The sequence below is a fragment of the Ictidomys tridecemlineatus genome, chromosome 1 (assembly GCF_052094955.1).
Source record: "Ictidomys tridecemlineatus isolate mIctTri1 chromosome 1, mIctTri1.hap1, whole genome shotgun sequence".
NCBI lineage: Eukaryota > Metazoa > Chordata > Mammalia > Rodentia > Sciuridae > Ictidomys > Ictidomys tridecemlineatus.
The window spans coordinates 241,100,521-241,244,699 of NC_135477.1; the positions used below are offsets into that span (position 1 = coordinate 241,100,521).

Genomic DNA, 144,179 nt, shown 5'->3' on the forward strand with positions numbered 1-144,179 from the left:
GAGCATTTCAGATCCAAACTACAACAGAAGCTATATGACTTGACCAAAATTCCAGAACAAATTAGAGAGCCATTTCTAAGGCCTGCAACTCCTACAGGTAAGTCTTACTATTCTATTTACCTGGGTTAAGAAGCTGACATTCAGAGTGCTAAAGGAGGATGTGCCTAGCATCACACAGTGAATAAAAAGCAAAACCTGTATTCAGCTCTAGATGGTTGGCTTCAAAGCCCACCCATTCTATTCCATCCCATGGTGCTCATAAATTAGTTCATATCCACTTAGAAAATGAAGACCATAAAATGATGCTTCTTTCATACCCAACTTAACACTAACAGAGGACTTATCTATAGGTTTTCTGATGTTCCTAAAATTTTCTATTTTTTTTCTCATATAAGAGATGGTAAAAGATGCCATTTAAAAGTTATAGATGATGCAGAAAGCTTCATATTTTTTTTTTGCTATGATCCAACTATTAACTCATTCCAAATTGTGCAAACAATTAAACATGCCCAACCCTACATTCTTTCACTATGACCTTCATCATGGGAATTTTCACACTGAGATATAAATTGTTGACAGAACATTTTACTCTACTATATTACTATTAAAGGCAAATTCTTTGAATTTCTGACTGTAAAGTTAAGGATTATATTTTGTTTCAAATGAAACTGCACATTAGGAAGATTTTTCTGTGAAGCCACTCTTCATAACCCAAGAACATTAACTAGTTCTGTTAATCCACCTAATCAAAATCATTTTGGCATTTGGAACTAGTACATGTAAGACTGCTTTTTCTTTTTCTTTTTTGATACTGGGGTTTAAACTCAGGGGTACTCTTAACACTAAGCTACATCCCCAGGCCTTTAATTTTTTTTTTTTGTCATTAATTTTGAGATAGGCTTTCACTAAGTTGCCCAGACTGGTCTCAAACTTGTAATTCTCCTGCCTCAGCCTCTCAAGTCACTGGGATTACAGGCATGTGCCACTATGCCTGGCCAAGACTGCTTTTTTCTTAGATAAATGATATGAGTGCTATTTATTCATGTTTCCAAAACATAATTATAAATTAAAGAGACTAATTTCATAAACAAAATATTTCGTATTGTTGTAGTGAAAATGGGTACCTATAACATGCTGATGTGAATTTTTTAGGTCATTTTATAAATATAAATGCAAAATTTAAGCATTTTTATAGAATTCTTATATTTATTTTATACAATGTTTTAGTAAGCTTTTTGCTGTTTTGACCAAAGTTCTTAGACAACAACAACTCAGAGAAGGAAAGATTTATTTTGGCTCCTGGTTTCTGAGGTCTCAATTCAAGGTTGGTCAACTCCATTGCTAAACATTATGGTGGCATTGGGGTGGAAAGCTGCTCAGCTCATGGAAGCTGGGAAGCAGAGAGAAGAAGAGAGCCAGGAACAGATATAGCCCCAACGCCATGTCCCCAGTGACTACCTTCATCCAGCCACAATCACCTGCTTACAGGTACCAGTAGTCCTTTTAAATTATTAATACAGCAAATGGATTAATCCATTGATGAGGTACGAGCTCTCATAATCCAATCTGATTGCCTCTGAACATTGCTGTACTGCCTGGCACATGAGCTTTGGGGGGATGTTTTGTATGTAACCATAATACATACAAAAGCATTTCTTTCTAACTGTCAGTACTCTGTCCTCTTTTTCTTTTCTTTATTTATTTAGGTACTGAAGATTGAACTCAGGGGCACTTGATCACTGAGTCACATCCCCAGCCCTATTTTGTATATTATTTAGACACAAGGTCTCATTTTGAGTTGCTTAGTGCCTCATTAAATCGTTGAGGCTGACTTTGATCTCCCTATTCTCCTGTCTCAGTCTCTTGAGCCACTGGGATTACAAGTGTGCACCACTGTGCCCGCTGTTCTCTTTTTCTAGGTACTATAATTCTTAAAGTAACTCTGTCATATAGTTTATAATAATTTTTAGAATTCATTTAGGAAGTCAGTGTATGTAAAATTTGCTCATGTTGAATTCATCTTTTTAAATAAAACAAAATGTTGCTCAGCCTTACTGGAACAGAAATATTTCAAATCAAGAAAAAAGAATTTTCCATATATGCATTTACTCACAAGATAACTATATAATTATAATAAGTCAATTTTATTGTTTATATGTATATATTGCTTATCAAAGCCAGAAGGAAAGTCTGAATCTCAACATGTATCCATGAACTTGATTCATCTGTTTTTTTGAAATACCACTTGACAATGAAGCAACATCAGTTTACATGCACAGGTATTGGTATGAAAAGAAAACCGTGTATGAATGTACTTATAGAAACAGGAGGTTTCACCTACTTAATAAGATGATCAAAAGGTTGTCAGGTATTTTTTCCTCTTTAGGTGACAGTATACAGAAAACCAAGGCATAAGAACTGTTGGAATGCCTATAGAAAATTTACACCAAATTCATATGTAAGAATTTAAAGCAGTGAATGATTATAATAACCTTCAAAGGGTTCCTCTAAAGAGGACACACATCTATTCTAGGGATAATGCCATTGCTCTAAAACATGGTTTTTCCAACTGAGGGTTGCATCCCTAGGGCTCCAAGGATGTGTTGTTGGATAATCATGAGTCCTCCTTAAGAATGTTTAAATTTGCATTTGTTTAAAAAATAGTCTCAAACATTTTAACATCATCCTTTTATGGATCATCTAGAAAATTCATAACTGAGACCTGCCAAGAATTTTATGTCCCAGTTTGCACTTGTATTTCCAATTCAACTTGAAATAACACACTTTAGCTGTCATGGGCTAATAAGAAAAAAGCAGAGATATTTTCACACCAAGTGAAGGCCAAGTAATGACCTGACCCTGCGGTCCCAAGGTTCCCAGTGGATTGAAGGGATAAAGTGGTGAGACAACTGAGTCATCATAATGCATGCAACAGCATAGTGGTGCTGAACTCCAGGATACCTGTAACTTAGCAGCACATTGGGAGCAGCAGATCGGTTTCAGGAAAACAACATCTGTCAAGTTAAACTTATGTAAGTAATTTGGAATTATATTGTTTTGTCATTTTGTTTGAATTGCATTTTAAAATTTATTGTGGCTTTAAATTTTAAAAGTGCTATAAGTCCAAGATTTTTACTCCTGGTTTCATGCTTGGACATACTTGAGTAACACCACAGTCAAAAGGAATTTAATACAACACTTGATGGTTTGTGAGATCTTTTCTTTCTACAAAATTTATTTTTACATTCAAAATAATCCTTTTGTAGAACAGTGCTCTAAAAATTTTGGACTTGCTCTCTAGGAATTATCTCTATACTATATTCTTTTTAATATTCTCAATAGTATGAATCTTGCTTCTCTGATGGTGGATGTGTTAAAGGCACTACAGATTCTTCTAGTTGCCTTCTCAGGTTCTGTGAACACTTCTCTTGGTTTTCTGCCCCTTTGTTTTCGTTTCTGGAATGCAGTCTTCATGGGAGTGTCAATCACAGTGTCCCATCCCCTTCACCCCTTATTCCCTGGCCAAGGGCTGGACAGGGAATCCAAATGATGTCAGCCAGACTCTCACTGGAATTTGAGGCTTGAAGCAGAGTGACCCAAGAACTGAAAATAGTTGAAGCTGATTCTTCCCAAAGGTGGAGGCTGAAGGAGCCTGTCCATTAGTGTTTGCTCCTGCACTCTCTGATTTGGCCTGAATTCTGTCATTTTCAAGACTTTCTAATCATTTGTTGCTTTAGTTCTATGGGCTGCCCTTTGCCTTTCAACAAATTCTTAATTTATCCAGAGGATGTTTCTGTTACACGCCACCATGGATGGAGTCATTAAGAGGAGAGGTTTGGCAAAAGGGTTAATTGATGATACCTGGAATTTGTTTGAGTCAACAAAATAATGTGGGAATAAAACTAGAAGAATTAAAAAAAAATACACAGGTCCTTCATGAGGCTCATTATCTGGCTAATTTCTATAAATGCTGTTGAAAAGAACTATCGAGGAAAAAAAACTATGGAGGCTATGGCTTTAGAATCAAATACAGTTAGTTCTCTAATTTATCAACTGAGTATAACCTTGAGTTATGTTCCTTCAACGATTTAAGCCTCCATTGCCTCATATTTCCTCATAATATTGGGGAATATAACAGTATAGTCAGCCTGCCACATTGGTGGGTTCTGTGTCTTTGGATTCAACCAATCTCAGATAAAAAAAAAAAAGTGGGGCTGGGGATGTGGCTCAAGCGGTATCACGCTTGCTTGGCATTCGTGCGGCCTGGGTTCGATCCTCAGCACCACATACCAAGAAAGATATTGTGTCTGCCGAGAACTAAAAAAATATATATATATTAAAAATTCTCTCTCTCTCTCTCTCTCTCTCTCTCTCTCTCTCTCTCCTCTCTCATAAAAAAAAGTGTATGGAAAAAAGATTGAATCTGTACTAAATATGTAGACTTTTTCCTTGTTGTCATTCTCTAATCAATACAATAAATATTTATATAGCATTTACATTGTTATGAGTAATCTAGAGATAACTTGAAATATACAAGCAGTTAGAGAAGTGTGTTGTTTTCTGCCACTATAACAAATACCTGAGATAATCGACTTATAAAGAGAAAAGGTGTATTTTGGCTCATGATCAGTTGGCCCATTTGCTTTTGGGGCCTTTGAAGAGGCAGCCACTCTTGGCAGGATTGTGTGGTAAGGCAAAAGTGCTTACCTCCTCCATGGGAAATGAAAGGGAAAAAGAGGAAGCGACCAGTATTCCATATCACCTTCATGGGCATGCCTCATGACCTGAAGACCTCCTGCTAGCCTACCTCTTACAGTTTCCATCACTTCCAATAGTCTATGCTGGGTAATGAGCCTTTAACACCCTGGATTTGGGGGGACATTCAAGATCCAAACCACAACAGTAGGTTATATGTAAATACTATGTCACTTTATATAAGAGACGGAACATCCAGGAATTTTGGAATCGTTGGGGGTCCTAGAACCAATTTTCCATGGATATTGAGGGACATCTGTTAAGTACCATATGGTATTGTTATAAAGATTAAATGAGATATAGTCTATAAAACACATAACAAACATCAAAAATAAAAGTATCATTGTTATTATAATTTTGTTTTATGTGGCAGTCATTGAACTGTATGCTGGGGATCCAAAAGTAATGAGCAAAGAAATTTAGTCTTTTTTTTTATACAGGGGACTGAACCCAGAGCCTCTTAACCCCCGAGCTACATTTTCATCTCTTCTAGATTCTATTTTAAGACAGTCTCACTCAGTTGTTCAGGCTGGCCTTGAACTTGCAAATCGCTGGAAAAAAACAAAAACAAAAACAAAAACATTGATTTCTTTGGGAAGAAGTAGGTTGACATTCTGCTTCAGAAGGAAAGTAAGACCATAAGGAAGTGCTTAATTAATAGCCTAGTGGGAGAAAAAGAGACATTTTGTTAGTAAGATAGGGAGAAGGAGAGCAGTTGGAAGCCAAGGGATGAGATTTTAAAGCGAAAAGATAGGCAATGTGATCCTTTTCATTGACTCCACCCTGCAGTATTCAGTAAAGACTACCAAAAAATTCAACAAGTAATTATTAAAATTTGAAAGTGAAAGTCAAGAGATACTGAGTTTCTGTACCTTGGCTTCCATAGGGATAAAAATTTATCTGATGTAAAATGAAGGGAACAGTTGTCATCTTTGATATAATTATGGCATCCGCCACAAGATTATTGAACTAGTTGCCACCCAGTTATTATTCATATTAGTTCACATTAGCTCAAAAAACAGCCTCCTCAAGCAGGACCTGGGTTGGGTTGTACATATGTTTATGAAGTACAGAGAGTGCTCCCTTGGCCATAGGGGGAATGGGATGTGGGTAATTCATGGCATGTGGTGGCATCATGATTACTCAGCTAATCAGTGGAAGGTATAAGATGTGAAGTGCAGGTGGTGGGCAAGATATTGGGAGATCAAGTGTCTGTGGGACTTAGTCACTATAGTGATAGTAGTTTTGTAAAGATTGTGGTGTCATCTGACTTTTTTTTGATGACCCTAAGTGGTACAAGAGAAGTGGGAAGCTATGGACCCAGGATGGAGAATACACATGGGTAACCAGAAAGCCATTGCAGGATCCGTACAGCTGAGGGGTCAAGAACAAAGCATTACAGTGCCAAAGAAATGCTTAAACGTGCTGAACTACTTACCCTAGGGTTAGGGAACTGGGAAGCAGGGTGTATGAGAGTTATCTGGCAGACGTAGAGAAGGTTGAGAACTTGGGCTGTAAATTCCCAGTAACTCTCTTGCTAGCAGAGGAACAAACTCTCTTCTGCTAGAAACCTTCTAAATGAGAACACCTGGCAGTTGCCTCCCTCCTTAGGCATACCACTCATCACCTCTATGCTAATATCAAGAGTTAAAACCCAACAGAACCCAGATGAAGAGGTACAAAGCCTGGTCTGGAAGAGAGATCTTGTACACAGAGTTGGAAGATGATCGGCTTTGGCACAAGTCTTGAGAGCATATATGAGAATAGATTCTCAAGATGTTATACCAAGGAGGAGGGGCTGGGGATGTGGCTCAAGCGGTAGCGCGCTCGCCTGGCATGCGTGCGGCCCGGGTTCGATCCTCAGCACCACATACCAACAAAGATGTGTCCACCGAGAACTAAAAAAATAAATATTAAAAATTCTCTCTCTCTCTCTCCCTCTCACTCTCTCTTTTAAAAAAAAAAAAGATGTTATACCAAGGAGGACATTTAGAGCTTTTTTGGTCCTAATTTATTAATATAGGAGCACTCACACAGGGTTCTGGATTTAATGTGTTAGCTTTAGGAATCAAATTAAGAGTGTGCTAGATTGGCTAATCAAAACCCAGATTGTATTCTCCAAGGTGTTTGTAATATATAATCCCATCCCACTGCTTAAAAGGAGGCTAAGTCATTCTCCTACTCTCTGTCATAATGTAGTTTGGATATTGGATACGCGAAATTCTGATCATTTTGATATTCTACTATTGATGAAATTGTATGCCAATGGGACTGTGTACTCATGAAGGAGAAGAAACACCAAGAAAGTAGAGTGGCTTGCCATCTTGGTGAGTAGCTAGAGTCTGGTGCTCTAAGCATTTGGAATGGTGAGAGAAATGGTGTTGAACCTTGCCTGGTTTAAAATGAGGCATAAAGCTTGGTGAGCCTGTTTGGATTTTGAAGAAGAAAATATCTTTGGGCAAAGGAACTCCAGTACAATGAAAATAAACAATATTATTACTTTCTCATTTTAATAAAATAATGAATTAGAGAAACGTTATGTGCCATTAATTAGATGATATTTAATTTTATTGTATATTCCTGATTTGCATCTGAAACCCTATTCTCTTTATGCACCTAACATCATTCATCCATTGACCATTTTGAGGGATTTTGAATTCCTTTTATTTTTTTTGACATAGTAATAGTTCGTTTTGTATCCCCAAACACCCTAATGTTATGTTGGGATCTTCACTACTGTTTGTAAAATTTTTATACTTTGAATTTTGTACAATATTTGGATTGACACTAATTGGCATTATTTTATATCTCTGCATATCATATCAATACATGCTGACAAATTAACAGCAGAACATATAAGAGTGTGCTACTCTCTCTCAAACACACAAATACTTGGCATATTCAAAATTATCTCAAAAGCCAAAAAACCCATGTGAAAGGTTAAAAAGAAGAAAAAAGAATACAAATAAGGAGGAAGAAGAAGATAAATTACTTATGAGCGTGTATAACTATGGAATCTATCTTGTTTTTCTTTTTTTTTCAACAGATGAAGTAATTTGTTGAAAATATATCTTTTCTTTCTTTTTAAAAAAGTATTTTATTGTGGTAAAAACACTACACATGAGATATATCCTCTTAAAATTTTAAGGGTACAACACAATCTTCTCTCTCTTTTTTTAAAAAAAGTATTTTATTGTGGTAAAAATACTTGAGATCTACCCTCTTAAAACTTTAAGGGTGTAACACATCGTTGTGGAGGATACAATGTTGTACAGAAGATCTCTAGCACTTACTCATCTTAACTGAAAATTTTATGCCTACTGACTAGCGATGCCCATTTTTTCCTCCTTTCCCTTCTTATTTATTTATTTATTTATTTTTGGTACCAGGGTGTGGAGAGTGGTGACTTGGATCATGGTCTCTGACTGCCTCGTGGCTGCATTTGCACTGGGGACTTTCTGTGTAAGATTGCCCAGTTGCCATGGTGATGCTCTGCCTAAGGAGGCTCTGTGCAAAGACAGAACTATGTCAGTCTGGACCTTGAGCTCGGACACCAGCAGCCAGGTATAGAGGATTCTGGGCATAACAAGGTAACCACTGGGTCTTGAAAGTGACCACAACCTTCAAGTCTGCCTGCTTTGCAGAAACTTTCCCACAAATAACATTTCCACAATGAAGCCTATATAATAAACATGCTGAATTAGCTCTGGGTCATTCATTGTTCCTCCATCAGAGGATGGTGTCTCACCTGGTCCCGGCTTTCTCTCTATAAGTTTTTGTTTGCCTTTCTTAAACCCCATCGCCCCTCTCTGGTTTCTAATTAATGGCCATACAGGTTGTGGCACCAGGGATTGAACTCAGGGGTGCTTAAACACTGAGCCTCATCCCCAGCCCTTTTTTGTGTTTTATTTAGAGACAGGGTCTTGCTGAGTTACTTAGCGCCTCACTAAGTTGCTGAGGCTCGCTTTGAATTTGTGATCCTCTTGCCTCAGCCTGCTGAGCTGCTGGGATTACAGGTATGCACCATTATGCCCGTCCTCCTTTCCCTTTTTAAAAGCTTGCAAATACTTCTCTTTTTTTCTTCAGAAAATGGGATCATATGGGATATGGAATTCTATAGTTTAAAATTTTCATTATGTTAGCTTAATGAAATAAGTCATTATTTTTCATCAATAGCATTGATACTTCAATTTAGTCCATCTCTTAATTTTGAATCTTTAGGCTGTTTTCAGTTATTAGCTATGAATACAGATTTTGCTGGTCAACATATTCTACCTTTTATTCTAAAACTACAAATTTAGAAGGAAAAGGAAACTGTCATCTGAAAAGCAACATCTTTAAGTGAAAAAATGTTAATGCAAAAATTTTACTGAACAAGGTCCTTGCTGCTCACCACTTGAAGTGCCAATATCTGAGAGAGAAAATTGGTAGGAAGAAATCAGGTTTATTCAAGGATCAGCTCTAAAGAAGATGGAGGGGTGATTGCCCTCAAACCTGCACCTTGGGGGTCACAGGGGTGCAAAGGGCTTTCATAGGGAGGGAAAGGAATTGCTGGTTTGGAAGGTGACTTGCTAGCCTGGATCTTCCTCATCTAGGGTGTGGGAGTCCTTTTTTCTTCTTCAAAACATCACGATGGACCTCAGCCTCCTGGAGCCGTATCCCATGGTCTTTTTTAGGTAGTCATATATTACTTTTCTGAAACTCAGACCTCACATCAATTTACGTGCTTTGTGTGAGTAGATTTTAAAGAAAGATTTAGCAGTTAACTTCTGAACCACTTAGATGGGGTTTCTCTTGAGAATTTAGAAAGCTCAGCAAAAGAGCTGGGACTTCACACTGGCCAAAGGATTAGGGAGGGCATCAGCCTTGTGGAAGGTCAAAGGACGGCAGAAGGGAAAGTGACTCTGCTAAGGATGGTTTTTCAAAGGAGGGGCCTTGGTATAAAAAGGACAGTGTATGTTTAGTGGGGAGGAGGATAAAATATCCGTGGGTTCTTATAATGATGTAAAACATTCTAAACGTAATTAAGTATATTCCTGTGACTTAGGTGATTCATCCAGTAACACATTCACCAGCATCTGGCGATGTCCAGGGCAGAACTACATGCAAAATCTACAGATTGTATAAATTTCCTTTTGTGTTTTTCATGAAACATCAGATACTAATTATACTGTAAAATTTTGTTTTTGGTTAACTGTGCCTTAAAAGAACTTGCATGATACTTGTATTAATTGTGTCTTCTATTTTTGGCTTTTTTATGGCTCTTTGACATTTTGAGGAGAATTGTTGGCAGGGGTGAGACTGCCCCTAGCTAATTGCTGGGGATAGCAAATGACTCCCTTGTGGGCATAACTTTCAAACACAAACCAATCGATCTAAAACCTGTATTCCCAACCTCCTTTATCTAATTCTGTCCTAAATCATCTTAAGATCAGAAACAGACAAGGAGAGACCACCCTTATGGCTCAGAGCCCTCTGAAATTTTTCCAGCTGCCCAATCCTAAACTTAACTTGCCCATCCTGCCAAGCTCATTCCTACCCAAGGGAATCACTATAAAATTTCAGGCCAGGCCTTCTGCTGTGCTGTTTTTTGCTGAACTTGGTACCTCCCCAGGTGGCCCTGCATGGTATGGTGTGTCTTCTTCTCTTGGGAAGAAAATGTCTTCTTTCAAATGCATTTGTCTTTGAATTTGTCACCTTACCATTACTTGAGGGAAGCAAATCCTGGGGACACTGTTCTTCCTTAACCATAAAAATTCAAAGGCTGCCTGGGGTACTGTTTCTAAGCCGGTTTGCATGATGCTCTCCCAGTGCATAACCATATCCCAGCAAGGCTCATATGCATTTGAGGTTTAGAATAGCCCAGCCCTGTGGTTCTGGGGACTGTGCGGGCAGAGTATTCTTCTATAATATAGAATGCTCTTTGGGTATCACAGTCTATTTTTATTTTCCTTAGTTTTTAACTAAGTCTGCATGATTTTTCCTTGTTCAAAAGAAGAAAGCAATGCGTTGTTTTGCTTTATCATCTTTGAATATCTGCATGAAATAAGAGGCTTTCTGGATTTTATAGGGTGAATATACGTCTATAGCCACCCGAATGTAAACTTTGCACAATGTGAATCTTTACCCAAGCCCAGTAACTGGATGCATAAAAGATGTGTCAACTAAATCCTCCATTTGATCTCCATAGCTCTGGCAGCTTAAAAGTAACTCCCGCAGGGAAACAGAAGAGCATCTGCTCACAGTGAGACTGTGAATCACAGGGACTTCTAAGAAAATGAGTGATTCACCAGGAAAGGATAAAGCAAATAGAAATAAAGCCCAAGGGACTAAGAAAGTATTAAAAAATATTTTCCTAAAAAACATTTTTAGTAGGTTAAAAAAAATGACTTGCTTGGTAAAGCTGGCTTTAGTAGATTCAGTCAACACTATCATAGAGTTATATCTCTATACACTTCAAAACAATTCCAAAAGTTCTTAATATCAATTTTTTTTGGGGGGGTTACTGGGGATTGAACCTAGGGGTGCTTAACCACTGAGTCACATCCTCAGCCCTCCCTTTATATATATATATTTTACTAGAGACAGGGTCTTGCTGAGTTGCTAAGTGCCTCCCTAAAACGCTGAAGCTGGATTTGAACTTGCGATCCTCCTGCGTCAGTCCCCCAAGCCACTAGGATTATAGGCGTGCGCCATTGCACCTGGCAATAACATAATGTTTGATTAAACAGTCCGATGCATTATAAAGAGGTCTGATAGACTCACTATTCCTTGGACTTAGCTCATCTTCATTTGATGGCAAGGAACATTCACTAAACTCCCCAAGCCCTTCTTCATCCATGAGATGAAAGAATTGAACAGGCTGAATTCTTCCAACTCTAAACTCTTAATAATGTATTTGGGATGCTTTCTATAGTTATTTCAGGCTCAATTTTAGGTTTTCAAATGATTGAGTTTTCTCCTCCTCCTCCTCCTCCTCCTTCTTTCTTACAGTGCTGGGGAATCAAATTCAGGGCCTCATGCATAGAAGTTTTCAGTCACTGAACTACACCCCCATTCCTGAGACCTTTCTTCTTAATTTATTATCAGTACCTAATAGTTTTAATACACATTGAAATGTAGAATCAGATACTTCATTTTATAATAGAAATGAAAAAGATAGATGTCTAAAATGGAGAAACTCCTTGGCAATGATTTTTCAAAATAAAGAGGGGAGGTGGCATTTGCACAGTAATGGAGCAGAGTGCCCATCATTTTGGTAGGTAAATGGAGGCTTAGTTGCTCCCAAGATGAAAGTGACAGTTGATGTGGGAAAGTTCAACTCTAGTTCTGGCTGAACTCATCCTTTGTTTTGTCTATGGAATATTTCTTAGGAATATGCATTTGAGAGATGAATAACTGGAGTTGTGGCTCAGTGGTAGAGTGCTTGTCTGGCATGTGTGAGGCCCTGGGTTTGATCCTCAGCACTGCATATATACAAATAAATAAAGAAATAAATAATAAAAGATCCATTGACAACTTAAAAAAAAAGTAAAAAATAAAAATCCCAGCCCTGCCACATACTAATGTGTGATTACAGACAAATTATTTCAATTTTTTTTGGTGGTATTTAGGTTTGAACCCAGGTCTCACACATATTAGGAAAGTGCTTTACCACGAACTACATCCCCAGCTCTTTCAATGCTGAGTTGCCCAGGTTGGCCTTGAATTAGTGGTCTTCCTGCCTCAGCTCCTGAATAGCTGGGATTACAAGTATGCAACACCATGCCTAGAAAATTATTTAATTTTTTGAAGGCTCAGTTTCATCATCTCTAAATTGGAGCTGATAATCATTCTTATTTAGAGAGTTATTATGAAGATTAAATGAGATAGGGCATACAGAGTACTTAACAGGATCTTTTACTTAGTAAGATGGTGCCTAAGAAGTGGTAGAGGACTGCGGGGAGAGTGTAGCTCTGTGGTTGGCACTTGCCTAGCTGGTGTGAGGCCCTTGGTTGGATCCCCAGCACAAGATGTAGTAGATACTCTTGTTATACCAATTGCTTCCTTGGATCTCAGCTCTGTGCCCTGGTGATCTTGTAGGATTAGGAAAATTAAAGAAAAAATGAGAAGTGATTACTAAATAAATGAAAGATATTTGGGTGAAAAACAGAGTAGCCAGTATAAGACAAAGTTAAACTATTTTGCAAACGTAGAAAACAAGTCACAATAGAGTTTATAAAGGCAGAGAAACTAACTGAAGAAATGACAGCTTAAAAAACAATAAACAAGCCAATATTAGGTTGGGAAAGAACATAACACTTTTACTTGCTTGAGGCTTTAATACCATAGACATTTTTTTTTAAGCACAGGGCAAAGACTATGACTGTCATACTGATGGTATGAGCAGATATCAGCCAATGGCTTCATTATCCTCCTCATGAGGACAAAGATTCTTTTCTTGACCAAACTTTAGTCAGGCTCCCTCTCCCTGGTGCCCATCTGTGCACTTCCTTGTAAAATCCAATTTTAGCAGATCCCAGCTAAGTCAGTTACCCCTGTTGATATCTGATCAGCCTCATTTGATCTAGTTCCTCATCCTCCAGCACCCCCAGGTTTTCAGCAAGAGTCCTGTTAGGTCAATTTAGCCAGATCTCCCTTACCCATGATGTTTCCTCTCATTCTGTTCTTTGGCCATACATTCCCACTTGCCCCTGCTGTATTCAGAGTTGAGCCCAATCTCTCTCATACTGCAAAATCCCATAGCCATGGTCCCTGTACCTACTGCAATGGTTTTGAATAAAGATTACCTTACTGTGCTCAGACCAGTATCACTGAATTGTATTCTTTTTTGACAGTGACCCTGGAGAATAAAATTAAGTATATGCAAAGCCATCAGCTAGGTTTTTTTCCCCCCTGCTTGAAGTAGACATTGTCTTCTTCTTCTTCTTTTGACAAGTGTCCAAACTTTCCTCATAATAGCATCCCAGCTTATGCTGCTAGTGCCCCCATAGCGCAGTCTAGATGGGAGATGGCACCCACTTCCCACCTAGGAAGATGAATGGGATGTTTTTCTCTCCTCCAACATGCACCCACAGCCTGAAGCAGGCTGCATCTTGGATTCTGCCAACCAGACACATCTCTTAGGCTTTACTTTTCTGTGAGGGACACAGCGATGCACGCAACAAGGCAGGACTTTGTCAAGCCTGCCTTCCTGAGTGACTTCGGGAAGTCTATTTCTCAGGCTTGGCTGTGAGCTCTTATTCCCCTCAAGGAGTCTCCAATACCCTTCAGTGATAGTCATTTTTTTTTTTCCAAGAGGGAACTAGTTTAGTCCCCTTGGCCCCCCAGCAGACCCAGAGAAAAGAATTTGAATGTAGGGAGTTTACCTGGGAGGCTAGGAGGCTAAAGAAGTGAGACAGAAAGAGAAGGCAGGTAAGGAAGTGTGCCATCCTCATGGGGGCTGCTGAAATTAATCTTTTTTTAATGTTTATTTTTTAGGTGTAGATGGACACAACACAATGCCTTTATTTTTTTTTATGTGGTGCTGAGGATCAAACCCAGGTCCCGCCCGTGCTAGGCGAGCGTTCCACCACTGAGCCACAATCCCAGCCCGAAATTAATCTTGAAGAAAGAAACTGTGGGGACATATGTCTTATGTCACCCACGGGAGGCAGGCACTGAAGTGTTCATGTACTGACCACTGTCAATGCTAGACTGAAGGCTGCTCCCGGGGTGGCCCATCATCTGTCTCTTCTGGCTTCCATGAGCACAGGCAGAGCAGCCTTCTCCTGCTTTGAGGAACCCCTCAGTCAGGGAAGCAGGTACTGTTAGTTGGCCCTGGACTGGAGCATGCAGAAGTGACTCATGCCTTTGGACTTGTTGGTCTTGACCTTATATATTATTGTTGGGCATATTTGACTTTATGTTAAGTGGTTAAATAAAACTCGATTAATGATGGATAGTGCATGTCACATGGTCACTTGGTGGTCCATGATCAGACAGTCTCCACCTGGGTCCAGCAACAAGCCAATGGTGATGTTTCTCTTAAGGGAGTATTTACTTGCTTCAAAACTCTAGGCCATTCATTGTGATTATTCGGATAAAGACTGTGATAGGCTCTAGATAGTATCCCTATCTTCCAAAGATACTTCAAGAATCTCCTAAATCAGAATGATAGGTAATCAACTGTTTCCACTTCAGCATGGACCTGTTGGAAAGCTTGTTTGACCTAGGTGCCCACTGAAAGCTAGCCATCTACATCCACATATGTCTGTATAGCAAACCCAAACTTGGTGAACGGTACCTTCAAAATTCAAAGAGGCTCAGTCAGTGAAATGGCTGTTTCTTTGGGATATGGAGTGTAAGAAGCATAAATTTGTCCTGTAGAATGGATATATGTCTGTGTCTGTGTATACACATGTGTATGTATTTGTGAATGTGTACATATGCATTGAGAGGGGTGTTTATATATTTGTGTATATGTTTATATACATGTATTCATGTATATGTGTATGTGTGTATGTATTTTCATGGGATCCATCAATTCCACCTAAACATATATTTAAAGTGTATGAATGATATCTGCATTTTGTGTATCCAGGTATCCTTCCCATGTCATGAAGCACTTGGTCAGTGTGATGACCTAGGCCATTCTTAGCACTTGGGTTTTTTTTTTGTTTGTTTGTTTTTATTAGGCAGGGCTATAGCAGCTCAGCTTTTATATTTTTATGCTAGGAATCAAATAATCCATAAAAAGTCACCCAAGTTTCATGTGTTCTGACCACTATTACAGCAATGATTTCCCGTCTATGATGGCAGCAATGCAAGGAAGGGAAGGCAATCAGGGTGCCAGCAGGCCCTTACTCTTCAGGGAAAGCCAGTGCCAAGCCTCTCTCTTGACAACCTGGGGAGTGAACATCTTGCATGGTATGTCCTGGGTTCCTTGATGGCCTCATCCTAGTCCCTGTCCTGTACAATAGTAATCACGTGTTTTCTACTTCACCTCTGAGTGGAAGTCCTGTATGCTGGCCTTCGACATCTCTTAGGTCATTCAAGCTGCTGCGTTGAAATCAGAGGGATCATTTTGGTCTCGGTCTCTCTCTGGTGATAGTATGTTCTGTGCTGTCAAAACCCTCCCTGTAGGACAGAGGCACTCTTTTTGCTACTTGTTAGAAGTATTGGTGGCTGAGGCTATAAGGGTCTACACACCTTGCTTTAGAGTTGGACATTCTAGATCCAGAGATTCTGGTGGGAATTACATTGCAGTTCCACCCCTCCCTCTGCCAAAACTTCCTGCCCTTGCTCCCTGACCAATGTTGATCACAAGAATATTCAACAAGAAACTTTTTGCACACACTTTCCCGGTTACCAAATCTGAGCCCAGTGGTGCATCTGCTGTATGGGGAAGCAGAGCACATGAGATTTTGGAGCATGGTACCTTCCAGCTGGCTGGCATTAAGGACAGCATTTCTTCCTTCCAATAAATGGGTAGCATTCCATTTATTGATTGGGTTATTTTTTTTTAGGTTAAGTTTTTTGAGTTCTTTGTATATCTTAGAAATTAATGCCTTATCTGAGGTACTGGTGGTGAAGTTTTCCTCCCATTCTCTACGCTCTCTCTTCACATTCTTGATTCTTTCCTTCACTGTGAAGAAGCTTTTCAGTTTGATATCATCCCATTTATTGATTCTTGATTTTTACTTCTTGCACTTTAGGAGTCTTGTTGAGGAATTTGGTTCGCAAGGAACTGAAGAAATATGAATGGTCAAAAGATATGAAAAAATGTTCAACATCTGTAGCAATTAAAGAAATGCAAATTAAAGCTACAGTGAGATTTTATCTTACTCCAGTCAGAATGGCAATTATCAAGAATACAAGGAGCAACACATGTTGGTGAGGATGTAGGGAAAGAGGTTCACTTATTCGTTGCTGGTAGGACTGCAAATTGGTACAACTACTATGGAAAGCAGTAGGAAGATTCCTCAGAAGACTTCGAATGGAATCACCATTTGACCCAGTTATCCTACTCCTTGGTCTGTATTCAAAGGACCTAAAAATAGCATACTATGGTGACACAGCCACATCAATGTTTATAGCAGCTCAATTCACAATAGCTAAACTATGGAAGCAACCGAGGTGCCCTTCAACAGATGAATGGATAAAGAAAATATGGTACATATACACAATGGAATATTACTCAGAAGAATGAAATTATAAAGAATAAAGAAGAATAAAATTATGGCATTTTCTGGTAAAGGAATGGAACTGGAGGAGATCATGCTAAGTGAAATAAACCAATCCCAAAACACCAAAGGCCAAATGTTCTTTCTGATTTGTGGATGCTAACCCAAAACAAGGGAGGTTGGTGGAGAGAATACTAGAAATCCCTTGAACTAGACAAGAGGAAACAAAGGGAAGGGCTGGGGGAGGGGAATAGGAAAGATAGTAAAATTAATTGGTCCTAACTTTCCTAACCTTGTATTTGTATACGTGACCAGGGTAACTCCACATTATGTATGTATTATTACAAGAGTGGTAACCTAAATAGAATAAGTTATAGTCTATGTACGTATATTCTGCCAAAATACATTCTATTGTCATGTATAATTAAAAAGTAAATATTAAAAAAAAATAACAATTAAAAAAAAAAAGAACAGCATCCCTGGTGGCAGGTGGAACTGACAGCCCCTGTCACATACTCCATACAGCTTTCACTGTGGTGTATGGAAAGGAACGCAGAGGTAGGGAAATACAACAGGTGTGTGTGAAGTTGGTGAAGGTAGTAATTAGAAGAATTGTGAAATTAAATGGCTATTACTGGGGATAATTAAGGCAATGGAATAAGACAATGAAAAGTCAAAAGGTATTAATCAGTAATTAAAGGCTAAGTGTGAGAGAGAGGGCCACTCTGGCAGCATATGAAAAGATTTCTGAAGCTTGAGGGCAGAAAAACCTGAGCATCAGGCCTAGCAGATAATAATAATAATAATAATAATAATAATAATAATAATAATAATAATAATAATAGAACTAGCTTCAGAGGAGGTCTGATTCTCCACATTAGAAGGCCCTGATTGGGAAAGATGGGCACACATGGGATGACCACATCTGGCCCATGCACTGGAAAATCTCAAATCCCCAGATCTCTCTGAACTTTCTAAGCCTGCAGAAAGGGCACAATACTTCCCCTAAAAGGGCTGTGCTGCCCTCTTGCTTGAAGATATTCAGAAGCTTCTGTCATGCAGGACAATTGAAACCCCTCAGGATCTATACCAACCCATTTTCTAGCTACAGGATCAATAATTAGGGTCCAATCCCAATAGAACTCATCTGATGCTGAGTCTGCTAGGGAAGGATGGGGCCTGCAAGACCTCACCGATGTGGACTAGCAGCTGCTGGGAGAATAGGTGTGGGACCGGATCATGGGCTCCAGTTTTTCCACGACACATGACTTAATGTCTTTGGCAATGACTCTGGGAAACCATGACTTGGAAATTTGAAGAAGGTGAAGGTTTACACTAAGTAAAGTTGAAATTCAAGACCTGATATGGCAGACAGTGGGAAAATGGATTACAAGCCTCAAAACAGTGGGTGAGCTGGAGTGCACACACAACCCAAGGTCAGAAAACCCACCAGCTGACCATGTTCCAATGAAGGACCCTGAAGACAGCCCATTTGTCAATGTGTTAAAGAATATGCTGGTGAAAGGGCATCGATTCACTGAGTTTTCTCTTTGGTGGCTGTCCCTGTAGACTAGACCTGATGATAGGAGATGGTAATAGCTGGGCTTGCTGATAACACAGAGATGTCAGGATTGCAAAATAATAAAGGGTGGTACTTAACCATCATAAACAATGAAATTATTAAACCAGAGTGCCAGGTGACATGGGTCTGACCTGTTAAGAAGGCTAAAAATTGGTTAATAGAAGATGTATTACTTAAGAACAAGATAGATGGGCAGGCAATAAGAGCTTTGTTTAATTTATGTAATTCAGAGAAATAAAGGATTGATGATAAAAAGCAGAAGACAGCCAGCCCAATAAAAAGCCATGATCTCTTGGTAAGTTTCCAGACTTGATTCAAGACACAGATCCAACAAATAAGGAGAAACCATGGGTCCTGGAGGAAGGACTTGGAGTACCATGGCAAGTATTCATAGCTACAATTCCCCAGAGAGACCTATGGCTATTTACTCAGATAACTAGTCACTGGGGAAAAGGGAATACCCGAACATTTCAAGGACCACTGGGCAAGTTGGCATTGGGATCTTGGAACCCAGCTTTAAGTACTTTAAGTAAGGGAGATTTGATTACAGATTTTAATCACATTAGAAAATACCTTCATAACAGTACTTAGATGATTGAATAACTGGGAAAATATGCCCAGACAAGTTGACACATAAAACTGACCATTGCAATATGTGTACCCATATTGTGGTATGTGTACCCAGTGAAATACTATTCAGCCATAGAAAGGATGAAATCCTGTCATTTATGGCAATATGGATAGAATTGGAAGATATTATGTTAAGTGAAATAATCTAGGAACAGAAAGACAAATACTGTGTGTTCTCACTCATATGCAGAGCTTTAAAAAAGTTGATATCCTGAAAGTGGAGATTACAGTAGTAGTGATTAGCAGAAGTGGGTGGATAGAGAGAGGTGGGATAGAGGTAGAAAGAATAGGTTCTAGTTCTAATTCTGCAGCATAATAGGTTGACTAGAGTGTACGATGATTTATTTTATATCTTAAAATATAAAAATATTTTATACCTTAAAAAAAGAGGAGTTTGAAGCTTCCCAACACAGAAAAATGTTAATTATCCAGATTTAGTCATTATATGTTGTGTATGTGTATGAAATTATCACATCATGCCCCACAATATGTACAATTATAATATCAGTTTAAAATTTGGCCATCAATATACCCATAACATTAAATTCAGTCCTATTGCTGGGCACACAGTGGCACATGCATGGAATCCCAGCAGCTCAGGAGGCTGAGGCAGGAGGATTGTGAGTTCAAAGCCAGCCTCAGCAAAAGTGAGGTACTGAGCAATTCAGTGAGACCCTGTCTCTAAATAAAATACAAAATAGGGTTGGGGATGTAGCTCAGTGGTAGAGTACCCCTGAGTTCAATCCCTTGTACCTATGAAATTTTAAAAAGTTCAATCCAACTTAACTTAAAAATGGAATCTAGATTTTTTTACTTGATTAAAAATTCTCAGAATATATATTCATATATCCCCTCGATTTCTGCTAATGTGAATTACAAAAGTACTATAATTCTTTTGTATTTAAGTCATCTTCTTCAAAACTTGGCTTTTTCATTGAGCCTTTTGGGAAATTTAGGATTAGACTCCAAATATGGGGAGAAGGGCCTGGATCAGGGAGCTTGGTGGGGTGGAGGGCTTGCAGAGCACCAAGTCCTCTCACATGTCCCCCTTCCTATTCTCAGAGTGCCACTTTCTGCTCCTCTGTTCCTCCACTTTCATATAAGAGACCAAAAAATGCATTTCATTCAACCCAAGTTGCCCATCAGGAAACAACAGAACTAAGCTGTGTTTGCTTTTTGCCTCTCTCTGTCTGTAGCCAGAAGCATGGAGTCCCTAGGTTTCGGTGTGTCTTGAGTGAAGAAGACAAATGTTTGAGCTTGCGACTGTTTTCTCTACTGTTTATATTCAACACAGAATATAAAAACATTTGAGACATTCAGCAATGTAGGGATGGGGTAGCTGCTTCTACCAGCATTGGATATCTCTTTAAAAATAGAATGGCAGGAGGGTGTAAGTGGAAGGTATGCTTGGTCAAGTGCTTATCAAGTGACCTTTCTAAAATAGGGTGCTTCACATTTAAAAAAAGGGATAGATGTCTACCCAGGGAGGAAGGGGTGAAGATCAAGGATAGTGTGATGGTGGGGGGTGAAGTGAGATCAGGGAAGGGGTGAGGGACGGTTGTTAGGTGACAGGACAGGCGGGCGATTAGGAGTGGAATGAAGTCATGGTCAAGGATGAGGTGAGGGTCAGAAATGGGGTGAGGTCAGGAATAGGAAAAGGGTTAGGAAAGGGGATAGAAATTGTGCTACGGTCATGAATAAAGTGAAGGTCAGGGAGGAGGCTCATTGTGATATCATTGACATCCCGTCTTTCTATAGGTCAAAGGTCCACAGCATCCAAATATTTTTTTGTTGTTGTTAAATTATGAAACACTCTGACTTGGAGGGTAGTCTAGATATAAAATGTGGATGGATGTTACGTGTTTCACCCCCTCCTGTGTCCTGCGTACATCACAGAGTCTGGGAAACTCCCCAGACTCCCTTGCTGCTCTACTACTGGGTGCATCTCTTGAGAGACTGGCAAGCAGAAGTGAGGAAGACCATTGTCCCTGTGCCAGATGGTGGCTTCCAAGGAGCCTCACTCCTGTTCTATACAGTTCAGTCACCAACTGTTATGGTTTAGATATAAAGTGTCCCCCCAAAGCTCATGTATGAGACAATGCAAGAAAGTTTGGAGGTGAAATTATTGAGTTATGAGAACTTTAACCTAATTAGTACCTTAATCCCCTGATAGGGATTACCTGGGTGGTAACTGTAGGCAGGTAGGTGATGAGGGGAGGGCCCTTTGGATATATATCTTGCGAGCTGAGCTCAGTCTCTCTCTGCTCTCTGGTGGCATTGTCCTGAACTGCTTTCCTCCACTGCACTCTTCTGCCATGATGCTCTGTCACATCTAGGACTCAAAGCAGTGGAGCTGGCTATCTGTGGACTGAGAGCTCTGAAACCATTAGCTCCAAAATAAAATTTTCCTCCTCTAAAATTGTTCTTGTCAGGTCTTGTGGTCATAGCAGCAAAAGAGTTGACTGAAACACCATCTTTGGAGCAAAGGGCAGTGGAGACAGAAGTTGTGGCCACCGTTTTATAGCCTTGACATTGCACTAAGGTGGCTTCTGGAAAAAAACGAGCTGAGATCTCCAGTTCTGCTCCTCCAGACTCCGATGACTCTTTTCTTAGTTGGAGGGTAGTTTGTTTAAAATAGTGTAATCATCCTATAACTTGTTTGTTTTCTTAAAATCATGTTCACTATAATTACAATTAGGTAAATTTAGTGAAGACTGAGAAACTAAAATATTCTCCAGGGTTGGTACAATATCAGCTCTAGAATTTTGGCTTTCCTCTCCACTTATTATAACTTTCTAGAGCAGAAACATATTCCAACTGCTGGCACAGTGCCTGATGCAAAACAGGGGCTCCATGTGTGGGTACTGAACAACAAATTACTGGTGGAAGTAATAGGCAGAAATTTTATACCGAAATAACCTGTTAGAGTGAACTTTAAGAAAAAATAAATTTGTTTAGAAAAGTTTGGGAGGGATGTAGAGGGAGTTTAATACATGAATACAAAGCAAATTCCAGTAGTTTTTATTTTATTTATTTATTTTTAATATTATTTTTTTACTTGTAAATGGACACAGTGCTTTTATTTTATTTGTTTATTTTTATGTGGTGCCAGGGATCCAGTGCATGCTAGGCAAGCGCTCTATCACTGAGCCACAACCTCGGCCCTCCAATAGATTTTATTTTATTATTATTATTTTTTAAATGAACATTTTTGAGAACATGCAGGTTAGCCTTCTTCTTCTTCTTCTTTTTTTTTTTTTAAGAGAGAGTGGGACAGAGAGAGAGAGAATTTTAATATTTATTTATTTTTTCTTAGTTCTCGGCAGACACAACATCTTCGTTTGTATGTGGTGCTGAGGATCAAACCCGGGACGCACGCACGCTAGGTGAGTGCGCTACCGCTTGAGCCACATCCCCAGCCCCCTCCAAAAGATTTTAAAGCATCTAAATCTCTGTGTTAAAGCCCTTTCTGTTTGAAATACCTGTGGTGTTTCCATTTCTTTCAGTTATACCTGACAGAAATGGAGGAAAGTTAATCTGAAGGAAGGAAAAGTAGAAAGGAAGATGTTAGGTTTTATGATTTCCAATTTGCAAGTTATGGTTATACCCCAAGAGGACTAATTCAGGATATTGCAACAACATGGGCTACTGATTGGAAAACTCTGACATCTGCTTGGGTGGAATGTGGGAAATTCCATAAATATTATTTTCCATTTAGGATGGGATTGAGGAGAAAGTTGACTTTGGAAACTGTGGACCTTTAGGCTTGATTTTCACACTGGGATGGGGATGGGGAACTTGGAAAAGAATTAGGAGATCAATTTGCAAATTCTTTCATGGAAACTGGATAAATTTAGCCTGACTCTATAACAGAGCAAGCATGTCAGGATGCTGTAAGGACTGACAGGGAGGAAATCAATGTTGAGTTCATGTTACTGTCCTTATTCCAGAAGAACATTTTGTCTTGTTTCTTTTTGTTGTTTCTTGATAGTTTGCTATTAATTGACCCTAAGCCTAACAACTCCATAGGAGGCGGCAATGGGATGATTTGACTTGCAGGACTATAATCTATATTTGTTTTTAATATGTTGTAATCATATGGTTAAAAAAACCCCCACTTCTAAGCTACATCCTTTCTACACAAGAAACGTCTTTTCCATCCATACACACACCCCTCATCAAACCACTGAGCAACATCCCCAGTGCTTTTTTAAAAAAATTTTATGTTTTATTTTGAGATGGAGTCTTGATAAGTTGCTTATGGCGTCACTAAATTGCTGAGGCTGGCTTCAAACTTGGCAATCTTCCTGCCCAACCTCGGGAGTCACTGGGATTGCAAGCATGCACCATACCTGGCTCCCAGGGAAACTTATAACTTGTTCAGTTCTTCACAACTTAGAGTTAGGTGAATGATCATCAGCAGGTGTCCTCAGGTGAACATTATAAGCTATCAGATTTCCTATCTGTGGGGGCTTTGCCAGTGTTTATCTTCAGTTTGTCTGATAGTTGATGTCAGCAAAAATCTACATTTTTAAATATTCGAACAGATTGTCATTCAACCTTCCTCAGAGAGCAGTGGGCGCAAAATCAGGCAAAAGGAAACATATTCTCATTTGAATTTAGCTCAGGTGGAAGTTGAAAACTTAATCTTGCTAAGTTAAAGTAGCATAGTTGTTTCTAATTTCTGCGACACACTAGTTTTATTATATTATATCCTTGCTCAGAAATCCTCAGGTTGTCCTCAAGATTTCAGGAGAAACATTCAAACCCTAAAATATAATTAAATGCTTTCTTTATTCTCCTGTTATCCCACCTCTCCAAATAAACTTCCCATGACTCTCCACCATCAACCTGGCTTCCAATGAGTCTCATTCCTTAGGGTCCGCCCAGCATGCTACACTCTGATGGAAAGCTTCTGCTTATACCAAACCCTATATGAAATATATATTTTTTGTCATTTCATTTCGTGTCCGAGTGTTTTCTTTCTTTGAAAGAATGGCTCAAGTTTTATCTAATGCCTCTCCATAAAGAGAATGTACTTTTCTTAGTGAATCAGAATGTCTAATGTTTGACTGACAATGTGTTCAGGTGGAAAGGGGAGACTCTTTTGTGGTCCTAATTATGTTCCCTTGAGTGTCTTCTCCTTTGTTACTACCACCACCAGCACCACTACCACACTGACCCCCCAGGTGAGCCATACTCAATCTGTGTATAGGCAAAATCCTCTCTCCTTGTTTTCCCTGTGCACAATGAAACAAAGACAGAACTTTAAAAGACTTTTCTAATAACAGGAGAGGACAAAAGAAAAAATAAATACCAAGTTTCAAGAAGCCACAAACAGCTCACTTTACATAACACAATAACTCAGCCTATCTTGATACATTAGGATTAGGTTCAGATGCATTGGTCCAACTTTCAAAAAATAGCATAAAATATACGAGTTTATTCACTCTTGTAAAAGAAGCTTGCAGGTCTAGCATCAGGCATTCAGGCCCTGATTTTTCTATTCCACTACCCTCAATGTGAGGGTTCCATCCTCAGGGTCAGTTTAGGACTTAAGAGGAATGCTGGAGTTCTAGCCATCTTGTACACATTCCAGGCAGGAAGAAGAGAAAGGACCAAAGGTCATAGTATATGCCCTCTTTTAAAGAGCCTTCTTGGACTGAGTGTGATGGTTCACTCATCATGCCTATAATCCCAGCAACTCAGGAGCTCAGGAGGTTGAAGCAGGAGGATCACAAGCTCAAAGCATCCTCAGCAACACTGCGAGGCTCTAAGAGACTTAGAGAGACCCTGTCTCAAAATCAAAAATAAAAAGGGCTGAGGATGCTGCTCAGTGGTTAAGTACCCTTGGGGTAAAAAAAAAAAAAAAAAAAAAAAAGGCTTCTTAGAACTTTCCCAACATCTTCCTTTTCCGTTTCATTATCCATACATTAACCATACTTTTAGTTTCAAGAGGGGGCTAGTTAGTATAATGTAAGCAGGGAAGATTGTTGCCTTGAATAAAATAGGGTTCTGTTAATAAAGAAAAAGGGATATTGGATGGACAACTAGCCATCTTTGCCACAGATCACTCACATGGCTCAGGGGCCCTGTTCAGTAGACGTCCTCAGCTCCAAGAACCTGGCTCAAGCTCAAAGCCCATTGCTGTATATTGTCTGTGCTCTGAGCATCTCTCTAGTCTTCATGTGAGGTGTCATCTTAAACGCCCATGACCTTGGTGCTCCCTTGTTATACTATAGGCTGGCATAAGCTAGAGAAGTCGTTTTGTGGGTTTGTCATACTTGATTGCAGTTCTTGGTCTAGTTAGTGGTAGTACCTCTTCTTAGGTGATTTTTAATGAAACTCAGTTTCAGTATAAGAAGTTATGGGATGGTCCTCTAGCATCGTCAATTGTTACTTCATGGTGTCCAATGAAGCATGCTCCTGGTGCTCACTTCCTTTGTAGTGCCTTCCTACAGTGACTCTGGGTTTTGTCATGTGACATGGTGTGGCCAATGGGACATCAGCAAGTGTCATGCTAGAGGCCTAAGAAGTACTTATGCATTGGGACTTGCCTTCCTGGATTGCTGTCACCACTCTGTAAACCCATCACTTTATATAGAGGACATGAACATCCATGGATTTTGATATCCATAAGGAATCCTGGAACCAATTCTCCATGGATACCAAGGGATGACTGTATTTTCCAGTTATCTCCCTGTCTTTGGTCATTCATCATCCATTTCTCCCTGTTTTGGCAACAACACTGGGATTTTTTTAGGGCAATCAATTGTTAAGTAATCACATGAAATTCTTTTGTCTACAGTGTTTGAACAGAAAGAAGTAAATGACCTGGTCAAGATCGATTAGAGGTCAAGTTCAGGCTTCGTGTTCAAACTCTGTTTTTAATCTAGAAAAAAAAAAGAGTCTGAAGCTAGAGAGGATCTCAGGAAAACAATTCAATCCTTCTTTTTGGTAATGGAGACTCTCTCGACAGGCATTAGAAACATACTCAGGGGGCTGGGGATGTGGCTCAAGCGGTAGCGCGCTCGCCTAGCATGCGTGCGGCCCAAGTTCGATCCTCAGCAGCACCACATACCAACAAAGATGTTGTGTCCGCCGACAACTAAGAAAAAATAAATAAATGTTAAAATTCTCTCTCAAAAAAAAAAAAAAAAAGAAACATACTCAGTTTGTACTGAGGGAACCCTTCTATAGAGCTGGTGGGAGAGCAAACTGATGCTGCCATTCTGTGGAGTAATTTGAGCATACTAAATAAAATTAAAATGCATATTCCACTGAGCCAGAAACATGAACCCAGGGAAGTGGTCATGTAAGTCCATAAGGGAACACAGATGAAGATCTTCGTGAGGGCAGTTTCTGGTAGCAAGGATTAACATAAGGGTCAAAATCTTGGAAAATGTATAAATAAAGTATGGTAGAATATTAGGCAACATGCCAAAGTCATGAGATAAATTTTACACTTAGTATGTGTGCAGACCTATCCATGTTACTCTCTCAGAAAATAAAAAAGAATATAGTACAGTTTCTCAATTGGAATAATACATGCATGCACAAAGAACACTCTTTTTCAAGAATGTGAATTTATCTGTGGCCTATGTTAATCATGTTAGAAAGGATCCTAAATAAAAGGAATGTGAAGAGAGAAATGAAGGGAAAAATCAAATAAGGCCAGGACCTGGGGAATGATGATGAATGTGTTTAGGATTAAGGATACAGCTAACTTAAAAATTGGTACCTAAGGTTCAAAAAGAACCCAAAGGATTCATTTACTAGACCTCTGAATGATTTGCAATTTAAGATAATTTGTACATTTATATACACTTGACTATGAGAAATCATCCACATAGAAGGTTGTTTCCAGGTCAGAACTAAAGGCAATCAGGAATCTGCCAGGAAGCAGGGTTCAGGTTAACATAGTCTTCATTATTTCTCCAGGCAGATGGCAAAGGGAAAAAGAACAAAAAGGCTGAAAGGAGAATATTTTTTAGGTCAGATAAACAGCAAAGAAGAACATGTACTGTTAAGGAATTACCAACAATCAACAGGAACAATGTCAACTTGATGAGACAATTTTCTCCCTTAATGTGAGGGTGAAATTTGATGTCACAACATGATCACCAAAAATATGAGAGGGCAAATGTCAAGAATTTTCCTGATGTTTTCCTCATGGCATTCTATTCTATTTTGGTCTCATGCATCAGCTATCCAAGATATAGTGCCAAGTGGAATGTACTTGCTGGAAAGAAATAAAAACCTGTATCTCACAACATTGCACATGATGGTAAGAGAAATTTTCCTTATCACCTTTAATTCCTGTTTGGAGGATGATAAAAGATAATGCCCTGATGTTTTTAAGAATCTGTGTAGTGCATTTTTCTCATTAGCAAGAAAATAATCAAGAATTAAATGTGAATGATGAGGTGCTGGTAAAAAATCAATGTGCTAAGGCCACTTAAAATTAGTATTTAGTCAAGGTGCCATGGCGCATGCCTGTAATCCCAGCAACTTGGGAGGCTGAAGCAGGAGGATCGCAAGTTCAAAGGCAGCCTTAGCAATTTAGCAAGATCCTAAGCAACTTTTGTGAGACCCTGTTGCAAAATAAAAAAAAGGGGTTAGGGATGTGGCTTAGTGGTTGAAGGCTGGGGATGTAGTTCCGTGGTTTAGCACCCCTGAGTTCAATCCCTGGTACCATAAAACAAAATAAAACAAAACAATGACAACAGAAGAAAAAAATCCATAAAAATTAGTATTTAGGATCTTGGACCTCTTACATCGTTTAGACAATCAAAAATCCAACATGATCATATCTGAAAGTTCTGAGAATTTTGATTTTAGAACTTCATATACATGAATTTATATATATGAGCTAATTTCTCTTTGAATTATCCTTTTTCCTTTTATTGCTTCATGATTTCTCTTTTAAATTTCTCTTTTTTAATCTTTACTTTCTGTGGATGTATCATTGTAAAATAAAAATCTAAGTATCCACATATCGTTCTTGAAGGAGGGAATACAGGACTGAAGGAAAGAAATTATGGAATCTATATTTTAATGATTTAATGCTGATTTAATTCAGAGTTTAAAATGTTCAAGATTATGGTATAAGATCAGATAAATAATTTTATGAGATGTTTCTGAAATTTGCCATATTCTTGTCCTGATAATGTTGCTCTTGAATTTAGTGTATTTGACATTATAACATGTGTAGCTATTATGTAGATTTAAGTATAACTTGGGTCAACTCATTTCTCCAAACAAAATCTGATACAATAGGGTAAAGCTATAGAACACCATAGTCCTGGACACATTGTAGAGGTTTAAAAAGTTTGAATTAAACAAGAGCATTAAGCTCTGGGCCAAACATTTTTATAGCCTGGGTAGTTAGTACATTATGGTACATTCTGTTGCTCCTTCATTTATGTTAACATCTGTAATCTATAAATTAAATACATTCTTCCCAATACAATCCTCTTTGTGTTTCCTGCTTCCTCCTCCCTTCCAATCCTCAAAATCCTGTACCTGGCACCACCTCTCCTGTTCCCCTTCATTTTTATTATCTTCTGATTGACCCTTGTCTCTCCTGATTCTCTTTAGTTCTCTCAGTGTGAATTCTAGAGGAGCCTTGGGGCTGTTATGGGTAGGTGCAGGGTGACAAATATTAGCTCCTGCTCTCTTTGCCCCATTATGGGGGAGAAAAAAGATTGAACAGGCTCTTGTCACAAGCTTACCAGGAAATTGCTGAGGCTGGGAATCCAGCGCCAATACCAAAGTGATTGCCAAAAAGGTTCCCCCAGGGAGGCCACTCACTGTTAATAAACAAACATTATAAAATAAGGTCTGTTGCAATTGAGTCACACATAAATCATATTTTTTTTTAGAGTTTTGAATTCATTTACTTATTTTATTATTTATTTATTTTTTGGACCTGGGATTGAACCCAGGGTTGCTTAACTACTGAGCCACATCCCCAGCCCTTTTTATATTTTATTTAGAGACATGGTGTCTCTAGATTGCTTAGGGCCTTGCTAAGTTGCTGTGGCTGGCTTTGAACTTGTGATCCTCCTGCCTCAGCCTCTCGAGCCTCTGGGATTTCAGGCTTGGGCTACTGCTTTTGGTCCTTGAATTTATTCATTTATTCATTCATCCCATAAACATTTATTGAACACTTTCTTGGTGTAATGTGTATATATATATATTTTTAACTAGGCATTGAAGGGAATGTTATAACAAGAGCTGCCGTTTATTAATTTTCTGCAGTATACCAAGCGTTCAGCTTTCATTTTTTTTTCTCAACCTAATTCTATAACCCAAGGACAATACCTCCATTTTAAAAGTGTGAGAATAGAGGAAACTGAAAGTCAAACAGGTCAGAAGATAACGTGCGGACTTATTTGTGAGGCTTCTGAGTGCGTGCTCTTTCTATGCTGCAAAACCCTGGAGACTTATTTCAACTCCGAGAGACTTCCTCATTAAATGGAAATATAATTCAGTGTGATCATGAACCAGGAATGTTATGGAAACTCAGATGGAAGATCAGAACATTTCCAAGCCTTGGGTCCATTACTAAAGGTTTAAGGAGGAAAATAAATCCCAAGAGAGTAGGACCCACTGACTGTGCATGTTATCCTAAGTGAAAGTTTTCTAAAGTTCTATTTTATATATTTATGTGGCCTTCTAAAATGCTTTTTGGAAGAACACACAGTGTGTAACTAAAGAAACCAATTAAACGCAGTCAATATTATACCCATGAAGTTGAAGTACAGAAACTTTGGAGGTCATGTAATGTCTTGTTTTGTAATATAATAATCTACGCGAAATAACTTTTCCATATGTCAATGAGACTGGGTAGCTTGCATTCTTATCTCAGTACTAAGGTCAAATCACAGAAAAGCAATACATTTTTCTGAGATCTTCCCAGTGCCACTTTGTCTCAGAATATCTTCAAGTAAAAGAATATTGTAATTGATGGACTAAAAGGATAATAATACACACAGTGGATTTTCAATAGAAGCCTTCTCAAGGCCACATTTAACTGCAGTTTCAGATGAAACAGAATCATAAAATTTAAATAGAAAAAGTCACGATTGCTATTAGAAAAGGAGTCCATTAATAGAGTCCTTGCAAAGAAAAGCTGAAACCCAGAGTCAAAGTTTTAATTTAGTTTTTTGATGTCTGTTAAGTTTTCTCCCACTTCTTGGGCAGTTAGTTCCCTCTGAAATATCAATTCTATTTTGGAAATGAAGATCTTGACACTCATTAAACTACTCTGGTTTCTCTTCAAATCACATAAACCTTTAAATTACAGAAATGTTCTTAAATTATGTGTCATGTTTTTTCATCTTTTCTGCCTCTAGGGGGAAGTGTGTTTTCAACAATTCTGTCCCCAGAAGGTATTTTCTTGTAGGCTATAGGCTGTCAGAGTGTTCTTTAGTGTGACTTCAGAGCTGACTGGACAAGGAAGAGGCCCCTTGAAAATCTGGACAGTCCACTTTAAAGGTTGCAGCCAGGATTCTGAGGGAGCAGGGTGGTAGAGATTGTTACGAATGGTTAGAGAAAACTTCATTCCAGTAGCTTTTCTACTACATTTCATAGATTCACGCTAGTTGCCTTATGTGGTGCTGCCTTTCCAGATAGAAGCAGAATGATATATGGACACAAATTTCAGTTCACAGAGCTGGAAACTAAGCAGTTGAATACTCTATGGAAACATTGCCTCCTTATATTAGTAGCTTAAAGTTTAAAAATCATGGTTTTTGGATATTGATGAAAACATATCTAAACCTATAAAAAAATCTATTAATTTCTATAACATCACATTTAGGACTAACATTGTCTTCAGGCTTTCAACTGGTTAATTTTATTTTGTAGCATTTCTTCATAACTTTTATTTGTTTTCATGTGACATTTGAAGCCAGAAAAGACGCACCCATTAAAAAGCTTAGTGGTTTTTTTAAATATGAAAATATGCTTCTTTTCTCCTATTTCAATGCTTCACAGAGTGAAAAGGAATCATATTTAAAAATTGAGTCCAAGGAAGAGTTATTTCTATTTTTCATTCTTTTCCTTTTTTCTTGTTTTAGTTTTATGATAGTATTAGAAAAATTCTGTTATAAAATGATGTTATTTTTAAGTTTTAGTGGGCCATATAGCTTGGAAACAGCAATATATAAGATTAAAAAAATCGGTACAAATAATGTTGTTACTTAAAGTGGGAGTTGGCTTTGTCTCTAACCCTCTTAAGATGTTCTCAGGGGTTGAAGAGGTATTTATATGTATGAATTATACTCTTTGGGCCTCAATTCTTCAACTAGAGAAGTGGAGATGTCAAGCTGAGTGACTTCTTGCAGAACTCCACTATATTTACACAAACTCTCAGCTGGCTACTAAAAAAATAATCTGATTCAATGGAAAGAAAACAAGCCCATACCATTAAAATTCATATACTTGTAATACTTGGTGAGTCTTTCTGTAATCTTCTGCCTGTTTGCATTTGAAGAACTTTCTTTGGAATCCTAACTTCTGCTCACTGGAATTTTCAAGGGGTGTTTGGAGTATGTGCAAGGGTAGGAACACCAGCTTTCTTGGTGTTCAGTGACAGAACTGTTCAGTGACAAGCTGGAAGTTGAGGCTAAGGTGCTCACCCTAACGTAATCGCACTGCCCTGCAGCTGACCTTCGGGAGAAGCTGGGCAGCACTGGGATAGGAGAGGCATTCATGCCGGTTGCCACTGAAACCCCAGACTCTCCCGAGTAAGCCCACATCACACATTGCAGAATCATATCGCCCTTGGCGGGTGTTCCCCAGACACTGGGCATAACGGGGAGTAATCGGAAACCTCTGTCCTTCACGTCTCCTGGCAACCAGTTGAAATCCATTAAGACCCTTGGAATTCTGGATTTAGCTGTTGTCTTTTTTTTTTTTTTGAAGTAACTATGATCCTATAAACAAACGTCCGCCCTACTAGAGCTCAGGAAGGATTTAATTGCTGTGAAGCGCTAAATCTAAATTTCCAGTGTGTGTGTGTGCATTACCTGTTTGTTGGAATTACATTTTATATAGATGCTGCTTTTGCTACTGGTTGGCAGCTCTAAATTAGTTCTCCTAGGAGTTAGAAGCTCCTACTTTAGGATTTAGGCAAAAACGGTGCATAATCTGAAATCTAAAAGACCAAGAGGCTGAGACGTTACCCATAATTACAGTTATGATGCCAGAAAGAGCGATAAGGAGAGTCGTTAAGAGCGAAGAGAGCTGATGCCAAAAGTTGCCACATCTCCGGAAACCTCAATTTGCCTTTTCACGGTCACAAATCAGAGCGAGGGCGCTTTAGGGCCTTAACGTTAAAAAAAAAAAAAAAAAAAAAAAAAAAAAAAAAAAAAAAAAAAGCGCCTGGGCGGTGGCACCGGGGTTAAGATGTAAGCTTCTTCTGCCGAGAGAGGGCGTACGTTGAAGACTAATAGAAATTTGTGGACTGGGACGCCCAGTCAAATGAAAGAACATTTTAAAACATTTTTCAATTTATGTTAATTTGCGGGACTTAAGTGTTAGAATTCTCTCGTGCAATGCAGCACGTTCACAGTGCAAATGACTTCGGTGTGTTAAGGCGTACAGAGGGTCCAGTTCCTTTTTGACCTGCCTAGCTGCCGGCGAACTCCTTGCGATGCTCCTCTGTTTCCACCGCGTCTCTACTGCCGTAGTGGCCGTGACCAGTGAATAGACTGGGTCTAGGAAGCAGGACCTTCCTTGGCATCGCTAGCCTCCAGCCTAGTGCCTAGCGCACTCGGGAGAAGAAGCGGATGGATCTCCACGAGCTCAGTCTGGCAGAGTGCGTTCGTCCCCACTCAGGTGATCTTCCAGGAAGCAGAGCGAAGAGACAGTCCCTTTATTTAGTTACCTGGTTTAACAAACAAAGCCTGGAGAACGTCTCGGCGACGCATTTCAAGCTTAGTGCCACCTCCAGGAGCCGAATCATTTGCTCGCTCTTGGGAGCAACAAGTTTCGCTTTCTTGCTTTCGGTGCGTTGGCGGAGGGTTTGCAGGCGGAAACACAGTGACCGACCCCGACACCGCTGCGACTCCCAGAGTGAACCTGCGCGGCTCAGAGGGAGGGGGCTGGCGGAGTCGGGGAAGGAAAGGTGAGGGTAACGCCCGGGTCGGCTGGGCACGTCGGTCCCTCAAATGAACCTTCTGCATTGGGACCTTGCTCCTAGTTTTCTGACCTTTCTCCAGGCGAACAGAAAGGTCAGGTGCCCGACCGGGATAGGCTCACCAGGGAGGAATGTGCACGGATCATTAAAGAGGTGAGAGCAAAGGGGACCTACGACTTTTGCACCAAAACTGTCAATTTCGAGAACCACTCCCTCCTTACAATCCTGTCGTCTGCCCCCCCCCCCCGTTTGTGTTTGTGTGTGTGTGTGTGTATGTGCGTGTGTGTGCGCTTGCGCGCGCGCATTTCTTACTTTCAAACACATTTCCTCTTTTAAAGCCTGGAGCTGGAGAGAGCGTGGCCAGGGAAAGGCGGGGATCGGAGAGGCGCGCGGATCTGTAGGGGCTGCTGCGGGTGCAGACGTGGGCGGATGAGGGTTTAAGGAACCGGCCTAAGGCCGGCCAAGAGTGAGGGTTAGGGAAGAGGGGAGCGGCGAGCAAGGAAGGGGTGCGGGGAGGAGCCCTGATGTAAGAATGTTAATGACGGGCTCCCCCAGCCCAGCCCCCACCTTTCCCCACCCCCACCCACCCCACCCCCTGGAAATACAAGTCCGTCCTTGGCTCGCCATGTGTGGTAACACGCTCCGCAGCTGCCACGCTATTTAAACGCGGGCTATGGATCCAGGAACCGGCGCGAATCAATGAGATCAAACCCGAAGGAGATGCACCGTCAATTACAAGCACTTGGACAAGTCTAACTTTTTTTTTTTCTTTTACAAATACGCTTTCAAAAGCAACCTTAGCAACGCCCAAATAAGAAGCCACCTCTAAGCAAATAGCATATGTATAAAGGGAGGGCGAATATATATATATTTATAATAAGTATATATGTATATTACAGACGCACAGGTTTACACTCGGTGAACTTTTTCTTTTTTTAAAAAAACTAGTGACATTGAAGAGAAGGACTGTTCCTCTCTATCTTTTGGCGCGTTAGTGAAAGGGGTATTCTGTTTTCTTAGATCGCCCAAGGGGGCGCAGGGACCTCAGAAAGAAGAGTGGGGAAGAAAGAGGAAGGGTGGGTGGGGGGCAGAGGGTGAGTCGGCGGCGAAGGCGACCGCTTTCTTGCGGCACGATGCCGTCCCTGCTGGTGCTCACTTTCTCCGCGTGCGTCCTGCTCGGCTGGGCGTTGCTGGCTGGCGGCGCGGGTGGCGGCGGGGGCATGGGCCTAGGCAGCGGGCGCCGGGAAAGAGAGGCGCTGCCTCCTCAGAAGATCGAGGTGCTGGTGCTGTTGCCCCAGGACGACTCGTACTTGTTCTCACTGGCTCGGGTGCGGCCGGCCATCGAGTATGCCCTGCGCAGCGTGGAGGGCAACGGGACCGGGAGACGGCTTCTGCCGCCCGGCACTAGCTTCCAGGTGGCCTACGAGGACTCGGATTGCGGTAACCGCGCACTCTTCAGTCTAGTGGACCGCGTGGCGGCTGCACGAGGCGCCAAGCCCGACCTCATCTTGGGGCCTGTTTGCGAGTACGCTGCAGCACCGGTGGCCCGACTTGCGTCGCACTGGGATCTGCCCATGTTGTCGGCTGGAGCACTGGCCGCGGGCTTCCAACACAAGGAAACTGAGTACTCGCACCTCACGCGCGTGGCGCCTGCCTACGCCAAAATGGGCGAGATGATGCTAGCCTTGTTCCGCCACCACCATTGGAGCCGCGCTGCGCTCGTCTACAGCGATGACAAACTGGAACGGAACTGTTACTTTACCCTCGAGGGTGTTCACGAGGTTTTCCAGGAGGAGGGTTTGCATACGTCTGCCTACAATTTCGACGAAACCAAAGATTTGGACCTGGACGACATCGTGCGCTACATCCAGGCCAGTGAGCGAGGTGAGCAGGAGCGCGTCCCGGACCCCTGGTCCTAACCCATCCTCTCTCCGCGACTCTCCTTACACAGCGGTCCTGTCCTCTGCAGACCTCACTGTTCCCTGTGGCGCTAAGGATCCCGGGAGGGTGTGCGCGGGGACTTGCCAGGTGTGAGCTGTTTGGTAGCGATCTTTGAGGATCGCGCATCGCTGTGGAGGGGTGTACTTAGAGGGTCCTGGGGAGATGGAAGGGTCTGGGCAAGGAGAAAGCCGTCTTCTGCGGGTCCATGTCTGACAGGTGCTGTCAAACCACTCGGGGATTTTCTTCCCAGATCCCTCTTTGCCAGCGCAGGGTTGGCGATTAGAGGCGCGCCACCAGTGCCCTGCTTCAGGGTCTGAAGCATGCCAAGGCCGAAAGAAGTTGCTACCCTTTCTGTTGCTGTTGTGCGCTCCCGCTTAGTGGCAGCGTCCTAGGACGCTGTGCAGCTGCGCGCTGCCACTTGGCTCACGCCCGGGCCTCTCGATTTTCCTAGCTGCGCTTTCCCAGACCCCAGGCGTCTTTTAAAAGTCTCATTGTGTCGCTCTGTCATTCCTTCCATGACCCCTCTAGCCCCTTACAAACAAGTTTCTGTGGTTTCTACTAAAAATGCTTCGTAGTGTTTGGACTTGGGCAACACTCATTTTCCCCGGGGCTTTCGTCATCACAATCTCTAGAGCGCCCAGAACTAGACTTTGCGGGAGCGCTCTCGGAAAGCGGCCATTGAATCTCCTTTCCACCTGCCTCCACTCAGCGCCAAATTTTCTCGGCGGGTCTCTAGGGGGTTTGGAATAATACCCAAACTGGATAAAGTGCTCAAGACGGGAAATGGTGGCTATGGCTGCAGCGAGTATGGTCGAGGAAAGGTCATAGCGGAAGCCCCTATTGCGGCCCATTTTACTGCAGGTAGACTGCGAGGAGGGGGGTTGGTGGTGAGATCCCAGCATAGTGCAGTTTCCTCCTCCGTAGTAGAGGGGTTGGCGTGAACCGCACTCAGGGAATCCCGCCTCCGATTTCCTTCAGTGCGCACGCGCCTGGAGTGCCTGGGGTGAAACCCAGCAAAACTCTTCGCAACCCCTGTGCCACCCAGGGGAGCAGGGTTGAGCCATAAGCAGGGTTTGTCTACATCTTGGTACGGACTGGCATCTGAGCTTTGGCCATAGGGGCCAGCCAGCACAACCTGAGGCTGGGAACCTCAGAAGCAGGTGAGAGTAGGCAGAGACTACATTGAGGATGAAGCTGTAGCCATCCCGCTTCCCATCTTGGCCTCGGACTTGAATGAACACACCCTTTAGAACGAAGGGGCAGGAGGTGTTGACAGTAGGCTGCCTGGCATGTTTTGAGCTTTCGAACTCCAGGCTGTCTGCGCCGAATCCCTGCCAGCTAAGCAGGCGGGGCGCGGGCTCTGCTGATTGTGAAAAAGAGCATTTGTGTTCAACAGCTGCGGACTCGCCACGCTTGGCCTGGGAACCCACATCTGTTTCTCTCCGCCCTTGCGGTCCCCGGGTTGCCGCAGCCTCCTTGCAGATCTCGGACTGCTATAGCCCCTGGAACCTGCTTCTTCAGCTCTCAGTTTTCCAGGGCCAGGAACTAGAAGTTGGAGACTTCTTAGGGCTGGTTGGGGTTGGGGGTGTGTCTCTCTATCGGCGAGACCCGTGGTTTGCAAGCGCGTGTATGCTGCCTTTGCTGGACTGGTTCCAGTGGGCAGTCAGAGACCTCAGCGCACGTGGCGTGGGATACAAGGCAGAGTGGATCTGTTTGCCCAAGTGAGGGTAGATCTCAGCCAGGGACCTCTCAACCTCACATGAGTTGCTGAGGCCCTGGCACAGGGAGGGCAGTAGTCCCGTGGTGGGCCTGGGGGGCTGGTGGCCTCAGGCTTTAGAGGATTTGGGCTGCCTTGTGTTGCTACTGCGCGCTCCCTCCCCCCTTTTTGTGTTATATAGACATATATATGTCTATATATATATGTCTATATTACACATTATATATAAAACTTATATACGTACTATATATATCTCAAAGCCTCATAGATATTACCAAGACTCTGCTTTTTTTTTCCTTCTAGATTTGAATTTAGCGATGAAAGTTTCCTGGGCTCAGGTTTATACCTTACAGGTGATAAAGTTATGATTTTTATGATTCTTACTTTAAAATATATTTCCAACAAGGACCTGACATATATTCGGAAATATGAAATAAAATAGTTTCTTTCCTAAACCATTTTCCCTACCTTCCAAATTCCTTACTCTCAGGAGAGAAAGTTGCTTGATAATAAAGATCTCAGGGGATCTTCTACAAACACATTCAGTTATTACTTTACCATAAACAGTTAATGTGTTAAATAGGAGGTTCAGTTTCAGTGGAGTCTGTAGCTCAGCCACTCACTGCCTGGTGAATCTTGGGCTGCTATTGAACTCTGTACCTGGGACTCTTTAGGTAAAATTGGGTTAGGGAGAGTGCCTGGTCTTTGGGATGATGGGAGGAACTAACTCCTGGAATGTGCTGAAACAGTGCCAGACCCATAGTAAGGGCTCAGTAAATGTGGTTTTATCATAATGGTTGTTACTTTATATATGTGATGATAAGCACCTTTACTGAGAAGGGAAGGTCCTGCCATGGGAGAAAACCCTGGGTTGAGAAGCAGATGCTTGGGGATCTGGTGTCTTAACTTACCAGCTTGGGTTTACCTGTGCAAGGCACTGTGCAGGAGCTTCCTACCCTGAGGCACAGGGACTCTGGTGAGAATTAGGCCTCTTCAAACTGATGTTTGATGGTTCTGATTTGTGCATAGGCTCTTTTTTTAGAAATAATGATTTTTATTTAAAATAGATTCACTTGTACATCTGACTACTACCCTCAATATTCCACGCTTAATGGTAAATTTATTTTAAAAAAGATAGAATGGACTAATTTTTTCAAGCAATGAAAGTCAGTCATTGTTTTGTTTATACACCTTAAACTATACTATACTTAAAAGTATAGTAACTGACAGTATTTCTGCCTTTGAAAATTCCTTATTAAGCATTATGAACTAGAGTATTCTCTGGAGAGTTCCTTTGCCCCTTCTTTTGTTGAGAACATTTAGCACTTGTTTTTGTGCTATGCTTGACTTCATGTTTAAATCCAAATGAATATTTTAATCTCTTAAATGGCACTCTCAATGGCACTATACAATGGCACTATCCCAAATAATCATATGACTATTTTTTTTAACTATGGATTGTACTAAATCCATAAACACTAAAAGACTTCAGTTGTTTTTTCATCTTAGGGAGTTACTAAATGTAAGTCAATAATTTAAAACCATTTTTCCTCTCATGTCTTTAGCTTATGTCACCAACATACACATGACTGAGCATACATTTTTAAAATAATGGTCTTTATTTAAAACGGACTCACATATGCATATGAGCACTGCCCTCAATATCCCACACTTACATGATAGATAATAAGCTATATCCCCAACGGATAGATTTATCTTTAAAAAGACAGAGTTAGAATTAAGTCATTTTTTCAAGCAATTAAAGCCAGGAGTTTTTCGTTTATATTCCTTATAAAATACAGTACTCAGAGTATTCTACACACAAGATTTTTTTAAAAATGAAAAACTGGAGTTTTATTATTTTAGTTATTAATATGTCATCAAACTGGGCCTAGGTAATATCTGTAGAGATAATAGTAATTAATCAATACAAGAATCATCCATTTTTAATAGTCTGGGGTAAATGAGTGGTAAATGATAAAGTGGTTGATCAGAATTTCTAAATAATGCACTATAAGTGTAAAATAACTTACCCAGAATAACATGGAAAAAGAGAAGCACTGTAGGCTGCAATGCAGAAATCCCAGACCTTCAGAGAAGGTAGTGCTTTGTGAACAACAAAAAAGAAGATATATCTCATTTTTGCAAACAATATCTATTACTATTAAATGTAGAAAACAGCCAGAGAAAACTTTTTTTGAAAAAAAATAGATTTTAATTTAGCAAAAATAATTATAAGCCACACATAATTTAAAATCAGAAAATTATACAAATATGATTAAGAAAACTTTCATTGCTTTCTACTCCTCATTTCTGACTTTCCAGAGGCAACCATTTTTAGCTAATGTAGCTTTCTTATAGTCATTTGTGTTTATATCTCTAAATAACAGATTATTTTATGGAAGATGATGATCAAGGTCGCTTCTACTGTCTGTTAACCACATACACATTTTCCTTTTAACATGGACCTGTCAAAATTTTGTTTAGCTCAGTATTCAGTATCAATATCATTATTTTCTTCTAAATACTGTTCACAGTCAAGACATGCAGGTTACTAGGATGACACTATCTTTCTTGCTCCGCTTTCAGGCTTAGGGTAAAAATTAAAAACAAAAACAAAAACAAAAACAACCTTTTTTTTTGTTGTTTGTTTTCTTAGTTTCCTATGGACTTAGAATTAAACCATTACAAAATTATCTGTTTTAAGCTCCTGAGCTGCTTCAGTGTAGTAGTGTTTGAGCTACACTTCATAATTGTCATTCTGCGTTGTTCCTTTAATATCTTCCTAGGTCTCTAGTCACCTCTATTTTTGAGCTAGGTCCTAGTGCTCCTGTTTTTTGCTTCAAGCCCTTGTTTGGGGGAAGCATATTATCTAGGAACTTTCTGAGAAAGAATGAATGAGAATTTTCAGACTTGTCACAAATGGAAATTTCTTCATCTTGCCTTTAAACATGATTGTAGAATTCTAGGTTGGAAATAATTTTCATTTGACAACATGTTCTGTTGTCTTCTAAATCCTGATGTTACTATTAGGAAGCTTGAATAGATTCAGATTCTGGAAGTAATCTTATCTTTTCCCCCCTCTGCTGAAAAGTTCTAGAATCTTCTCTTTTCTCCCAGTGTTTTAACATTTCATTAGGATGTGCATTAATGCCAGTATTTTGCCTTATTACTCTTGGTAGGCCGCTTCTTTCCAGAAACTCTTGTCTTGTAATTCTTGGAAAATTTCTTAAATTATTTCTTTGATGAGTGTTTATTTGTGATGTGTGTATGTGTGTATTATTATGTATGTACCGAGCCACATCTCCTTCTTTGAAGATTTTTATCCCCACTGCTTTTCTCTTTCTAGATTCTTTTTTCTTATTTGGATTGATCTTCTATTTTTATGATTTTTTCCTACATACCACCTGATTTATCTTTAAATTTTTATTTTTCATGGTTGGAGGGTTTTCAGATTTTTATTTTTGCATTTCTTCCAAAATTACTATTGAGTTTGGGTTTTTCATTTGTTTTATCACACTTTTGGCTTGCAGGATATAGTACACTTTGTCTTGCCTCCATGCAGTAACATCTATCTCTTTTTCCCTTCCAAATTTAGAATTAAAAGGAACATAGGTGCAGAAATCAGATGGAGAATATGAAAATGTCCTGTTTATTATTATTTAAATGTATTGGAGAACGTGCATTTAGATCTGATGCTAAAAGGGCCTGCTTACTAGTACTTCCTCTCCAAATTAGGCAGAGACATCTACCAAATCACAGCCAGTGCTTTGAAGCTGTAATTTCCCTCTCCAGGAGCAGTAACCCATAAAGGGTACTCTCTGTTAGTAGACATATCTCAAAGGGGAAGAAAGAGGACAGGGCCTGGAGCGCCCAGTGTTTTCTTTCAGACTCACCAAACATACAATCTCTCCTTTTCCTCTTGCTGGGAAATGTTACTGATGCTGGTGGGTAGTATATTTCTCTGGAATTTTCTAGGCACTTCTCATACTTCTCTGCATACTTTCCAAATCTGTTTATGCCACTTGTGCTTATTACTTAATTTAATTAGTTATTGTATAAACTGATTAGACATGAATAGGAAGAGAAAGCTATTTCAATGAAAACTATTTAAAACCTTTTGATAAACTGTATAAAGACAAGTCCCTAAAAATACTTGCTGTTTACTTAGGCATGAATAAGACAACTGAAGGAGATCAGAGAGCATCATAAAAATTTGGGATTCTGCATTCTGACTGCTTTGCTAGAGTCATTAAATACTTGCTTCAACTTGCACTGAAACTTGATGATAATGTATGTTATGGATTTGGTTTATTCAAGAGAGACAGTGAGCTGCCCATGAACTTGGGAATTAGGGGTTCCTTTTGAGAGTAAATCACAAGGTTAACACAAAATGGTAAGATTGAAAATAATCAAAGTCTGCATAGTTAGATAAATGCTGTGTTATAACACTTTTGCTCAGACTAAGTGGGTACTAACATTTAAAGAAAGAATGTGCCCATCAGAAGGCTTGGGGTAGTGTTGATGGGGAGAGAGGAGGAGATGGGCCAGGAGTTTAAAGATAGGAGAAGAAGCCACAGAAGCCAGTGTTGGGCAGAACACACCCATGACCTGGGGAAGCATGTGCTCTGGCTCTGAGGCATAGTCTGTTCAGTCCTAGGCAGGTGTAGCTCTTATGTGGGTGTTTAAGGTTATCAGTGGCTCATGCCTTTGGATGCCTGAATCCTTCAAATGATCTTTTTGATTCTAATTCCATCCTCACTGGCATCCTACTGCTCATCATTTGCCCCCTCCCCCACCCCGTTGTCATGCTCAAGGTACAGGGCAAGTTGACCCAAATATATTCATGGCCATTCAGGTCTCCATGAAACTTAAGTAATCTGCAGCCATAAATATCTGATGTAGGTTATTGGAAATCTGCCCCTAAGCAATGACATTACTCTCTATGTAATGGCAGAATCAGGTTTTGCACATGGGAACTGAGAAATACATCCTAGACTACAAGTAGTTGATTAAAAAATGATAAGGACTGTCTAGTAGGCAGCCAGATAGAGCTTCCTGGCTCCTTTCTGGAGACACTTATTCCTGGAATCCATGTTCTTCAAACTTGTCTGGCCTTACCTCCTAGCTGGCTATTTTGTGGGACATCTTGACTGTTTTTTTTTTTTTAAGTGAAAGGGCCAGATTTGAATGAGAGCTAAAACAAGGTTCTGTCAAAATGAATAATTAGGAGTTTCTTTGAGAGCTTCCCCACTGAGATATCATGACATTTGTTTATCCCAAATGCATATAACTGTATTTCCAAGCATAAGCAATATCTGCTCCCATCGTTATAGGTCTATTAGCAGTTTTACACTGTTTTAAAAACTTGTTCTCTAAAGCTTTTATCCCATGCACAAAGCCCTTCTGTAATACGAAATGACAGAATCAAGACCTAACCCTCTTGAGTTAATGTACAGTAAATGAAATATCAGCAAGAGCCCAGCCCTCCATGCAGGTTGCCAAAGCTGCTCAGGCATAGCCTTTCAGCACCCCTGCTTTTACCAAGCACATAAACATCTTGGAGGTCTGGCATGCATCGTGATAACATGGTTTACAAAACCCAGGTCTCTGTGGGTCTCTTCTCTGCACAGTGTGTATGCAGCAAATACATGGTTGCGGAGTCTGGGACCATCAGAAGTGACCAAATTGGACAACAGCCAAGTCCTCACTTTACTTCAGCTGGTGTCCCTCTTAGGTGTCAGGCAACAATCATCTGGAGCTGCTTAAAGCCTCTCAAATCCCATAGCGTGGCTATAAACTGAGAGGACATGAAAAGGGAACATGGGAATCTTGTTAACTATTTCCTCTGTGTTGAGACAACCTGAAAATAATGTTTTAAAATGCAGACAGTAAAATGTGTATGGAACTCACTGCATCTTCTGATATGCCAGAAAAATGTTCTTTCTATAGCCACTGAGTTTGCTTTTTAAGGGAAATGCATTTGCCATGCTATTAAGTATGAAAAGCAGTTAGTACTTTTTCTTAGTTTATAATGGGAAAATCTAGTGATTTACTTAATGTATTACTTAGGAAAAAACCCTTTCATTTTGAGATACTAGAATTGAACCCAGAGCCTTGCATATACTGGTAAGGCAAGCACTCTGCCATGGAGCTACATCCCCATCCCTTTTTTAAATTTAATTTTGAGACAGGTCTCACTGAATTATTCAGGCTGGCCTTGAACTTGTGATCCTCTTATCTCAGCTTCTGGAGTAACTGGGATTACAGGTGTGTACTACCATGCTTAATGGAAAAATCCCTTTATTTTGAAATAGTTGTGCACTTTTGGAAAATCTAAAGAACCTTTATACAGCCTTCTCCCAGATTTTCACCAATTGTAAATATTAACATTTTGCTTTTTCAATACAAATCTGTTCCCTTCCTTCCCTTCCTCTTTTCTGTTTACACACACACACACACACACACATACACACACACACACACACACACAGAGAGAGAGAGAGAGAGAGAGAGAGAGAGAGAGAGAGAGAGAGGGAGAGGGAAATATAATATGTATTTTTATAAGCACAGGATTGTTTTTCCTCTTCTTCCTCCCTTTTTGTAGCCCTCCTTCCTCCTTCTCCTCTGCTTTCCAGTACTGGGGATAGAATTCAGGTCCTCACACTTGCTAGGGAAGTGCCCTGCTGCTGAGTTAAATCCCCAGCCCACAATCATTGTTTCTTTTGATTTTTCCCCCAGGGCCAAGGACTGAACTCAGGGCTTTGTGCATGCCAGGCACTTTGCCACTGAGCTACATCCCCAACCCCATCATTGTTTCTTTACTCCTAAATATTTAAGGGTATGTTTCCTAAGAATAAGGAGGAGTCATGAAAAGTGATAATGCAGTTCTATTATCTAGTTCACAGGAGTTAGTCAAATTTCACCAGCTGTTTAAACAATGCCCCCCCTCCCCTTTTTACATATATATACTTAAGGTCCAGAGTCCAATTAAGTATCATACATTGCCATGTTTTATGTTGGGAGTTGCCCAGCTCCAAAGACTGAGTTCCTCATCCCCCGAGAAGAGCCGTCCAATGGTGAGCCCTGTTGGCTCACATGATCCTTACCCACCAATCAGACTAGCTCTGCTGGCTCACATGATCCTTATCCACCAATCAGACTAGCCCTGCTGACTCACATGATCCTTACCCACCAATCAGACTAGCCCTGCTGACTCACATGATCGTTACCTACCAATCAGAAAGCACCCCATGCCAACTGTCAAACTGTTCAACCATTAAACTGTCATAACTGTCAAACCACCCCTGGCTCTATAAATATGCAGAGCTGTTCCTCAATAAAGGGCATTTTTCGTTCTTTCATTTTCTAAGTCTCTTCCAGTCTAGAATGTGTCCTCAACCTGTCTTTGTTTTTCATGAAGTTGACCATTTTAAAGAGCCCATGTAAGTTATTCCACAGTCTGTCCCCAGCTGGGTTTGCGGCTACTTCCTCTTGACAAGGTGCCGGTTGCCTACTGGCTGTGTTCTGTCAGGAGGCTGGTGAGCCTTCTTTTCCTCAGTTGGTGATGTTGTCTCACTTGTTTATGGTGGTTTCTGCTAGATCTCCCTCAATAAAGTTACTATGTTTTTGATTTTTAAATACAACCTTAGTTTATGGGAAGACTAGAAAACACTAAAGATTATGATTGCAAATCTTTGATTTAGAAAAATTTCATTTATTTACCTATAAAAGTTTATCAAGTATTTATTATAGGAGCTGGGCATGCATAAATGGATACATTTTAATTCAACAAATATTACACTATTTTCTATAACAGTGTTAGCGTCAAAGGGATAAATATTAAGTGAAATAGTTTAAATGATTTATTGTTCCTTTAATTTGAAGGTACAAATATTGAGAAAATATAAAGAAGCATTCCTCCTTATAATTTCTTTCAGTGATTTTTTATTAATTTCCATAAAGTTACCATTTTCCTCTTTGTGAATATAGTAGTCTCCTCTTTATCTGTGGTTTTGCTGAGGTTTCAGTTACCTGTATTGAGTTGTGATCTGCAAATATTAAATGAAAAATTCTAAAAATAAACAATTCAAGGGGTTTTTAAACACTTTTGTTATAGTATATTATTATAATTGTTCTATTTTATTATTAGTTGTTGTTGTTGGTCTCTTACTCTGCCTACTTTACAAATTAAGCTCTATCATAGGTATTTTCTTATAGGAAGAAATATGGTATATATAGGGATAGGCATCATCCACAGTTCCAGGCATCTGGTGGGTCCTTGGAACATTTCTCCTGCAGAGAAAGGGAACTACTGTAGAAAGTACCTTATGTGAGAGATGCTTCAGGACCCTTTAACTACCCTGTCCCATGTCCAGCACTCCAGACTGGTTTTGCATGCTTACTGTCTGCTGTGTTGGGTGTCTCACATTTGTTGTTTGTTTCTCTCCCCAGTGGTGATCATGTGTGCGAGCGGTGACACCATCAGGAGTATCATGCTGGCAGCACACAGACATGGCATGACCAGTGGAGACTACGCTTTCTTCAACATTGAACTCTTCAACAGTTCTTCCTATGGTAACTCCACTTCCAGCTTCCCCCATAGTGCCAATAATGTTACTATGCCAAGGTGTCAAAGAGGGATTGGAAGGAAAAGTCAGACATTTGAGTTATACCCATAGAAGTGATTTCTGTAAATATGATTTTGGAAATTTGTGATTTGGAACACTTCTATAACATATCATAAATTCTCAAGCTTTTCTTCTTAAAGAACTCAATGAGAGCAAAATTAAACAGTGTACCTGTGGTGTCAGGGGGTTAGCATAGCTCTATCTCAGACTCCAAATGATCATAAATGCAGCCCCAAACACCCATTGCCCAATACTTTTCCAATTGCAGGTTGCTGCTGTGGTGATGGACTAACAGAATAATTTTAATGAAATTTGGGTAGAAGTTTAAATTGAATGAATGCATTGGAACATAACATAATAGAATAGAACAAGGTGTATCACACAGTGTATGTATTGCTTCATAAAACTCTTATTTTAGTACTGTAAATGTGTGTGCTTATATTTATGCACAGTTCACATATGCTTGTAAAAGGTCACAATGAGAAAGTAACAATTACTGAACACTGAAGTAAAAATGTGAAAGCCACTGCTCCAAGCCCCTCTTTCTTCCAAGTTACTATACTTTAAACCTCTCCTATGTGGAATTTTGGGAGCCATCAACATAGAGATTTGAAAACATTTAATTCCTTATAATGGATCTGGGCAGTTCCCAGGGTCCCTGTGATGAAGGCTGTTTACACCCATGATCACAAGTACATTTTCCATTCCCTCCCACCCCCCAGATGTGGTAAGGCTCTCGGAAATAGATATGAAGGCTACCAAGTATTTTCTCAAGTCTGAACACTGGCTGCTCAAAGCTGAGAAGTTCTGGGGGAATAGTAAGTGTGCAGATCCCACATATGGCATGTTTATATTGAGCTCCACTTTTGAATTCTTGCTGATGATATGTGATTAGACAAGGATCTAAACTTTAAAACATATACCCTAGTTTCCTGCCTTGCTGTCCTGGCTTACTTAAGCAATAGACCATTGTGTGTATATAGATACTATAACATATTTCTCATGGGGATAAAGAAAAGTCGATGAAACAAAAGTAGACACTGTTTTCTGCCATGGATAAAACAGGAGATTTAAGGCTTGCAAGATCAACTTGCTATCTTGCCCTCATGCCTGCCAGGATGATCTTTTCCTTTCTTCTTTCCAAAAATGGAGTGTTGCTTTCAATTCTTGACCTAACATCAGAATGTCTTTACATTATTGGTTGCAGCTTTGAGTTTTTAATTTTTTTTTAGTTGTAGATAGACACAATATTTTTATTTATTTTTAGTGGTGCTGAGGATGGAACCCAGTGCCTCACACGTGGAAGGCAAGCACTCTTCCACTGAGCTACAGTCCTAGCTTTGAGTTTTTTGACACTGTGGTTGAAGCTGATGAAAATGAAAAGCATTTATTCTAAGTTTTGCAAGGTGGCCACTGGCAAATATAGAATTTAGAGGCAATGCATATTAATGCATATGGGTGCACATTATATATGAAGAAGTGCATTTACAATGCACATTCACATACATTGTGCATTTAATACTTAATGCAACATGATGCTGGAGTTCCTTTCAACTACAGATAAGACTGTATTATTTTTCCCTACTAATTGTAATACATAAATATTGTAGAAAATTTGGAAAACATAGGAAAAACACAGGGAAGAAGACATAGTTATAATTATACCACTTAGATAAAAGTACATTGTAATTTTTAGAAGTATGCACATGCTGCTTTATAAACACACACATATACATATACATTTATTTTATAAAATATTTTTTAATAAAATGATTATATCACTAACAGTATGGCTACATAGTATTTTATAATATTGACATGCTTTCTTTAATCAGTCTCTTATTTTTCAGTATTTATGTTGTTTCTAGCTTTTTGTTGTTGAGAACTGTTCCACATTGAGTACTTTGTGTGCACACATACATTCACTCACATATTTATGTATATATATTTTCTGTAAGAGAAATTTATAGAAAAATTGCTGACTCAAAAGTTATGTGTATTTAAGTTTTGACAAGTATTGCTAAGTTGTCCTGTGATGAGGTTTACCAGTTTATACTTTTGCATACAGAAGTATGAGATTATCTGTTTTTATTATTCTTGTCAACATTGTATAATCTTTCTTTCAAATTATTTTATTTATTTGAATTTCTTATTATATTCATAAGCAAAGATATGCAATTTTCTTTTTTCAACATAAATATTTTAAACAATTTTAAATTTTAATAATATAAAGTTAATCACTTTAATGTGAACAGTTTTGTGACTCTTACTACATTGACACTGTGGTTCAACTACCACCTTTTAATCTTTAAAAAAAATATTAATTTAAATCAAATGAATTAACATTTGTCACATTATGTTATTTTTATGGTGATACTTTTGAAACTTACTCTTAGTTATTTTGAAACATGTTTCCCTCTGTGACACTTTTGTTGAGTTTATTTTTGGGTATTTATGGTTTTGGTTGTTCTTATAATCATGATCTTTTCTGTTACATTTTGTACTATAGTTATATAGAAAAACCTATGAGTTCTTATTAATTTTTTAAGAATTCCACTTAATGAATCCTGTGTTCTAATTGCTTCTGTGTCATTATCACATTACAGTAGCAGCATTTCCTCTTTTAATAGTTGAACATCTTTTTTCTTATTCTTATTACATTGGCAAGATCCTAAAAAGTGATATTATATAACAGTGGTGATACTTAAGTTTCTGACCTCTTATCTTGAAGTAGATGTTAAAGCATTCTTTTATACTTTAAAGTATGTGAATTGTGGGCTGAGGTTGTGGCTCAGCAGTGGAGCGCTTGCCTGGCACGTGCAAGGCCCTGGGTTCGATCTCAGCCCCACATAAAAATAAATAAAATAAAGGTATTGTGTCTAACTACAACTAAAAAATAAATATATTTTTAAAAAGTATATGACTTGTGATTTTAAAAATAAGAGTTGAATGTTGATTTTATCAAATGCTTTTGCCCCATATTTTTAGTAAATTTCATAATAGTAAGCTATCATAACATTCTTAGAAGTAAGTGTACTGCATTATGATGGTATTTTGAGATGTATTTAAGGTTTTAGTATTTTATTTGGATTTTGAATTTGTATTCATGGGTGAGGTTAGATAGTAGTTTTCTTCCTTAAGATGATATTGCTAGATTTGAATGTGAGGTTTGCATTAACTTTATAGAACTAATTTGGACATGTTCTCATTTTAAATGCTCTGGAACAGTAAATATATACCATAGGTACATCCCTTGAAATATGAAAACAATTCAACTCTGTATTTGGAGTTCACTTCTGCTAGAGGTAATTGTTGGACAACTTTTTACAAAAATCTTTTTATTTTAGAATTATTTTAAACTTATAGAAAACTTGCAAAAATAATATAGAGAGTTCATGTATATGTTTTACCAAACTTCCTCTAATGTTAATAACTAAACCAATTATCAACTAAGACAATTAACATTTTTAGAGTACTACTAACTAAACTTCAGGCTGTATTTGAAATTTACCACCTTTCTTCCTAATGTTCATGTTCTGTTCCATATTCTGATCTAGTGATATAGTTGGGTCATATGGTGGTCCCATGCCCAGTGTTTTGAGAACTTGATTTTTGCAGTAGTTGTACTAATTTACAATTCTACCAACAGTGTTCCTTTTTTCTTCACATCCTCTTCAGCATTTATTATTGTTTGTATTCTTGATGGCTGCCGTTCTGATTGGTGTGAGTTGAAAACTCAGTGTAGTTTTGATTTGTATTTCCCTACTTTCTATTGCTGTTGAATATTTTTTTCATGTATTTATTGGCCATTTGAATTTCTTCTTTTGAGAAGTATCTGTTTAGTTTATTTCCCATTTACTTATCAGTTTGTTTGTTTGTTTGTTTATTTATTTATTTATTTTGGTGTTCAGTTTTTTGAGTTCTTTATATATTCTGGATATTAATCCTCTGTCAGAAGAACAGTTAGCATTTTTCTCCCATTCTTAATTGTTTCCTTTACTCTGAAGGAGCTTTTAAATTTGATGCCATCCCATTTATTAATTCTTGGCATTGTTTCTTGAACCTTAGTATTCCTCTTGAGAAAATTATTGCTTATGCCTATGTGTTGAGTATTAATCTTACATTTTCTTCTAGGAATTACATAGTTTCTGGGCTAATTCCTAGCTCTTGATTCATTTTGAATTGGCTTTTGTGCAGAGTGAGAGATAAGGAAATAGACTCATTCTTCTACATATGGATAACCATTTTTTTCTAGCACCATGTGTTAAAAAGGCTGTTTTTTCTCCAGTGTATGTTTTTGGCTCCTTAGTATTGTATCAGATGACTGTGTTCCTGGGATTTTTCTCCAAGTCTTCTAATATGTACTTCTAATATGTACCAGTACATATTGATCCTATTTTATCTATTTTGCCTAATTATTTTCTTTCTTCTATTTGTTTTGGAATTAATTGGTTTGCTCTTGTTTTTCTAGGGTCTTGAAATGCATCATTATATTTTTTATTTGGGATCTTTTTGATTTTCTTATGATTGCATTGAGCTCGTATATTGCTTGGTAGTATGACTATTTTAATGATATTCTGCCTATCTTTGAACAAGGATATCCTATGTTGTCTTCAATTTGTTTCTTCAGTGTGCTATAATTTTCATTGTAAAGGTATTTCACCTCCTTCGTAGATTTATTCCTTGGTATTTTTTTAGGCTGTTGTGAATGGGATTGTTTTCTTGATTTATTTCTCAGGAGATTCATTATTGGTATATAAGAAAGATATTGATTTTTGTATGTTGATTTTGTAAGTTGCTACTTTGGTGAATTTGTTTATTAGCTCTAGCAGTCTTCTGGTGGAGCTTTTTGGATGTTCTAAATATAAGATCATATAATCTGCAAACAGGGATAATTTAACTTCTTCCTTTCTTATTTTTATCCTTTTTCCTTTTTTTTTCTCTTGCCTAATTGCTCTAGTTAGAGTTTCTGGTACTGTATTGATAGGAGTGGTGAGAAGCAGACATCCTTGTCTTGTCCCAGATTTTAAAGGAAATACTTTCAGTTTTTCCCCATGTACTATAATGTTGGCTTTCAGTTTGTCATATGTAGCCTTTATGATATTGAGGTGGGTTCCTTCTATCCCTACTTTCTTTAGTGTTTTTTTCATGAATGAGTGCTGATTTTTGTTAGAGGCTTTCCTGCATTTATTGAGATGACTGTGATTTTTGTCCTTAACTCAATATTTAAGTGGTGAATTACATTTATTGATTTTCAAATGCTGAGCCATGCTTGCAATTCTGGGATAAAACCAACCTGGTCGCCCTGTACAATATTCTTAATGTGGTGTTGTTATGGTTTGGATGTGAGCTGTCCTCCAAAACTTATGTGTGAGACAATGCAACAAATTTCAGAGGAGAAATGATTGGGTTGCGAGAGTCTAAACCCAATCAGTGATTTAATCCCCTGGTAGGATTAACTGAGTGATAACTGAAGTGGTAGGGTGTGGCTGCAGGAGGTGGGTATTCCCGTGTGGCTTTGGATATATATTTGTTGTTGAATATGATTTGCTAATGTCTTATGAAGAATTTTTGAATCTAAGTTCATTAGGGATATTGATCTGTAGTTTTTTTTCCCTTGATGTATCCTTATCTGGTTTTGGTATGAGGAGGATACTGGCTTCATAGAATGAGTTTGGAAGTGTTCCATCTTTATATTTTATGAAATAATTGAGGAACATTGGGATTAATGCTTTTTGCAAGGGAAATAGAACTTGGCTGAGAATCTATCTGGTCCTGGCCTTTTCATGTTGGAAGACTTATTATTATTGCTTTTATCTCATGGATTGCCATTGGTCTGTTTACATTTTCTGTGTTCTTTCAATTCTATTTTGGCAAGTCAGATGAGTCTAGAAATGTATCCACATTTTCTAAGTTTTCCAATTTATTGGAGTATAAGTTTTCAAAATAGTCCCTAATGATCCTCTGCATTTCTGTGATATCCATGGTGGTATCCTCTTTCTCATGTCTAGTTTTGTTAGTTTAGGTCTTTTCTCTTTTTCTTCTGGTTACTTTGACTAAGGGTTTATCAATCTTATTTATCGTTTCAAAGAACCAACTCTTTGTTTCATTGATCCTTTGTATTTTTTATTCTCTATTTTTATTGATTTTGCCTAATTATTTTCTTTCTTCTATTTGTTTTGAAATTAGTTTACTATTGTTTTTCTAGGGTCTTGAAATGCATCATTATATTTTTTTATTTGGGATCTTCTTGATTTTCTTATGTTGGTGCTCATAGCTGTAAATTTTCCTCTTAAAACCACTTTCATAGTGTCCAGAGGTTTTGTTATGTTGTATTGTTATCCTTGTTTGAGTCTAAAAATTGTTTAAAACTAATTTCTTCTGTCACCCATTCATTCAGAATTGTATTGTTTAGTGTCCATGTGTTTATATGTTTTCTGCAGGGTCTTGTACTGGGGTCTGCCTGGGTCTTCAGTTTGAACAGTGTCAGTTTCTGTAATGAGGTACACCAGCCTTTGAGGCATGAGTATTTATGATTCTACCTCTTCTTGTTGCATTGTTCCCTTTACCAATATGACATTCTTTGTCTCTTTGGACTAATTTTAGCTTGAAGTCTACTTTCTCAGATATGACAGTAACTATTCCTGTTTGTCTTCAGACTCCATTTGTACAGTGTATCCATTTCCATCCTTTCCATCCTGTGGCTGTCTTTGCCTGTAAGGTGAGTCTTTATAAACAACACATAGTTGGATCTTCTTTATAAATTCATTCTACCAGCCTATGTCTTTTGGTTGAAGATTTGAGACCATTTGCATACAGTGTTATTATGGAGAGATGTTTATTAATTCCTGCCATTTTGATTTTTAATTTTGGTTCTGTTTCTCATTTGCTTACTTTTCAAATAAGATTTATTCATTTGTGAGTTCTGGGGTTTTTTTGGGTAGCGTTTCTTTTTTTTTTTTTTTTAAGTATTTTCTTTAGTGCCATCTTAGTAGTCATGAATTCTTTAATGCATTTATCCAACCTGTATCTTTTAATTGAAGAATTAAGACCATTTACATTCAGGTTATTATTGAAAGGTTTATACTTGTTCTTGTCATTTTGTTGATTTTCTTTGGGTTGTTTTGAATATTCTGTGTTCATTGCTCATTGTTTTTTCACCTTAGACATTTGAAGGTTTACTATATTGGTAATATTTGATTCTTTTCATTTCTTATTTGCATGTCTACTCATCTAGTAAGATTTATTCTTTCCTGTGCTCTTGTGATTGTTAATCTTTCTTCCTCTTCTGGGTGTAGTATTCCCTTAAGTATCTTCTGTAATGCTGGTCTAGTGGTCATTAATTCCTTAAGTTTATGATTATCTTGGAAGGTTTATACTTCTCCTTCAATATGAAGTTTAGCCTTGATAGTCATAGTAATCTTGATTGACCTTTATTTTCTTTCAGGACCTGAAATACGTCATTCCATGCCCTCCTGGCCTTTAGAGTTTCTACTGAGAAATCTGCTGAAAGGTTTGCCTTTCAATCTAGATTGGCACTTCTCAGTAGCAGCTTTTAATATTCTTTCTTTGTTCTGTATTTTTGATGATTTATAATGTGAAGCAGAGAGTTTCTTTTCTGATCATGTCTGTTTGGGGTTCTAAATACATCCTGTACCTGGGGATTCATGTCTTTTGTAAATGTGGAAAATTTTCTGCTGTTATTTCCCTGAATAGGTTTTTAATTCCCTTAGCATGTATCTCTTCTCCCTTCAGTACGACAGTTATTCAGAGGTTTGGTCTTTTAATGGTGTTTCAGAGTTTTTCTATGTTATCTTCAATCTTTTCTTATTTTTTCTTTGTATTTGAATGGCAACTATTTTGGCAGAGTTTCCTTCAAACTCTGATGTTCTTTCTTTTGCTTTTTCCTGATCTGTTGTTAGACTTTCAACTGAGATTATTAACTGACTTATCGTACTTTTCATTTCCAAGATTTCTACTTGGTTTCTTTTAAAAAATTTTATCTCTTTATTGAAGTGCTCATCCAAAATCTCTTTATTGACATGCTCATTCACATCTTTCTTAATACATTCAGCTTTTTATTTGTACTCTCTTGGATTTCACTGAACTTTTTTAAAAAATATATTTTTTAAATTATTTGTCCAGCATTTCATCTACTTTGATATCTTTGACATCCATTATCAGAGTTATGAACTTTAGGAGTTTCATATTGTTTTGCTTTTGCTAATTTCTAGTGGTTCTGTGTTGAGATTTGCACATCTTTTATGATGAATATTTCTTTCACTTTTATGTTAGAGTTTGTTTTAGTAAATAGCCTTATCTTTATGATGTGTCCTGGGATATTGGTTTGCTGTGTTGAGTTTAATTTTAATTCAGAGTGTACTTTTCCTCTGGTTTCTTTGACTGTGATTAGTGGATTTTGAGAAAGTATTAATAAAAATTTTCCTTCGTTAAAATGTGCTAATAGAATTTCCCATCTTATGCTGATCAGATCTTTTCTCCATGTCTTCTTAGGCTGTGTACCCCTTGCTTAGAGCAAAACCTCGGGATTATTCGCCCCCTCTTCTTTCCTTTGTGGTGCTCCTCAGGTGACTAGCAAGAGTGATTTGTGGCTGTAGTCAGTCATAGGGAAGAACACAGAGCTCCCTAGAAACAATTCTCTCCAGAGCATTTGGGTTATGTACTAAGAGCAGGATAGAAGTTGATGCTGTGGCTTATCATGGAGCTAGTGCAGAATGCAGATAACCCCAAAGTGCTCTGTAACTATGCACTCAGAGGAAAGGGGGAACACCAGTCTTGTGATATGCCCCCCCCACCACATGTCTCTCAGGGCATAACCTCTCTCTGCCCACAGGGACACAGAAGCAGGGGAATGCTGCAGAGTGAGGTTATGGAGTTTCAAAGACCTGTGCTGTTGGGGGGATGTCGGTAGTTTCTGAGTGATCCACCAGACCTGACTCCCTTGTGTCATAACACACGACTGCTTGCTTCTCCAGACTTTTATAGCTGGCCTGGCAAACCACTGATTCCCAAAGGAAGTGCCTCTGTTCCTCCATGTGTTGATTCCCAAAGCAGTAATCTCAGACAACGGGGCCTTTCTCAAAATGAGTTCCAGTTATGGTACCATGAGAACATGTTGGCAAGTTCAGAGAACTTCTCCAGAGCCAGTTCACCTTGTAAATCTTAGGAATGTTGTTTGTTTCACTTCTGTTTCTGTAGGATGCTGAATCCTGGGTAGTGGTGCTCAAGGGGACTCTCCCCTTTCTCTTCTGTCCTTGCCAGGGGACCCTTTTCCTCTCTCTGTCCTGCTTCTGTGCCATTGGTGCTGGGGTGTCTTCTTTCACTCTCTGTTCTCTAACCCATGTCTCTGGGTTTCTCCAAGTCCTGGCTGTCCATTGTTGAACTCTGGTGTTCTCCATGGTCATCCACCTCAAGGAGCAGCTAAATTCCAGTTGTTTTAATTCTATCACATGGAGAGATAGGTGAGTGTTCTAATCTGCCATTTTGGAAAGCTGGACAACTTTTAAAAACTTGTTGTCCTGTGAGTGGAATTTTCTCCATCTTTAAAATTTAAATGCACAGAATTATACAATTTACAAAAATTCTTGAAGTGTCTGATTAAAGTCCCCCCCCTCCCCCCCCCTTTTTTTTTTTTTTACCTTTTACACTGTTTGTTCAGACTGTGGACTCTTGGGATAAATCTACATGAGAGGCTAAGCCACATAGTAATTCATTTATTGATTTATTTATTTTTGGTACTGGGGATTGAACCCCGGGGCACTGAGCTACATTCCCAGTTCTTTTCAGTTTTTATTCTGAGACGGTCTTGCCAAGATGCTAAGGGCCTTGCTAAGTTGCAGAGGATGTCCTTCAATTTGTGATCATCCTTCCTCAACCTCCCATGTCACTGGGATTATAGGAGGGCACTACCACACCAGACACTGACTCCTCATTCTAAGAGCTAAAGATTAATATCTTAACTCTTAGCCCTGGCAAAGTGACTTAACCCTGCCCTTTTGGCAAGCCTTAGTTTCTTCTGATAGTAATAGCACTAGCCTTATGGCATCAGACTGACTAATAAATGAGGGGTGTATGTAAAATACCTAGCAAACTTTTTGGAATGTAACTTTGAACAAATGTTAGTTATATTTATTATTAATCTTAGTTCACTTTGACCATTACACATGGCACTTAAAATTATAATTAAGTTTCTCTAGTTGTAGTTTCTTGATAAATTTAGGGCCATACATTCTCTTATGAAACTAACAAACTTTTATCTACTATATCCTAAGGACATGGGTGCGTTAGGAATTACACCTACATGCACAAAACCAAGACAATCAATTACAAAGGTGGAGATTTATTATCTCACTTGAAATAATTCCATAGGTAGAAAGTCAAAGGTGAAGATGAGAATCCACAATGTCATCAGGGTACAAACTTCTTTTGTCTTCCTGTTCCCTCAGTCTTAGTGCATGGTGTCCATTTTCAAGATCAAAGATGGTGCCTTGGCCACCAAAGATCATGTCTTAATTCTAGACAAGATAGGGGAAAGGCAAGAAAGGTGAAAAGAGATCCTTCCAGTTGACTTGGTTCTTTCAGGGCTCTTCTAGAAGCCTCACTCATTAACTTTTGGTTACATAAGATTGGCTATCATTGATTGCAAGGGAATTCAGGAATTGTGTGCTTTTCCTTGTACTCACTGATACCCTAAATCAATTTGGGAATCCTTTGTAAGAAAGAAAGGAGAGTGTTTATAAAAAGGCACCTGTCTGTCTTTGTTCTTGGAGCAGAAAGAGCAGATGGGTACATTCTAGACCAAAGTTCTGTTATACATCATTAATAAAGGGCCTTCCTAGAGATTTTATGTTTTAAAATGTATGCTTATGAAAAGTTCTTCAATACCCACTTTCCCTATGCCTCCTCATATCAAATCCTTATACTTGTTCTAGAGAAAGCCTTCTGTTTTAATCAATATTTACTTGATATTAGATTTTTAGAAAATATGTTGGTAGTATATCCATTTTTGCTAATTACTAGATTGGTCTTGGTGAGCGCTCACAAAATATTCTCCAATTTGCCCAAATTATATGGTTATAATTCAGTACATAATATATTATGGGGTAGTTCAAATGGTTTAAAACAAGATTTAAAAGATAGGTTTAAAAATCTGGAGAGAAGATGATAGATATATTATCCTGTAGAGGTTTTAATAGCATCTTTTGGCGTTTTTGTCCATTGGCATTATCTTAGAATGTAAGGTAGAAAGTTATTTGGGAAATCCTATCTGAGATATTTGAAATCATTATTATTAAAATTATTATAGAGCTTTCTTGCCTTCCAAGAAATCAGAAGGCACTAATTAAGGTGCTCCATGCTTCCAAAATAGTCCTGTCCAGTGGAACTTTCTGTGTGATGTCTAGTTCTCTTCTGTGCCACTCAATATGGTAGCCACTAGCCATATGTGGCTGTTGAACCTTTGAAAGGTGGCTAGTACCATCGATGAACTGAATTTTTAATTTTAATGAATTTAAACTTAAACATGTGTCTAGTGGCTACTAGGTTAGACAGCATGACACTACAGCATCCAATATTGTTTCCATCCACCTGTTTCTGGAAATCCTATGCTCCCAGCTTTGATGACACAGCATTCTTTGGTTCTGTTAGCTACTCTCTGTCTCTTCTTACTCCTCCTGCCCTCTAAAAATAGTCTCCCCAAAGTGTTTGTGCTTAACCCTTCCCCCCCTCTTCCTATACTTCCTTCTCCGGGGAGGTAGCCCCTGAGCTCTAACAGTGAGCTCTGTGGAAATGACACCCAGGTCTTTTTACCCCACACCACTGTCTCCAACCCCAGCCTGGTGGTGTTACTTGGACATTCCGTGGTCACCTTGGAACTGAACTGAAGCCATCACCTCCATGTCTGTTGTTCACCTCCCTCCCCGCTCTTTCTTCTAATGATCACCTGATTTCCTCTTCTCCTCAGCATCCTCCGTCTCTGGCATCTCTTCCTCTCTGACTGTTGTGGAGTTTTGGAATTCCTCTGGCACAGCCCTCTACTTTCATTCTCCAGAGTGCTATCTTTTTTCAGGATGACAAAAAGTTTTCCTAAATGTTTATTGTTGCAAACTTAATGCATTGAGAAAAAAAAATGTAAGAAGTAAAAAAGAATGGAAGTATGTCATAAGTCTCAGCACCCAGAGTGCCATTTTCAATTTTTTGGTTGTGACTTCCCCCATGTGACCTCTCACAACCTCTTGTCTGCATCACTGTGGCTGTGAATGTTCAGCGTCTCCCCACTCTAATCCACCGCTATTTCCCAAGGCATGATTCTCATCATGTCACTCTTCTGTTCCGCCCATAAATCTCTGAGGCACCCAGTTGTCTACTGAATTAAATTTGTCTCCACTGATGGGGTGTCATGCCAACCTGACCTTTGCTTTCCTAGTTTTCAACAGCGCTGATATGGGACACACGGCACTAAGAAATGCCCACAGGAGCAGGACTTGCAGGTTGTGCGTGGTTACTTATTTCACTTGGCTTCGATCCATGAAGCACTATTGCTTTCATTCTTTCTTCACGAAAACAAAACTCCAAAATTATTACCTGTTAGACTGTGGTAGACAGATTTATTGGCCTGGATTTCAATTCTTTCCCCCCAAAATACGTTTTTTTTTTCCATTTCTGTAACTGAGATAGTTGCTGTTTCTAGTTCTACTGTATTTTCTGATTACATAGCATAAAGCCCCATGGAGCTGAGTGTTCTCCTTCATGTGCCCATGGAGAGAATTCTTTCCCTGAACTGAGAAACTCTAAGAAATTTCACTTCTGTGGAGTCTTGAGGCCTCGAGTCAATTAAAAATGAATCAATAAGTGTTTATTGTAAGTCTGTAAGGAATAGGTTCCTTCATGGGATGAAAATTTCCTAGGCATTCTTGAATTTGGCGTCTTTCTGGCCAATGGGTTTGGACCTTAGCAAACACCACCACATTTGTGTTTTGGAGCTTGGGCACCCTGCTGGGTTTACCCAGCCTGGCGATGGTGAAGCTGGACTCACTGGCTCCCTGAGAACAGGCTTGCCTTTGCTCAGCCTGTAGCCTCTTCTGGGTTTGGGAGGATTCAGAGCAGAGGAGGAGGACTTTGTCAAGTTGGGTTTGGTAGCTTGAAATTTAATCTACTGCTCATTGAGCATGCATGGATCTACTCCTTAATGAATTATGTCCTTGGCTCTGTCTTATTTATCTTTTAGCAGCTCCCTGGCACATGGTAAGCAATTAATAAATGGTTGCTATTATTAGGATTGTGATTATACTGATGCCTCCACAAACACATTCTTTGTCTCTGCTTTTTCTCTTGCTCCAGACTGAGGTTCCCAGCTGCCCACTGGATGTCATACACATTTGCACCTTTGCCTGTGTTGTAGATTCTGCCAAGCCTGCCTTTCCACCCTTCTCTCCTCCTATTAAAATCTTATGCACGCATTTAGGACGAGGCTAATGCCTCCTTCTCGCATGAAAACTTCCCCCTGTTTGGAGAACATTGCCTATTCATCTATATTCTGCTCTGCTTCCTCTCCCCCACCTCTCCTCCCCTCCCTGGCATAGTAAACTGTTAGTTCTACCCTTTAATAACTTTAGTTGTTTACACGTCAGACGCTAAATTGCTCTTGAATTTGATGGAGACTATTCAAGACATTTATGATGCCCACCATGGCTGTCAGATTCTTGCATATAACATGTACATAGTTTAGATATCTTTGGTTCAAGCTGTGATAGAAATTCAAGAGCCACCAGGTCTTTATTGAACTTCTGGAAGAGTACAGTGAGCACCGTATTCCAGAGACATCCTTGCTGCTTGGCTGTTGGGCTCCAGGCATTTCCTGTGCACTGGGAGCTTGAGGTGCACAGATTACTTGTGTTGGGACTTCAACAGATTGTGTTCCTTGTATTTTCAGAGATCTCTAGGAATTATAATCATAATTGAAAGGAAAAAAATTGTCAAAAACTGAATGTCCCTGTTGCCTTTTAGGATACCACAAGCCACATGTTTCTCAAAAATGAAATAAATAGAAGAATAATGATCTTTCTCCATGTAACTTGCCTTTGTTTTGGTGAAAGGCAGAGCTGTGAAGCAGCCAGCTCTCCAATGTCTCTGCCTTAGTTTCCTCATCTGTAAAATAGAAAGGATGATAATATTCCCGTTAGAGCATCTCATGAGTTTATACAAAATGCTCAATAAATAAAGCCTTTATTATTATTATTACATATGTACTCAATACATTTATTTATTACCATCAATATATTGATGGATATTGTCCAATAAATGAGAAAGATACAAATCCTCAAATTTACCTAAGTTACTTTTCACCCCAGAGAGATGCAAATTCTTTTTTTTAAACAGTTCCAAATTTATAATACTCATGCATACCCATTGTTGTGCGTGCTATAACCTGCTATTGCATGCCTACATAACATCAAGTTTATTATGCCATGCAAACAACTTGGTTCACCTCCTTGGTTGATTGTAGGTCTTGAAAAATAAGTATGAATGGAAAGGAACAAAGGCTTACTTACTTTTTGCTCTTGTAGTTCTGCAATTCCACAGGGTGTGGGGTGCGCTGAAAATTGCAGTTACATGGTTATTATAAGGCAATTACATCAACAGGGCTTTTCTTTCTCTCTCACATTTCAAAGGAACATGTGTCCCAAGAGCCTTGTTCTCCTTTAATGATCTCGACATTGTCACATTATACCCAAGTGTAAAACTATGACAATGCCTTTTGCCCTGGCTGCCAAAAGTAACATGTAGGACACATTGCGGTTGAAAAGAGAGAATGGCCTCTTTATGGTGACTGGCCTGGAATTATAAATATTTTTATTTCTCCCGTAGGAGATGGCTCATGGAAGAGAGGAGACAAACACGACTTTGAGGCTAAGCAAGCATACTCATCCCTCCAAACAGTCACTCTACTGAGGACCGTGAAACCTGAGTTTGAGAAGTTTTCCATGGAGGTGAAAAGTTCTGTTGAGAAACAAGGGCTCAATGAGGAGGATTACGTAAGTGCTTGATTATGAGCCTAGCCCTTCAGCATTCTGAAAACGGTCTTATAATTGAGTCAAAGGTGACAAAGGGTTCCATTCTGAACCATTCAGAAATTCCGAGTTCAGGTCTGAATGTCACTGTCTCTGTGTTTTTTTTTTTTCCCCTGGTCAATTTTCCTCCCTCCTTCCCCCACCACACCTCTATCATCTCTACCCCTTACTTATACTTTTTCTGGAAGGAAAATTGCTTTTTTTATGGGGGTCTGTAATGCTGAGCAGAATGTCTGCAGACGTCCATCACCTATTCAGCTAGAAGGGATCAGGAAAAGATGACTAAAAGAACACCCAGGCTCTGCATGCCTTATTTCTCCAAAGCATGGTGGCAGAAGTTATTTTTGGATTTGGAAGTCTCTTTTGGCAATCTGTCTCTGCTTTATGGTCGGCTGCTTCTCTTTCTTGTAGACAGTGCCCTTGCTCCCTTCTGCTGCAAGCTGCTGCTTTTTTAGGCTTCCCACTCCTGCAGTGCTGTTGTAACTATTGCATTCCTAAGAATGGACTGAAGTCAGAAGCTTAGCCAGGACTAAGGATTAAGCAGGGGAACTTGTATAAGAACTGCTGAAGGCAGCCAGCTACACCTTCCTGGGTGTCTTTGTTTTACCATGTGTCTGAGGCGTCTGTGGTATCACCACGGCAAATCCTTTCTCAGAGCAGCAAGAACAGTGGGCCCTTGGGCTGGCTGAGTAGGTGTGCTGGTTTTCAAAACTGCTTACTCTACACTATCCAAAACAGAAGCCTCCTTAATGATCAATGTATGGCTTGGATAGTCCCTGCCCAAGTTGGATCAGGACCAACTTTACAAGAGATGGTCACTTCCAAACAGGTCGTCTCCCAGAGTCTTTGTTGAAATATGACAGTGCTCTGGTATTGGCATTAGACAGAACTACACTCAGCCTGTATCTCACACTTCTTCATGTTGTGTGAGCTTGGACAAATTACTCAGTCTCCTAGATCCAAACTGACACCTCACTGCTGGGAAAATGCAGATAATTGGTCTGATGCTTTTAGCACTATCTCTAGCAAAAAGTTGGAACTTAATAAATAGTGCCTCTGTTATAAACAGTTACTGTTATAAGATTATACCTGTCTTTATAAAAATTTGCTTAACAGCCGGGCATGGTGGTGTACGCGTGTAATCCCAGCAGCTTGGCAGGCCGAGATAGGAGGGAGGATAGTGAGCCAGCCTCAGCAGAAGTGAGGAGCTAAGCAACTCATTGAGACCCTGTGTCTAAATAAAATCCAAAATAGGACTGAGGATGTGGCTTAGTGGTTAAGTGCCCCTGTGTTCAATCCCTGGTCCTAAAAAAGAAAGAAAAAGAAAAAGAAGAATATGCAATACAGAGAAATGCCTTGCGTATATTGCCCAGTTTTTCCCAACAGTAACATTTTGGAATTTGGAAAATTATTTATAAGCTCACAACAGGATATTGACACTGATATAAAGCATTGGTCATACTCAGATTTCTCTCCTTCCTTCTTGGAATTGAAGCCAGGGGTGCTCTACTATTGAGCTACATCCCCAACACAAGGTCCCCCTCAGTTGCTGAGGCTTGGCTTGAATTTATAATCCTCCTGCCTTAGCATCCCATGTTGCTGGGATTACAGACATGTCATGTAATGTGCTATTGTGCCCAGCTCTCAGATTTCTTGTGTGCATGTGTGTGTATGTGTGTTGAGTTCTATGCAATTTTTTCACCTGTGTGATTTGGAGCTTCAAATTTTATCAAATGCCTTTTCTACATCTACTGAGATAATTGATAGCTTTTTAAAAATTTGTTCTTTTTAGATATACATGACAGTGGAATGTACTTTGACATATTATACATACATGGAGTATAATTTATTCTAATTAGGATCCAATTCTTGTGGTTGTACATGATGTGGAGTTACACTGGTATTCATGTGCAAGGATAGGTTAGTTACGGCTGATTCCATTTACTATCTATTTACTGGCAAATGCCATAATTTCATAATTTCTTGATGGCTGAGCAATATTCCCTTGTGTGTGTGTGTGTATGTGTGTGTGTGTGTGTGTGTATGTGTATGTATATATGTGTATCATAATCTATCACATTTTCTTTATCTATTCATCTGTCGTAGGACACTTAGATTGGTTCCATAGTTTGCTGTTGTGAATTAAGCTGCTGTACACATTGATGTGGCTGTGTCACTATAGTATGCAGATTTTAAGTCCTGTGGGTATAAACCAAGGAGTTTATTCTGTTATAAAATTGTAATGTGATGAATTGCATTAGTAGATTTTTCCTAATTTTTGCCATCTGTATTCTCTCTACGTTAAGACTTTAAGGGGCTGGGGATGTGGCTCAGGGGCTGGGGATGTGGCTCAAGCGGTAGCACACTCGCCTGGCATGCGTGCAGCCCGGATTCGATCCTCAGCGCCACATACAAACAAAGATGTTGTGTCTGCCAAGAACTAAAAAACAATAAATAAAAAAATTCTCTCTCTCTCTGTCTCAAAAAAAAAAAAAAGACTTTGAGCTTCTCCCTTTCTCTCAGTTCATATTTTGGGGAGTATAAGTTTTAAAAAATATATATCTTTTATTTTTTAGTTGTTCATGGACCTTTATTTTTAAAAATTTATTATGTGTGGTGCTGAGAATTGAACCCAGTGCCTCATACATGCTAGGCAAGTGCTCTACCACTGAGCCACCACCTAGCCCTGGAGAGTGTAATTGTGGTCAATCCTCTACCTGTTTAGGTGGAACTCTTCAGGCTGGGCCATCTTAAAGGCTCTGGCAGCCTGTGAATCAGCTTTTTTGGGTCAAATATGTCCACTCCTGCTTTATTGAACTTTAGTGGTTGGTTGGGCAGTGTGTGTGTGTGTGTGTGGCGGGGGTGTGGTAGAAGCTGGGAATGCTTACGGCTGAGTTTCTATCAGGACTGTGTTACATGTGCTATAATCATCTAGTTACTGGTGCATGTCACCTTGTATATTCCTTTGGGTAACATTTTATAAGTACATTTTCCTTGCTTGTGAACCTGTTGTATCCATTCCAATACAACAAGCTTTAATGGGGCCAGTGGCTACCATTGGATGAATCATTGCCCAGTGCTTAAACACACAGGCTTGGAGTATCATAGCCCTGGCTTTCTCTGTTACTAAGTAATTGTTTTTTTGGGCATGTTTCTGAAGCTGCCTTTAATAGTTTACTCACTATTAAACAAGAATGATAATTTTTTAAAAAAATGTATTAGTTCTTTTTAGTTATACATGATAGCAGAATCCATTTTGATATAGTTACACAAGCATGGAGTATGTCTTATTCTAGTTAAGATTCTATTCTTATGGATGTACATGATGGTGGGATTCACTGTGCTGTTTTCATACATGTACTTAGGAAAGTTACGTCAGATTCATTCTATTGTCTTTCCTATTCCTACCCCATTTCCCTTCTCTCCATTCCCCATTGTCTAATCTACTGAATGTCTGTTGTTCTGCCCACCTCTGCCTTATTGTGGGTTAGCTTCCACATATCAAAGAAAGCATTAGACCTTTGTCTTTTGGGGATTGACTTATTTCACTTGGCATGGTAGTCTCCAGATCCATCCATTTACTGGCAAATGTCATAAAGTCATTCTTCTTTATGGCTGAGTAATACTTCATTGTATATATATATACCACATTTTCTTTATCCATTCATCTGTGGAAGGACACCTAGGTTGGTTCCATAGCTTGGCTATTGTGAGTTGTACTGCAAGAAACATTAATGTGGTCATGTTACTGCAGTATGCTGATTTAAAATCCTTTGGCTATATACTGAGGAGTGGAATAATTGGGTCAAATGGTGGTTCCATTCAGGTTTTCTGAGTAATTCCTATTCTGTTTTCCATAGCAATTGTACCAATTTGCAGTCCAATTTATGAGTGTACCTTTCCCCCACATCCTTGCCAATGTTTATTGTTACTTGTATTCTTGATAATTGCTATTCTGACTAGAGTGAGATGGGACCTCAGTGCAGTTTTAATTTACATTTTTCTAATTGTAGAGGATAATAATTTTTAATTGTCAAAAGTTGTTGATAGAGCTCAAGAATTGTATAAATAATAATCCACACTATTCCAGGCCCTTAGTGAGGATTCAGAGGGTGGTAAGTACTCAGTGGTGTTTTTCTTACTTTCTTTCCTTACACTCCAGGTCAAGTGAGTGATGCTCCTGCCTGCCCAGTGTCCCTAGTATTCCCCATGTCCTGGTCAAATTCCACTTTCTCAGCATGTCCTCCCACACTGACTCACTTCACTCTAATCCCTTCTAGTAGAGCATATCTCTCAGGCATATCCCCATACGTTTGTGTAGGATTTTCTAGCCTTTGGTCTCTTCCACACTCTATGAGAACAGGAACCAGGTCCATGTCTGTTCACTCTTGGCATCCTCTTACTGTGTGTGTGGCACAGAGGAAGCAACTAATGAAAGAACTATTGTAACAACAGGAGCATCCTCAATCTGAAAATCCCAAATCCCAAATGCTCCCAAATATGAAGCTCTCTGAGCACTGACACAGCATCACAAGAGGGAAATTGCCTACCTTACCTTGTTCTCACCTGACTGTCACAGTTGAAATACAGGTGCACTAAAGATGTACAATCTTACCTTCAGACTATGGTGTAAGGTATATATGGAACATCAGTGAATTTCATATTTAGACTTGGGTCCCATCCCCAAAATATCTCATCATATATATGCCAAAAAAAAAAAAGATTCAGAAATACTTCTGGACCCAAGCATTTCAGATTAGGGATACTCGACCTGTATTATGCTTATTATTTTGTTATCATTGAATCAGAAACATCTCAGATCCAACCCCCTTCTTGTCCAGTGATGGAACAGGGAGTGTGAGGTAGCCTTTCCAGATGGAACTGGGGAATCGCAGTCAGCATAGCAGTGTGTCTGTCCACTGTGCTTAGCCCGTCTCAGGTACACAAAGCCAGGTGTTCATTTGCACTTGTACTGTGGGGGATGGCTATGGGGAGCAGTAAAAGGGCTCCACATGGAGGTCCTGGAGACAATCTGGGGCTCATCAGAGTGGAAAGAAAAGCCCCACTGGAGAGGCCCTCAAGTATCAGAAGGGCTCCGGGCATGGCTTAGTCAAGTTTTTCCAAGTGCCTGCCTGACCTTCTCTAGTAGATTTTATTGGGTCGCCTACATGTGCAGTGGCTCCCACTCAAGGGCATCTTAATGGAGCTGCTTGGCCTCTGCCACACGAGCCTTTCCAATTCCAGAGCACTGGCATCTAGCTTTAGAATGTGCTGTGATGGCCAAGCCAAGATTAGTTGCATCCCCTCACTCCTGGGCCAGTGACTTTCTTTTTCCACTACATCAGTCTGACCCTTTAAACAACAAGGTGCCCAATAAGGAGGCAAACCCATGACCCGAGGATTAAGTGTCTCAGGCCCTGAGCAAGCCTGGCAGGGACCAGAAGCTGCAGCAATTCCTTCTTTTCTTTGCACCCACCTGCACAAATACACACTTTGAAGATGTCAGTTTCTTTTCACTCCTTTACACACTCAACGAAGTCTGGCTACGACTCTTGTCTTCATCTGCAGTGACCTGTCATCCCTATTTTTTTCTGAAGTGTAAAATTTGTTTTCTTGATCATCAGCTGCAGGATCCTCACACCTACACATTCTTAAGTAGGCATATAAAATCTGTGGCCATGAGCTTTGGGGGTTTCTAAGAGCTGCATCCCCATGCCAGCACACATGTAAAACATCATTTACTGTGGTGTGAAGCACTCTGAAACACTGATGGCACTCACGGAAGTGTGGGCACCAATTGTGGGGTATTGTGTGAAAATCTCCATTTTCTTAGGTAGATGAAATCAAAGGGCATGGGTTCACTACTTCTTTTTTTTTAAAGAGAGAGAGAGAGGAGAGAGAGAGAGAGAGAGAGAGAGAGAGAGAGAGAGAGAGAGAGAGAGAGAGAGAGAGAGAGAGAGAATTTTAATATTTATTATTTTTTTTAGTTTCCGGAGGACACAACATCTTTGTATGTGGTGCTGAGGATCGAACCTGGGCCGCACACATGCCAGGCGAGCGTGCTACCTCTTGAGCCACATCCGCAGCCCCATGAGTTCACTTCTTTAGCAGGAGACCACTTTTCACATTCATCCAAGTTCCTATGAGCTTTGTCAGTGGACAAGGTTTCTTGACCTAATTTGCATTACCTTGTCATAATTATGTACAAAACTTTGGGTATAAGTGTTCATGTGTGTACTTTTGGGGAAAAGAGTCAGTACTCCTCATCTGATCCTTACTGGGATGGTAGGTGTGGGTTTACTAATTGCTAATTGTATTTGAGAGAATAAAAGCAAACCACAAATTGACTTTTAACAGTAGCAAAAAGCTGAGAATGACTGAACTAGATCATGACTGTTTAGCATACCACTGGCTCAGTTATTGTCCTGACCCTGTTTATTCACATGGGTAGGGGATAGTAACATTGTACAAACAGGGTTGCAATGAAAAAAAATCACTCCCTGGAAAAGAAGGAAGAAACACATAAATGCTCAACTACCACCTCTATCTTATATTAAAAAATCACTTAGTTTTATTTCTGAGATTAAAGAGGTATTCATTTATTCATTCATTCCAGAATAGAGGATCAGTCCAATCTTTCCAATTCTATATTCTTGCTTTATGCCTTTAAAGGTAGACTTAAATTTGTCCCTGCTGCTATTTCCCAGGCTAGACTGAGCCAACGTTGGAGACACTTTTTCCTCTCTGGCACCCTCTCTGGCTTCTCCTCCCTGTAAATCCTGCTCTTGGCCTTAACCCATTCTCCCTATTGTGTTTGGTATTTTTGAGACCCATTCACTGGCTGACCCTTTAACAGTTGGTTCTTCCCTCTCACGAAGCTCACCTTCTTTCCTTGCCGTTGTTGTTTAAATCAGAATGATACATGAGTTTCCTGATTGAAAGGGCCCAACACAATGAGTGTAAAAAGCTTTGAATTAAAATAACTCCATAGGACCATGAGAGTTATAGACAAATGTGAATTCTCTCTTGTCCTGTCCTTCTCTCCTTCTGATTCTCAGTCCTTTGGGGCAATAATCCTTCATGTTTTCATCTGATCTTTTTGCTCTTCCATGTTTTTAAAATATTAGAGACATTATAAAATATTTGTATTGCTTTTTCCTCTTTTTTTTAGTTTTAAATTTCTTTTTAGATATATATGACAGTAAAATGTATTTTGACATATTATACATATATGGAGTATAACATATTTGAATTAGGATCCCATTCTGTATTGCTGTTTCTTTTTTTTTTTTAGAGAGTGAGAGAGAGAGGGGGACAGAGAGAGAGAGAATTTTTTTTTTAATATTTATTTTTTCTTAGTTCTCGGCAGACACAACATCTTTGTTGGTATGTGGTGCTGAGGATCGAACCCGGGTTGCACGCACGCCAGGCGAGCGCGCTACCGCTTGAGCCACATCCCTAGCGGCGTGTATTGCTGTTTCTGATATTTTAATATTATCTCTTAATTTCCTAAAATGGGAAAATATTTACCTCTTTTACATACTCTTCCTCTGCCAAAACTACTTTTTACTCCCACTCTCTCAATATTTTCCAATAACAGTTTCTGGTTAAAGAGATATTCACAAAATAAAATTTGAAGAAATGCTAAAAAAATCACATTCAGAAATTTTGTTATTATGATCATATAAATGTTCCCTTTGTAATATCTGGAGCTAGGAATTGTGTTCCATGTAGTCCCAATCAGGAAAATAGAATTTAGGCCAGATAATTCAATGGAAGGATTTTTTTTTTTTTGTACTGCTGGTTTGAACCCAGGGGTGCTACACCACTGAGCTACATCTCCAGCCCTTTTTATTTATTTTTTAAAAATTTGAGATAGGGTTTTGCTAAGTTGCATAGGGCCTTGCTAAATTGCTGAAGCTGGTTTTGAACTAGTGATCCTCCTGCCTCAGCTTTCTGAGCCACTGGGATTACAAGTGTGTGCCACTTTTACTTGGCCAGAAGGAACTTAATAGGAGGAACTTACTTTACGGTGCAGGAAGAGCTGCAAAAAGAAAAAAAGAGTAAGGCAAGCCAGAGATTAGCCACGGCAAAAAGGTATTAGCACCCTAGAGCTGGAAGGCTCAAGGGCAAGAGAATTATTACCAGGACTCAAAAATCAGGGCTATCCATGGGAGCTAGGAGCATGGAGCAATACAGTCTCTTCTGGAGATGGGACCAAAGGCAGCAGGGATGAGGAAAAATAAGTACCCTGATTTCCCTCCCTCCTGCCTCCATTTTCCCACCAGTTCTCATTGGAGCTGTTGTGGAGTGCTTGAGAAGCTCTGTGGGTATGGGTGAATCTTGTCTAGTCGTGTACTTTATGGTAGGTCATGTGTCTGTTCAAATGGTTATACCTAATAAAACCACTGGGAACTTGCTTCCCTTAGGTTGGTGAGTTTCACTGGAGAATTCTCCTTGGAGCCCTTCTTGAGGGTCCTAAGGCTGCACTGCATTCTGGGAGCCCTGGGAAGGGAAGTGTCTCCTGCCTTCAGGATTGCACACTTAGCACTTTAGCTCCTTTTGAGTTTCACATCTCAGCCAGTCTCCTTCAGGCCCAGGTACCCTCCTGATCACATCTCTCTGTTTTTCTTCAGCTCCAAATCGTTTGCCATTCTATGGCCTGCAACTGAACATGCAAACCCCAATGTTGGACATATAGATTAAATAATCGCAGTGTTCTCTGTCCAATTTGCATCTATAAAGAACTGCAAGTGTAATTTTGCAAGCATAGAATTAGAGGCTACATTCAAAGAGTGGATCAAAACTTCTCTGACTTACATCAGAGACAGATTTTGGGGGGGTTTGTTTAAGGTGTTTTAGTTATAAAAAATGTGTAGAGTCCAATTTTTTAATGAAATAATGCTGCATCCTTAGTATTTTGGCTTTCAAATTCAGTTTTATACTTCTTAATGAGACCTCTGTTCTTGACTTGGGGTAGAATTTGGTAAATGCTGTTTTTATTTCTAACCAGGTATTCTGAGCAGGGGGTGATTTTATAACTTTGGATATTTGCTCGTTTGAGGTTAGCGGGCCACCCATAGCTTGTTTTTTTCTCCTTATTTAAAAGTTGAAAATTTAACTAATTAAACAAATATTCTAGCAGTGTCCAATGCACAGAAATATTGTCAGGGAGGTGGGACATGTCTTTGGACATTTCCTCTGTCCCAGGTCTCCCTCTGACACTCAGAAATGAAATGTGAGGCTGAGGAGTGTGTAGTTTATCTAACCAGAGACAGGGTTTAATAAATAATTGTTTAAAGAGGCCAGACATTACATTTTGGAAAGTCCAAGATGTTGAAAAACAACATTCTAATTTCCTTAAAGGAGGAAGAAGCCCAGCCACAATGCTTTTGAAACTAACTTGTATTTTGACACTGATTTTGCACAGAAGCTGTGTGGGAGGTGACATTATTTAAAAGTTATCAGGTCATCAATAATATCTTGGCCAGACATTTAATCCCCTCTTGTCTTATATAATATCACTTAATTGGGACTGTATACTCTACTGAAAAAGTTAAAAGATAGTTATTCAGTTAAATTAATGAAAGAAAAAGAAAAAGCGATGCAAGCTGTATTTGCCTCACTTGTGGCGACACTACACAGACAAGCTTTTCTGCAAGAGCTGCTTCAGAATGCGAGGAGGCTGCCCTCTGCCCTGCTTGCCCTTACCCCTTTCTTTAAAACCAGCCAGGGGATAATTTGTCCAAATGAAAAGGCCCTTTCAGGCACTGGAGGGCTTTGCTAATTGTATTTGAGAGAATAAAAGCAAACCACAAGTTGACTTTTAACAATAGAAAAATCATGAGTTCACATGCCAGCATATTAATAAGATTAGCTCTATTGGGAAAATGTAATCAGATGGACAGAGGCAGTGCCAGAGGTTTTTTCCTAGCCAAAGAAATATTTTTCAGCTTTCCAAACACATTTAAATAAAGATGTATTGAAATGAAAAAAAAACCCTTCACTTTACTTTTCTTGAAATAAAGGAGAAAATTGCTTTAAATTGTTTGTCCATGGAACATTTAAATAGCTTTCATTGTGCTATTTAAACGTCCCATGAGTATTTGAAGAGCTTGGAAATATCCTAATTAAAGTGTTTTTTGGTTTGATTATAAGTAAATATTCATTGTGCTTGTCACATGGTGGTAGGTGTGGGTTTACTAATTGCAAGAAAAACTGGTGAACTGGTATAATCTCCAAGTACTCAGTGAAGAACCACAGTGCTCATGAAACAAGACTTTCCCCAGCAGTAAGCTTCATTGTGTCCTTTTGGAAGACAGTCACTAATTTGTTGTTGTTGTTGTTATGTGTAGTGATGTAATTAATTTGAGTTAGAAAAATATTTTGCAGGGGCTGCAGTTGTAGCTCAGTGGTAGAGCGCTTGCCTAGCACATGTGGGGCACAGGGTTCAATCCTCAGCACTATATAAAACTAACTAAATAAATAAGGATATTAAAAAAAGAAAGATATTTTGTAGTGGTGACAATTATGTCACAAGTATGCATGACTAGAATAGCAATGCAGTGTGGAAATATGTTTTATGATCAAGAAGCTAAACTATTTTATTTCCCTTTTCCCCCCTTTTATTGTCACTGCTTAGAAAAGAAGAGCATTTCAGCTTACTCATATTTACCATCATTTTTACAATTGAAATACAACTTAATTTTTTTCCCCAGAATGGTCAGATCACTTCAAATATGACATGTGACCAGTTTAGCTGGTGCAAGAACACGCATCAGCCTTAATAATTATAGCCATGAGTGTTAAATGAAGGAGGCCAGCCAACTGATGGAGGGTGAACACTCAGATTCCTTGCTTCTCCTTTTCTCCCTCCTTCCAATTCCCATGCATCTCAGGGTCTCAGCATCCTTTTTCCTTTAGTTGGTGAAGATCTTAGGGCTGCGGTAGATCAACTTTACCAGAATGTTGTATTGAAAGGAGGAACCTGGAAAAAGTAGCCTAAAAGCAAGTGAATCTAAAGGTGGTGTTTTGCTGTCTAGTAGAGGAGACGAGATAGTAACCCTCAAATGCCAGGATTTCCTCCTTCTGCAGGGGAGCTCTACTCATGAATGTGTTGTTCATCATAGCACCCGATGGCTAGGGTGGTGTGGTACTTTCAAAACTTGAACTCTCTTCCATGAGAGTTTGCATGTAACTCACAGACCAGCAACGAAATAACTGCATTTCAGATCATTTGACAGGAGCCAGAAGGGAACTCCCAGGTATTGAGCCTTCCAGCTTGGAAGTAACCTGGCCGCTGCCAGCTGCCTTGGCCACTGTACTCACAGAAGACTCTGGTGTTTGATGCTGACAGCAGCCACAGGTTTTTAAAGTCTTAGGGCAGAGTTATGGTTCATAAGGCCTAGCCAGTGATGCTGCCATCCATGTGGGTAGATGTGGTGAAGGAGCCCAACACAGTGGTACAATAAATATTAATTGATGGGCATTAAAACAATTGATGACCCCCAGGCATCCGATCCTGTGTGCCAGAGACTTCATTCTGTTAAATGGAGAAAACCACACGAAGTTGCCCTTGGAAGTTATGAAAAATGATTGTAAAGGAGTTTTAAAAGCTTAACTGTGTTGAGTGACAGTGTCCAAAGAAAACAGCCCTGTCTGCTGCAAGAACATCCCTGTGTCCCTGCAAGGAGTGTGTAGTAGCAGTTTTAAATGACATCCTTCTTTGGGTCCAGCCAGTTGTTAAAAGAGAGGAACTGGGTTGATATATTCCTGGGTATTCAACCCTCTTAACTGGTTATGAAATCTGAAAGTAGCTTGTACTTTAGGAAATTATTTTGGAATTGATATTTATCTTCTGACATTTTCCCCCTGCAGTGAACTTGCTTCATTTTATAAAGATCTAAAAACCTTACCCCTGCAGGCTATGATTGGAGGTGGGGATTTTATTTTTTTGTGATATAGTGAACAATTTGACTTTTGGCACTAATTTGAGGATCTTTATTATTTCTTCTATCTATCTATCTCTGTGTGGGTTAAAGAATAAATCTGAAGTCTGATAGATGTGTCTCTATCCTATTTTAGAGATCTTAAGGGGATTTAATTTCTTTTTTTTAATATATTATTTTTAAAGAGAGAAAGAGAGAAGAGAGAGAGAGAGAAAATTCCTTAATATTTTATTTTTCAGTTTTCGGTGTACACGATATCTCCTTTTTAAAATTTTTTTTATGTGGTGCTGAGGATCGAACCCAGCTCCCCGCACATGCCAGGCGAGCACGCCACCGCTTGAGCCACATCCCCAGCCCCATAATTTCTTTATTAATAATCAGTCTTGTATGAGATTGGCATACTAATTCTCTCATTTTCACCATACAAATTATATGCATTTAAATTTTAGGCCATTTTTCTTTTATATACTCATTGATGACATATGTATGTCCAAGAATTCCTTGAGCTGAACAGATTTTAGATTTAGTTCATTTATTTGGTGTCCTCTAGGAGCAAATATATTTTTCTGACCTCTTGACCAAGGTATAGCCATGCATGTGTAGTCAGGCCTGAAGATGGTTGTTGTTTGACCCTCTGTGCACACAGCAAGCTTGCTGAGCTCCTCCTTTGGGTAAAGATTGTGTAGGTGAGGACAACTCAGTGCCTGAGTAGTGGCTTTTGGTGGATCAAAACAGAAGGGAGGGGAGGGGATGGGATATGGGGATAGGAAAGATAGTAGAATGAAACAGACATTATTACTTTATGCGACTGCATGACCAATGTGATTCTATAACATGCACACTGAGAAAAATGAGAAATTATATCCCATCTATGTATGATATATCAAAGTGCATGAAAGCATTCTACTGTCATGTATAACTAATTAAAACAAAAAAAATTACAAAAAAAGAGATGGGATCAAATGAGCCTCTTAAATGAAACAAAAAGAAATCCAAGCTTAGAAATAGGAATGGATTAGACCCATTTAAGGAATAGTGCAACAATTCAGCTTGAATGGAGTGATTCCTTAGGACGATACATTGGAAAGATCTCTCTTTTTTTGAAGTGTGCTTCTCCACTGGCTGCACCCACACTGTGGTCTCCCAGTTCTCTGTCTATATTGCTGTGTGCGGCTGCTTCTTAGATAACTCCTCCTTTCTGCTTGCAGGACAAATGCTTTGTATTTCCCAAAGTTCTTCCTCTCTCTCTCTCTCTCTCTCTCTCTCTCTCTCTCTCTCTCTCTCTCTCTCTCTCTCTCTGTCCTCACTGTTTCTGGGCAATATATGTGCCTGTGCGGGTTGATCACCTCTATGTGGATAACACCTACATTTATGTCACTGGCTCCAGCCTCTCTCCTAAGTAGTAGGACCTCACTCCTCATTTCCCATCGGCATCTCTGCCAGAATAACACTGTGACTATTTACTTCCTCTCCTTACTGGGACTGCTCCATTCAGAGCTCTGAGACCAAGCAAAGGGGAAAAGTCAAGGAGGGTGGAATTCCGACTGAGTCCAAAGGGCTTGTTCTGCACACAGGAGAGTATAGGAAGGAGAGGGAATTGTGGTAAAACATGACTTCAGGGATTTGGAAGGTTGAGCATCTAGGTGATGATAAGGTTGAGTGTCTTGCTCCTCAAAGGGTGGTCCATGGAGCAGTGGCAATAACATCACCTGAGAGACTGTGGAAATGATGAAGCTTAGCCTTCCATCCCTGAGACCTACTGACTCATAATCTGCCTTTGAACAAGATCCTCAGGGGATCTGGACGCACATTAAAACCTGAGAAACATTGATTGAGAGTGTGTGTCTGAGTGTGAGTTGATGGTACGTGTCATAGTAATAGCTGTCAGGAAACCAAGAGGCTATGGTGTTGAATGCATGGATAGTGGACCAGGACATTGAGGTGGCCCACTGTGGCTGTGGTGCCAAGAAAGAATGTGAGTACTGCCGGCCTTCTTGATGCATACCTCCTGCCCTGGGATTGAGGAAAGGCCCTTGCACTAGGTAATAGTGGTATTTGACATAGACCTTTTGATGTGTCTGTTTTTTTAGACACTTTTTTTTAGTTAATATGTTTTCTCTTTTAAATTTTGTTTCTCTTTTTGTAAAAATATTTTTATTAGTGCATTATAGTCATACATAATATTGGGGTTCATACTGACACAATCATATATACATGTGATATAATTTGCTCCACTTCAGTCCCCAGGGCTTCCTCTTTTCTTCCCGTTCCCTACTCCACTTCCCTTCATTTAATGGTTTTCCTTCTATTTGTTTATAGTTTTTTTTTTAAAAAAAATTAGTGCTTTATAGATAAACATAAAGATGGAATTCACTGTGATATATTCATATGTGTTCATAGCATAGTTTGGTCAATTTAATTCCACTGCTCCTCCCTTTTCCCTTTCCTCTTCCCTCCCCCTCTCTCCCCTTTCTCTATTCCACTGGTCTCTCTTCTATTTTCATGTGTCTCAACTCTTTTTTTAAAAAAATTTATTTTGGATGTTGATGGACCTTTATTTTATTCATTTATTTATATGCAGTGCTGAGACTCAAACCCGGTGTCTCACACACGTTAGGCAAGCGCTCTACCACTGAGGCACAACCCCAGACCCATGTGTTTCAATTCTTAAAAAATTATAGCTATCCCTTAAACAATGAGCATTGACTTTATCTCAGTGAGTTTAATGAGACTAAGGCTTTTTTTTTCTGGATTCATGTCAGATTTACAATTTTTTCAGCAACTTGAAGCTGACTTTAACAACCCAATATCCAATATTACCTCCCATTCTTTTTTTATCCTGGTAGTGAAAAATTGTGTTTGCTAGGCAAAACTTCCTCATTCCCCTTCTTCCTGATGTGCAGATAACATCTTGGCGATCTTTATACATAATCAAGAAGTCAGATTTAAGTCTTCTAAAGAAGAGGGTGGTATCTTTGGCTCTCCGAGTGTGAGTTAGGTGTTTAGGGAGGAGTTTCACTTGATCCGTTCATTAGCTGATGCTGAAGGTGCTTGTTTGGAGTCAGGCAACTTTGGTCTTAGTTGCATTCTCCCCTCCTCTCTGCACCACAGTGGGCAAATCAGGCAACTGTTGTGGGTTCAGTTTTTCATTTGCACAATAGAGTTTTTGGACTTGATGAGCTCCCAGTTCCTTTCTAGTTGTGCAGTTTGTGATTCTGTAATTCTTTTGTACTGCTAAGATAAGAATGCCTATAAGGTTAAGATAATGCATCTCTGTAAGACATGTGCACTCAGGAGTCTCTTGTGTTGTGGCCAGTGTATTTATTAACCTCAGGTCATTATTCCACCTTTAAAAATATTGAGAATAGCTTCATGATTCAAATCATGATACATCTGTATCCAGAATATGTATCTAGAATACTTTGCCTAGTTGAGGTAGCTTTCTTAAGAGAAACAAGTCTCTGCACATTAGGAGAGTATGTAAGCCCTAAAGATTTTTAAAAATAATTAGAATGTCTTTAAGTTGCTCAAGAGAGTGGAAGAAGTTTGAAACAGGTTAACAAGATCCAGCTCTTCAAAAAAGATATCATAAGATGTAGCATTATCCAACCTCGTGAAGATTATGGGATATTCTTTAAAATTGGAGACTTAAGGGAGTTCTAAAACTGTAAACTTGAAGTAATACTTTAAGGATAGTTAAGAAGAATTGCTGGTTCTCCTGATAATTAGTAAGGATATGAAATTTATTATTGCATAGTTTCTAAAGACTATTTTAAAATGGGTTGCAGAATGTTTTAGATCAGTTCATTATGATGGGTCCCAAATGGGACTGAGGGGCATTTGGTATGTTGCCTTATTTATTTTAGGTTGATATTTGAGATCTGTAAGTGTCCTTTTAAAAAAAATTATTTTGGTTCAGAGATATAGAAACATAGTACTGAACTGAACAAAATATAAATGTTGACTTTAATATCATTATATATTTTTCTATGTTCTAAATGCACTCCCTGACTGTGGGAAAGCATCCAGGATTTTTCAGGTTTTGGTTGTTCATGTAGGGAACTGATTAACAAAAATACTTTAAAAAATAGCATATTTCAAAATATGTTCTCAGGTAGAGACAGAGCCAGGTTCCCATCACTCAGCTCCTGCGGTTGTTAGCTCTAACTTCATCTGTGTTTTCCCATCCTCATTCCAAACAGATCAAGACATCGTTGTTCCATCTGTAACTATTGTATGTGTCTAAAAGATAGACTTTCTATTATCTTGTCAAAATAGAATTTATATATAGTTAGCTGCATAGATCTTAGTTGTAGAATTTGGTTAGCTCTAGTAAACTTATTAATTCTTAAAAGCAGCACCTCATTCAAGATCTAGGACATTTGCACACCCACATGCATTTCCTTTGTGTTACTTCCCACCATCTCCCTAAGCAAGCGTTTTTCTTAATTTTGCCAGTTCTTGAACTCATAGAGCACATACCTTATGAGTGGAATCATACATTAAATGTTTTTGTGTCTGGCTTCCTTCACCCCATATGCTGTTTTGAAGATTTTTGCCTGGTGTTGCATATTATTGTAGTGTGTTCTTCTTCTTTTAAAAAATTGCTGAATAATATTCCATTGTATAAATATACTACAGTTAATTTATTCTTCTGGTGGTTTGTAGGTGTAGGTTTTTGTGTGTGTGTGTGTGTGTGTGTGTGTGTGTGTGTATGTATAAAACTGTGGTGTATTTATACAATGGAATGTTATTATTGTATAATATAAAATAATAACATAAATATTATTCCCCCTAATTTGGGATTTTCATGACTAAAGCCACAATGAGAATTCTTGTGGACATATGCTTTCATTTCTATCAAGTAAATATCTGGGAATGAAATTGCTGGTTATAACATAATGCATGTTGAATTTTATAAGAAACTACCAAAGTAGAACCATTTGACATTCCACCAGCCATGAATGAATGAGAGTTCCATGACGCTTCTGCACTTGCTCTTGCCTGCATCCTTATGTTAGCTATTGTGATGAATGTGAATATCATCCTGTTGTGGTTTTAAATTGTACTCTGCTGATGACTAGGAATGTATAGCCTCTTTTCATATGCTTCCTGGTCACTTCACTTTGTGTCTTCTGCTGTGTTTTAAATTGGGTTATTTGACTTTTTGTTTTTGACTTAAATTTTTTTTTAATATTCAGGATATAAGTCAGATATATATGTATTGGATATTTTCTCTCTTGCTTTTTAATATTTTTAATGGCACATTTCAATGAGCAATTTTCTATTTAAATGAAATCAATTTCTTTTATGTTCAGTCCTTTTTTTGGTATTGTCTTTAATAACAACTTGCCAGCACCGACATCACAGTGATATTCTCCTGTTTTCTTTTAGAGCTTTATAAAAGTTTTAACTTTTGTTCAGGTCTATGATCTATTACAAATGAGTTTTTGTATCTGCTGTGAGCAAAGAATCAAGTTTTAATTTTTATCTGTCTTTTTTTGTCCTACCACCATGTCCTGAAGACTTTATTTTTTTCCATTGAATTGCTCATCTACCTTAGCCAAAACTCAAATGACTGTTTGTGATTTTTAGACTCTACTCTGTCCCATCAGTCTATCTTTTTTTATACCAATTCATGGTAAATACTGAAGCTTTATAGTAATATTGAAATCTGGTAATGTAAGTCCTCTAATTTGTTTTTCTCTTTCAAGGAAGTTTTGCCTATTCTAAGATATTTCCTTTTAATGTATAAATATTAGAATTGACTTTCTGATTTCTTTAAGAAAAACCTTCCTGTGATTTCTGATCTGGATTATATTGATCTATAGAATAATTTTGGAGAAAATTTACATCTTGAATATATTGGTTCTTCTAATCCTTGTACTTAAGATATTTCTCCGTTAATTGGGCTTTCTTTAATTTCTATCAGCAATGTTTGAAGTTTTCTGTGGGGAGGTCCTGCACTTTTTGATTATTATTTTTTGATAATAACCTTATGTCTTTTGATGTTGCAAATAACCTTATGTCTTTTGATGTTGCAAACCAAAATAAAATAATCCCCGTTTCATTGTTTGTTGCTAGTTTACAGAAATACAACTTATTTTGGTATACTGACATTGTGTATTGTTTGTTTGTTACACTGGCATATTTTCTACTGATGCATCATCACAGACTCTTCTGCAGTCTGGATAGGCTTTTAAGCCTATTTAGTGAATCTTTCCCTTTTCAATATTGTACTTTTCAATTCTGTAATATTCATTTGTTCTTTTTTTATAGCTTCCATTTCCCTGCTGAAATCCTTCATCTGGTAATTTTTGTTTGTTTGTTTTTTCTTTAGGTTATTAAACACTTGATAATAGCAACTTTAAAGAATTTATCCTAGTTCCAGCATTTGAATTATCTCAGGGTCACTTTCTAGACATTCTTTTCTTTACTACAGGCCAACTCCCTGCCCCTGCACATCTAGTAGTTTAAACTTTTATGCTGAATGTTAGTCTTAGGATGAATCCTTAGTCTTTGGACATAGCCTTGACTTCCTAGGGTGCCCTTGGTTCCCAAGAGTCTCTAACTTGGTGTTATTCAAGCTCCAAACTATCTTGATTGCAGAAGATCATAGTGCAAACTTTCCATTGGTCTTCCAGCCTTCCACTGAACTTACAGGTATTTCCTCTGGGCGTGGTGCAGGTTAGGATCAGCCAAAGGTAGATGAAGTTTATAGACAAAAGGTGTTCCCCTTTTGGGGATTTTCCCCTGCAGAAGTTATTCCCTGAACTTATGCCCTCGGTGTTTGTTCTCAATTACATCCTGAACTCAAAAGCCACAAATCCTGTCACTTTCTGTTTGAGTCCCATCTACTCCTTGCTTCTTGGACCAGGGAGGAAAATCCATGTAAGTTTAGTTCCATGCAGTGTGGTTCTCTGCCTTTCAGGGGCCACATATATTGCAACTATATTACTTTTGGTCACTTCCTAGAGCTTTTTTTAAAAAAAAATTTGGTCTTGAGTGTATAATGGTAATTTTGTAGCATTAACTGGGTACAGACTATTCTGCTACTACTAGAACTCTCTTTAAAAATACTATTATCACACCCAAAAGTTGACAATAATTCCTTAACTTTATCCATAAATGGTGTCCAAAATGTAGGAAATTAAGTTTCTTGTGAGGGAGATGAAATTTAGCTTGATCGCAAATTATTGATGGAAAAGATTTCTCAAGCAAAAATTGATCTTTCTCATCCACAGATTGAGATTGTTAGTTTCAGGATGTGCTTCTCTTAATAGCCTGAAAACCTTACCCATGGCAATAACTCCTGAACCAATTTTATGGCAACCTGAGCTGGTAAAGAGCAAAGAAGGCCTTTGAGCATCTAGAATAGAAATGTGATTTATTAATTTTATCACAGGAGAGTCTCTCAAATCCTCATTTAGACCTGATTTACCCTTTTTGATTTGTTTTGAGATGGTATCTTGCTATGTTGCCCAGGTCTGCCTTGAACTCCTGGGCTCAAGTAATCCTTCTGTCCCAGCCTTCTGAATAGTTATATGCCACAGTGCTTAGTTTATTCTTACTTTTGCTTTTCTAACTTTTTTTTCTTTGGTGCTGGGAATTGAGCCTATGCCTTCACCCTAGGGAAGCACTTTATCACTGAGCTAAACCATCAGCCCTACCCTTATATTAAGTATGGCTATAACAAGCCTTGCAATTTCTTTATAGAATATTAATATTAGCAAGTGAAAGAGAAGATTGCAAGCTAGAGGCAGGCACAGACAGAGTAGAAGGAAGTGACAGGTGGTAATGGAGTCACCTTGAGTGCAGTTTCTGAATTAGATGTGGGTCTGAGTCAGATATACTTATGGTATTGGTTGTGCATCCCGAGCTTATGCAGTGTCAGGGTGCCCAGGCATGAAAAAGCATTACATTGGTGAGGTAATCCCAGCTACTCAGGAGGCTGAGACAGGAAAGTCGCAAACTTAAGGCTAGCCTGAATAACTTAGCAAGAACCTGTCAACAACAACAACAACAACAATAATAGAGGGTTGGGGATGTAACTCATAGATAAAGGACTGGCCTAGCATGCACCAGGCCCTGGCTTTAGTTCTCATATTGGGGGAGAAGTGCAGAATCAATGAGTGAAAACACAAGTTTGCACTAGGGGAACCTGAAGAAGCAAGGAAGACCTTGGGTGGTTCAGAGTCTTCAGCAGGAACAAGTTTGAGTGGCTCATAGAAGGTTGTGTGAGGGTCCTGGGAGGAAATAGAAGCCAATCTTATAGAAAATGGAAGAAACCTAATAAAGGTACTATTAGCAGAGATACTTGTGGGATTGAAGAAAACTAGGAAAGGATGGCAGAGAACTCCAAGGATTGCAAAAGAGGAATTTGCTCATGTCTAGATTCCATGTGACCCCTGTGCTCAGCCTCTACTGCCATCCCAGTCATTATGGGAGGTGAATGAGGAGTCATGACTTAATGATCTCCCAAGACAAGTTTTCTTTAATAAGCTATTTTTTCTAGATTATGAGAGAGAAGAAAAATTTATCTGCAGGCAGCTCTCTCTAGGCTGTAAGATCTGTTAATTTGTTAGTCAAGGGCATTGCTATATGGATGGAGCTGATCCCAGGATAGAGACAGATGTTAGGGAAACTTAGAGCAAACTCCTACCCCAGGAAGTCATAACTTCAACCTGGGAAGAAAGAAGGCTGCCAAGCACAGAACCATAGGTGGAGATCTCAGCTGTCTCAACCTAACTACCCTGTGCATTTCTCAAAGTTCAACTAAGATAAAGGGGAGGATGTTTAGTTTAATTCCCTCAAAGCTAAAAAAGTCATCTATAAAAGCCCAAGTGTGAATTCCACGAAGATAAGCACAGTATAGAAAAGCAGATGTGGGGATGTCTATCAGCATGAGTGAGGCCCCCTAGGTTTGGGGTTAAGGAGTTGGGTGATGTCACTTGATACATGACGGCTTGCAGTTATTACCCTAAATTGTAGACTTCTGATTTTATGATTTAAAAGGAAATTGAATGAAAGCAGATGCTTTGTTTTTGAAGAAGAGAAGTTGCATGTAAAGTGTTCAACAGATGTAGAAATTCTTTGACATTTTGGCTACCGGTGTAGCATTCCTAGGCCACATCTGCTATCTTCCGTCTCCAGTGGTCCAGGAGAGCTGGACAAGGTTCATATGCAGGGCCTTTTTACTAATTGGACAATGTAATGCTGTCATCATTGGCTTTTAAGGAGGAAGGTCAGGTCATGGACTTTTGCTTGCTCTCCATCAAAATTTTGCTTTCCCCATCTGCCCTTCAGCTGAATGGGAGGTTAAAAGTCATGTCATTTTCAAAGGACTCTTAAGGAATTCTGCCCAAACCCTCTGCTTCCCTCTTGCACTGAGAACCACTGGTTTGTGGCAAGGAAGATAGATCCACCGAGTGATACATGTGAGTTCATGTGTATACCACAAGCAACACTCTTTGTATACCACAAGCAACATGCTGGACCTGCCTTGCTTTCCTTTGAACTCTGGTAGTGTTCTTCTAGGACCTTCTATCTCACAGCTTCACAGGCTTCCTCAGATATGCATGTGTCCTCATGTGACATGTCACTCCCTTTTAAACAACATCTGAGGCATGCAGCAGCCTTTGCTCTTATTTGTTTGGAATATAAGCATTGAGAAATTCATTTAAACATGAATTTGCCACCTCCTTCACAGGAATGAAGAAGATGCTGTCCAAAGTCACTGATAGGAGCCAAGTCATGAATGCCAACTCTTTATGCTCAGTTAAAAAACAAAAACAACCCCCACCCCAAGATGTCTATTCAGCTTTTGCTGTGATAGGGAATTTTCAAAAACTCTAATGAGGAGATGTGGCCGGCAGGCACTATTAGGGATGAAGGCCCTCATGCATGCACTTCCGAGCACACAGCCCACCTCTGTGTGTGTACGGAGCAGCTGTGCTCTCTGGTACAGGTTGCAAACTGTATTGTCCTCTTAATGTAGCTGTTCAGTGTCTATCAGAGGAATGACTGCCTTTAGGAATTTGATGACCTATGGCTAGTGATGGTAAGGGAGAGCTTTCTGGCTAGAAAAATGCTAAATGCTAAAACAAGTTACTCAGGTGAGGGAATCCCATTTTCTGTGATTGGAAATAATGGCATGATCTGTGTTAGTCAGAACTTAGAGGATCAAGTGATGTTGTGTCCAGAGGCAGGGGGACAGACCAGATGACCTGATTCCTTTCTGCTTGGAGGCCCAGTGGAAAGTGTTCCTAAGACAACTTAATACTTTGTTTTTTTCTCTCTCTCTCTCAGTTCCTCCCCTTAATTTGCACTTCCAATTTTCAGTGTCTGTAATGTGCTAACGGGCTTTCCTCCCACTAAAAAAACACGTGTAGATGTGAAAATGTTCTCCTCGAGAAAAGACGGTCTCTAGGGTTTTGCTTCTGGCTTGAGGTCTTATGAGGTAGGTGTTATGAAACCTCCTCCGCAGCAGGCTAGGGTGCCAGCAAACCTCGGCAGGGTCAGCAGCTCACCTGCTAAATTTGGCAGGAGAGGGAGACACTCAGCCACTTTGAGAGGAAAGGAGGTAAATGTTGCGATGCTCTTACAAATCGAGATAGACCGAGTTTTCAGACCCGAGCTTGTGTTCAGGGCTTATCTATCCTCTTCTTTTATGTAACCTGTTGGACAAATAATCTAAGTGCATCCTTCTCAGGCAGATAATTGCTTTTCCCATCCTGGATTGTACAGGGCGTATCAAGAAGGGAGACAAAGAAAGGTCAGACAGAGCGGGGCTGGGGCACATGTGTGGAGTGTCAGGTGGCCAACGTCAGTGTGGGAACCTTGGTTGAGGATTTTGAGAACAGGACAGGAGGAGAAGGAAGGGAGGTGGGCAGGTGAGGCCCACTTGTACTTTACAATTTAAGCTGGGGTATTCTAGGAACCCCAGGATCCAGGAGCTTATAGAGCACAACACTTGAGTACAGAACACAGGGAGACTGAGAAGAGCAATGCTCTTTTGGTCTTCAAAACAAGGAAGGGATTAAACTAGGGCTTTTCTAAAAGGCCTGCATTTTTGTGATTCCATGACTTCCTCTGTAACATCACCAAAGAGAAGACAGAGCTTTTGAAAAAGAAGTATGGCTTCAGAATTAAGTGACACAGCTAAAGTCTACTTGTTAAAATTCATCTGCATGCATGCTTTCTCAAACCCTGATGACTTCAGGGCCTGAGCAAAAATTTCACATTCCTTTGGAAAATTGAGTTAGCACAGCCAAAGCAGCAGAAAATTATCTTTGACCAGTAGATTTTATTTCTGTATCTTTTTTTTTTTTTTTTGTCCAAGAAAATAATGGCCTTGGGACATAAGCTTGATGGCCAACATTACCAGTGCTTCACTGTCCCAGGGACTGTTATCAGGTGTTCTATGGGCACTAGTTCATTGAAGCCCTGGAAAAGCCCTACGAGGTTCTAACTCCTGCTTAAGGGATGGGAACACTAAAGATTGGAGAGCATAAGTGACGTCAAGGCTGGGCCTGGACTGTGGCTGCAGCCAGCCATCTCGGCTCTCCTGTGAACCTGCACTCTATCTCACCCTCAGCTCTCCCGGCGGGTCAGTGCGATTGACCAACTTGGGCTGCACCCAGGGCAGAATCAAGGTTATGGCCATGAGGAAGTAAGAGGGCATCAATGAGGGGTCATAGTTTCTGCTAAGTGTTTGATGGTTTGATGGGATCTGTCATGCCTGTGAGTGAGTCACTTACTTCCTATGCTCCTTTTGGAATTAGAAGCTAAGCAGGATCCCTGGTTTGTGACTATCCATCTCTAGGTAGCTAAAGCCAATAGCAGGTGCTGATTCTGTCAGATGCTATTTGAAGTCTTACATTCACTGATTCTTTTTTTTTTGAAACAGAACTTAGTTTAATTGAACTTTTCCATAAAATCATTAGATGAGAATATGTTTGACTTGTAGAGAATCTTATTATTCTCTTTTAAAAATTTTTAAATTTGTTCTAATTAATTATTAGAATGCATTTTGACACATTGTACACAAGTGGAGCATAACTTCTCAATCCTCTGGCTGTACATGGTGCAGAGTCATCCCAGTAGTGTAATCACACATGTATACAGGGTAATAATGTCTGTCTCATTTTACCTTCCTTCCCTTCTCCACAGCCCCACCCCTCCCCTCACTCCCCTCTGCACAATCCCGCCAGACTATGGATCAGCATTGTCTTATTAGAGAAAACATTTGGCCTTTGGGTTTTGGGGATTGGTTTATTTCACTTAGTGTGATAGTCTCTGCTTTTATCCATTTATTGGCAAATGCCATATTTTGTTCTTTTTCAAAGCTGAGTAATATTCAATTATGTATATGTACCACATTTTCTTTATCCATTCATCTGTTGAAGGGCATGTAGGTTAGTTCCATAGTTTAGCCATTGTGCATTCAGCTGCTATAAACATTGATGTGGCTGTGTCACTGTAGTATGCTGATTTTTAGTCCTTTGGGAATAAACCGAGGAGTGGGATAGCTGGGCCAACTGGTACATTCACTAATTCTTTTAAGCCTAACAGCCACCTGTGAGATAGGTACTGTTATTGCCTTCATATTCCAGATGAAGAAGCTGAGGCTTGGAATGGTGCCAAAACATGGTGAGGAGGTGACAGGGCTGCAAAGGGGACCCCGGCTCTTGAACCAGTATTTTAAGCTGTTTTTCATCCCTGGGATTTGGCAGACCTGGAACATTTGCTTCTGGAACACAAATAGGACTCCTCAACCTCAAGGGTGGAAGGAGGCCAGGAGGAGCAGGACATTGAGCTGAGGTCTGTCCCGTAAAGAGCCCGTGTTTGACCTGAGGACGCAGGGCCAGTTGTGGTTCTCTTCTGCTGGGGCAGGTGGTGCCTCACACAAGAGCTTCCCGCTGGGCCCCTGAGGGACGCCCCATTTGTTCTGACGCCTTGAGGTTCCATCATTGACACTTTCTCCTGAGAGAAGGTGGCTTGGGTTCGACTTTTGCCACCCCTGTTAGGCCTCTCCGACTTCCCTTCCCCAACCCATAATGTTGACTTCTCTTTCTCTTGTGCCCTGAACAGACCTCTGACACAGCCCTAGGGACACTTCAGAGTCCATAAAAGAGTCACAGTAGCGCTGGCTCATATTCGTTGACTACTTGACGTGTGCTCACATCATGCCTTAAGCACCCTAGGCCGCTGTGCCAAGTGGTTCTTGTAACCACCCCGTGAAGCAGGTGCTAGTCTCATGGTCAATATGTAGAGGAAAGAAACAACGCTCACCATCATTAAGTGACAGCTCCAAGTTCACAGGGCCATCTTTTTTTTTTTTTAAATTTTTTATTATTTTTTTAAATGAAACTGTAAGTTGCCAGAGGGCAGGGCCACCTTCACTAGAGACAGAACTCCATAGGTCGCACTGACGGCCCAAGCTCGTCACCCATTGCTGTCGGTGGCACTTGGCAGGGGTGGAAAGAGGAATTGAGGTGTCATGTCTGATAGAGGCGAGACACCAGCCCTGGCCCCTCAGGCAGGCAGAAGTCATGGTGCACATTCTTCTCTGCTTCTTTAGCACTAGGTATTACCAGGCACCCCGTAGAGTTGAGTATGGATGAATGGGTTCCTGCTGTTCTTGTAGCATATTCCACAGTAGAGCCTAGAGAGATCACCGAGGCTGTTGAAGGTGAAGAAAATCTTGGGATGTGGGGGTGTTGGGGTCTTGTTGAAGTAGAGAGCAGAAGTGTGAGAGGAGGACACTCCTGAGAGGCAACTATTGGCAAAGGCCGGTATGCCTGGGACACTTCACCTGGCCAATGTTTTTTTTTTTTTTTTCACAATACCTTTATTTTATTTTCATGTGGTGCTGAGGATTGAACCCAGTGCCTCATGCATGCGAGATGAGTGCTCTACCTCTGAGCCCCAACATAGTCCTAATGTGTGTGATTTTCTTGGCTTCTGTAACACCCACACAGGGGGAGAGTTTTCTTCACTAAGCCAGTGCCAGGAAAACTATGACATGACTCTAGTTAGTTCCCCTCTGCCCACCCCTGCATTGCTCACGGACCCCCAGACCACTTGTTAACTGTTGTGATTGCTTCTGTTACGTGGTGAATGTGTCAGCTGGTCTTTGGGATCACCCAACGGGGCTTTCTTTCCAGGTGAACATGTTCGTTGAAGGATTCCATGATGCCATCCTCCTCTATGTCCTGGCTTTACATGAAGTACTCAGAGCTGGTTATAGCAAGAAGGATGGCGGGAAGATTATCCAGCAGACCTGGAACAGAACATTTGAAGGTAGGGATTTGATCTACGTGGAGACAGCATTGCAGTCCACTGAGCGGCTGCTTCGGTGGGTCTCTTTCTCTCTGTTGATCTGTGGGACCTTTCGATGTCTTGCTTTTCCTAGTTTAAAAGTATGGATAAAAATCAAGATCAACCCACCTTATAGGCTTGTGAAAAATTAAATGAAATTAGGTTATGTGGATGTGCTTTGAGAAGGTCCCACCAAAATAGGAAATATCTTCTTGTCTTCTGATTATTTAGGTAGCAACTTTATGCTTTTTCAATTCACATTGAACACAAGCTTCATTCGCAGCAGGACAATCGGTTTGTGAAGAAATCCCAGGTAGACATTCCTTGTTCAGACTGTGTTGGTTTTTGCGACGCTCTGAAGACACTGCTGTCGTGGTTAAACCTGGTGATTAAAGATGGTGTGCAGGTCCACCTGGGCCCTCTGCTTTTATTTACTTTAAAAATGGCTAATATTCTCCTTCTCTCTCCCCCACTCCACTCTTTCTTTGGGTACTGGGGCTTGAATCCCGGGCCACTTAACTACTGAGCTATATCCCCAGCCCTTTTTATCTCTTTATTTTGAGACAGGATCTCACTAAATTGCTTAGGAACTCGCTAAGTTGCTGAGGCTGGCCTCAGACTTGCAACTCTTCTGCCTCAGCTTCCTGAGTTGCTGTAGTGTTGCTTTATTAAAAATAGAGAAGTCTGAGAACAACAGCAGCGGTGGGGAGGCCTATAACCTAAACACTCAAGCAACCTCATTTGACATTTACAAATTATATACAAATGAGACTTTTGTTGGCTGACAAATTTAAACAGTACAAAGTGAAAAGTTAAAGTTTTCCTTTCCACTCTAATGCTCTTTCCCCAATGCCATCAATATCAACAGTTTCCTATGTGCTCCTGTCTAGAATTATTTTATGCCTTCTGCTTGCATGTATACTTTTAAACAAACGGATCATATGAGAACTTCATTTTTCATCTTACCATTTTCCTGCTTGTATGTCAAATAAAAGAATTTTTCTGTATGAGCACTCATAGATCCAACATACAATGAGAATTATATATTATTCCACCTTATGGCTGTACCAGAATTTCTTAACTCAACTTTTAAGTGTTTACAGTTTTTGCTGGTATACAATATGCTATCACAGGTTTCTTGCCCATTTTAGTAAATTTTTGTGAATATTTCCAACAGAGAACATGCCTAGTTGTGAGATTTCTGGGTCTAAAAATACTTTGGTGCTTTATAAATTGCATTAGATATTGCCAAATCGTCTTTCAGAAAGGTCTACTAATTTATATTCTCCCAACAATGTACAGAAGAGTACAGGTTTACTCTAACCTCAAAAAACCAAAAAAAAAATCTAATATGGGAATATTCATTCATTGATTCATTGGACAAACATCCTCTGAGTACCTGCTATGTACCAGGCAGTATTCAAGGTGCTGAGGATTTGCCAGTGAACTAAAAATGTTCCCTGTGATCAGTTGAGCTTACATCAAGAGGGAGGAACAGAGAGTTAAAAGGCATTCCATTTCAGGGGTTATGAAGTGAAGCAGGGTAGGGAGGCAGAAGGAGCTGGTTCAGTGGTCAGGGAAGGCCTGCCTGAGTTGGCAGTTGGTAGAGACCTGAGAAGGGGGAGAGGTTATGGAGCTGTTGAGGAAAACCCTGCAGGAGGAGCAGCAATTGCAGAGAGCCTCACTGTCCCCGGTTACAAAGTGCACTGTCCCCTGAGGAGCGGGGAGTCTGTGTGACTGACTCCTCCTGTGTGGGCAGTGTAATAGGGGTCAAAACCAGGCAGCCTGTGGACCCAGATGCCTTGCTGAGGAACTGGGCTCCATTTGGGTGATTTGGAAAGCCACCCATGGGTTTAGAGTGATAGTCATCTGCATTATTTATTGAAATAAACTGTAGTATGCTGAGGGGCTTCTTCTGAGAACCATTAACTTAAGTGCAGATGAAAGGACCAGGGATCAGGACCCTCACCCCAGCCACTGGCTAATAACCTCTGTCCTCTGGGCTTCTCTTTCTTGACCTGCTTGGTCAGGAGGTTGGACTAGCTGATGACTGGCAAGGACTCTTCTCCCAGTTCTACGTTGTGCTAACTCTTCCTTTGACCCTTTCATGGATTGGGGTATGCAGATGCATGTCTTTGTAATCACACTAGAGAAAAATCTCAACATCAGGAACAACCAAGTCCAGGTTTTGGGCGCTTTTTATTTTTTCCCCATGAAGGTCTCCTAACCACTCTACGGCCTCACCTTGTCCTTAGTCATTACAAAGGTTAGGACAGAAGGAAGGGGTCAGGCTTCATTTAGTGTTGTCTGGGGAACAGCCATGGTGGCCATTGGTGGATTTCATTTTTCCATGGTGGTTTCAATGGATGCCATGTCTTACTTGAAACCAGAGTGACATCTCCTTTACTCTGGGCTGATAGTCGGATGTGAGTAAGTCTCTAGAGTGATCTTGCTTTACCTCTCACTGCTTTAGCTGAGGAGCTGGGATCAAACAGGGTGATTCAAGGGGCACATTAGGACAAGGTCGAATTTCCCAGAAGCTGTGCACAATACGCAGAGAAGCCCATGTGTGGGGACACAACCTTGGTCGGCCACATCCCATTTGTAGCTGTTACTCACTCCGGGTGTGGTCATCTGTTCTTGGTCTTTTGACAGAGGGACAGAAGCCAGAGTTGGGGGATGCTGGAGGGCACCGCTGAGGGAGGTCATTAAGGGAAGGACAGGTGCCCATGGTGGTTGGAATATAGTTTTTTTAGAGCCAGGGCATGGGATGGATTTTCCTGTGGGCCATCTTGATTAGATATTTCCTTTCCAGAGTGGGGTCTACACATCAATATGAAATGAATCCTGAAACAATCAATTGTCTAGTTCAGTCTAAAATTAGCATCCCGTATGTCCAAATGTAAAGATAATTGAAGCCAAGATAAGTTTTGGGTTTGAATGGTTTGCAGAGCCTTTTTATTTGCTAAACAATGATCCATTTGAGGGTAGGCCCCCAAAGAACGCTAAGATATCTGTATGAAGAAAAACCTTAACCTTCCTAAAATTAAAAACAATTTTAATTTTAGTGGTCACCGTAAGTGATCATTAAGTTGTCAAGGTAAAAATACTCTGGATGTTATTTGACAAATTTGGATTTTATTGCCACGAACCCTGTGATCAACTCTCAAGACTTTCAATAAATGGCTTGGGAAGAAGCTGAGTTTCCTCTGTGTGAGAGGTCAGAGTGACAGCGTAAATAGGACTGTGGCTCAGACCTTGAGCTCCGTCCACTACAGGCAAATAGAGATGAGGGGAAGGTCTCATTACTCATGGACAGGAAAATTCTGCTGTCTGCCTGACAATCTCGCCTTATGTTCGATACTCTCAGGTGAAATCTCACTTTGCTAATAGGCCATCCTGAGGGTTCTCACCCCCTTTCTTGGCAGAATTGTCAAAACTTAAAGGTGTAATGAGGTCTTGGATTACTAGGGCCACCTTGCCTTATAAAATACTCTGAAAAACACTTAGCAGGACACACCCTCTCAAACACCTCTGCAGAGAAAGATAAATGGTTTTGGATAGCCAATATGACACGCACACACACACACACACACACACACACACACACACACACCATATTTATTGCTTAAATGTTTAAACATTTTATAGCCTGTTAAGGATACACAAGTTAAAGATAGGTGTATTCTTTATAACCAGTCTATATTAAGAAGACAAAAAATCAGGATGAATGGTAGCTCCATTCTGTTTCCAGCAAAGTAGACCAAAGTCTGGAAAAATCAGTGGACCTTAAAACCACAGCCCAAAGGACAGTAAACCCAAATACTTGCCCTCTCCAGACCACACCAGAGGATGGAACTTTCCCTTGGGATGCTTTTCCCCAGACAACCATTTTACTGGAGCCATCGGCACTTCCCAAGAGACCCAAATCAATAGAAATGCCAATTAAGAATTACATGGAACTCCCCCAAAATAAGACAAATAGCTTTAGTTAATCAGAATGTGGCTGATGTAAGCATTCTCCAACTTAGTGAATGAAAATGAGAATACAGATGTATTTAATATCAGCTCATCATTGCTGGCTGAAGCAAGTGTGTGTTGTTTTCTCCACTCTACGTTTCAGCCTTACCTCTTACTGTACTCCTTCATGCATATGGGCCATCTCCCTGGAAACCTCACAGTTCTTCTGGTTCTTCTTGGCCTCTCTGCCTTGGTAAATACAAATAGGCCAACCTTTCTGCCTATATACTCACACTTCTCAATTGCTGCTTGTCTCAATTGCTACTTCCTCCCATGTACCTATAAAATCCCTGCTTTTTTACTGAATCCCCTCTCATTCTCCAACTCAATGAGCTAGTTCATTCTCTGAGAGATTGGGCATGGTCAGGTGTTTTCTGTCTGACCTCAAGCAAAGTAACAATAATAGTAATTATAAGATAAATACAGGATAAGCATCTTTAATTAAAATATTTGAAATTCAAAGTGCTCCAAAATCCAAAAGTTTTTGAGTGCTGAAATGACACTGCAGGTGGAAAGTTCCTCACTGTGAAAATTTGTTTCATGCACAAAGTTATTTAAAATATTATGTAAAATTAACCTTCTGGCTATGTGCATCAGATGTCTATGAAACATAAATGAATTTTCTGTTTAGATGTGAGTTCCATCCCTAAGATATCTCACATCTTATATGTAAGTGTTCTAAAATATGCAAAACCCTGAAACCCAAAACATTTCTGGTCCCAAACATTTGGTAAAGAATCTCAATCTGTAGTATTAGCAATAGTGGTAGTTATAACACCAGAAGGAAACACCTAACTTCTCTTAAATATGTGTCGGAGTGCTTTACCTGTTTTATCCCATGTCATCATCTCTCCTGCCCCTCGGGAGGGAAGTGTTATGATGCATCTTTTACAGTTATGGTGACTGATACTCAGGGATAAGTGCCTGGCCCAAGGTCACAAAGGCAGGAAATGTTAATGCTGGAATTCAGTGCAAGCAGTTAGACTCTTGGGTGAGCCAGTTCAATCCCCAGTTCAGTCTGTCCTTCTCTTGAGCAGAGAATGTGTCTGATTAAAGTTGGCCTCAGCTGCCATACTAATTCAGCACCTAGTCCTCTTTCAGACACGTGGATAAATAATGAGCCCATGGGGATGAAGAAGAATAGTGCTTCAGCTGTTGGTTCTGATGACTCATGAAGGAGCCCTCTGCTTTCCTGTATAGGAAAGAAGCCTGTTTCAAGCCTGTTCATGGGGTCTTGGGCCTGGAATGATTTTTCTTTGGTAACATTTTTCCAGTGATAATGAAACCTATGAAAAGGCTGTGAATGTACCCCACCTCCACTGCCTACTCAGCCATTTTTTAAGAAAAATTGATAAAAAAAAACTCAGGAATAAGCATGCTGCTTTCAGGATTAGTCTTAATCTTTTTTTTTTTTTTAACCATACTCTCCAAGGAAGATCATTTATTTCTCTTTCTTTTCATTTTTAAATGGAGAAATGTTAAGAATTTAGGAATGCAGACACAGATGAAATTACAATGTCTTTCCAAATGCCAACAAAAATGCCGAAGTCTGATGAGATTCCCTGTGGCATGAATTTGTTTAAAGAAATCCTCTCAATTCATTTTCTGGTTCTTCTTGGCAGACAGAGGTATTTTAAGTAACCAACTTGGAGTTCTTCACTTCATGTCCTGTAGGTATTGCTGGGCAGGTCTCCATAGATGCCAATGGAGATCGGTACGGGGACTTCTCTGTGATCGCCATGACGGACGTCGAAGCAGGGACCCAGGAGGTGAGCAGAGGAGACCTCTGCATCCATAGCTCCTTCTGCACATGGGGACTCCAAGAGTGGATTTGTCCTGGTATCCAAAGAGCTGTCCCCAAAGCAGCCCTCAGATGCAAAGGAATTGAAAACATGGGAGTTTCCAAGTAGGGAGAGCTCACTATTGGTTGAGGGTGTTGGGAAGGACGTCAGGAAATGATTCCATGTTTATTCTCCCTGGGGAAATCCAAACTTTCAAGTGATCAAGAATCACATGGAGTCCTCTGCAACAGGGGCATTGGATGAAAGAGGTAAAATGAAACTGTATTTGTCCCTTAGATTTTGGGATTTATGTGTGTATGTGTGTGTGTGTGTGTGTGTGTGTGTGTGTGTGTGTGTGTGTGTATGAGAGTGGTTGGTTATAAATTCTACACATGTAGAATTTATAACCAAATATACCATCTATTTCAAAAGATGGTATAGTTTCAGGATAGCATCTGAAGTGAAAAGATGAGTCTGATGCTTGCTGGGGGAGTGAGCTCTCTATGTTAGTTTTCTCAGCTGTAACATAAAAATCATAGTAGCTTCCTTGCTGATCTCACAAGACGGTTGTGAGGACCAGATAAGATGAAACCTAGAAAAGTACCATACACACTTGGTAATAAATATGTGTATAAGAATTTTACAAACATGTGATGTTCCAGCAATTTAATGCCACTTCCCCTGTGTTTCTTTAGAAGTTCTTGCCCAGGGTCATTGCTCTTGTTGCCCTTTATGGTCTTGGCATGTGGAAACTGTTGTTTTCTCCCTGTACAGATGTGCCTGGTATTTGTGCAAGAGGCACAAGGCAGCCGGAATTTCCCTCACTGCTTACCTTTTTGGTGGTTTCGGTCTCACCTGTAGTACAGTGTGCTCCTCAAGGAAAGGTGGGAAGTAATATTCCATCATGGTCCATTGTGAGGCCACAGGTGTGGGAGAATAAGGAACTTGGTAACAGCTTGGTGCACATTAGTGATTGGTATTATTTTAGTAAGGATCTACAACTCTTTTTATTGTGATCCCACGTAGCCTGTGAGAGCCTGCTGGGCCCCAGTCAGGAGAGAGAGAGAGAGGAGCTATCCCCAGCTGCCTAGAAGCCATGTGCCTGTGCCCAGACAAAAGAAAGACGAATTCTGAGAACCCGGTGGGAGGATACTCCCAGATCCTGGCTTGGGGAGCTGGTTGGTCATCTTAACCAGAATCCAAGGGGTGACCCTGAAACTGAACCAGGAAAAAGTATCAGTTTTCTAGGGGCTCTAGGACACAACTGAAAGAGTTCAGGTTGGTAATGAGGATAGAAAAGGGATGAATTTACTGGAGAGGAGAATGTGACCCCCAAAGGACTTGCCTATCAACCGAATGAGGCAAAACAGGATGTTCTTAAAAGATACTATTTAATGCTTTAATTATATGCTAAACTAAATGAGGGGTAGCCTGGGTATTCAGTGACCCATGGCTTTCCTGCACTCCTCCCTGAGATTACTGGGGCCTTACAAATGGCTGATTGCATGGCTGCTCTGTGGCAGGTAGGTGAAGCAATGTCCTGTCAGATGAGCAAGGAAAAGGCCATGAATTCCAAGATCACTGTTTTTGTGTGGAGGGGAGAACTCTTCTCTTTCCACTTGGTAGTGTAACTGCAGAATACCAGGGACAGCTCCTGCTGTCACTCCCGCAAGAGGTGAATTGATGTGAGGGGCTGTGTGGCTTCCTTGGTACTGGAGGCATTTAGTTCAGGCTGTGCATTTTTTGGGGTGGTAATGCAAGTCTGTGAGCTTAGTGTCTGTTTTGGAAACAGATACCTTTGACCTTTCCTTTTGTTAATTTTTTTTTTCCTTTTTGTAGGTTATTGGCGACTACTTTGGAAAAGAGGGTCGTTTTGAAATGCGTCCTAATGTTAAATATCCCTGGGGCCCTTTGAAACTGCGAATAGATGAAACCAGAACTGTGGAGCATAGCAACGGCCCTCCTTGCAAATCGTGTAAGTTTAGAGACTTAATCTGCTGTGTGTTTCCTCCTCTCCGTCTCAGGATTGTGCGAAGTCTCACATGCAGGTGTTCTGTGGAAGCTCCTGTTCTGAAAGTTTCCATTTCTTTTTTTTTTTTTTCCTTGATGTGATAAAGCACATGAGAACAGTTCACAAACTGGTGCTTATCTTTATTAGAGGCTTCTAGATCTTTCTTCTCTTCCATTCCTCTCTTCCAAAATAGTAGAAGCCTTCTCCCGGTTTTACATCTCTTATTGTAACCTTAGTTATTTGAGGTTTCCACTTTCAGGTGAAATCAAAATATCAATCAGTAAACTCTGTGCACTTATTCATCTATCATAAGAGTCATAACAAGTCTCATTTGGATTTTTCGTCTGTAGTTATCCTCCAACTCCTCAGAATCAAACAGATAGTGCCTTTTAAACACCTGAAAATTTAATAAATTGCCAAATAAGCATGAAACATGTTATTTATGAAAAGCCTCTATACTTAAACAGAGATGCAAATGGATATTTTTATGACTCATGTAGGAAGGAAAAGCATTAAATACCATCATTTTAGACCCTGGTGATACAGAATCAGGTGGGGATCCATATTTCAGGAAGGTTTATCATTTTAGGTGGATATACATATGCTCATTATTATTTGGGCCCATTGGTTTTTCAAATTATAAAGTATGTCTATCCAGGCAATAATAATGGAAAGGAATCTAGGAAGAACTAACTGTATGTGCTAAGTTTCTGAAGTTAGTAGACCTGGCTCTGATTGCTTACCCTCATCACTTGCTGTTTTTTTTTTTTTGACCCTCGGAGTATTCCCTTAATACTTTCAAAGCCTCACTTTCCCCATATGTAAATGAAAGAAATGTGCCCAACTCTTAAGTCTTCTGTGTGGGGACTAAATGAGACAATACTCCAAAGGCCTTATGTTAAATTCTGTATGTATGAGCTAGTTATTTATCATTTTTATATAACTAGGACACTACCAAACAGGATTATTTCAAATTATGATTCACCTTTTCACAGAGTTATATAGGACATTTGACATGGAACTCTGGCTTTTGTGAGAGAATATCTAAAAACAGAACCCTGCCCCAGTGAATTTTTCACCAAATCTTCTAGCGCCTTTAAGTGTTACCATCCATCTGTGAAAAAAAAAAGAGGTGCTGGGTCAGCGCCGTGGTCCACCCAGTTGTCCTTGACTATCAACTTTAAAGAGTGTGGATATATCTGAAGTCTCTGGTTTCCAGTTTTCCTCAGATCCTTCTAGAATCTGTTTTGGTTGCCATTCTGCTCACTGTCTTGCAGCAGTATGCTTATCTAGTGCTTTCCCAAAAGCATTTCTTAAGCTTTACTCTAAGCAAGGAAACAAAGAAACCAGGATCTCCTAGGAACTTTTTTCTTACAAAGAAAGGAAATTTTGCTTTGAGAGGGAGATTGAGAGATACTTTCCCAATGAATGAAACTTTCATTTCTATCAGTTTCCCAAAATGATCCCTGATTGTCTGTTTCTTTTTCAAGCAGGTGGCCTAGAAGAATCAGCAGTGACGGGAATTGTTGTGGGGGCCCTACTTGGAGCTGGTTTGCTAATGGCCTTCTACTTTTTCAGGTAGGAACAGTTTTATAAAGTCAAGAGTCATTCCCTTTACTGCCTCTGCCAATTATCCTTGCACAATGCTCCTTGTGATTTGTCTATATCTTACTTTCCCCCAAGAAGCTTGGAGGTTTAAAGATCCAAGCTATTCTTTTAGAGTGACCTGGGCTTGATGGTCAGTGGGTTAACGGGTACTGGGGTCACAAATTTCTGTTGTAATGACCCCCAACCAGAGGGGGCCAGAGAGCTGCTGTGATCCTTTGACCACAGATATTCTGACAAGCATTCCTGGCACTCACCAAAAACTATGAATAGAGAGGGAATCTGGACAGAGGGTGCAAGGGACTTCCCCGTGTGTAGGTACCCTTCTGTTCAGAAATAGGTGCCTGTGTTTGCCTTCCTCATGAGGAGGAGGAGTCCGAGCATTCCTTGCTCTCGGGCTGCTCTGTGCGCTGTACTTGGAGAACTTGCATGTTGGGTTACCACAGTGGCTAAGCCCCAAGCCCTAAAATTGTATTCTGTTCATGTGTCCAAGGTGCTGATTGCTTCACTCTACAAGGCGGTCCATTCCTTTGTAATCTCTGACTGCTGGGTCTGTGACTTCTTTTTAAGTCATCAGACCCAAGATTTCTTTACTTCTACATGGAATTGTAACTCCCAGTGTGTGTGACCCTTTATGGAAACAATTGTACTCCTGTTCCTTTGGTCACAGTACCCTTCATCTGATGCTATCTGGAGCATATCCTGGGAGTCAAGCAGCGCCTCTGTGGCAGAATGGACAAGACCTCACCCACAAGGCATCCAGGGAAGAAGGGGAAGGCTTGTTCTATGGTCTTTCGGAGACCATGCCAATTTTTGTGCTTGAATAGAGACATAACGCCTTGGGGCACACTACTTTAATCTCTGACCAGGGTTTCATATTCTGTCACTTCTCATTTATCAAACCAAACCCAGATGTCCCTTGAGGGCATTCTCTGTAAGAGAAACCATAGTATTTTGTAGCCAGCAAGGTTTTATTACTACATTTACTTTCCCTTTACCCAGGAAGAAATACAGAATAACCATTGAGAGGCGAAACCAGCAAGAAGAAAGTAACATTGGAAAACATCGGGAGTTGCGGGAAGATTCCATCAGATCCCATTTTTCAGTGGCTTAAAAGAAGCCTTCCTCCCCGCCCACCTCCTCTGCTTGAGATTCTTAAGCTGGGATGAAAGACATCCATGGAACAGAAGGGGTGTTCTTGAAGAATTCATTCTTTTAAGCAGTTAGTCATTTTGTCTTAAAATTTCTTTAGAAGCTCAGGAACTATTATTAATCACCATCGGCCTCCTAGCCTTTCATCTCATGACAAAGAAATATAAGGATATAACGTCACACTCTGTTAAATGTTCATACTGCTTGGAGGGCATAGGATTAGATTTGTGTTTTTACAACCTGCTGTCTCCATAGCTGGATGGTTTCTGGGGACATTTCACACAAGGATATAAAAATGTGGTTTTCTTAAATGAAATGTTTTGTAGCTAGAATAAAATCATTTTTATAAGTAGAATATTCTTGGAAAGAATTTAACACCCAATGAGAGGAAACTGTAATGAAAAAAATTCGAGGTTGGAAATACAGTGTCCGTCTCTCTGGAGCTGGAGGACAGGTTGTGGTGGAGCAGGGCTCTGTCCAATGTCTACATTCAGGTCTGACTTCATATCTCGAGAAAGGATCCTCCTTGTCTCTCTCAGTGTCTCATAAAAGCTACTCTGGAAAGTTGTAAATATTAGTGAGGTAGGAGGGTTTTTACAAGAAAAGCAAGTCTGAAATGTTTCTTTCTTTTTTTTATGTAAAAAACCCTATTTCACACTAACATTTTAAGTATTTTAATCTTATATTTTGGTATTAGAAAAATGTGTCTATTTTTTCATTTTGAAGATTAAATTTCACTTATATTTTAAATGAATGGGTAAAGTGTACAACAAATCAATGATGATGAAAGATACTTCTCTTCTGTTTCTATCTTGGCCAGATTGCTGCTTTAATCACAGAGAGCTAGAACTGTATTCAGGTTATAGACACTTACAGGAGTCATAAATTTCAAAAACCATTTTGCATTTTTGACTGTTTTAAGTGCAAATCATTTCAGGGTTATATCCCTTCCAATGCTGGCTAGATTATGAGTTTCAAGATCAGGAAGGAAAAGCTATTTAGAATTAAGCAGAGTTTTATAAAGACAGGTAGCGGTTTTTCCTCAAGAACAACTAAATAGAGAATTCGACAGTAAGCACAGAAATTGAAAAAAACACATACATGATATTTGCCAAAATTCACAGTGGTGATTTTGGCTAAAAGAGGGCATCTAAATGTCCACCATGTCTGCTTGCAGTCAACTCCATAGAGCTTCATGGCCACCCCCTAAACACCTGTGTTAATGAGTGGGTTAGATGCAGACATTAGGAATTTTGGAGAAGGAAAATGAGTATTTATTGGGTATCTACTTTGCATCCATGATGGTGCACAGAGGTTTAAACTAAGGTTGCCAATTTCACTTATCATACGTGGAAAAAATAGACAGTGGGGGAAGACGGGTGGCTGTCTGATAGTGTTCCATCTTATAGTTATGTCACCAGGGTTCTTCCTTAGCCACACTTTGGGGATCTGAAACATAGTTTTAAAACTCATCTTCATATCTGTAAAGGCCACAGACAGGAGTCTGAACAGCTCCTCGGTGGTGGTGGTGGTGGTGGTGGTGCGAAGGTGAGTGTGGAGGCAAGCTGAATGGGTGCAGCATGTCCTTGTCCTTAGCCCGAGCCTGCTTCCCCAGGGGACTGCTCTGTGACTCACAATTCATCATCCTAAGGGAAGGAGTATTTCTGCATGGGCCAGTTTTCCCTCTATTGTTTAGAAAATGGGATGCAGGTTGCTGGGAGGATGTGGAAGATGAATTAATAATAGTCACAGAAACAATGACAGTTGTAGGTCCCCATGCTGAATGCAAAGGAAAAAGTGCTGAATTCTAAAAACAATGGGGAAAAAAAAAGAAGTCAAGAAAGGCAAACTCCTGAAATCCGGATGTAGGAAGATTGAGAAGTAAAACACAGGAAAGCGATGTTTGATGGCTATGGGGTCCCCAGAGCCAAAACAGAGGTGAGGAGGGATCGCATCTACCTTAATTATGTGAATCAGAGAACTGATTTCTCTTGAACTCTTACTTTTTAATGGTGTTTTTTATATATTTTAGAGATACTCATTTTCTATTAATTTTTATTTGGTGAGAACATTTACCTTCCAAACCTAGGTGCTTATTACTCTACCTGGTTGTTGTCTTTGGTTATAAACACTTCTAATCTTTTAGTGTGCCCACACACACCAACATTTTTAGAGTAAACATCTTTTTTTAATACTTCAGATAGAAAAGTAGTTCTAAATTTAATATTGTATCCATAGATAAGATCTTAAAGACAAGTGAGAATTTAATCTTTTAAAAATGGCAGGACAGATCACAAGGTTTTTGGTATGTGGAAATCATTCTGGTTGCTTATTTACATTTCTATTGTTTTTTCTTCCTTGAAATCTTTATATGAATTAATCCATTAAGTTCTGAAAGCTCCCCAGTGGGAAACCTTTGCTAAAAGTATAGATGTTTGGCACAAGGTTGTCCTGCATTAAGATCTCTAGAGGTTGTATTTTGGGACTTAAATTCCTAATTGTTAAGCAACATCTTGACAACTAGTCATTCATACTCTGCCAGTAGCCACAAATTATATAATAAAATAAATAGGGCTTTGGTTCTTAAAATAAAGTTTTACCCTGAAATCCAAGGTGTTCAGATTTCAAAAGGGATATTTTATCAGTATTCTTCATCTGGTCACATATAAGCTCACATTGATACAGGTCAAAATGAGCGTATACTCTTTGATGTTAGAAATGAGTGTAGATTTTATGCCATTATTATTGTCTTAGATTTTGGAGGGTGGGAGAGGAACTCAGAAACAAAAACTTTCCCCACATGACAACTTGTATCTGGAAAGAACTTCCTGCATAGTCCATATTTTCCTGCAGCCTGATCACAGGTTTTATGAGGAAGCCCCTGGAAACTGCATTTGTCTGAAGAGCCATCAACTTGTTTTTCTCTGAACCACAGATATGGCTCCATAGGCTTTATAACAGTTCTCTAAATGTCAGAAGCCACATTTAATGGAGGAAGGGGAGAAATGTTTGGAAAGAACAAATGCCTCCTTTTCTCCTTCCTAAAGTTCAAAGACTTTTGCTTTGGAGCCAATCACGTCTCCCTGTTCACAGGCTTTGAGGACCATTAATTAGCTCAAGGCCCATGTTCTTTCTTTGCCCCTATCTTATCACTTTTCTTCTGGTTGGGACCGATTTGGGGCCTAAGATCTGCTGTGGGCAGTGAAAATCAAGGCCAAGGTAGACCTCACACAGACAGCGGTGGATTCAGAATCAGGTCCAGTGGCATCGTCGCCTTCCTGTAAGTAGGCACATGCTGGCTATTTGTGGAAGTCTCTTCAGGAGACTGAGTGGAATACTAGGCCACCAGTATTAAGGGAGTGTTCATAAATTGGAAGGAGCAAGTGTCTGTGTTTTTGGGACACAAAGAACTCTGATGCTGAATGGATGCAGTCCTCAAGGCAAACGCCAACCTAAATTAGGCTCCTTGATCTACGTGTCATGGGTTTTGTTTAGTTACACCCTGTGGTTCAGGGCCTCCTAAGGAAGCTGGTAATGAGCTCAATTTCTCCTTCAGTGGAAAAAACTGAAACTGTTTAAAAACACAGGATATGTTTAGGGGCAGCTTGGAAACAGAGGGAATGAGATGGTGATATTCAGAGGGATGAGTTTCTTTTTCAGTTTGTCTTAGAATTGAAGAATAACCAATAATTTAGTCCCTCTCCAATGGCCACACTCAGTAGGCACTTCATCCACCAACAGAAATGGAAGAGTGTAGCTTTGCAGGCTGTCACTCTCTTTACACCCCAACCCCACCCTCCATCTGTTTTGGCTGAAAAGATATGTCAGCAAGTGGGAACTTGTGAACAGGCCTCCGTACATCCTTAGAGGGAAAATGGCAAAATAATGCTGGTTATAAGAAGGTAGCTGGCTTTTCATCAGAACCCCATACTAACTAGACCACACATGCCCGTCATAGTTCAAGCCTGTGATGTGCATCAACTCCAACAAGCCTGACTTTGGTTTTCAGCATGCAGATTTCACAAATATCTCTTGCAAGCATTACCCCACAGATCAACTGTAGAATTAAAATAACTTTCCAAAGGTGCTGGGTTGGAGTTTGTTCAAATTTCTCATTAACCACTAATGTCAATTCATACCAAAGGCAAAGCATGCTACACCAGATGATGCTGTTATGTTCATGTTATAAGATACTTCAAACACCGTGGAAGGGTTTCAGTGGGAACTGAGTCTCAGAAGCAAAAAAAATCCATATATTATAATAGCTCTTTGATGTGTCAGGTGTAGGATGATTCCTAGTGGAGAGATTTGAACAAATAGAATAAAATGTTTCATTGCTTAGATTCATGTTTGAAGACTTAAATTTCTATGAACAAGGAAGAAAGAGTCCACTTACTACACAGTGTGTAAATTACAACACAAGCTACCAGATTATTTTTCATTTGCTATTAGAACAAAGCTGTTAAAATACATAATTAATATTGGACAGAGAAGGCTAGGAAAGGGGCGAGTTTGGATTTTGAAATGGGGTGCCTTATTTATTAGTCAATGCCAAGATCTGAAAATGTTCAGTGTAATGTAAGACAGCAAGAAGTGCCCCCTCAACAGCATGGAGATGCTGTGAGTTTGCAGACTGATATATCCGGGAAGGGGAGCTTTGTTCCCTGTGCATTAACGAAACCAAGAAGATATAGGATAGATATAGTTGAGTATCAATTCTGTGGTCCTCGTCTCCTGGACCATATCATATATTGTTAACATAAATATAGCACTACCAACCAATACAGTCTACTACAAATCTGGTAGAGAAGTAAAAGTGAAAGCTGCACAAGCCACACACAGTTTATTATTCTAATGTAAGTAGAACTATCTGCATATAATGTGATTTAATTTATTGTTGTTTTGTGTAGAAAATGAGAATTAATGACTGTGGATATAACCCGTTTTGTATAATATATTTTATTTCTGGTGCAAACTGGTCATTTAAAATACCTACTTCATTTTGTGTTTGGATATAAATGTGTATGTGTTCTTGTAAATGTTTATATTAAGCAAGAATGCCACGTACTCAGAGTATAACAATGTGTTCTCATTAAAAAAATACAACCACAGAAGCCTTTCCCTGTGTATAATTCAACCAACATACACTGCACACATCCATATGTGGATAATCTGTTTTCTACCCTTTGAGGGCTTTCTATTTTAGGATTAGTTTAAGTGGAAGATCAGTCAGTGGGCCTGATGGATGTTTGAATGATACTCATGAAAGGACTCAAGAATTTCTGCTCAGCAAAGGGAAATTTAAAGAAATAAGAATATTTTATTTAAATAAGGGACAGACCTTGAATTAGCAGGTAAAGGAAGAAAGCTTCATGAATAATAACCACTCTCTTGAGTCTGTGCAGCTGGAGAACACTCATGGTTCCAGTTGACCTCATTGACTCATGCTATTATGTCCATCTTCCACTTTAAAGAGATTACAGTCTATTTTGTCATTCTCAAGAGCTCCCCAGGTTCCGGAGCATTAAGCAGAGTAACTGACCTCTAGCACCTTTAGCTGCCTCTGGGTGGCTTCACATTCTGAGAAGTTACTTAGGACTTCCTTTAAATACGTAGCAAGTCCTATGGTTGGAGCAATCATCCCCTGGTCCCGCTGCTGTCACCACTGAGGTCCCCATCATCAACACCACAGCTTCCACTTATACTGTGTCCACATTTGATATTCTGCAGCTTCCATGACACTCCTAATCTCAAAAAAAGCTCTACTTTATTTGGGGACATTAGTCATCTCAGGGGTTATGATGGGTGTGTGTGTGTGTGGGGGGGTCTACAGATGTATTTTGTTGGGCAACATTTAGAAAAATATGGGATTTGAATGTCTTAGCATGGGGAAAGTGCTCACCAATTTTCCCAAGTTCCTACTCTCCCAATGTTCTTAGATCCAGACTTCTTCACTAATTTCTATGACAACCTTGGGGCTTGCAAACTCGTAAGTATGGCTAACTGAGCAAACGTGGGGCCATGTGCCATCTCTCTTCTTGCCACATGTTCTTTTAGCATCACAGATTTCAATCTGCCTATGTCCAAAGAATTCCCTGGCAGTGTAGATTCATTTCTCTCCCTTTGGCTTCTTGGTTAAATACTGACCCCAAAGCAAAATATTTCCTCCGCAAAGAACTCAAACTCCTGAGGGTTCTGCAATGTTAATACTTCAGAATGTTTCTGTTTTCTGAAACCAGATTTTCTTAAAACTGGGATATTCTTCAATGGTTTCCCGTAACAAAAGCCATAGAGCTTCAGTCCTGCTCTTCCATGGACCAGCTCTGTGACTTCCACACACCACAGGACCATTTGGAGCCTCCGTTTTCTCCTTTGTACACTTATAAGGATACTAATTCCTTTGTGGGATTTTGGGGGCAGTGCCTAATATGTATCAAAACAGGAAGCCATGAAGATCTTCATGAGGGAAACCCTACCAGTGCCCCTGGACTTCCTGGGCTCTTTGGATCAAGATTGGCTCATCGCTAAGGCTCTGAGGGCTTATTTTTCATGACCACAGAGCAGATTCACATTCTTTCCAATCCTTACCCTTATTCCATAGCCGAGGACATGAGGCATACACAAGGTTGTGGGGGTGGGCCCCTAGCAAGGGGCTCAAGTGGATGGCACGGATCTTCTGCTGTGTGCTGGCCTAAGCCCTGTGTCTCACACAATCATCATCACCGCCCTGTGAAACCGCCACTGTGGTCATCTCTGAGACATGGAGTGGTTAGATAACTCACCCTGGTCATCTACCCAGGAAGTGATAGAGCCAGGGTGTGAGAATAGGGACTCTAGCCCAAGAGCCCAGGGCCCTGTCTGAAGTACACACCTTACCCCTTGTTTTGTATCCCAGTGACTTAGAAATTTCTATTGGTAAATCCGTGATTGCTGGTTCTTTTAAGGCCCACACAAAACCTGTGTGCTAGGCCAGGTTTCTAATAGATCATCTCTATTCTTCTTTGAGAAATCTCTCATACTCTGACTATAGTCAAATGATTAACAATTCACCCTCAGACCTAAACCATTGGTAAAACAAGCATCTCTTTCCTTGGAAGATTTTCATCGCTTCCCCCCCCCAACCCCCGCCCACCACCCCATTTTTTGGTCTTGTAGCTAAACATTCTATTCTATTTATTTATTTTTTATTTTTTTCTAATTATAACTGACAATAGAATGCATTTTGACACATCATACGTAAACGGAGTATAATATCTCATTTTCCTGATTGTACATGATATGGAATTTTTCATAGTTTTTTTCAAAATGTTGAGAAATGTTTTAACCAAATGTTTCTCAAAATGTTTTAACTGAAATTATAAGCAGCTTTTATGGCAAACCATCTTGATTTCTTATCTTATTTTAATAATGGCAATAATGATAGTGATAGTAATGTGCCGACACTTCAGAGGTAGATCATTCTAAACTATGGAATGGAACCTTTCTTTCCTTCTTTCTTTCTTCTCTCTCTCTCTCTCTCTCTCTCTCTCTCTCTCTCTCTCTCTCTCTCTCTTTTCTCTGTAAGCCTTTTCTAAACTTAGCTGCTGTGGCTTAAGAGAAAAATAGAAAAGCTCAAATCCTGCACATCACTGTGAATTCTTTTTGCATTTTATTCTCATTTCTATACAGCCATGATCTTGTATCTTCTCATTCAAGTAAGCCTTGGCTCAAAGCTATTTTTAGATCTTATTTAAAAATTAATTGACATTCTCTGGTTCCTCTCCATCATATAAAAGAAATGAAATCCTCTGGTAGTGTGCTGGAGCTGACCCGCACCAGCTTAGGAGAACAAATGCTAAAGTCTTCAGGAATTTTGTGAGCTGGTTCATCAACAAGCTTTTCTTAAAAAAACAAAATTACAAAAACCTCCATTAAATTTGTGAAAAATCAAGGTAATAAAAATTCAAAATATTATTTGCTGCTTATTTGACTATGTTTTCCTATGACTATGCTGTGGAGTTTTTGTTTGTTTTTTTTACTTTTACTGTGGAAATACCTTCCTTATCTCAGTGGGTGCTGTGTATTTCTTCCCAACTCCGTGTCCAGTGATGTCACACTGGTGTCTTGGAATTGGTGCAAGTATTTATGTCATGGGAACCAACAAATGCTGTACAACAGGGCACATTCCCTGCAGACCTGGTGGTTAGGGATTGAGCAGAAAACTGCTGTCCACCATTCTCTTCTTGTTAGGTGGACACAACTCAACCCATCAATGACACTTGTATTTCACAGATAAGGAGATTGATGTTCTGGGATGTTAGGTGATCTGTTCAAAGTCTTACATATTCAAACAATAAAACCAGGACTGGACCCCAGGGCTTCAAAACCCTACCTAGTTGTCCTTTCGTTAGAGAATGAGGGATACCCTAAAAGAAGCCTTGGGTTTCAGGAGAAGCTTCCCAGCTTCATGATGCCTCTGTTGTGAGGGTCTGCCAGAAGATCAAAGATTTTGATTCCTGTAACAGACATCCTTAAAATATCAAAGGACTTTTGTGGCCTCAATTGAAAATCCTACACTGTTATCTCACCAGAAACCCTCAGTATTTTAGTGAGATTAGTGTGTGCACTGCTACTTGGTGATGCTAAAGGATGAGAAATATTAGGAGTCTGACAGTTGGAAGCTTTTCTGTGAATCTGCCAGGCCTCTGACTTCCTGAGTTTACAGTGCCCTCCCCACACCATATAGCACACAGGGCAAAGTTGGAAACATGATAAAAAGTCTAGAAAATCAAAATTCAGTGCAAAGTGATTGAGTCACTTTGCATAGGTCTTCCAAGTAAGCGGAGTCCAAACCTTTCTGACATTTGAAATACGATATTTGTAATATAGAACTAATCTAAGTGCATTCATCTCAGAGAAATTTTTACAGGCTTCCTTGAATAATGACTACAATTTCCTTAGAAAATTTAGATTCAGCCTGAGCCTTCATTTTGGAAACCATTTGTCTTAACTATACAATCCTCAGAGGCCAGCCATAGTCTTTAAAAAAATACTCTAAAAGAATATTGAGTGTTTCTTAATAAGTGTTTCTTAATTTTATTCACATAAAATTTATAAAATGAATTGATAATATGACTTGGCTCCTATTTCTAGGATATCCTTGGCCTGGTCCAGCTACCATCCTCACACTGACATTTTTCTCTCACCTCCCTGGCCAGACGGGCTTAGTGTCTCCATAAGCATCACATATGTGCTTCCAGAATGATATTTCTACTGAAAATATTGTTTTACACCCAACATCTCACAACTCAAACTTCATTTTCTACCTTAGAAACTCAGGTACATTGAAAATGTTTCCCTCAACAACCACAACAGTGCAAAAACTTGAGGGTCTAGCGGCAATGTTATGCTAAATAAAGAAGGGCAGAGAACATTCTCCATGCCATGCCGTAGACTTGGGTTTTCAAGTTGCAACGCTTTCTTGATTTTCTAAACTATGAGTGATGCTTTCTTCTATACAGATGAAGGACTGTGAAAGGAAAGAAAGGGGAACGATTCCATCTAGGGCTTCATCAGAATCCAGGGCTTCATCGACCTCTGGAGAGTTTGTGGCCATTTGGTGGCTGGTAAGATTTTCCTCATCACTCTCCTTACATCCAAATGGATAGTGGGCAGTGTAGAGACGTTATGTTGTTTAGCTCAGAACATGCAATGAAGAAAAGAGAAGATCTTTCCAGACAGATTTCCTACTTCTGTGCTCAGAGTGCTGTAGAAGATACAGAGTCCGGGCATGTCCTTGCTCACTGGAAGCCACCCTCTCCCACTTCACCACATTCACTGAAGAGGGTTCCTGAAGTGAGCTGGACTTCTCACCCCGTGCTTGGAAAGCCCACGGTAACTCAGCTGTACTGGTCGGTCCCCACAGGCTTCATTCTTTAAGTCCCTTTTGAACATGCATGGGAGACATTCCTGCAGCCTACTTAGGAAACTATTTCTTGAGGAGCGATCATCACATTTCTGAAAAATTATGATGGCAGCTGATCCAAAATCTTGGCCTTGAACTCCAGCCAATGTTTTCTTGACTCCAATGTGTCCTGCCAAAACAAAGTAATTGCACAGCTGACAGAACCTCTCTTGTTACCTCTTAGGAATGACCATAATTTACAGCCGGCAATGCCGATGGGGGTCTCCCGGTGAATACACAGCTACTTTGATGCATGTCAGTGAGTCATCTCAGGGCTGACTGACCTTCTCATATTCACCTTCTCAGGGAAACACGGAATTCCTTGTTTGTGGAGAAAGAAAAGCCAGATCAGGAGCTTTGGTCTTACTGGTAGCAAGCGCTCCTTTCCCCTCCAAGTGCCTGCTGGTTCCCTGCCCTAAGAGTCTGCTGCCATTTCCTCTGAACTCCAATTCATCTCCCAGGTGCTGGTCCCAGACTTGAGGTGACCAACACCAGGCTGTCCCTATGGAGATCTGTTGAAGGACGGGCATCATGTTTGGCTTTAACAAAAGGCAAAGTCCTTCTTTCTAAAAGGAAGAATTGTTTCATTTTCTGAGAGAATATTTTAAGATTTACTATTTTTTTTTAAGGCAAGGTAGATTCTGGGCTCAGACTATTTGGGGTTATAGATCCCAGAATCTAGAAGCCTTGGAATGGAGCAGGCAGGGAGAGCAGAAGATGTACGTCTGAATCTCATGGGCCCAGGCAGCGCATGAGAACAGAAAATTCTAAGTCATGAAATGCTGCCAATGCTGAAGGGTCCCGAGGATCTGTTATTGTAGTTATGGAGCTTAAAATGTCCTCCACTTTCTAATAGAGATAAGTGTATCCAGAAGATGCACTGAGGTAAGTTCACTGTATTCTTCCTCAGGACCGGCCAGTAAGAAGAAAGATCTGCAGCTGGTTTCAACCAGGAAAATACATGTCCTCTGGGGTCACCCAAGACAGACACTCCTCATGGCAAATTTTCTCTGAAACATTCATTCTGTTTCTGCATGGCTGTGAAGCCCAACTTATGAATTCTGAAAACTGGCAAACTGTCCCCCTCATACCTGGGGCAGTGACCCTCTGGCCCATGCTCTTATCACTCATGTGTGCTAAGACCTAAAATTGGGGGCTCCTGGAGTTTTCCATTAATTTTCCGGCAACCTCAGTTATGCATTTTAAAGGATGTTTGTTAGTGTTTATCCAGTGTGTTGTAGTGAACATTCCCAGGTATTCACATTGTCCACACTGCCAGCAACGAAGTCTTCATCACTGGGGTAATTGGAACAAGTTCCACAATGGACATCCTCTCGCACCATTAACAGGAAGTGTCAGGCATGGTGCAGTCCTGAATCATGGTCTGAGAAGTAAAATGAGTTTTCCTATGGAGTCATCTGGAGCTTTGTGATGGGTACATTGGGTCACATTTGGCTGTGGGGCTCCTGGGTCTGGTGCCTGGACCACCTGATTGAGCCTGAGCCTTCTATTGGTTCCACTTCCCTTCTGGCGCCTGGTCGTGTCTCCAGGCTGGACTACTGGTCTCTGACCACAGACTGCCTATGTTCAGTTCTTTTTTGCCTTATCTTTTCTCTCTTCCTGTTTTTGAACCGTTGCCTTGCTCTGGTCTACAGAAACATGCATAGCCTTCTTTGGATGACTCACCTGACCCCAGGCCTCCCGCAGGCTGAACTCACTCTTGTGTTTTAGTTTCTGGTTGTTGTATTTTCTCTTGGTCCTTGACAGAGGCAAATAATATTTAGATTCTGCTTTGAAAGTTCAAGTAGTATATAGAAGAGAAGAAGTATATAGAAGAGAGAGTGAGTCTGTGGTACCAAGAAATACAGATCTGCCAAATCATTTGGGAAGAGGAGACCTCAAATTAGCAGAAAGGAGAACTTACATAAGTCTGCTGAGGAAAAACCTATATCAACCCTTGAGCTTCTCACAAATTTTGGAGGTCACACAACTGGGCAATACATTCTTGATCTCCCACTAGCTTTGATCTTGAAACACCTCTAACATGTGGGTTATAAAGATAATAGCTGCCTAGGTTACTTTTCAGGGACTTGAAGACTGCTTTTGCTGAAAACACAGACTCTTCCCTTGGGCCTGCAGATGTCCAGTGGGTGACTGGAATGAGTGAAAGGCCTGGTGTCTGCCTTCATATTGTGTCTGCCTCTTTTACTGCCTTAACTTTTGGGTGAGAGCCCTACTCAGCTCTGTGTGTAGACGTGTTAAACAGTTGAGAAATGTTTTGTCTGGATCTACAACATAGGGAAGCTAGACTTGTCTAGATTCTCTTCTCCCTATTCTCCCTACCAGTTGTTATGATCAGAAGCACCAGACCTTGAAAGGAGTGAAAAGAGGTGGTATTTGAATTCCCAGAAACTCTATTCCCTAGAATAGTCTTCCCTCTTTTCAGCCTCTCTCTCTCCCTCATTAGTCCTATCCTGTACCTGTAGACCCTCCACCCCCTCTTGGAGTTGAGAAGTTGATTTGTAAGCAGAATTGCCACTTCTCCACTTTTTGGCCTCTGAGTAAACATCTCCTTTCTCTGCAACATTCTTCTCTTTGACTTTGGTTTTTCTATGGAATGAGCTTCCAGATCTCAGGAACAATACCTCTTGCATTCTAAGGTTATTATTTTGGCTGTATCTTTTATTTACACTTTGTAGCCCAAATAATGCCTAATTTCTGGGAGGCACAGGCAATCTAGACCCTCTAACACTCTGTATTCCTCCCCCAACTCATTTTTCTGTTGTTTATGAGGACATCTTCAACCCAGTCTTTCCTGAAGTTAATTGCCAGTGAAGGCATTGGTGATGCTTCTTCTCTCTCTCTCTCTCTCTCTCTCTCTCTCTCTCTCTCTCTCTCATTATGTTAAAAGTATAACATAAAATTTACCATCTTAACCATTTTTAAAGTTCTTTAAAAATTTTGTTCTAATTAGTTACACATGACAGTAGAATGCATTTTGACACATAGTACACAAATGGAGCGCAACTTCTCATTTCTCTGGCTGAATATGATGTAGAGTCACGCCAATAGTGCAATCATACACATATATAGGTAATAATGTCTGTCTCATTCCACTGTCCTTCCCATGCACACATGCCCTCCCCTCCCCTCACTCCCCTCTGCTCAATCCAGTTCTTTCATTCTTCCCCACCCATCCATGCCCCATTATGGTTTAGCATCTGATTATCAGAGAATACAGTCAGCCTTTGGTTTTTTGAGTTTGGCTTATTTCACTTAGCATGATATTCTCCCACTCTATCCATTTACCTGCAAATGCCATAATTTCCTTTGCTGAGTAATATTCCATTGTGTATATGTACCACATTTTTTTTTTATCCTTTCATCTGGTGAAGGGTATCTAGGTTGGTTCCATAGTTTAGCTATTGTGAATTGGGCAGCTATAAACATTGGTGTGGCTGTGTCACTATACTATGCTAACTTTAAGTCCTTTGGGTATAAACTGAGGAGTGGGATAACTGGGTAAAATGGTAGGCTCCATTCCAAGTTTACCAAGGAATCTCCATAGTGCTTTACATAGTGTTGTACCAATTTGTAGTCCCAACAACAAAGTATGAGTGTACCTTTTTCCCTGCATCCTCTCCAACACTTATTGTTGCTTGTATTCTTGATGATTGCCATTCTGATAGCAATTATCTCAGAGTATTAGAGATGATGAACATTTTTTTCATATGCTTATTAATCGATTGTATTTCCTGTTCTGTGAAGCGTCTGTTCGGTTCCTCAACCCACTTATTGATAGAGTTATTTGGTTTTTTGGTATTGTTTTTATATATTCTGGAGATTAGTGCTCTACCTGAGGTGTGTGTAGTAAAGATTTTCTCCCATTTTGTAGGCTCTATCTTTATGTTAATTGTTTCCTTTGTGAGAAGAAGTGTTTTAGTTTGAATTCATCACATTTATCGATTCTTGATTTTAGTTCTTGTGCTTTAGGAGTCTGATTAGGAAAGTCATTTCCTAAGCTGACATGGTGGAAATTTGGGCTACTTTCTTGAATTAGGCACAGGGTATCTGTTCAGGTGCCTAAGTATTTGATCCTCTTTGAGTTGATTTTTATGCAGGGTGAGGGATAGAGGAGACATCACAATACCAGATCTTAAACAGAGCAACAGTTAAAAAAAAAAAGCATGGTATTGATGGTATTGGCACCAAAATAGAGGATGTACAGAATAGAGGATGCAGAGACAAACCCCCATAAATATGGTTATCTCATAGTTGGCAAGGGTGACGAAGACATTCATTGGAGAAAAGATAGACTATTCAACAATCTTGCTAAGGATTGCTTTGCTATTTTGGGTCTCTTATTTTTCCAAATAAATTTCAAGATTGTTTTTTCTATTTCTATGAAGAATGTCTTTGAAATTTTAATAGGAATTGCTTTAAATCTGTTTAACACTTTTGATAGTATGGCCATTTGGACAACATTAATTCTGCCTATCCATGAGTATGAAGAGATCTTTCCATCTTCTAAGGTCTTTAATTTTTTTCTTTAGTGTTCTGTAGTTTTCTTTGTTGAGGTACTTCACCTCTTTTGTTAGTTGATTCCCAAGTATTTTATTTATATATACATATATTTTTGAGGCTATTGTGAATGGAGTAGTTTTCCTAATTTCTCTTTCAGTAAAGTCATCACTGATGTATAAGAATGAATTTGATTTATGGGTGTTAATTTTACATCCTGCCACCTTGATGAATTCATTTATTAGCTCTAGAAGTTTTCTGGTAGATTTTTTTGGATCTTCTAAATAAAGAATCATGTCATCATCAAATAGTGATAGTTTGTGAGTTTTTCTTCCTATTTGTATTCCTTTAATTTCTTTCTTTTGTCTAATTGCTTTGGCTAGTTTCCAGGACTAGAAATTATAATAGAAGTGGTGAAAGAGGGAACCCTGTCTTGTTCCAGGTTTTAGAGGGAATGCTTTCAATTTTTCTCCATTTAGAATGATGTTGGGGCTTAGCATAGATAGCTCTTACACTGTTGAGGTATGTTCCTATCCTCCTTAGTTTTTCTAGTGTTTTGAATATGAAGGTTTGCTATCATTTGTCAAATGCTTCTTCTGCATCTGTTGAGATGATTATTATCTTTAAGTCTATTGATGTGACAAATTACATTTATTGATTTCCATATGTTGAACCAACCTTGCATCCCTGGGATGAACCCCACTTGATCATGGTGCACTATCTTTTTGTTATATTTTTGTATGCCATTTGTCAGAATTTTATTGAGAATTTTTGCATCTCTGTTCATCAGGGATATTGGTCTGAAGTTTTCTTTTCTTGATGTGTCTTGTTTTGTTATCAGGGTGATATTAGCCTCATAGAATGAGTTTGGAAGGGTTCCCTCCTTTTCTGTTTCATGGAATACTTTGAGGAGTATAGATGTTAATTCTTCTTTGAAGGTCTTGTAGAACTTGGCTGAGAATCTGTCTGGTCCTGGGCTTTTCTTTGTTGGTAGGCTTTTGATGGCTTCTTCTAATTTATTGCTTGAAATAGATCTGTTTAAATTGTGTATGTTTTCTTGATTAAGTTTGGGTAGTTCATATGTCTCTGGAAATTTCTTGATGTTTTTGAGATTTTCTAATTTATTGGAGTATATTTTCAAAATAGTTTCTAATTATATTCTGTATTTCAATAGTGTCCATCATGATATTTTCTTTTCCATCATAAATTTTAGTAATTTGGGTTTTCTCTCTTTCTCTTCATTAGTGTGGTTAAGGTTTTGTCAATTTTATTTATTTTCCCAAAGAATCAACTTTTTGTTTTGTCAGTTTTTTGAATTGTTTTTTGTGTTTCAATTTCATTGATTTCAGCTCTGATTTTAATTATCTCCTGTCTTCTATTGCTTTTGGTGTTCATTTGTTCTTCTTTTTCTAAGGCTTTGAGATCTAATGTCAGATCGTTTATGTGTTGCCTTTGTTTTCTTTTAATGAATGAGCTCAATGCAATGAACTTCCCTCTTAACACTGCCTTCCTAGTGTCCCAGAGATTTTGATATGTGGTATCAGAGTTCGCATTTACTTCTTTTTTTAAATTGGTTTTATTTTTGAAATACATGACAGCAGAATGCATCACAATTCTTGTTGCACATAGAGAACAATTTTTCATACCTCTGTATATAAAGTATGTTCACATCAATTCAAGTCTTCATACATGTACTTTGGATAATGATGTCCATCACATTCCACCATCCTTGCTAATCCCCTGCCCCCTCCCTTTCTCTCCCACCCCTCTTCCTTATCTAATTCATCTATTCCTCCCATGCTTTCCCTCCCTACTCCACTATAAGTCAGCCTTCTTATATCAGAGAAAACATTCAACATTTGTTTTTTGGGATTGGCTAACTTCACTTAGCATTATCTTCTCCAATGCCATCCATTTACCTGCAAATGCCATGATTTTATTCTTCAGAGTTCTCATTTACTTCTAAGAATTTTTTAAATTTATTGTGCTATCCATTTGTCATTCAATAGCATGTTCTTTAGTTTCCAGATATTGGAATAACTTCTATTTTTTATTTTATTGTTGATTTCTATTTTATTCTGTTATGATGTGATAAAATCAGGATATTATCTCATTTTTTTGTATTTACTAAGGCTTACTTTTTGGCATAACATATCCTCTATTTTAGAGAAGGATCCATGTGCTGCTGAGAAGAAGTGCGTTCATTCAATGATGGCTGAAATACTCTATATACGTCTGTTAAGTCTAAATAATTGATTGTATTATTTAGTTCTATATTTCCTTTGTTTAGTTTTTGTTTGGAAGGACTATCCAGTGGTGAGAGAGGTGTGGTAAAGTCACCCAGTATAGTTGTGTTGTGGCCTATTTGCTTCTTGAAATTGAGAAGGGTTTGTTTGAAGTACATAAATGCTCCATTGTTTGGAGCATAGATATTTATGATTCCCCTAAACAGCATGAAATGTCCTTCTTTGTCTCTTTTGACTAACTTTTGCCTGAAGTCCACTTTATCTGATATGAGGATGGAAAACCCTCCTTGTTTACAGAGTCCAAGTGGGTGATATATTTTTTCCCAACCTTTCACCTTCAGTCTGTGGATGTCTTTTCCTGAGAGATGAGTCTCTTGAAGGCACATATTTTTGAGACCTCGGGAAAAAAAAAAAGCAATCTGCCTGTCTATGTCTTTTGATTAATTAGTTTAGGCCATTAACATTCTGAGTTATTATTGAAATATGATTTCTAATCCCAGTCATTTTGGTTCATTTTTGGTTTTTAATTTGACTTAGTTTCTCCTTTGATTGGCTTTTCCTTTAGTGTAGTTCCTCCCTTTGCTAGCTTTCAATTTTTTTTTTTCATTTCCTTCTCATGGAATATTTTGTGAGAAGGTTCTGTTGTGCAGGCTTTCTAGTTGAGAATTCTTTTAACTTTGTCATGGAGGTTTTTATTTCATCTTCAAATCTGAATCTTAGTTTTGCTGGATATAAAATTCTCAATTGGCATCCATTTTCTTTCAGAGTTTGATATATGTTGTTCTAGGACCTCCTGGCATTGAGGGTCTGGGCTGAGAAATCAACTGAGATCTGAATTGGTTTCTTCCTGTATGTAATTTGATTTTTTTCCTCTCACAGCTTTTAAAATTCTATCCTTATTCTGTATGTTAGTCATTCTCTTTCTAATGTGCTTTCGTGTGGGTCTGCTGTAATTTTGTACATTTGAGATCCTGTAAGCCTCCTGTAGTTGATTTTCTATTTCATTCTTTAGAGTTGGGAAATTTTCCGATATTATGTCATTGAAAAGATTGTGCATTCCTTTGGTTTGTGTCTCCATGCTTTCGTCTATTCCAGTAAATCTTAAATTTTCATGTTATTCCAAATTTCTTGGAAGCTCTGTTCATGGTTTCTTGCCATCTTCTCTGTACTGTCAACTGTATTTTTAAGAGTGTATATTTTGCCTTCATCGCTTGAGATTCTGTCTTCCAAGTGGTCTATTCTGTTGGTGATGCATTCTACTGAATTTATAATTGAGTTTATTGATTCCTTCATTTTGAGGATTTCTGCTTATTTTTCTCCCACAATCTCTAACTCTTTATTGAAGTAATATTTCACTACCTGTATTTTCTCTTTGATTTTCACTCCTTTGCATATCAGTTTTACTATGTACCTTCTAAACTCCTTCTCTGACATTTTTTCTACTTTATCATCTATGGATTCTACTTGGAACATCTTGGTTTAGGTACTTTGTTCCCAGTTTTTTTTTCATGTTGTTTGTGTGTCTTCCCATCTAGTGGTATGGATCTGAGGCAGTACAATTTCTACTCTGTAGTCTTATACCATCCCTGAAGGCTTCTAGTACCTCACCTTTAAGGGGAAGAACAATATTAACAGCACTCAATGCAAATAATATACAATCTTCAGCCAAATAGCTCCTATTGACCGTCTACAGTTTTGTCACCATAAACAGAGATGATGTGCTCAATTATTGTCTACAATATAAACTGTAAGTTTTCTGAAAGGATTTACCATTTTAAATGATGGATGAAGTAGTACAGGATGTGATGTTTATGAGGAAGAAGGAGAAAAGATAGAAGTAAAAATGTATAGTAAGAGCAAAGGAGGAATTAGTAGAAGTTATCTGTTAGCATGAGAGAAGTGTGAAAGAGAAATACAGGGAAAAAGATAAGTGAGAGAAAAAGTATATAATACAGATTTAAAAATTAAAAAAATATATAAGAATATACAATCAAACTGTTATATACTATTTAGACAACCCACTGCTCAATAAATTGATGCATGAAAAATATTTGGATTCAAAGAAGGTAGAGATGTGGGCGGGAGGGCAGAGGGAGGAAAGTCTCTATGGAAAATAAATTGCTTCTGTTGGCTTTCAAAATTCTTCTCATCTTCCCTTCTTTACGGACAGGTGGAGTTGTCTGAAGCTTAATGGTAGCCAGCTGGTGGCCACTAGCACACCCATCAGGAAGACCTCAGGTGCAATCAGACCTGCAGGTATCCTGATAATATAACTCTAGGCTCTGGCTGGTGACCCCAGGCTGAGGCAGCCATGTCCTGAGATGGCAGTGGTGTAGGTGGCAAACCTGCAGGCCCCTTGGCCCTGGATTCCCAGGCCCTGGCCAGCATCCCAAGATTATGGTGACTGCCTAAAACAAAACCTGCAGATATCCTGACAATGGATTTCCAGGCAGCAACAGCAGAGCGCTGTTGTGGGCGGTCTGTGGGCCATCTGGGGGCAAACAGAGGGCACTGGGTGGATGGATGTCTGGGCAGCAGGTGATGGGCAGGCAAAAGGTGGGCATATGGGCAACCGGTGGGCGCTTGGTGGTGGACAGCAAATGATCAGCATGCAAAAGGTGGACAATATACTGGCAAAGGGCTGGTGATTGGGGCGGACAAACGGGGCAAAGAGCAGGGGATTCATTGGCAGGGAGGGCTCTCTCACCGAAAAACAGTATTTTCCTCTGCTTGAATCCCAAGTCGTGGAGGGACAAGGAGTGCAGCCTCTCTCTAGTTCGCCATCTTGGTTCCATCTTAACCATTTTTTAAGTGTATCTTTCAGTATTGTGAAGTGTATTCACATTGCCATAAGACAGATCTCCACAACTTATTCATCTTGCAGATGTGAAACTCTACACTTATTAAACAAATTCCCTTTCCCCCATCCTGCAGCCGCTGGTAACCACTATTCTCCTTTCTGTTCCTATGAAATTTACTACTTTAGATACTCTATGTAAGTAGAACTGTACAGTATTTAACTTTCTACACCTGACTTATTTCACTTAGCATAATGTCCTCAAGATTCACTCATGTTGAAGAATGTGACTTGATGTTCTTCTTTTTTAAGGCTAATTAATATTCCATTTTATGTTTATACCACATTTGGTTTGTCCATTCTTCTGTTGATGGATATTTAAGTTGCTTCCATCTCTTGGCTATTGTGAATAATGCTGCTATGAACATGGATGTGCAAATACCTTTTGGATCTCTGCTTTCAATTATTTTGGATATACTCTTGCAAGTGGGATTGCTGGGTCATATGGCAGTTTTACTGTTAATATTTTGAGGAACCTCCATACTGTTTTCCACAGTGATTGCAGCACTTTATAATCCCACTAACTGCACAAGAGTTCAAGTTTCTCCTTGCTAACACTTATTATTTTTTTATTATTTTTTGATAGTAGCTGACAATGTGTGTGAGGTGGCACTGTCTTTTTTATACTTTTCCATATGGTCTCTGGATTATGGCTGTTTTGAAAATAATCCAACCAGTCATCCTCGGGTAGCTAAGGTCAACTTTCAAGGTCAGATGGGTTGCAAAGTTTTGATAAATTGAGAGTGTTTTGATCAAGGGTGGAGAACATCCAGAATATTCATATTTGGTTTTCATCCCAAACTCTCACTCAGGTAACTTTCATTACCAAATTCCAAATAGTTCCATTACACAATGTGTAGAGCTTTTTTTTTTTTTTTGTGGGGTGGGGGAAGGTGGGGAGGGCATGGTACTAGGGATTGAACTCAGGGGCACTTGAACACTGAGCCACATCCCCAGCCCTATTTTGTATTTTATTTATAAGGTCTCACTGAGTTGCTTAGTGCCTCACTTTTTGCTGAGGCTGGCTTTGAACTTGCTATCTTGTCTCAACCTCCCGATCTGCTGCTGGGATTACAGGTGTGCACCACTGCACCCGGTTTAGAGCCTGCTTTGTAAGCATTTTTGTGTGTACGTTCCTAATGATGGGAAGACCACTTCATCTTGGTTTCTGATTTTCTTCTGTGAGCTCATCATAGGGTCATCATGTCGCGTATTATATTCTTGGACTAGACTAGAATAACAGTTGTCTGTCCTTCCTGATCTTAGGTCTTCATCTCTCCTCCAGCTGAAATAGCTGACTTCTTTTGGAGGTCACAAAGACCAATTTGGCTACCTTTATGGAATGACCACAGGAACATATACTTTTCATCTTAAATGACTTTCTTGTTCATCAGGTTTTATTTGCAGCAAATATTGAATCAGAACCTGGTGCATTTACCTTGCAACCTGTGTTTCAGTTAGTATCATTCCATTTCCAAGGAGGGAAAGGCGACTTACCTCTGGGTATACTATGTTGGTATACCACAGTTTACGTCTCTTCTAATGTATGACTCTAAAATAAGAAATCACACTTCCTATATTAACTCTTGATTAACACAGCAAAGAGCATAACAAGGGGAGAATGTCTGACTCACGATTGAGGAATATGTCATTTTATTGGTACATGGTTAAAAAGCAACACAGTGTGTCAACATGTGCTTGGCCAAACACAATTAAACATTTCAGTCAAATACAATTGAATTTTTCTGATTTTGAAACTCATTGGTGCTTTGCAAATAATTTGGTCCATGGGGTCATGATCTTCTTTGACTATATGAGTAGGATAGTGGTTCTCAAAATTGTGCACCCTGATGAGACAGCATATCCCCTAAAGATTGTCTTTTTACACTTGAAAATTCCTTGTACAAAGATGCTCACTATAATTATATATGGTCATTAGGGCCTCTTTGAAAACAAGTCAGCGAACATTGAGTAGCTCAGTCAACTTTCAAGGACAGATGGGGATTCAAATAATCTTCATGTTGAAAAGTTTTCTGTTTTGTTTGTCACTGCTGGGGATTGAACCCAGGGCCTCATGCTTGCTAGGCAAGCACTCTACCTGAGCTACATCCCCATCCTATGTAGAGGTTTTGTATGAGTCTTCTGATCAAGATAAGGAAATATCCAGGAAACTCATTTTTGTTTTTTTATCCCAAATTGTCACTCAGCTAACATTCACCATTAAATTACACCCGATTTCATCATAGAATATAAGGTGTCAATGAATACAGATGGGTGGTTTGGGATTAATCCTAAAGGAACTTCAATATTTAGTGGACAGAGAATGAGAGGCAACTGTTACAATGTTGGGGTGCCATGAAGAGTCAGACATGTACTTGGAAGTAGCTCAGCAAGGAAAACTTGACTTCTGCAGCAAGGTGTGCTACTGAACAAAGTCTGGCAAGCAAGCACACTTGGGTGGGCAGTCTGTTTTTTTTTTTTAAATATTTTGTTTTAGTTGTAGTTGGACACAATACCTTTATATTATTTTTCTGTGGTGCTGAGGATCGAATCCAGTGCCCTGCACATGCTAGGCAAGTGCTCTCCCACTAAGCCCCAGCCCCAGCCCCAGTCTGCTGGGTTTTGTCTCTACTGCAGCACTGCTCTGATAGGAGAACTCAGGGTTGCGATCTACATGATTGGCTAATTTTAAAATTGGGGAGGACAAAGGGAAGGGCTATAGATAAAATGGCTACAACTGAATATATCTGGGCTATCTTCTGGAGACTGGATCTGCTGAGAGCCATAGCCGAGTCCGAATGATGCATGGCATTTTTGCCAGAATGGAGTGGTTGAGAGGTGACACCAGCAAGCCAATGAGATGATAATGGTTATTGTTAAGCTGTGTATATTAGACCCCTGCTGTCCGCCTCGGCCTGCTACTTTGGGATTCCCGGAGAGTTCCCATTGGTTGGGGAAGTGCCGGAGGAGGGATTTCTGGTTGCTGGTTCCTGGAGGAGCCCGTGTGGCATTCGGGAGAGTTCCCGGGAGCGTGTGTGGAGTGTCCTGGTGGAGTTCAGAAATAAAGTTTATTCCTGCTTCAGTGGCTCATGATTTGTGCCCAGCCAGACTGCGGCACGGATCCAAGAATTTAGATAGATAAGACAGGTTGCCTTTCTTACATCCCAATTTTACATTTAAGGCTGAATCCTATATTCTGAAAATGTTCCATGGGACTTTCAATTTCTCACACAAATGTAGAGCCTCTGAACACCCTAAAGCCAGACCGTGGATTTTGACTTTAGAACTCATAGGCTAGAATATTGGACTTGAATTATGAGAATCCTCCCAATTCTGAGATCCTTGATTATAAGATAATTCTGATTACTCCATGTTGTGATATTGAGGATAAATGCTGTTGATGTTTTGTTTAATCCTGCCAATCATAAATAATCCCTTCTGATTTTGACCTTTTAGTTTTTAGAGACCAGGGATTATGTCTTAATCTTTTCTCTACTTCTCTTCCCAAACCATGCTCCCTAATAAGCAATGGGTTTTGCTTATAGTTGGAAATCAATACTTTTGATAAAAGAATACTTGGTAATACTGAGTGAATTTGTCAAAATTTTTCTTTTGTCAAATTTTTAAATATGATTTAGAGAATATGATTGAACTCAAAGATAAATAAAAAGCCCACCCTGGAGAGACCATGCCCCTGAAGTTCCCATCTGGTGAGCATCTAGCTATCTGTTTAAGGTTGTAAGAGCAGGACTAATCACAGAATTCCAGATTACTGATTCAATTTGATGATCAAAGCATACACAAAATAAAATAATCCTTATCCTGCCCAGTCATTCTTATATACCCAAAGCTAATAATTTCCCTTTTATAGCACATCCAGATTGGGTCTTTCTTCAGTGGAGCGAGAAAAAATGTTGCAGTGGGTGAATGCACACTTCAAAAATGGATTCAACATCAAAGATTAGCATAATCTTCAGATAGTCAATTATCACCTTGGGTGCTACTCTAGTTTGTTTCATGTTGATGAATGAACTATGAACTATAGTTTGTTTGGATGATTAATGTCCATCTAAAACAATCCATTTGACATTTAGTTAATTACAAAATCCAAGATTTGGGCAAAGAGTTGGTTCATTATTCCTATGAACCAATTGAATAAAGCACAGAATGAAAGATAAAATTAAATTATTTATTAAAGCATTTTATTTGCTGGGCTCTTAAATATTGTTGCTTCTTTTTACATGTTTTTTGATTTTACCTATATGTTTCTAAGTAATTAAGAATTTGAATATCATTAGATAATTTATAATTATCAATTGATTAGGAAAAAATTGAATTAAATAATTTCAGATCCTGGGTTTTTAAGAAATCTAGATTGGCTTTTCTGTTTTCACATATCCTACAGTCTCTCAAAATTCCCTTTTCTTAAGCCAGCAACCATTAAGTTACTCTTAAACCCACACTAAGTACTATTTAACACAGAGGACAGAAAGCCAGATAGGTCTGGGTTTTAGTATCAGTAGTGTCTTTGTTGTGGAAAGATGTCAGCTCCCAAATTCTCACTACACTGAACAGACGTGTGTACCTCGGGCAACTTTATAGCTCAAACCCCACTCCTTGGGGACTTATAGCAACTTGTAAATCTATGAGGAATTTTTTAGCAAAGTTCTATTTCTTAGTTTATTCATGGATTAGGCTTGTAAGAGTAGATTCATTCTAAGGCTCTAATGAGCAGAGTCTTTTTTTTTCACACTGGAAAGAACAGTTGCTTCTCTTTTTCCAACATTCAGCTTATGATGGTTTTAGAATTTATGTTCTCAGTTTTATCCCCCATTGACTTTGAAAACTGAGAAAATTCTTACCATGGTTCTTCCCAGAATTCAGCTCTATTCAAAGCCTTTCTTTATGTAGCATTAGAAAGTGAAGACACACAAAACTATTTTGCATGAGTTTGTTGCTTTGGTTTACTTCTAAGAACATTGGCTTTGCTCTTACAACTAACCAGAGGTCAAGACAGCGGTTTAATAACCAAGCAATGTCTATTATTAGGGGTGCAGAACATGAAGAGGATTTCCAGGCTGAGTTTCTCAGTTGGGCTGAAGGTAAGTTCTTTCTTCTTTCAGCAGAGAAATCTTGAGTTTGTATTTTTGTCTAAGTTTGAGTTAGTTACATGCCTTCAGAGTAATGTCCACCAAAATAAACTGGAAAGTACAAAAGGCTCATTGCCCACTTGGCTAAGTATGCCAGTATCATACCTGTGGCTAGTCCAGGTCGTTTCACTTAATCAACTTTTCTGATCAGTATATGGGCTGCCATACTGTCTCCTTAGAGCTAAATTTTATGTTTGTCCCCCCTCCCCATTTTTGGCATTATAGTTATAAATAATAATAGAATTTGTTGATACATATTTGTACATGCACAGAGTATAACAATGTAACTTGGCCAGTATCACCCCCCCACACCCCCCCTTGCCTCCCACCACTCAGTCCCTGTCTTCTACTGATATCCCTTTGTTTTCCCTTTTCCTCTCTAGTTTCTGCATATAAGAGAAAACATATGACCTTTGACCTTCTGAGTTTGACTTATATTCCTTAGCACAATGGTTTCTAGTTTTATCCATTTTCCTGCAAATGACTTCATTTCATTTTTATTTATGGCTGAATAAAATTCCCTTTTGTATTGTTAGAATGTCTAGACTGGTTCCATCAGGCTGATGATTGTGAATTGTGCTGCTATAAACATGGGCATGCATCTATAACTGTAGTAAGATGACTTTAATTCTTCAGGATGAATACTGAGGAGTGATATAGCTGGGTCATATGGTGGTTCCATGTCTAGCCTTTTGAGAAAACTGCATGCTGATTTCCATAGTGGTTTTACTAATGTACAGTGCCACCAACAATGGAAAAAGTCTTCTTTTTTCTTCACATCTTTACAGCATTTTTTATTATTTGTATTCTTGATGACTCCATTCTAACTGGTGTGAAATGAAATCTCAGCATAGTTTTGATTTGCATTTCCCTAATTGCTAATGATGTTGAACATTCTTTTCATGTATTTGTTGGTCATCTGTATTTCTTCTTTTGAGAAGTGTCTGTTTAATTCATTTGCCCATTTATTAATAGGCAAATATTGATTTTTGATGTAAAGTTTTTGATCTCTTTATATATTTTAGATATTAATCCTTTGTCAGAAGAATAGCTAGAAAAGATTTTCTTCCATTCTGTAGGCTGTCTCTTCACATCCCTAATTGTTTCCTTTGCTGTGCAGGGGATTTTTAATTTGATACCATCTCATTTATTAATACTTGGCATTATTTCCTGAACTTTAGGGATCCTATTGAGAAAGTCTTTGCCTGGGCCTGTATGCTGGAGTGTTGAGCCTACATTTTCTTTTAAGAGTTGCATAGTTTCTGGTCTAATACTTAGGTCTTTGATCCATTTTGAGTTGATTTTTATATAAGGTGAGAGAAAAGGGCCTTGTTTTATTTTTCTACATATGGATAATTAGTTTTCCCAGCATCAGTTGCTAAAATAGCTGTCTTTTCTCCAATATATGTTTTTGGCACCTTTTCAAGGATAAGGTAACTATAGATGTGTAGGTTTGTCTTTGTGTCTCCAATTCTGTCCATCAGTCTATGACTTTGTTTTTATGCCAGTACCATGCAGTTTTTGTTACTATCACTCTGTAGTATAATTTGAAGTCAGGTATTGTGATGCCTCCAGCATTGCTTTTTTTTTTTTTTTTTTTTTTTTTGATTAAAATTGGTTTGGTTATTCTGGGTCTTTCATTTTTCAAATGTATTTTAAGATTTTTTTCTAGGTTTTTTTTTTTTTTTAAAGAATGTTATTGGTATTGGATGTCATTGAATCTGTACATTGCTTTTGGTAGTATGGCCATTTTAAGAAAATTAATTCTGCTTATCCATGAATAGGGAACATCTTTCTTTATTCTGAGGTCCTCTTCAATTTCTTCCTTTGAACTTCTGAAGTTTTCATTGTAGAGGTCTTTCACATTGGTTAGGTTTATTCCTAGGTATTTTATTTTATTTTATTTTTTGAGGCTGTTGTGAAGGGAATTGTTTGCTGTTTTATTTTTCAGATTTTTTTTGGTATGTAGGAAAGTTATTGATTTTTGTATGTTGATTTTATGACCTGCTATTGTGTCAATTTTGTTTATTAGCTCTAACAGTCTTTTGGTGGAATTCTTTAGATCGTCTAAGCATAGAATCATATCATCTACAAACAGTTATAATTTGATTGTTTCTTTTCCTATTTTTATCCCTTTTGTTTCCTTCTCTTGCCTAAGTGCTCTGGCCAGAATTTTTCTAGCACTATATTAAGTAGGAGTGGTGAGACTGGACATCTTTGTCTTGTGCCAGATTTTAAAGGAAATGCTGTCAGTTTTCCCCCATTTACTATGAGGTTACCTTTGGGTTTTTCATATATAACCTTTTTGATGTTGAGGTAAGTTCCTTCTATCTCTACTTTCTTCAGTTTTTTTTTTCTATCATGAATGAGTGCTGAATTTTGTTGAAGGCTTTCTGTGCATATATTGAGATTACTAAGTGATTTTTGTGCTTAATTCTATTTAGGTGATGAATTACATTTATTGATTTGCATACATTAAACCATCTTTGTTTCTCTGGAATAAATCCAACTTGATTGTGGTGTACAATACTCTTAATATACTGTTGACACAATTTTATTATAATTTTTAAAGTATTTTTGCATCTAAGTTCATCAGAGATATTGGTCTATTTTCTTTCCTTGATGTGTCTTTATCCGATTTTGGTATGAGTGTGATACTGTCTTCATAGAATGAATTTGTGTTTCTATCCCTTTCTATTTTATGGAATAATTTGAGGAGTATTGGAATTAGTTCTTCTTTAAAGGTTTGGTAGAATTTAGTTGAGAATACATTTGGTCTTGGACACTTCTTAGTCGGAAAATATTTTTATTACTTCTTGTATCTCATTACAAGTTATTTGTCTGTTTAAGTTTTCTATGTCTCAATTCAGTTTTGGCAGATCGTATTGATTTAGATATTTATTTATTTTTTCTAGGTTTTCCAATTTATTTGAATTTAAGTTTTCAAAATAATATCTAATAATCTGCTGGATTTCCATGATGTCTGTGTGATTTCTCTTTTTTCATTTCCAATTTTATTAATTAAGGGTTTTCTCTCTTTTTCTTTTGGTTAGTTTGGCTAAGTACTCATCAATCTTGTTTATAATTTCAAAGAACCAATTCTGCATTTCATTGATCATTTTTTAAAAATTCTCAAATTCACTTATTTTAGCTCTAATCTTAATTATTTCTTTCCTTCTATTGGTTTTGGAATTTTTTTGTTCTTTTTTTTTAAAGGTCCTTGAGATGCCTGATTAGGTTTTTCATTTGGGGTTCTTCCTTACTTTTTATTTAGGCATTAATAGCTATCAACTTCCCTCTTAGAACTACCTTTATATTGTTCCAGATTTCTGGTATGTTGTATTACTATTCTCATTTGAGTCCAGAAATTTTTAAATTTCTGCCTTGATTTTGTCTATCATGTATTCATCATTCAAAAGAGTGTTGTTCAATGTCCATGTGTTTATATGGTTTTTGTAGAACTTTGTCATGTTATTTCTAATTCAATTCCATTATAATTTTTAAGATACAAGAAATTATATCAGTTTTTCACATTTGTGAAGAATTGCTTTGTGGCCAAAATATTGTCTGTGTTGGAGAAGTTCTATGAGCCACTGAGGAGAAAGTGTATTCACTGTCATTGAATGAAATATTCTATAGTTGTCTTTTAAGTCCAATTGATTTATAATATTTTTCATGTCCAAAGAGTCTTTGTCAAGTTTAGTCTGGATGACCTATCTATGGTGAGAGAGGTGTGTTGAAAACACCCAGTATTATTGTACTTAGTGATTCAAATTGAGGCTTCAATTGAGTAGTGTCTCTTTAATGTAATTTCTTGCATCTCTGTTTGGGGCATAAATATTTATTATTGTTATATCTTCTTGTTGGATTGTTCCCTTATCAATAAGAAGTGACCTTTGTCTCTTCTGATTAATTTTGGTTTGAAATACTCTTTGTCAGATATGAGAGTAGCTACTCCTGCTTGTTTTTAGGTTCCGTTCGCCTGATATATCAATTTCCATCCATTCACTTTCAGTCTGTGACTGTCTTTGACTGTAAGGTGAATCTCTTGCAAACAACATATAGTTGGGTCTTATTTTAATCCATTCTTCCAGCCTATTTTTTTTATTTTCCTCTTTAAAAAATTTTTTTTAGTTATACATGACAATAAAATGTATTTTGACATACATATATACATGGAGTATAACTTCCTGTTCTTGTGGTTGTACATGATGTGGAGTTATACTGGTCATGTATTCATCTATGAACATAGGAAAGTTATGTATGATTCATTCAAGCATCTTTCCCATTTCTACCCCCCTCCTTTTTTCCATATTTACTGTCTATTCAGGTGAACCTCCTTTCCTCTATCCCCATCCCAGCCTATTGTGAGTCAGCATCTATATGTCAGAGAGAAAATTTGGCCTTTGTTTTTGGGGGGATTGGCTTATTTCCCTTAGCATGACAGCCTCCAGTTCCATCCATTTACTGGAAAATGCCATAATTTCATTCTTCTTTATGGTGGAGTAATATTCTGTTGTGTATATGTACCACATTTTCTTTACCTATTCATCCATTGAAGGATACCTAGGTTTGTTCCATAGTTTAGCCATTGTGAGTTGAGCTGCTTATAAACATTGATGTAGCTACTTCACTGTAATGTGTTGATTTTAAGTCCTTTGGAATCTTGTCTCTTCAGGGTTCTGAATGCCTCCTGTATCTGTATGTCCATATCATGCTGAAGGTTTAGAAAATTTTCCATTATTTTTTCCCTGAAAATGTTGTCCATTCCATTAGCCCACATCTCACTACCCTCCTTAATTCCAATTAATCTTAAATTTGGTTTCTTTGTCATACTGGAGTTCTTGTACATTATAATCATGGTTAATTATTTTCTTTTCTTTGATACTGTCTGAATATTAAGGCTGGCCACTTTGTCTTCTAGCTCTTAGATTCTGACTTCAGCATGGTCTATGCTTTTAGAGAGATTTGAACAGTTTATTTGATTTATTGTGTCTTTCATTTTGGATATTTGTTTGGTTCTTTTTCTTTTTTTTAAAGAGAGAGTGAGAGAGAGAGGGGGACAGAGAGAGAGAGAGAATTTTTTAACATTTATTTATTTTTTCTTAGTTCTTTGTTGATACAACATCTTCGTTTTTTTGTATGTGGTGCTGAGGATCGAACCCAGGCTGCACACACGCTAGGCAAGCATGCTACCGCTTGAGCCACATCCCCAGCCCTCTTTTTCAATATTCTATATCCTTATTGAATTTTTTGTTCATATTCTGTACTGACTTCCTTAATTAATTCAGTTGTTTTCTGTATTCTCTTGGAACTCATTGATTATTTTTATAATGATTATTTTGAATTTCTTATTTCATATTTCATTGACTTCAATATTTTGGGGGTTATTTGCTGGTCGTGACCTATAGGAGGAGTTGTGTTAGCTTTTTTTTCATATTTCTTGTATTCCTGTGTTGGAATACAAAAAAGAAACAAATATGTATATAGGCCATGAAGCAATCAGCACAGAAAATACACACACATGAAAACAAAAACCAAAAAAGAAAGAAAGAAAGAAAGAAAGAAGAGTAAAGGAATCATTTCTACTGAGGTGGGGTGGTCAAAATAGAAGATGAGAAGAGATGGTCACTGTCTGTGCCTGACTGTCTTTCTTTCTATTTCTTCTTGAGCTGTGTACTGAGAGTGAGAGCATGGGCTGGGGGTTATTAACCCTTCCTCTTTTAGTGTTGCTCACTAACCTGCCAGTTGCAGTGGTGGAAGACTGAAGGTGGTTCAAGTAATTCTCAACTTCTCTCTCCCCAGTCTGAGGTTATATGGGATGGAACAACTGTCAGTTTTGTCTGTTTAGTGCAGATAGATGCACTCCCAAGGTGGGGCCACTGAAGAGTTCCATGAGTAGAGTTCCTGCAGCTGGGGTTTAGGTCCAATCAGGCCTCATGGGCTTTGTTGGGTGGTATCTGGTCTGTAGAGATTAGAACAACACAATCCTAGGGCCTGACAGTTGCCAATCTCAGCTGGGAGTCTGGATCTTGGGAGCCTCTCAAGGACTCTACTTGTGGGGCAAGGGAGCTAATCCTTCACCCCCTCTGCTGCCAATGAACACAATCTTCATAGGCTTAGTCCCTGAGTGCATTCACATCTGCCTGTTCAGATTCCTGATTACTTCAGCTGGTCATGTGTGCTGTCTGACTCAGAAGAGAAGAAGTTGGGCTCCTACTTGCTTTTCTGGCTGAATCCCCCTGGGCAAAATATTCTCTGTGCCTGTTTATCTCTCATTCTGCTAGGTATGAAAGTGATGTGGTAGGTGCTTTCCAGGACAGTACAACCATGTTTTCTCTGATCTTCTACTACTCACAGTAGCAGCTGCAGCTTGGATGCCTCAAAATGCCTCCTGCCTCAACTCTCTGCAGCCAGTTGAGAAACATGGGGGCACTTTTCAAGCACTGGTGTCCAGTGCAGCCTCTGGATCAGCGAAAGGCAGACTGCTTTTTCTGATTTCAGGTTTATCTGTACTAAATCTTTCTGTTGGGTTTCTGTCTGTGTTCTCCCTCCTTCTGTGCTGAACCAGCACTGCTACTGCTGCCACCACTGCTTCCATAACTGGCTTGACTCCAAAGTTGTCTTTCTTCTTTGTTCAATGTATTCAAATTACTGAGTCTCTATGACTGACTGTCCAATATTGAAATCCTTCTTTTACCTACCTTGCATAGAAGCAGTACTCCTGCTGCTTGAATACTGAGTCACAGATGGACTAGGAAGGCAGCCTTCCTCTAGCCCCCCATTTTGGATCTCTCATGTTAGTCTTTAATACTTGCTAATTTCTATTCTATTAATTCCAAGTAATTGGAAGAAGTTATTTTACTTAAGTCCTTTCTGCTTCACCTCAATTCAAATTTATTTCAAAGATATTTCTCTCTTTGGGTGATAGGGCTTAAATTCTCTTACTTGAAATGCTCCTTGGAGTCCTCCAAGTACAATGTCCCCATTTTAAAGATAAGAAAACTTAGGAAATTTAGGCACAGTGGATTTCTACTCATGAAACTACTTACTTGACTTTGCCTAGTTCCTATGTCTTCTGAGTTACCTGACAAAAGGAGCAGTACAAGCTGAAGCAGGGATTAGAACCCAGGCACGTGTCTGTACATTTTGTTCCTTTGCTCTTTGAACCTAGAATAATACCCTGTGCTGTGTCACAGTTGTCACACACATGGCATCTTGAAACAACACATGTTTACATCTTGCAATTTCTGAGAGTCAGAAGTCTGATAAAGGCTTCGCTGGAGTCTGTGGATTCAGGCTGCAATAATGAAAGCACAAGTCAGTCGTGTTCTCATCTGGAGGCCTGAGAGGAGAAGCATCTACCCCAACTCCCTGTGGCTATAAAAACTGGTTTTCCCTTTTGCTGTTCACTAGACAGTTCTCAGTTCCCAGAGGTCATCCTCACCTCCTTGCCATATCATTTTAGTCAGTTTTATGTTCTGTGACCAAAAAACCTGGTAAGAATAACCTAGTGTGGGAAAAGTTTATTTTGGATCATGATTTCATAGGTTACGTCCATGATGGGTGCACTCCACAGCTCTGGGCCTGAGGTGAGACAGAACACCATGGCAGAGGGGCATGGTGGAGGAAAGCAGCTCAGGACAGACATGACAATCAAAAAGCAGAGAAAAAGAGAGAGAGTTGCACCCACCAGAGACAAAATACCAACCCCATAGGCAAAGGCACACTTCCAGTGACCCATTTCTTTTAGCCACACCCTACCTGCCTACAGTAGGGTTGCCACTCAGGTGATCCACAGCAGATTAATCCACTGATTGATTAGGTTTAATGGCTCTTGCAATCTAATCATTTTACCTCTGAGCATTCTTCCATTGTTTCACACTTGAGCTTTGAGAGACACTTCATGTCTAAACCATATCACATCTGCACCTCCAAACATGCCCACTTCCTTTGTTAAAGTTGGTAAGGGAGAGTCTCTAGAAAGATGGAATCTTATTTGACTTAATAGTCCTGAGAGAGACACGGCCTCAAACTTTTCCAGGTGACATCACTTAGAAGCCTACCACAAGTAGCTCCCAAATTCAAGGGGAAAAGATTATATAAGAGAACAGATACCAGAAGATGAGGATTATCAGGAATCACCTGCGTATCTTCCTATCACAACCCCAAACCAAGGATTTATTTGGGCTAACATATGAATAAAGTCTAGGCAATCAATATTTTCACTGTGGAAAAAATTAAAAAAAAATAATAACATAAAAAAATATTTTCACTGTGGATCACTGTTAATTTGAAAATATGCTTCTAGTGCTAGGTTTCTAGAGCTCTATATGTCATCCAATAATTCTTATTTTTTATCAGTGATTTCATAATGATGCAGAGGGCAAATAATTCAAATTTATGGATGAATGAGATCAGAGTCTTAGCAAATCATTTGTATGACACAATTAGGTTTCAGTTTTGTTTCCCTGCTAATGTAATGAGGATAGAATTTTTGATGCATAACAGTGATTTTTTTTGATTTGAAATTGCCTGTATATAATCTTCTACTCATCTAGAGGTTTCAATTTGTCTTAGAGGAATTAGGATTATTGCAGTAGAAATACAAAGACAAAAGCCAATGCTCAGATTTTATATTTTAATTTGGAAGTTTTGAGTTTTCAAATTGACAATATTTTGAAAGACAGGGTTTGGCAAGAGATAATAGATTTTCTAAGCTTCTTAAGATCTTAGTAATATTTTGATCACTGAGTTTTAATACAAATAATAGGGAGGAGAAAATTTAGGTATGATGTCACAGAAACCTTTCTCATAAAGTAAGTGAGTTAGATTACTCTTGGAATCCCAATGGACTGTAAAAATGAGAAAGGAGTCAACCTAGGCTATGGAGGTCAGGTGCCAGGGCACTCAGAGACCAACTTCAAGGTCAAAAGTTCAAGGGCCTCACAAATATCCATTTATCAAAACCCAAACATTTTGGTGAGAACTGGACAGTTTTCTTAGGAGTAGACCAAGGTAACCTGCAAACTTCAGGGATTAGCCTTGCAATTGGAGGCACAGACATAATGCCAACATAGTGTGTCACTCATGAGGAGGTACATTGAGAGACAGACCAGGCTATCACTCCCAGCCTCCTCTGAACTGTCTGTATCCTTCTTTCAACCCCAACGTTCTCACAGGATCCAAGGAGGGCACAAAGAGGAATTGAGAGAGCTTGGACTCCAAGAGAGGTTGACAGTGGCAATGTGGAACCCTACCTGAGCTCAATAATCCTGAAAAACAAAACAAAAAACAAAAAACCCCCCAAAAAGCACAAGCAATGGTTAAGAAGTCCTATGTGTCACAATGAAACTAATTATTCTATAAAACTAAAATGTGCTAATTATTAAGACAAACAAATAACAACAACAACAACAACAAAATGAATTCTCTTGAGCCTATATATTCTGAGAGGGGGATTACTGCAAGGATCCATTCTTCCCCTTATGATTTTTCTAAGACTCATGGATGTGGTCTGTTTACCTGTGACAGGATCACATAGAGACCTTCCAAATTCCCATATTTGCCTCATAAATGTTGCCAAACTGCATGTGTTCACTGATCAATCAGAACAAGATGCTTGTAAATTGCACTTCAGTTAGGATGCTCTCCTCCCTCCAGGCCTCTAAACTTAGGTCCACCTTCAGCCTGGGGCAGCATATCACCCCTCCTCAAAGGAAGCTGGCCATGGGTAAATATTCTCAGATCTTCTGTTTCATCACCTGGTCTTTTCATCCCGTTTCTGCACACCTGGTACTTTTCAGCCTTGTTTATTTCTTTCTATAAAGACAAAAGCCTTTTCTATCCAACTCTTGAGCCTTGTAGAACTAATGGCTGCAGCATTCTACCCTTGAAATAATTTGAACAGACTCTCTCCTTACTAAGTCTGGATTTGCTTTTATTTTACAACAGCATCTAGTGAGTTTGTGACCAGATGCACATGGCCAAGACCACTGACTCCAGCTGTGGAGGACAGTTTGCCACCCTAAGGCTCAGATGGGGGCAGTCCATACCTGTCACAGGCTTACATGAACATTGACCACACACTCCTCAGTGGACTTGGTGGAGTCATTTGTCCCCAAACCCCTTTTACTTCTTTAAAATTTGAAACAGCCCTTTATTTTCCCCTCCCCATAAGCATTTACATTCAAATGGCTGTTTTGAGAACTGATTTTTTTTTTAAAACATGGTTCTCTCTCATCCACACCTCAGGGATGAGACTAAAGAAGTTGTCCCACAGTACAGACTAGTGAGAAATGTCACTTGGATTTGGGACCCTTGTCCATGAGACCCTCCTTTTGCTCAGTTGACATTTTGGAGAACATGAGCTCAAATGCTCCAAAGAACTGACAATGTACTCGAAAGAAACCCAGTCACTTTCTTCCAGATTAAAAGTCTTTTATGAAGGAGACACTGTTCCTGAAAAAGATTTTTCTCTTTGTTACTCTGTCACTAGCTTTGTTACCGAAAATTGACAAAAGCTACATTTTCTTAGCACAATTGACAGGAGTATGGGCAAATTTATGACCTGTTACACCAGAATTATGAATCAAATAAAACAAAATGATAGTCCACAGAAGTAAGTGTGAGATCCTGCCCTTGCGTTCAGAGACGTGTAAGTACAGGATGCGAATATTTGGTTTAGGAGCAACATGGCTACACTCAAGCATCAAAAATTAAGGGTTGCATTAGTCAGGAATTTCTTGGTTGCAACTTACAGAAACCCACTGGGATTGGGCAAGAGGGCGAAAAGGGAATTTATTGGCTCTCAGAATCCAAGAACAACCTGACTGAAGGAAGGAAAGGGAGGCTGCTGGGTTTCGGGGCTAAACAGGACTAGGAACACAAAAGCCCTGGGGCTCTCTGCTCTCCTCGCCCTGGCTGGCCTCTTCTTGGGTGGCACTTTCTCTCTTGGGGTTTATTCTCTCTCACTACAGACCAGCCTTCTGCACAAGGCAGGATTATGGCCCTTAAGTGCTCTGAGTCTCACCTCTTTTGACTTTTGCTACTGGACTTGAGAGAAGCCAACTTCAGAAACAGTCAGAAAATTTTTGTGGGGAGATCTGATAGGAAACCTGGTAAGGGTTCCCCTGCAGCCAGGAGAGAGAACCAGGTTAAAAAAACAAATCAGTTCTCAAAACAGCCATTTGAATGTAAATGCTTATGCTTATGGGGAGGGGAAGATAAAGGGCTGTTTCAAGTTTTAAAGAAGTAAAAGGGGTTTGGGGACAAATGACTCCATCAAGTCCACTGAGGAGTTTGTGGTTAATGTTCATGTGAAGCCTGTGACAGTGTGTTTTCCAGAGATGCCAGTAGGGCGGGAGGCTGCATCTCTGGGTGCAAAGAGTTTAGGGTGCAGCAGTTATGTACCTGGAGGCTGGGTTTTCATTTGGGGGAGTGTTACTCCAAATGAGGTGAAAGGTGTTGTCAGGAGAGCACCAAGACTAGAGGGGCAGTTCAGCCATCCCATGTTGTGGCTGATGTTGCTATGGGAGGGATCCCTAAAAAACCGGGGAAATTTAGAGTGGAGAAGAGAAGGCCTGGGACACAGGATCGTTGGGTGGCTATTTCTCTTTCTTGTGAACTAATACACTGAAACTCCAGAGCAAGAGATTTTTATTCAACATCAGGACTTTCTCACAATTAAAGCTGTCCTGGGATGGATGGGCCAGCATGCAGAAGCAGTGAGATGGCAATATATGGCACACAGGACACATCAATTCATGCTTCCTTCCCCTCCTTCAAGGCTACTATTCACTCACCACATAGACAGCATTAACCAGGAGACAGGTTCTACAAGAAAAGCGGTTGGTTTCTGTCCCCTACACTTGGCACCGTGCCCGATATGTATTCACACAGGGGAGCATGCGTGGGTGCGTGCCGGGTGTAGTCACTGTTGCGCTGCACTGGAGGTAACCATGGGACTCTCATATGGACACTCTTCCCCCTGGGGTGACCGATCAAATGATGCTGACGCTCTGCACACAGTGCTCTGTGGAGTGCGGGCCTGGCGCTGTGAGAGCACAGGGAGCATCCTGGTAGAGGAGGTTGCTGGAGCTTACAGAAGGTCTGGCAGAGTTGGACTCTCACTAGAAAAGGGGGCCAAGTTGAGAGGAAGAGGAAGAACATCCCCAGAGGGAGAGAGAGGGCAGTGAAGGGAAAGAAGTGGGGCCTGCCACTCCTATTGTACCCTAGGGGCCTCGTGGTGCTCTGGCTCTGCCCCTTCCATTTCCACAAAGCAGTTTCCACTCCTGCCCCACATCCAGGCAGGAATGGAGCGCGGATAGCCAGGGAACTCCAGGTGGGCCCAGGAGGCCTCAGTCCAGGTTCTCTCCATCCATATATTGGGAGGGGGCAACAGACGAGTATCTCTGAGGCTCACTAACTTCCTCAAAAGAGCCCCTTCCCCTCCCCTTCCTCAGAGCTTTCATGGGGCTCATTTCCCCCAACCTGCGCTCCTCCCTCACCCCACTTGACCTCCCTTTCTCACTGTGATGCCTGTGCAGTGCAGTGAACCCTGCAGTGGACTCAAGCCCGTCCAGGTCTGATTGATGGACCTGTTGTTTCAAAGTGTTACCCATCCAGGCTTCCTTTACATCTCAATAAGAGAGAAGCTTTTTGGCCAAGCAATGGCATTCTTAATGGCAATTTTGGGCATCCTCCATAGGACTAGGAGAATTTGGAGGAATTGTGATAAATCTACCCCTTACCCATAAGAATGTTTTTCACATTGTGGATGATGGGTTGGGAAATCAGTTTCATGGGTCACAGCTGGTGGTGTGTGTTTGTTTTTGTTTTGTGGGGCTGGGCCTTGCACATACTAGGCAAGTGCTCTGCCATGGAGCCACACTCTCATCCCACAGCTAGTATTTTTTTAAAGAATAAAATTGAATTGAATAGAACGGAATAGAACAGACTAAGTGTCAGAGTCCATAGCATAGAGTGAAACATAATTTTGGTGAATATTTGTGCATGAATCATGTAAGTAAAACATATGTTTTTTTTGCTTAGGGTTGTAGTTAGAACACACATTTGAAAAATACCATTTTAATACCTCCAAAAAATACCCTTTGGTTTTGACCTGAATAAGTGATCTTTTTCTTAGAATCAGGACTGCTGTGGCTAGTCCAATCTGCCCTGAGGTGTATTCAAAGGAGAATAGTTTGTCTTGTTCTATATCCTGTATCAGAGGAATGGCAGGAACTTGTATTTTCCAAGTCCTCTCAGGAAAGGAAACAAAACGAAGCACTAACAATGTCTTCCTACCTACCTAAGCAAGTGATTTGTGTTTGACATTTCTGCAGCAACAATTGCAGATGAAAACTTGACTCCTGTTTCTAAGTACTTTTGAGGATTAGAGTCATTAACAATGCATATCTACCATCCACAGGAGCAAATGTGGATTTCCTATTGGACTTTTCCCTTTGCTGAAGGCAGAGGCTTGTCTAAACTAAATAAGGTCGCTGCTCGAAGAACTTATCTTGTGGAAGAGCAGCAGATGCTGTTAGTAGTGTTGGAAAATATGACCCGAGAGCTGAGCCCTGGAGTCCAGGACACCAGGCGATGGGAGCAGAAGAGTGCACAGGAGTGGGTTTCAAGATGACTCCACTTTGGGGCAATATATGTGAAAGCCGTAGTCCCGGAGAAATAGCGGTTTGACAGAATGGCTTCCTGAGCCCTGAGGAGAGGAATGGAGAATTCCATTTCACCAAGTTAAGAGGATGCCTGAAAAAGTCAAGTCTTTCAAGTTCAAGGCAAAAGAGATTCTCTGGAAGTTCAGAGGGACAGGTTTGAGAATTTCTGCCCCAGGGAAACCACCCAGGGTTGTAAACTGGCTGCTCATGTGATGAAACTTGCCTGGAGCCTGTACCACCCAGATGCAAACCAAACCAAATAAAAACACCCCCAAACCCACAACCATTCTTTGGCCAAACTGACAATGAGTAATGATTAACAAAATGTTCTTTTCCTTGGCTAGGTGCCCAGGAGAAAGACTGTTTCTCCTAGGTGGCTTAATGAGGACTCTGTTCTCTTCATTCCAAGGGGGAATAGCAGAGCTATTTCCTCCCCTACTGGTGAAGTTCTGGGTCTTAGATGGTCTTACAGACAAGGCTGCCTCCTAATTACATCCTGATTGTTTTAAAAGTGAAACCCCAGAAAGCTGCGGGACAGTGAGCAATCCCTCCCATTTCCTGGAACCCGTCCCCACCCCCCAGGAGCAGGGTAGCCAGTGGCTAGGTAACATCATCCTTCAAGAGCCACGGAACATATCCTTGATGAGTCCTCCCTGAAATTCTACATTACTTCAGTCCCAACTAAACCGCAGTCTACTGGAAGAAGTCGCTTCTCAGCCTTATCTTTTATCTAAATTTTAGTGTGGAATATTTTTTACTTGCAAAGGAGTGGGTGGAAAGGCTGGATACCAAATGTTATCAGTATTTCTCCCACAAGTGGCCCCAAGCAACTCAAGCTGACTTGTTCATAGTGTAATAAGCAAACACAGGTTTATAAAAAAGCAATAAAATTAAAAGTGGCAAGCAGGGTCCCAGTAACTGCTATATTAGGAAGACACAGACCACAGTGATTATCAGAGGGAGTGAGGATGCTGTGGTTGAGACACTGTCAGAGAAATGGCAAACATGGTCTTTTAAATAGAAAGGTTGGCTTAGAAATGAATGGCCTGTCTCAGATTCTTGGAGTGTTACAGGAATCACACCAAATATGATCCAAGTTTCACTGAAACAGTTTATGAACCAGAGAAGTATGTTCAGAGACACAGTTGAAGAAAATTCAGTAAAAGCTATAAAATGTAAAAAAGCTTAAGAGGCTGGACCCGTCTGTGGATGCCTGCAAGTGTCTGTCCCAAGTGGATTTCTTTTGGGAATCAAACTTTGAGCTCCAGTTGTTATCATTTGCATCCTGATAAATAAATGTATCTTTCTTCCATGTGTGCTGGGCATTTGCATATGTAATGTAATTAGCAGAATGTGTAAACTTTTCAGGTAAATGCTTAAAGAATGTAAGGAAAAATTAAAGGGAAAGAAAAGGAAAGGATGTCAGTGGAGAAAATAAAGAGAGAGAGAAATGAAAGGAAAAGAAATAAAGAAAAAGGAAGGAAGGGAAGAAAAAAGAAGAAAGAGAAGGAAAAGAAAAGGAAGAATAAAGGAAGAAATAAGAAATTTCAAATATAGACTGAAAAATAGAACACAGAAATAGAAACAGGCTTCATTTGTCCATTCCACAGTGTGGCTGTGGCTAGGACCCATGTCTGTTTCATTGTTCTAGGAGCTGGCAAGATCTTATAGGTGTGAACCTGGGGTTATGACCAGGAATGGGATTCTAGAAACTTCAGTGCTAAGAGCCCTCTTACAATTGGAGTGACTCTTACAGAAGAGAGCAAGTGAGGAGGGAGAGAGGGCTCACAGAAGTTGTGCATAGGTGGAGGTGAGTGAGTTTATTCCTGATACACACAGCAAATGCTCTGCAGGCTGTACTAGTAGTGGATACATAAGATTGTAAGCACCTTATGAACTAGGTATTCACAACAGTTGTTGGGTATGGCCTTATTACAGAGTCTGTGGGTGGCGGAGAAATAGGTACTAAAAGACTTAAAAGAGTAAATTATTTTCAAGCATAATGAAAGCATTGAGTTTTCCAATTGATATGCCAGCTATAAATCATCTTATTCATTTTTTGGTGAAGCTGGTTCAGTAAGGATCATGTTGGCAACATGGAATTAATTCAAGACTCTGAAGTATTTTCTTCTGGAGACCTAGAGGCCAAACTAGAGGATTATCTCCCTTCGGGGGGGGTTGAGGACCATCTTTCCCTTCTTCTGTTTCCTCACTGCTCATTTGCACCTTCATCACCCAGCAAGGACCATGCAAAATGTGGACACCTGCTACTGATGGCCCATGTTCACTAGTGATCTGTGTTTTGGTCACTGTATCACTCAGAATCTCCATTCTCTTTTTCAGAATTTCCACCTGTTTATTGTGAGTCCTGCCGACCACCATGGATGGATCAGAGAGAATGAAAGGGGAGCCCCCTAAACACATCCTAAAGTCCTGAGTTGGAACTTGGGTTGTTTTTCTTCCAAAAGTAAAATTGAAAGTGGTGATAAGATTTCATGGTACTATTAGTATAGTACTGCATACATAATTCAAGTACAAGATGAGTTCAGGAGGCATCTGGCAGTTGGAAGCTGACCACAGTGTTTCTATGGCAAACTGGTTACTAATTTGCCAGTAATCAAATTAGAAAAAAACATTATTAGAATCAAGATATATTCACTTAGAATAAATGGAATTGAATATGCTCTAACAATCTCACATTTCAGACTGCCCAGATCTCAGGAGGCTCTTGCTTCTATGAATCAGGACCTTCAAAAAAGTCTATTGAATACATCCTACTCCAGCAGGCTTGCCCTGATTAAAGACAGCTCTGCCCATAGGGAAAGAGGCAATAAAGTCTAATACTCTGGTGGTGCTAACACCTTCACGATGTTTGTAAAAGGAGCAACCTTGGGCCAAGTGAACAAGAAAAGAGGAAGTTCCGAACCACTTCCAAAGGGTTGAGGCTAAAGAGCAGATGTCTCTGGACTGCCCAAACGTCTGCCACATGGCTCAGCAGTGCTGCCGCTGCCGAAACCCCAAGTCTACGACTCAGGGTGGTCTGGAAGGGAAGGATTGTTTTCCTGAGAGTGGTTTCAAGAATGTAGCTCCTCACCTAATAAAAGGAATGTGCAATGATTAACTGGGTCTAATATTAGTATCTGCAAAATAAAGAGCAATTGGGCTTGGTAGGAGACAGAACAAACCTCGCATGCACCCACTGCCAGGTAAAATCTGTTCTTTTTCAGTCATAAATCTTTCTTGGACGCCAGAGAAGAATTTCACTTCCGTCAGAAACGTTGAATGAACCAAAGAGAAAGAACATGTTGTTTTGGAGACGAAAGCCTATTAAGTTTAAAGCTCTTGGTGCCTTTTCTGCCTGTTGGGCTGGCATCTTTCTCATGGTGTCCTTGACTTGGCCAGGCCTTGCATTGTTTTGCATAGGAAGGGACAGAAGTGAGGAAAGGTCAGGATAGGCCATTTGCTTCAGGCTTTTGCTTGAGTCAGAGAACTTGCATTTGATGTTCAATCTCCCTCTTCTCTAGGCATACCATGAAGCTTGTTTTGAACAAAAAACTCTTGATAATGGTGAAGAATACATCGATAGACTTTAGTGCATTCCTAACATCAAGAGCACCATTCACCATGAGGTAGAAGTTGAATCGACTTCATCAAATAAAGTTACCTTTCTTGCCAAACTAAGATTCCAATTGGCAGTAGCCACTTTATTTATTTATATTATCTGATTTTACCTCCATGAATCCCTTTGAAATAGGTCGGTTGTTCTCAATGTATAGTCCTCACAAAATCAGCATCACCTGAGAACTTGCTAGAGCTGTACATTCTTGGGTCCCACCCCTGTCTTATTAGGCCCTAAATCTGTGTTCTAGCAAGTTCTCCAAGTAATTCAAATGCACACTAAGTTTGGGAACCATAGGTGTAGGAGACATTATCAACATATCACTATAGAATTTATTAAGTGCCAAACATGTCATGAATCTTAATTTATTTATTTATTGGTACTAGGGGTGGAACACAGAGCTTCTCAGATGCTAGGCAAACAGTCTACCACTGAGCTACACCTCCAACCCTTTTAATTTTTTGAGACATGGTCTTACCAAGTTGCCCAGACTGGCCTTGAACTTAAAATCTTCGTATCATGACTCTTTGAGGTTCTTTTAGTAAAATTTTCAATGTTAAATTCTGTATTTCCAGTAATTACCATTCACTCAATTGGCAATCAAGAAATGCTCCCTGTAGATACCGGGTGTTTAATGAAGTAGGCATCTTTCCCTTCCTTCCCTCTTGCCTCCCTCCCTCCCTTCCTTTCTGTCTGCCTCAGGTCACTACAGGGTGTGTCCTTTTCTCCTTTACATGTATTTTAATTGTGCTGATAATCAAGGGGACATTGTCTGACCTGCCACTTGGAAGCCACTTAATCCATACTTACCATTTAAAGTGAGCCACCCCCTGGGCACAGAGATGGGTTTGGAGATATTAGAGGGCCACAGAATCTTTGGGGGTGGAGAACAATATGAACTCTATGATAGCAAGAATTTCCATATGACTGACTTTGTGAGCACCAAGTGAACTTGAAACTCCATGAAGCACATTTCCTTCTATGTAGAGGGAGTCTGCCTAGGAATGACACCAACTCAGAGAAAAGCAAAGTGTTGGAGGGAGAGATGGGCAGGAGTGGATGTCATCTTTTTAATCTCTGGATTCACCATGATCTTGACACCAGGATCAGCTCTTTCCTTGAACTTCATATACAATCCAACATTTCCTGTGAATGCTTTAACTCCAGAGCCTGGGGACATTCATAGTAATGCTTTGTTGTTGTTCCTGATTACAAAAATTAAAAACAAAAATTTGCCATCCCACCACTGGCAGACACCTGCCAGAACTCAGGCCCAGCCCAGATCTGCCTCTGCCCAACAGTGTGGGACCCAGGGCCAGGGTAGCCCCGGTTCCATCTGCCACTGGCAGACACCTGATGGAGCTCAGACTCTGGCACAGAACCACCTCCTCTAACCAGCAGACCATGCCAGAACTCAAGCCTGGCCTAGATCTGTTTCTGCCCACCTGCTTGGGACCCAGGCCCAGGATAGGTCTGGGATGGTCATTCCCCCACACACACCTGGAAGCCACTTCCATCTTGGGACACTGCAGACATTGCCATAGTCTTCCCGATGTAGTAGCCTCTACCTTTCAACAACAGACAGGGCCTAGAAGAAGCTGCATCTCGCAGCGGGCATTCCAAAGCCAGTGTAAGGCCCACCAATCCAGCCCCATCTCTGAAAGACCTTGCATCCATTGGGGCACCTCCATTGCTATCTCGAGTTACCTCCACTATTGCCACCACCACCATTAGTAGCATCCATCGTGGGATACCTGCAGGGTTTGCAAGCCCAGAATCAAGGTGAGGTACAGAGAAGCTGCATGAATACTACACGATTATCAGCTAGACACTGTAATATTCATATCCACACTGCAAGAAAGGAAGACACATAGACAACATTTAAAAACCAAGGAGGAAATTGTCCCAAACAAACCAGGATACTATAATAACAGATCTGATGGACAGTGAAGTTGATGAAATGTCAGAGAAGGAGTTCAGAATGTTCACAATTAAAATAATCTGTGAATTAAAGAATGACCTAAATGAGCAAATATAGGTGAAAGTTTATCACCTCAACAAAGAGATAAGAGAGCAAAAGATAATTTCAAGAAAGAAATGAAGGAAACAATAAAAAAATCAATAGAAAGTATAACCAACAGACTAGAGATCACTTAGAAGACAAAAGTCAGATAATGAAGACAAAGTATACAATCTGGAAAATAAAGTTGTCCACACAGTGAAGATAGTAAAAATCCATGAACAGAAAATCCAAGAATTATGGGACAGCATCAAAAGACCAAATCTAAGAGTTATTGGGATAGAGGAAGGCACAGAGTTTCAAACCAAAAAATGCACAATCTCTTCAATGAGATAATATCAGAAAATTTCCCAAGCATGAAGAATGAATTGAAAAATCAAATACAAGAGGCTTAAAGGGCATCAAATGTACAAAATTACAACAGATCTACACCAAGGCACATTATAATGAAAATGCCTAGCAGACGGAATAAGGATAGAATCTTAAAAGATGCAAGAGAAAGAAATCAGATCACATATAGGGGGAAACCAATTCATATCTCAGCAGATTTTTCAACCCAGACCTTCAAAGCCAAGAGATCATGGAACAACATACATCAAGCTCTGAAAGAAAATGGATGCTAACCAAGAATCTCCTATCCAGCAAAATTAAGTTTTGATTTGACAATGAAATAAAAAACCTCCATGATAAACAAAAGTTAAAAGAATTGAAACTAAAAAGCCTGCACTACAGAACACCCTCTGCAAAATATTCCATGAAGAGGAAATAAAAAACAATGATGAAAATCAGCAGAGGGTCGTATTACACTAAGGAAAAATCTAATCAGAGGAGAAACCAAATCACATTAAATACCAAAAATAAACAAAAATGGCTGAGAATACAAATCATGTTTCAATAATAACCCTGAATGTTAATGGCTTAAACTCACCAATCAAAAGACACAGACTAACAGACTGGATTAAAAAAATAATAATAAAATAAAATAAAAAAGACCCAACAATATGCTATTTCCAAGAGACTCATCTCATAGGAAAAGACATCCACAGACTGAAGGTGAAAGGTTAGGAAAAACCATACCATTCATATAGACTGTGGAAGCAAGCAGGAGTTTCCATTCTCATATCAAATGAACTAGATTTCAAGCTAAAGTTAATCAAAGGGATAAAGAAGGACACTACATACACCTAAAGGGAACCATACACCAATAAGACATAACAATTATAAATGTATATGGAGCATCTCCATTAATCAAATAAACTCTTCTCAAGTTCAAGAGTCAAATAGACCACAACACAATAATTCTGGGTGACTTTAACACACCTCTTTAACCCACTGGATAGATCTTCCAAACAAAATCTGAATAAAGAAACTATAGAACTCAATAATACAACCAATAACTTAGACTTAACTGACATATATAAAATATTTCATCCATCAGCAAGTGAATACACATTCTTCTCAATAGTACATGGATCCTTCTCTAAAATAGACCATATATTATGCCACAAAGCACTCTTAGCAACTACAAAAAAGTAGAGATACTGCCCTGCATTCTATCAGATCATAATGGAATGAAACTAGAAAACAATGATAAAATAAAAAAATAAAAGCTACTCCAACACCTGGAGACTAAATAATATGCTATTGAAGGACAATGGGTTGCAAAAGACATCAAAAAGAAGATTAAAAAATTCTTAGAGGTAAATGAGAACACTGAAATGGCATATTGAAATCTCTGGGACACTATGAAGGCAGTACTAAGAGGAAAGTTCATTGCATGGAATTCATTCCTTAAAAGAAGAAAAAGTCAACAAATAAATGACCTAACATTATATCTCAAAGCCCTAGAAAAAGAAGAATAAATCAACACCAAAATTTGTTAAATACAGGAAATAAATAAAACAGAGTTGAAATCACTGAAATTGAAACTAAAGAAACAACTGAAAAAAAATTGATGAAACAAAAGTTGGTTCTTTGAAAAAATATATAAAATTGACAGACCTTTAGCCATGCTAACAAAGAGGAGAGAGAAAACTCAAATTACTAACACACATGATGGAAAGTAAAATATCACTGTAGACACTATAGAAATACAGAAGATAATTAAAAATAATTTTGAAAACTTGTACTCCAATAAAATAGAAAATACCAAAGACATTAACAAATTTATAGAGTCATATGATTTGCCCAAATTGAATCAGATCAGTTTAAACAGATCAATTTCAAGCAATGAAATAGAGAAGGCCATCAGACATCTACCAATCAAGAAAAGCTCAAGATCAGCTGGATACACAGCTGAGTTCTATAAGACTTTAAATATAACATAGCTACAGTTATCTTATATTAGATAAAGGCTCCAAAAACATACATTGGAGAAAGGATAGCCTCTTCAATAAATGGTGCTGGGAAAACTGGAAATCTATATTCATCAAAATGAAATTAAGCCCCTATCTCTCAACATTCACAAAACTCAACTCAAAGTGGATCAAAGATCTAGGAATTAAATCATAGACACTGGGTTTGCTCAAGATCACTAGGCAATGCTGAGATGACGTGGATCTGGGGCGAACAGTCTGGGCCTCTCAGAACTCACACCAAGCCCGTATTGGCTGAATTCAAGCTCCCTTTTGCCTGTGTCTCACAGACAAACC

General features: G+C 39.6%; 1 protein-coding gene and 1 long non-coding RNA gene across 5 annotated transcripts; both read left to right on the top strand.

Annotated features, from left to right (window-relative positions):
- The first annotated feature begins 7,771 nt into the window (after window positions 1-7,771).
- Window positions 7,772-19,513, top strand: LOC144365491 (uncharacterized). Its single transcript, XR_013423993.1, has 3 exons — window positions 7,772-8,319; window positions 15,530-15,663; window positions 16,452-19,513. It is a non-coding gene; the product is annotated as an uncharacterized LOC144365491 (long non-coding RNA).
- Window positions 19,514-33,274: 13,761 nt separating this feature from the next.
- Npr3 (natriuretic peptide receptor 3) lies at window positions 33,275-102,610 on the top strand. Of its 4 annotated transcripts, none has more exons than XM_040272414.2 (8): window positions 33,275-33,433; window positions 45,393-45,515; window positions 60,455-60,621; window positions 86,774-86,909; window positions 92,622-92,716; window positions 94,568-94,703; window positions 96,230-96,317; window positions 97,347-102,610. In XM_040272414.2, the coding sequence occupies exons 2-8, from the start codon at window positions 45,401-45,403 to the stop codon at window positions 97,456-97,458; spliced, it is 849 nt and encodes a 282-aa protein (XP_040128348.1). In that variant the 5' UTR covers window positions 33,275-33,433; window positions 45,393-45,400; the 3' UTR covers window positions 97,459-102,610. The 4 variants fall into 4 exon arrangements, with proteins under 4 accessions (XP_040128348.1, XP_005325712.1, XP_005325711.1 ...); XM_005325655.5 differs by lacking the exon at window positions 33,275-33,433 and adding an exon at window positions 33,857-35,164 and having other exon boundaries at window positions 96,233-96,317; XM_005325654.5 differs by lacking the exon at window positions 33,275-33,433 and adding an exon at window positions 33,858-35,164.
- Window positions 102,611-144,179: the final 41,569 nt, after the last annotated feature.

Coding starts and splice junctions, on each gene's coding strand:
- Npr3 (XM_005325654.5), top strand. CDS start 34,414: ATGCCGTCCCTGCTGGTGCTCACTTTCTCCGCGTGCGTCCTGCTCGGC. Junction 35,165..45,392: donor CATCCAGGCCAGTGAGCGAG/GTGAGCAGGAGC, acceptor TTCTCTCCCCAG/TGGTGATCATGTGTGCGAGC. Junction 92,717..94,567: donor TCGAAGCAGGGACCCAGGAG/GTGAGCAGAGGA, acceptor TCCTTTTTGTAG/GTTATTGGCGACTACTTTGG.